Here is a 144,179-nt window from a genome sequence, read left to right on the forward strand (position 1 = left end):
CAATGAGGAAGAGCAAAGGGGTCTCGTGGGTGCAGGAGTCTGGAGAAGGGTGGGGACGAGGCACATGCAATAGGGAGATGCGAGGGACCACACAGTCAGGGAGGCGCTGCTGCTACCGAACCGCACACACACGCTACAGTGCGAGAATATAACTTTTACAAATGCAAAACTTACTATGCCACGGAGCACCTGTCCTCACCCCAGCACCAGAGAAGTTAGCTTGGCGTTGCCTGATGATGGTGGGGGTGCCCTGCGGGGACAGAGGCAGTAAACACATGTTGGTGCATGCTTACCTGCTGTCTAGGCAGGGGTTTGGCTAGTGTGTGCTCCTGGTCCGGTGTTGCGGGTGTTTACAAAGAGTAGTATACGGAGTGAGTGAGAAGCAAGTGAATACTGGGTGAAAGACGGGTGAATGAGTAGCGAGTAGGGTGGAGGAGGGAGTAGTGTCACAATGGCCTGGAAAGTCCCAAATGACTCCAGAGGTTCGGGAGCCAGTTCAAACCAAACTCAATAACCGAAATATACAAAGTGCAAGTCAAAACCCAGATTAATTATCATCAAAATAAAGCAAGAACAGCATACAAGCATTGCATTCTTGCAACTGTCCCTGGTTACATAAAAAAACAATGTTTTATATATTCAACATTTGTCATAACTGACATCATACTGTAATCTTAGTTGCCTAAACCTACGGGGAACAGGGATTGGTTAATACATATACATTCTATAGGGGTCAAATTTCTAATTGTGAAATGCTTGTCTGATGACTCCTCATGTGACCCCCTCTAAATTGATAAAGAAAAAAAGACATCATCTCTGCAATATGTCATTGGCTGGCACCTTGCTTCATGGATGCTGTAACGTTTCACGCTCTGATGACTCCTCGCTCCAATCCTCCTCACCTGGGTCTTCAGCAGAGCTGTCCAGGTTGTCTGACTTCTTTCTTCTGGTCTTTCCCTTGTCGTCTCCTGCTCGGTCCTTCCTGGTCTTGTGGAGTTAAGGGGGAGCTCCTCCGGAGACCATGTTGCCGGGCTAGTGAACACCATGCAACAGGTATTCCCGGGGAGCCGACCACAATCAGGGAAAAAGCTTTGCGGCAAAAAGCCCTGTAGTTTATCCTCTTTAGAAGTAGTGATATGTAGAACACTGGATCAGAATGCAGAAGCTCGTTAAATATACTGGCACCAAATCCTATTCTCTACCACACAGGGATCTCACTAAGATTCACATTACCTCTGACAACGGGTATGTGTCCTTTCTGTTACCTAGTAAACTTGTATCACACAAAACAGAATGGGGAACAATTGCTTTACTTGAGCCAATTACTTTGTTATGCCGTTAATGCAACCTAAACCCTTATCCTGCAAGGGGCAAAATATTCTAGCCCTGCATGGTGTTCCTAGCCCTAGCAAGCGCTGATGCACCGGCTACGCATTAGGACCAACAGGGGGCAAATCTCACCCTATGTTAATTTCCAGTGACACAAAACACACAATACTTTTTTTCGTCAATTTTTTTCATTTTACTATCATACAAAATTTGGCCATGACAGGTTAAAACACCGGCAGTTACGAAAAGAACATTATTTTCGGCCTGCACCTTTGGGTCAAATAGGCAGGTCACGTGGGACTCTACGTCGGGAAAAATTTAATTGCCCTCCGTGAGGTGTGCCTAGTTGGCCCAATCGTTAATTCTAAAACATTTTAAGAAAATCCACATCACACACCACTCTCGTAAATGTGCGAGGGGAGCGTAACACATCTAAAACGAGAAGTCACAGAATCTATAACATTGATTCTGACACAATTCTTTCTAAAAGAGCATCAGTCCACTTGTGTCACTCTAAGTGAGGTGACATCCATATGTCTGGTCGACCGGTTTCAATGATGTCTTTCGTATATCATATTCTTCAGGACCCATTGTTTCTTCCATAGACCCAATCTGTAAACCCCATAAGGGTAAAGTTGCGACATGTTCTGTGGAACAAAAATGAGAGAAAGTCAGTTTGACTTCTCTCATAAGCAGGATATAGGTAGGGCATTTCTTTATTTATTCTCAAATATAACGTGGAATCATTTATTTTCCAATGAGTTAAGCCAGTCAACTCGTGACATTAAAAAGAGGCTGTCTTCACCACACCCCACCACCATCAAGTGTGTGACATCATATCCAGTGCTAGAAGAGTCATACCTGTTTGTCTGTTGTATGTACAAAGGCACGTTCACTTCCAACAATAGTCACACGTTTTTGAAACTTCTTATTTGAAAAAGCCACCAACCTTGGTGCTAGATCTAAAAAGCATAAGGTGTCTTCTATTATATAAGTTATTTACATGCTCACCGAATCATGAGTAACCTTATCCAAGGTATACCGTCCACATGTTTTGATAATGATTACACAATGAGTACAAATGACTCACCACTCGTCAATCTCTTTTTGACCCTGTACACCTGTTTCGGTGTAGTGTTCTTATGGGAAATGCCTTTTGGGATGGTCCTGTGGATGGAAGAAGAACCCCCAGTCACATATATAGTCCCGGACCATGCAGCGTTTTTTGTACATTACTTCATTCAATCTTTTACACCTGCACCGTGGTTACATCCCCACGGTGCATCTGAAGCAATTAGTGGGTTACTTCCCCACACTGTCAGTCCCCTCCCGGGTCAGGGAACACACCCATATTGTGGATAAAATATCCCGCCTCCTATTACAAGGACCTCATTTGGCGCCAGGTGTACGGTCCAGGTTCTCTTATACAGTATTGTATTGGCAAAACCGCCCTTTCAAAAGTGCTCATTAACATTTAAGAGTACGCTTGGGAAATAGAGCGCGTGCCGCTCGCATTTCATAAGAACTTACGGGCTATTTTCATCTGGGCTTCTCTGCCTCTCGTGCTGCATTCACAGTTTCGTTTACCTCGCGGAGAACGCCACTCAGCGTCTCCGCGTATTATGTAAACGAAACAGAAAGCCCACAGCATGCCGCCAGCCAATGGACGTCCGGGGATGGTTCACGTGTTCCCGCGGCCATTTTGCATTGGGCAAAAAACATGCGCCGGGGGACTACAGTGATATCTTATGGCGGCCATCATGGATTGGGCGAGTCACTCTCCCTCACGTATCATTTTTTCATTTGCCAGTATTGGCACAATTTATTTAAGCAATGGGAGACACTGGGAAGGGCCGCGTGGGAGGGGGGCCCAATCTTGGTATCGAGGGGCCTTACGGTCCCTTTACTTTATCAAGGCTAACGCATTCCACTGGATTTCTTCATTTAGCCCATGTCTCACTAAATCCAGACGGAAAATCCACTGTTGCTCTTTTTTGAGGAGTATCTCATGAAAGTTGCCTCCTCTGCAGGGTGGCCTTATTTTTTCGAGGATGGTCCATTTGAAGTCCTCCTCTGTATGATGTTCCAGGTCAAAATGGGCAACAAGTGGAGCAGTCATTTTCTTTGTCCGTATGCATGATTTATGTTCAATCAAACGCGTTTTTATTGGGCGGGTTGTCATCCCAATATATTTCAAATTGCACGGACAAGTGATCATGTATATCACCCCTCGGCTGTTACAGTTCGTTAGATGCCTCTGCACCCAAGGTGTCTTCCACCCTATGTCAATGGACAGACTTCTTGCGGTCTGACTACACATACTGCACATTCCACACGGGGTGTGTCCGGCCGCAGCAGGTACATCCCAAAGTGTGTTCCTGTTTGTAGTATGCTTTGATTCAATCACAGTATGGACCAGACTATCCCTGATGTTCCTTCTTCGTTTTATCGCAAAAGTAGGCACCGCCAGTTCTGATTTACCAGTGTTCAGAATAGGCCATAGCTTCTTAATTTCTCTTTTCAAGATGTTAAAGATAGGGGAATAGCTTAAAACTGCCGTAATCGTTGACCCTGGAGTGCTTTTTGCATGTTGTTGTAGAGTAATGGCACGTGGTATGTTCCTGGCCCGTTTTTGGGTATCCTTAACGATTTTCTTGGGGTACCCTCTCCGCAGGAGTTGAGATTTCAACTCTCCCGATTGTTGGTGATAATCAGCAATTTTAGTGCAAGTCCGCCTATAGCGTAAAAATTGCCCAAATGGCAAATTGTCTCGCAAAGCGCGTGGATGGTAACTTCCATAACTAAGTAGTGCGTTGCGATCAGTGGATTTTTTATATACCTTTGAGGTCAAGCCCCCACCTTCTGCTACCACATGGAGATCCAGAAAGTGTGTTTCTGTTTTACTGCAGTCCAATGTGAACTTCAGGGATGCATTTTGTTCGTTAATCCATCGGTGGAATTCGTGTAGTGATGTCTCACTACCCTCAAAGATGATGAAAATGTCATCGATATACCTCCGCCATAGTTTGATGTTCTTCAGAAACGGATTAGTGGCAGAGTAAATATGTTCTTTTTCAAAATGGTTTACATAGAGATTTGCCAAACTGGGGGCAAAAGTTGCCCCCATGGCTGTCCCTGAAATTTGTTGGTAAAATTGTTCATTACATAGAAAGAAATTCTTGGTTAATGCTATTTCTGTCAGGGCCGTAATGAATTCGATCTGGCCCCTCCCTAAATCAGCTTTCTGTGAAAGGTGTCTTCTTACCATTTCTATGGTCTCCAACTGCGGTATACTCGTATATAAAGATTCAACATCCATAGTTACTAACCACTGTTCTATGGTGTTGAAATTTTATTATTATTATTTCCCATAAGAACACTACACCGAAACAGGTGTACAGGGTCAAAAAGAGATTGACGAGTGGTGAGTCATTTGTACTCATTGTGTAATCATTATCAAAACATGTGGACGGTATACCTTGGATAAGGTTACTCATGATTCGGTGAGCATGTAAATAACTTATATAATAGAAGACACCTTATGCTTTTTAGATCTAGCACCAAGGTTGGTGGCTTTTTCAAATAAGAAGTTTCAAAAACGTGTGACTATTGTTGGAAGTGAACGTGCCTTTGTACATACAACAGACAAACAGGTATGACTCTTCTAGCACTGGATATGATGTCACACACTTGATGGTGGTGGGGTGTGGTGAAGACAGCCTCTTTTTAATGTCACGAGTTGACTGGCTTAACTCATTGGAAAATAAATGATTCCACGTTATATTTGAGAATAAATAAAGAAATGCCCTACCTATATCCTGCTTATGAGAGAAGTCAAACTGACTTTCTCTCATTTTTGTTCCACAGAACATGTCGCAACTTTACCCTTATGGGGTTTACAGATTGGGTCTATGGAAGAAACAATGGGTCCTGAAGAATATGATATACGAAAGACATCATTGAAACCGGTCGACCAGACATATGGATGTCACCTCACTTAGAGTGACACAAGTGGACTGATGCTCTTTTAGAAAGAATTGTGTCAGAATCAATGTTATAGATTCTGTGACTTCTCGTTTTAGATGTGTTACGCTCCCCTCGCACATTTACGAGAGTGGTGTGTGATGTGGATTTTCTTAAAATGTTTTAGAATTGACGATTGGGCCAACTAGGCACACCTCACGGAGGGCAATTAAATTTTTCCCGACGTAGAGTCCCACGTGACCTGCCTATTTGACCCAAAGGTGCAGGCCGAAAATAATGTTATTTTCGTAACTGCCGGTGTTTTAACCTGTCATGGCCAAATTTTGTATGATAGTAAAATGAAAAAAATTGACGAAAAAAAGTATTGTGTGTTTTGTGTCACTGGAAATTAACATAGGGTGAGATTTGCCCCCTGTTGGTCCTAATGCGTAGCCGGTGCATCAGCGCTTGCTAGGGCTAGGAACACCATGCAGGGCTAGAATATTTTGCCCCTTGCAGGATAAGGGTTTAGGTTGCATTAACGGCATAACAAAGTAATTGGCTCAAGTAAAGCAATTGTTCCCCATTCTGTTTTGTGTGATACAAACCAAATCCTATTCAACAGGGGAGAGCAGAATGCTGCAGATATGCCTGGGAAATCGAGGACTCAGAATCAAAGGGAGATTCAGCTCTGAAGAGCAGGGAAAACTGAGGATGATAGCTTATGCCCAGAATGCTGTTAGCAGTCAGAAAGAAGAGTGAGATCCAGTGCAAGCCGAGCGAGAACCGGAAAAAAAGCCGGATAACTGAGAGTGAACCCGGGAGAGGGAGAGAGAGCCAGAAAGCCAGTGCGAGAACCGGGGAAAGAAAACAGCAGGCGGACAAACAGTGCTCCACCTCGGGAGGCGAGCGAGCATGGCAATACGAGAGAGCAGACCAAAGAAGGGCAACCCAAGCGGGACGCCACAGAAGACAGGCTGACAAGCGAGAGAAGGCAGAAACAGGAACAGAGGCTATAAAGAAACACAGCATCTCTCCCAAAACAGAGAAGGTTGCCACGCAGCATGCTGCACTCCATCACAGTGTAAATACAGGTGGCGGCCATCTTGGTGGAACATTAGACCATAGCAGGACGGTCTTGTGAAAACATAACAGAACTCTACCGTAATTTCCAGTGATGCCACTGTTTCCATGTGTGCTGCATGACACATTGGAGATTTTCATTGGTATGCTTCTGACTAACAAACCTTGGATAACTGACGGGTCGTCAAGACATGAGCCAGACAGGACTAGGCAGACAGAGGTCCACAGAATGCTTTCCTTTCAATTAAAGTAGATATCATCCCTCATTTCTGGGCCATGAGCCAGAATTATCTCTTTGTATTTGGCCTTGTGTGGCATCTCCTGTCTGGGGATATGTGTAAGGAGTAAAGCAGGTGTCCTATCTGTTGCCAAAGAATAGACAGTGTTCTTCAATTATGGGTCACGCGTGATGTAACTGTGTTCGGAATTATTTCACCCTTCATTTATTGGCAGTTTAGCTAATATTGACGCAAGTGTTAGGTTTTCTCTTGCCCCTAGGGACACTCTTGAGTAATTCTTCATGGAGTCTTTTGGCTTATAGCTGTCCTGCACCTGGCTTACAAAAGCTTGTGGTACTCTTATAAAACTTTAATTAATATGGGAGTATCCTTCCTGCGTCATGGGAATTGCTATCTCCTGCTTTCACTGCAACTTTCTGATCCTCCCTTATTTTGCGATAACTGTGGCTGCGGTTGCCAGCTCCTTCCTGAGCTGTGCTCAGATCTATATTGTTATGATTTCAGCATTTTGAGTTCTTGTGAAGCCTTGAAGCCTTTCGTTTAATAATAGCATGTTGTAACTTCCATTTTGGAAAAGATGGCTGCCAATTACTATTGCGTTTCTATGTAAGTGAGCTATATTTGCGTGTCGTTCCTGTTGTATTCAGCTTATACATTGCTTATGTTAGTATTCTTTATGTCTTATGGATGCTATGTTTATATTCTTCATATCGAGGTGCATATATTACCTAGTATGCACTTTCTTCATGTTGAGTGCACATTTGCTTTGTGTCTAATGCATGCACATGTGTTGTCACAATGTTAGTTTGGGTACCTGTGCCCTCTGCAGCTTAGATCGAGTCCATCTCCTGCTGTACCTGCCTGGGATGAGGGTGCTATGGTTGTCTTAGTAAGCAACATTTCTCACCTGTGCGGTATTGAGCGGGGGGAGGGGCAGAAGTTATGGATGACGTATTCATCTGCTCTCAACAGTAGATTTGTGGAGCAGGGAGAAGTAGTGTGAAGGAGGGAGTAGTAATATGGAGAAGGGAGGAGTAAATTGGAGGAGGGATTCAAAGAATGGAGGAGGATGTCATTGTCTGGATGAGTAAGCAGTATTCTTAGAGGGAGAAACATCTGTGGTGGAAGAGAAATGTAGGAGGAGTGAATCTTTGGAGGAACAGAAGACTTCGGAGCCTGGGAGTGATTTTTAAGACATCTCTAACACTTACTAGAAAACAGAAGCAGAATCTCACCCATCTGGAAAGAAAAGAGAAAATGCCAAACCTGCAGAGAATATCACTGTGGGTGCATGGGTGATTAAGCAATCAATTGCAGCAATGTCACTTTAAAGCATAGCCTTTCCAAGAAAAGGTGCAAAAAGGGGCTTAAGAGTCACAATAGTCCCAGAACGTGGCCGGGAAACAGGGCCTTTCAAAATTACCTTGTTCATGATCTTTGGTCATTCGACTGCATTGAACTGGGCTTCTGTGCCAGTCTTTGCAATCAACCCGGTTTCCAGATGCAGTGAGTCAGCGTCAAGTCACCTTCTAGATAGGGCTCTGTGTTTTTTATTTGGCCTTCATTGTGATGCGTTTTGAAGGCTCCATCAGGCGCAGGTCAGTGATCTGGTCAGTTTGAGAAGATGTTACCAATGTGTCAAATCAATGAGTACCGTGATCACTTCCAGAGGGTCAAGTCGAGTCTCGAGTCTCGTGTCTGGTCGAGATGATGTACTGCTGGTTCAATGCTGTGCTCAATGAAGCAGCATGTCAAAGGTACCCGTAGTGTGATTCAAACTGAGGTGCAATTGGCACTACTGGTGTGATGCAGCGTTGAGGTGGTTCGAAGATGTATGCAAGCTGTTCGAAGTCGCTGAGTGCCAAAAACATCACTGTGGGCCCTATCAGCTCAAATGGCATTGAACGCAGTCGGATGGTAGTTTGAAGCTGTGAGAACAGGATTCCAGCTGCGCTTGCATTGTTTTGTATTGTACTGTTTATTTATATAGCGCCTATACACAGGAAAGTGTTTCAAAGCACACAAGGAGAGTTGGGGACAAGGGGAAAAAACAACAGTCGCTCAGAGCCCTTGAAATTCTGAAACGATAATAGCCTGCACAGGCAGAGTAAGTGCGTAAAATACATTTAACAGTTGAGACACAGCAAATAGGCCTGGCAGCGATTCTGCAATTTTACCAGTGCAAATTATGAGGAGAGGACAGGGGAGAACAGAAGATCTACAGGCTGGTTGAATTTGGATCGGGTAAATGCATAGACGGTAACAAGGAGGGGGAGGTCCAAGTGCACCCATTCAGTGGAGACAGGGCTAAATGCAGAGAGAGGCACTCTCATGGGTTATTTCTAAGTGCCATGAAGGTGGGTGGGTGTAGGGCCCTGAGGGAAGTGCGATAGAGGACTGGCTGGGGTGCCAGGTACCGGTGAGACTCTGCGGTACACCAGGCAGCCAGTCAGCAAGCTGTAAGGAAGAGGAGGGAGAGATGGAGAGAGCAGAGAGCTAGGTTGGCAGGGAAGAGGGAGAGCGAAGGAAAAGAAGAAGAGGAAGGTCTTGAGGAGTTTCCGGAACCTAAGAAGGTCAGACTCAAGATGGAGGGAGGCAGGCAGGCTATTCCAGAGGGAGGCACCTGGTGAGGATAAGGATCTCCCTCCAAATCTCTGCTTGGAGAACCGGCTCACTTGCACAAGGTTGGAGGTAGATGAGCAGAGGGCTCGTGAGGGACAGTATTTAGGTAGACAGCGTTGCAGGTAGGTAGGTTCCAGGCCCCAAAAAGCCTTGTGGACAATGCAAAGGGTCTTGAACTTGATCCTTGCAGCCACAGGGAGCCAGTGAAGGGATTTCAGCACCAGAGAGATGCGGTCCCTGGGCTTGAGACCAAGGATAAGTCTTGCGGTTCTGTTCAGGATGAGTTGCAGAGGCCGCCGGGCCAAAGAAGGGAGGTTGATGAAGAGGTAGTGGCAATAGTCCAGCCTAGAGAGAACCAAGGCTCTGGAGCCAGTGAGCCACTGGCGGAAAGTGAGAAAAGGTAGAGTACCTCTGAGGAGGTGCAGCTGATAGTTAGACATTTTAGAGAAGTGATAGGATAAGGAGAGAGTGGAGTCGAAGATGACCCCAAATTTATTTACATCACAGGTAGGTGCGGGCGCAGGCCAAGGGAGGCTGGCCAGAGTGAGAGTGGAAAAGCGGGAGCAGGGGTCTCAATGAGAATGATCTCAGTCTCACTGGCGTTGAGGCAGATGTTGTTTGCAGCACACCATGAGTAAATAGCAGACAGAGAGTTAGATATGAATGAGGAGGAGGAGGAGGAGGCTGAGGGTAACCTGAAAGATAGTTGTGTGTCATCCGCATAACATTGGAAGTTAGAGGTGAAAGTTGCAATCACACGTGCCAGGGCAGCCATGTATACGTTGAAGAACCAGGGGGATAAGTTAGATCCCTGCGGAACGCCACAGGTGGAGAGAGTTATAGTCGAGACAAAGGCTCTGAGTTCCACCTGGGATTGGCGGTCGGAGAGAAATGAAGTTAAGTACGCCAGAGCCTGAACTGTGATTCCCAGGGTGTCACGGAGACGTGTGATCAGGATGATGTGCTTAACTGTGTTAAAGGCAGAGGAGAGGTCAAGGGGAATGAGGACAGAGGGAGTGTTAGTGTCAAGATTTGAGAGCAGGTCTTCACAGGTGTTCAGAAGAGCAGTCGCCATGCCTCTTAATGCTCTAAAGCCAGACTGATCATCATGAAGCAGCCAAAAGATTCAGTGTGGAGAGTCAGCTGAGTGATAGCCAACTTCTCATTTGAGTTAGCCCAAGAAAGGAAAGATGGAGATCATGTGGTAGTTTGCCAGAATGGTGGGTTGGGCAGAATATTTCTTGAGCAGAGGGTGCACAAGGGAGTGCGTAACGGCAGTTGGGAACAGTGGAGAAGAAGAGATTGTAGAGATCAGCCAAGGCCTGGGTGAGGGAGTCAATATTGTCCTTTATGATTTTAGAGGGATAGGGGTCCACCTGTTTGGATGAAGCCTTCATAGACCGGACTTGTCTGGTGACCTCATCAGGTGTGATGGGTGAGAAGACGGGGGGGCAAGAGAGGCTCTGGATGTGTTTCTGCCTGCTGGGGTTCCCAATCCAGGAGCTGGAAGATAAGGTAAGTCCTTGCTGTAGTGCTTATCCCAGTCCAGGGAGTTAGGCTGGCACCTTCAGGGGTCCGTTCACCCCCAGTGAGTTTCCAGTGGAGCTGGCAGAGTGTCAGACCCTGGTCCAAACAATAGTCACCCCAAATGTTCCCTGGGGATGGTTAAGGAGCACAGCTTACCTCTTCTTTAAATAGCACCTGTCTTCCATTCCATGGCAGAATACTTTGGAATGGACTGCAGTCCCAACAGGTATCCAGAGATGTATTCTTCTTGGTGACCAGGAAAGAATCATAGACAGCTTGTGTGACCCCTTCCTTACAAAGGTGAAAGGTCACAAGGGATTGAACAATAGCAAGCCTGCTGGAGGGGTCCAATCCCTGTTGCCTAAACTAGTGAGTCTTGCCTTCTTGCAGCTTAGCCAGAATTGCTTGTTCTGCAGGAAATGGAGATGAGAGGAAGAAAAGAAAGACCCATAGAAAAGCAAGATGGTGTACCCCTTTCTTAGAGTTTCCCTCTCTAGATACCCTAACACTGCCCCTCCCCAAGCCTGTACTTCAAAGGCCCTTTGGTGTGCAGCACCCTCATGGGAGCTATTGCGGCCGATGTGGCAAGACAGCTTCCTGCTATTATCTCACTGGAAGCAGTGCAGGCAGCTAGGCCAGTCATGGGTACACATTGTCCTCACATAGCTGTTTTGGGCTCACAGGGTTGACACTGGAATGATTTCAAATTGATTCTGCTTCAATAATTGTGCGCTCTTATCAGTCACAATACCATAACCCAGTGGTCTTCAAACTTTTTATGCCAAGGGCCAGTTCGGGACCCCCCTGCCCCGCCCCTCTTTGTTGGTGTTATTTGTTTTTATAGAGATTGCTGCGGAATGCGTGATGTCCATACACAAGCACACGGGAATGTTTTGTATATTTGACTCTGATGAGCATGCCATACTGTGCCCACACTTAAAGACATAAAGCAATCAAAGAAGTTTCCTTGCATTTAGATCCACTAGGCCAAACTCCCTTTCTACACTGCCACACCATGATTTTCACTAGCTGCAGGCCAGCACTAATAAGAGATGCTAATGCCAGCTCTGTTCGATAAAGCATGGGCCTGCTGATATTTATTGCTGAAATAAGCCCAGAGGCCTGGGTAATATTGAGGAGGTAGTGGCTGAGGATCTGTGGACCCTCCACCATGCATTCTAAGACGGTTTTGTTTAAAACGCTTCATCAGCTTATTACTCGTCAGGCTAAAGTTTGAAAGTGGTTCAATCCTTTTTGTATAGCCTTTCTCTGCAGTTTATTGGGTCTCTCTTGTGCGGTATCCTGCCCTGTCTGTAGTTATAATTCCCTAAAGATGTTTCTGTATTGGGGTTGGGCATGCCCACATTGAGACCCAGCCCTTCCTCCTCTAAAATCTTTCAGAAACAAGAAGCAAAAGAGCCCTTGTACCCCATTTGAGTGGCTGATGTTGCAGCCATTTTATACTTGCTTCCGAAAACGTAAGCTGTCCAAATGAGCATGTATGGTTCATTGGTTCCTAACATGTTAATGTTAGGGTGAGTATTGTGAACCGTGATGTGAGCACCAAGCCATGCATCAGTTATGAATTTAGAGATTCAAACATACAATCATTTTTTATCACAGACTTGTTTATCAAATGTAGTGATCTCTGATCACTGGTATAGTCATGAAAGGATTTGTGATTTAATGTAAAGCATATATGAATCCTCATTGGTGCTATTTGTCCCCTTCCCCACTCTCAGGGAGATATTAAGATGAGTACAATAAGAGTGTGCCAGACTGTCCATCTTGGAATGATAACCTTCTATCAGAAAATAATTCATATGGTAAGTCTAGTATTGCCCCTTGCGAAATACAGGTGAGGTGGTATGAACAGAACATCTGCAACACAGGGCAAGGCCTGTGGGCCCTCAGACCACGGGTAGCGGTTCACACGGCAGTGTGTAGGTCTGGACAGTTTGAAATTGCATTCAGGCAGGGCCTTCCCTAAGAGCAGGTGACAGAAACCCATTAATCTGGGCAGCAACAGCTGTGTTTTCACATTAGAATTCTTCTGTAAAGTACTTGAATTACAATGTAATGAAACCAGCTTAATTTATATAGCAATCATTTATTCATATTGAGCAGGGGTTTTGTTACACTACAGAGGTTTAGTTTGGGAGTGATGAGTGCCATTCGGGGGGTGGGGGCGCGCATTCCAATGTTTCAACCTGGGCACCAATTTGGCTAGAAACTGCACTGACGTTGAGCAGGAGGTCTCCAGAAAAACCGTGAACAAACAAGTGGCAAACTTTTCAGCCATTCACAATGATATTTTAAGCGACTTGGATTTCCATAAAGAAAAAGCACACACCTTTTTTTACCTTGATAACTGGTCATCGCAGCAATAGAAGGTATGTGCTTTTTCTTTTGTCTTCATAAATAGGCTCCTAATGGAGCCTGACGCCACACAAAGGCCCGGCCCCTTTCACACTAAGCATGTGTGGCAGGGGCTGTGGATCGGGCTGCTGCTTATTGTTGAAGCAACAGCCTGATCCTTTTGTAATGTATACTGTTTTTTTTCAGGCGGTGGGTGCACGCACCCCTGGGCATGAGGCTGCGGCCCATCAGAAGGGCTTGCCCCACAGTTTGAATACCGCTGCCATAACCAGTTATGGTTTATTCTTAGAGTTTACCCGAAGCACCTGCCAGAGATGCACATTTGAAACTTGAACCTGCCTTGTGCCACTGAAGTACAGTTGCTGCAGTTGTCGGGAGACTGGTGCAGGAAGGGCACATGTATGCACTACGCTTTTGGCATGGAGCTTTATAAAAGAAGGATCTGATTAGCAGACTCCCCCTGCAGAACTACCTGCATCATTTCATGTAAATAAAAATCGAAAAGGCCAGGGCTTCTACACCATCGCTCAATCGCATTTTGTCACAGTCAGATCGCAGGTGACCGACCACAAAGTCAAGTGTTTCAACAATGCATTCCCAAAGAGTTCTTAAAAAACGCTGTGCCTCGCTATTTCAGAGGTTAAACAATCGAAGGAGATCAGTAAATGCGAAATCTAGTCTGCACGCAGGCTACGCACACTGCATGCATAAATAAATACAAGAATTGATAAAGACATACCAAGGCAGGTCAATTTGAGCTGATGTTTTTGTCAAGGTTATAGTGTGAGCAGAGGCTCAAAATAATAGCTTTTTACTATTCTGACAGCTGATCCAGAAAAACAACCAAGGTGAAACACCTAGGTCAGGGTTCTTGAGAAGCCATCAACGATTCATGCAGGAGTGAAGTAAACACCCGAGGCAAGCATGTAAACTAGATCAGCGTCCGTCAAAGCTCAGTAATAGGTGAAGACTCTCTGTCCAGTCAGGAGATCATATTATTTTCGGCCCTGCAGCATTTACTTTGGTTGTGTCCTGCTTTTGTGAGATTTTCTTTGACATGATTCTTTTGAAATAGAAAAGGACATTCAACTGTAATGTGTTGTTATGCTGCCCATGAATTATGGTAGGAGAGGCATTGAAGAATGTATTTTGTGTGCCTGTTACTGCCCTGCTCCACCTAAACGGAGACTCCACACTGTTGTTTAATACAGCGAGGCAATGCACCTACAGGGGGAGGCTATGCTTTGGAGGTTATTTCCATTGAAGAAGCATTGAGCGTCCAGAGGACTCCACTGGAAAACTGCCTCAATCAGTTTCTGAGAGTAAAGGGACTTGTATCTGATGACCTTCAACTGCACATACAGCAAACCAGAGGGATACAAAGATTCCATTGCAGGTTTTTCCATCGAGCGAGAATTGGTCAAATTGTTTCCACTTTTTCACCGCAAATGTATGTGGGGGTGGGTTAGGGTGATGATAAAGGTAGGAGGAGATTGAGGGAGCATGCAGGGGGCCTCATCCGCATACATGTGCTGTAAAATATACTATAAAAAGAAATTGATGAAATAAAACCAATGAAATCACATAGTACCAAATCTTCAGTATGTGAGGATATCCCACCAGTTTACTTGATCAGGTATTAGCACTTGCTCACATATTTTCTGAACAGCAACCCCTATAGACCACACCTTCAAGAACTTTCTTTTATTTCAATTTTCTCTTAACAAAGTTATCACATCTAACAGATCATTAAATCCAAATGGCATTTACTTCAAATCGATTGCTGAAAAGCAGAGCTCTTCAAGACTCATTCCAATATGTGATTAACAATAAGACCACAATCTATGGAATTTTATACTTTACTGAAAGGTGATACAACAGAATTCCAATGGCAAAGATTCTTTTTTAGCATACCTAAACTTTGAACATATCCCTGCTTAACATGTAAATAATGACACAATATTAATAAGAATAATGTAGTTTTGCAGCCCACACAGGAAATAACAATCAAATTGAGATCATATGCAACTTGTGAAAGGAGAATCACATTTCTTTTTTTGATTGAGAGTGCATAGTGTTTCCCCCAAGAACACTTAAAAAAGAACGCAACAGGAAACAGGGCAATTCTAATTCAGGTGCTGTACATTAGTGGGGAAGGTATTGAACAATTGACCGAAATATGATCACGAAAACATGGCACAGAGACATGGGACACACAGTTTACTGACAGGGTCAAGGGGACTGACTATATACAGGGTAGTGCTTATGGAGGTAGGTCTCAGGTAGTGGGGTGAGTAGTTATGTGGGAGTAAGTAGTGGGTGTTCCTACTAGGCTTTCAAGTTGGGGCGTAAGTGAAGCTTTGAAGGAGAGGACAATAGTGCAATTTTTTACATGGAAGACAAGAGTTCCAGTGGTGCGGGGCAAGAAGGAAAAAGGACTAGACATGAGAAGAAGCATGGGGTGGCTGGGGTATTGAGAGATTAGGGAGAGTTCAACAGTGGAGGACATGTGGTGGTGAGTAGAAGAAGTTGGTGTATGCTAGGTAGAGATCTGAAACCTCACTCAGGGAGTTGAACGCAAGAAGTAGGAATTTAAAGAGGGTCATTTTTTATGAGCAGCCACCTGGCATAAAGGCTGTGGTTGGAGGTGGGAAAAGAGCTGGAAAGGCAGCAATGGGCACGGGTGGAGGGAGATGCCAACAAGGAGGCTGGGACAGTAATTCAGGAGGCTTAGTGCTAAATCCATTATAAGAGATTTGGTAGAGTTGAAGGTGGATTTCTTGATATTAAGCAGGTTAATCCTGTGCACAATCTGGGTGGCAGTAATGAAGTGGTGATGGTTAAGGTTACAATCCACGAAGACCCTTTGTTTGCATTTCATTGGGTAGGCAGAGAGTAAGTCAGGTGGAAATGATATGGGTGAAGGAGGGGGCACTGGAGGCAGAAAGCTAGATTACTTAATTCCTGCGGGAAGCATGAGATAGTGAAATGCCATCCAAAGACAGATTTCAGAGGGGCAAACAGATATACAAGCAGAGAGGTCACTGGTAAAGGTGGGGAAAGAGAAGAAGATTGAAATGCCATCTGCAAACTGGTTTTAGGAGAACTGAAACTGGGACATTAGTTGGCCATGGGGCCGAGTGTAAGTAGTGAATAATGAAGGATCAAAGACAAATCTTTGAGGGAAGCCATCCGAGAGGGGGAGTTGGATCAGAAGGGCCAATTTTCCATGAAAAGGAGAAAGATCATTGCAAAATGAAGGAAACAAGATTGGTTTCCTGGATTCCAAGGTCAGTGTTGGTCATTAAGGAGAGAGGACTGTTCATCCACATCAAAGGCAGGTAAGAGGTCTAGTAGAATAAGGACAGAGGATAGTTTGCAGTGTTGGGCAGAGGTCATAAAATAAGATAAGAGGGTGAAGGCCGACTCTGCTGAGTGACTTCCGCAAAAACCAGAATGGAGAGGGTTGTGGAAATTGCTTGTGACCAGGAAGGAAGAGATTGCATTATACTGAATTGATTGTATTGAAGATGTGTCATTCAAGGATTTTACAATAGTGGTGTAGGAGAGATGCATGCCAATAATTGTTCAGTGTACCAAGAGTCAACTAAGGGGTTCTTGAGGATATATAGGACAGTTGCTGCCTAGAAGCAGACTTGAAAGATTTCTTTGGAGAAAAAGAAGTTGAAGAGGTAGGAGGAGTGAGAGCAGGTGAGAGGTGCAAGCGCCTCGATTGTTTGAAGGCAAACATGTAAGCAGACATGAGAGGTTGGCAGTCCTTGGGATAAAAGCCAATTCATTAGGAGATGTTAGGAGGAAGGATCATGAGAAGAAGATGTTAGTGATAGGGCAGGGGAGAAGTAACCAGAGGGAGGGATTGGAGGGTGGTGAGGCTGTCTCGAGATTTTTAATGTTGTGTATTTCATGTTGTGTATGTCATTACTGTGCTTGTGTCATATATTAAATTGACCAACCCAGTCACAAACTTTATGAACAAGTGAAACCCTTGTCAGAGAAAAACTGTTTTAGGTTCCGAAGAAGCCCCTGAGTAAGATCCCACAATGATTTGGAGGGATTCAAAATGTCGGGCTGAGTTGGCTCTGTCAATTTGGACATCTTTAGATACTCAAAGTGTCACCAGACTTTATTTATTAATTTATTTTATGTTTTACTTTTGTATAGTGCATAAACAGCCCATGGCCATTGCGGCGCTGTTACTTGCAGGGAGCTTAGTTACAGGGAGGTACAATATAAATAAGGGAGTTACAATATACATATTTTACATTTTACATAAATTACATTGGTAACACATTAATGCAGTCCGCTAGTTGCAGATACATTTGCAGGTTTATCGGCAGAGGTGGTGCGAGGTCCTATAGGGACTGTGGTGTTGATCAGGCAAACAGAGTGGTTTTCATGGCTTTGCGGAAGGCAAGGACTGAGGCTTCGGCATGAAGCATCATAGGAAGGGCGTTCCAGTTTTTTTTTTTTTATTGACTAGGGGTTTAAGGGAAGCTTTCAGATAGATAAGTATATGCAACTGACACGATTGCTTTGTATTTTGTATTTTATGCAGTGTTTTCTTGTATATTTATTCTTTTGATTTGTAATTATAACACTTTGAATTTCACATACCCAGTATATTTAACCGAGAAGGTGTATTTTGTGATGTGTAATCATAATACCATTGTGAATGCAAGCATGCAATAAATTATATATATATATTGCTTGCACAAGTGTGTTTAAAGTTGTTTTAGAGGTGTATGTTTATGAACGTATTACCTTAAAAGTAGAATTAACTCATAGCAACATACCTTCTAAACGTAAGATACAAATGGGACTCATTACGAGCCTGCGGTCTGGAAGTAAGGGTGCCGGTAGCAACGTAACGGCATCCTTTCCGTTCCGCTAGACTAGGAGAATGCCTGCATTGGCTTGTGCGTCCAGCAGGTCTGGCCTGCCGGGAGCACCCTCCCCTGCAGGCATGGTTTACACAGAAGAACCGGTCATACGAAACGGTACCAGTGCTTCCGTGTCCCCTTTCCCATGGACCCCACAGGAATGGGGACTGACACTTTCCGCCACCTGACATCCCGGCCCAACGCCACCTGGAATATCCCGCTGGAAACAGAATTAAAGGCAGCGTAACAGTGTTATGAGGTAGGCGGCAACCTCAAAAGGAGGACCAATATTGAATCTGATAGGGGTTCATTTTGTTCATAAACCTATGTCCGTGCCATAGTGAATAATTAGGGTTTGTTCTACTAAACCAGTCACAAAGCCAAAGATCCCATGGATTGAGCATTGTTTGAAAATGAATTTGAAGGACACTGAATCCCTGTTGTCCAGCTATTTCTTCTTTAAAGGAACAATCAATTGTGCACATTGAATTCAAAATTTTATGAAAATGCTATCACCTGCACGATATGGAATCAGCAAAAAATCTGTCTGCAACCAGAATCTCATTGAGTTGAAATGCTGTAGGCATTGTGCATGATGAAGTGCTTCCTTTAATCTCAGAACTATTGTCTTTATGGTGTTCCTTTTTCTAGTGCTATCCCTCTTCCTTCAACCTTTCTTTATTTTTACAAGGTCTTGTTCATTCTCCTCCTTATTTATCATCTACCAATATCTTCACCCGTGACAAATTGACTTCTTCCCTGCAGGAGTACAAGGATGAGTAGAGGTTAAAATGCCCACACAGCCTTCAAACATCTACAAACAGACACAGTCAACAGTCAAGAGATATACCTCCTTCACCTTTTGCGGTAATGTGGTCAGAAGGTAGACTATAGTCTTAAGAGGGGTCTGAATATTGTTCAGCAGCAACTCAAACAGCTAGATATAACAGTCCAAACTAAAGGAATGTCCAATCAAAGTTCTGTAAAAATAAATACTATATTTTTTATTTATTTTTATTTTGTTATTTGCTTTTTAGGCACTTATACAATAACAAAATACTCTTTCAAAGCGCCCACAAGGCAGAAAGGGAGGGAGAGTGGGACGTGCATTACAACAAAATATTTAAGAGCCGAGGGGAAAGAGGGTGGGGGATGAACCTACTATGCCTTGTGAGTATTCGGAACATGCAAGTGCAGAAGGAACAGGGAAGAGGGGGTAAGTGCTGGGGAGGCCGAGCCCGTGGGTGAGCCATGAACGAAGTGCTAGAAAGATGAGTGCTACGAGGCCTGGGCCGCGAGATGTGTGAGTGCGAGTCTCCAGATCGGACGGTATGCAGATACAAAGTGCTGTGGAAAGACAGGAGCTGTGAAAGAATTGGTGTGGGAGCTCAAGGCCCCGAAGATGCATGAGGGCCAAGGACACTGATTCAGCAACTGTGAGATTAGCAGAGGAGAGAAGGAGGGAGGGAGGAGGAAAAGAGGAAAGCAATAAGGAGCTTCCGGACTTTGAGAAGATCCTGCTCAAGGGGCAGGGGAAGGCTATTCCAAAGGAGGGAGCCCGCAGAGGAAAGAGAGCGACCCCCTGCCTCCTGCTTAGCAAAACGCTTTCTGAGGATATTGCAACACTACTTACCACCAATGCCAAACCTAACTCGCAAAGCATAATACTTTGAGACTTTAATCTTGGTTTCAAAGACCCCTTGAACACCAATGCCCTTGACTTAGCTAGTACATTATCAGATCTCGGCTACACACACCATATTCACAAGCCTACACCTATCAAAGGATGAACCCTTGATTGGCTTACAGACTTTAATTGCATAACTAATCTGATTTCCATCACACTTTGCATATGGTCAGATCACCACAAAATAACCTTCTCTATTAAAGCTACCCCACAGAGTCCCAATCCTAACATTGCCCCGCTACTCATACATGCAATAAGAAGGACATTACAACAGATAAACTTCTCCCACTTATTCTTCCCCTACTCAATAATACATCATCTGCCCACTCAGACCCTACAGTCCTAGTGGATATATATAATCACGCCATCCTGCAAGCATTAAACACGATAGCCCCCATAAAACTGTGCAAACCCAAACCACAATCTCACCTTAACTCCTGGTTTTCAGCGCAGTTTACGAGAGCTGTGCAAAGCCAAGAGAAATGCTGAAGCACACTGGAAAAACTGCCCGTCTGAAGCTAACAAAAATACCCTGACTACAGCTTCCCCTAATTACAAAGAAGCCATCATTCTAGCCAAAAATGACACCTGCAATAAACGAATCATACAAGCTGAATCTAATACAAAAGAATTGTTCAAGATTCTCAAAGAACTTGAATCTCCTATTGCCCCCACTGACAAATGTATCACAGACGCCTCATGGTGTACCAATATCCAAAAGGGTCTCCTCGATAAAATATCGATGTTACAAACTAAAATCAACAGCAAAACATGTAACCTACTTTCAGATCCAGAATCCAAACAAGCCTTGTACAATATCACCCCGGCTGAGCCCTCACTTAAACCATTTAGCTTCTCACCTTTGTCCGCGTGGGAAGTAGAGAACATCATCAGGAAGCTCAAACCTTCCAACTGTCAGGGTGACCTATGCCCAGCACCTGTCATTAAAGCGGCTGCACACGACCTTGCTCCTTTCATTACTAATCTCATTAAGGCCTACTTTAAAACAGGAATTGTGCCAGATAACCTAAAAGATGCTTGGGTCATCCCATTAATCAAAAAACCTACCATCGACCCTAGTAACCTTTCCAACTACAGACCCATCACAACAGTGCCCTTCTTACTAAAAATATTGGACTGGGCAGCCTACCGACAAATACCATCTTATCTAGAAACTAACAATCTCCTGGGCCTCAGGCAATCAGGCTTCCGCCCCAGACACGGTAGGGTAACGGTAGGGAAACAGCATTGATTGACCTCATAACACAAATCCAAGACATAAAGGATAAGGGAAAATTAGCCCTCCTACTATTGCTTGACTTATCTGCGGCTTTTGGTTTGGTCAACCATGAAACTCTCTGCCACCACTTGAAAATAGCTGTCCACTTCTCTGACACAGCCACATCCTGGATTAGATCTTTCCTCACAAATAGAACTATGAGGGTCTTCTCACCTTCTGCCAGTACTTTGTGCGGTCCCGCAAGGGTCATGTGTCTTCCACACGCTTTACAATGTTTTCACAAAGCCTCTCTTCGACATTCTCAATCATCTGGGTGTCTCGTATACCAATTACGCAGACGACACCCAGATACTCATTCCCATCACTGGAGACCACGCAATAGATACAACAGCCCTCAACGAAATCTATTCAGTCATTCAAGCCTGGATGGCGCATCACGGACTCTGTCTAAACGATGAAAAAACTGAGTTACTAATCCTCGGTTCTCACTATAGACATAATAAGTTAGATATTGCCTTCAAATCCTTCACCATTGATGGCAACACTATCATGGTCTCTAATAATACTAAAATCCTTGGTATTTACCTTGATGCTACACTTTCCTTCACCAGACAAACTAACGCTGTAGTTGCAGCGTCAGCATACACTTGCAAACTAATCACTGCATATAGGCCCTTCCTCACAACTTCCAACAGTATTACTCTTGCTAGAACCCTAGTTATGGCCAAAATTGATTATGGTAACGCCCTCTACTGAGTGATCAGCCATAGAAATATCAATAAACTCCAAGTAACACAAAACAATGCTATCAGGGCCACCCTCAACATTCCGAAGAAGCTCCACATATCGGACACAAGATGCAACCTTCATTGGCTGTCTGTAGAGCACAGAAGCTCCCTTAAAACGCTTGCTCTAATGCACAAAGCAAGGGCGAAACTTTCACCAGCATACCTCACCAACAGACTCTCCCCGCACACCTCCTCAAGGCCACTAAAAGCTGCTCAAACTCACACCATGTCCATCCCTAGATTTAAGCTCCAAAAATCCAGAGGCTCTGGCTTCCCGGTTCTGGCGGCCAAGCTCTGGAACACGCTTCCCTCCTCCCTCACATCCAAACCCTCTTTCCAACTATTTAAGAGCAATGCTAAACACTGGCTCCAGGAACTCGATCTTGCTGGGCAGTACTCATAAACATAGCTATTCTTGGTGGGAAGTACTAGAGGATCACCTTACCACACCTTCCCCTCTAGTTCCCCCATTGTAATGTAAACTTACTATGCTCCCATCGTGGCACTGTTATTTTCTGTGACCCTTTTTATTGTACCTGCCTGTATTCAGTACTGTGTATTGTCCAGACCTCATACTGTAATCTATGTAAAAAGACTGCATATATGTGTTAACACTATGGGCCTCATTACGACCCTGGCGCTAATGGGTTAACGGCGCCGTAAAAGGCTGCGGCACCGTTAACCCATTAACGCCTTACTGCGAGGTCCCTTTGCGGGACCCGACCTGAACAGCTGGTCTAGACCAGCCGTTAAAGTAGGGACCCGCAAAGGGACCTTGGTGCTAAGTACGGTACCACAATTTGCAGTACCGTACTTAGCGCCTTCCCCAGTCCCATTGAGCCCTATAGGGCAAAAATGGCAATGGGGAAGGGCCAATGTTCAATGGGGAATTACTGCCCCGTCAACCTTGGAATGGGGTGGTAATTCCCCATTGAACATTGGCGGACTCGTTACGATACCGGCACCAACCATGGTGCTAATAGCGCCATGGTTTAGCGCCAGTATCGTAATGAGGGCCTATGTTCTGTAAGACATGCGCCCAAATGCTCCAGGGCCAGGAGCGCTCTACAAATAAAATGAATACAAAAATACAAACACACACAAGGAGTTGGTACCAGAGGAGAGAAGTGGTCTAGGGGGAGAGTATTTAGAGAGATAGAGTTGGAGATAGTGTGGCCCGCAGGCCCAGACAGACTTGTGCATGATGCAGAGGGATTTGAATTTAATCCATGCTGCTACCGGGAGCCAGTGAAGACTTTTTAGTGCAGGATATATGCGGTCCCAGGTCTTAAAGCCAAGGATAAGTCTTGCTGCCCTATTCTGGATAAGCTGGAGGGCTCGCAGAGTGGAAGAAGGAAGGTTCAGGAGCATGCTGTTACAGTAGTCAAGTCTAGAGAGAACAAGGGCTTGAGTCACATTGAGCCTCTGAGGGAAAGTAAGAAAAGGTCGGGAAGACATCCAGTTCTTTATGGCAGTAAGACAGGAAGAGAGTTTCAGGTGGAGGTCGGTAGAGAAGGAAGAGAAGGAAAGGAAGAGCTGAGTATCGTCAGCATAGAAATGGTGGGAAATGCCGAACGAGGAGATAACAGGGACAAGGAGGGAGGTGTAGAGTGAGAAAAGGAAAGGGCCAAGCACCGAGCCTTGGGGTACGTCATACTCCATAGGCTGGGTTGGAGAGGACCGGCCTCCGAAGAAAACAGTAAAAGAGCGGGAGGAGAGGTAAGAGGATAGCCAGTTAAGAACAGAGACTTTGAATCCAAAGGAAGAAAGAGTGTTGAGAAGAAGGGGATGATCCACAGTGTCGAAGGCAGCAGAGAGGTCAAGAAGAATAAGGGTAGAGGATTGCTTAGAGTGTCGAGCGGAGAGGAGGGAGTTAAGGATGTAGGCGAGGGCAGTTTCAGGAGAGTGTTTAGGACGGAAGCCAGATTGAGAGGGGGGTAGGAGAGAGAGAGAGATTGGTGACAAAGGATGAGAGCTGAATGTAGGCGAGGCGCTCAAGAAGCTTAGAGAGGAATGGGAGAAGAGAGATAGGACGGAAGTTAGAGGTGAGAAAGGGATAGCAGAAAGTTTCTTCAAAATCAGGATGATAGTGGCATGCTTGAAATCAGAGGGGAAGGTAGCTGAGGAAAGGCAGGTGTTGAAGAAGGAAGTTAAGTAGGGAATAAGAAGAGGGTAGATCTTAGGGATAAGAAGTGAGGGGAGAGGGTCAGTTGGAGCAGACGTGGGGTGGGCTTTGGAGAGGAGGGTGGAGACGTCAGAAGGGGAGACAGGCGAGAAGTCGGACATGCAGGATGGGGGCGAGAAGGAGAAGGGGGGAATAAGAGGAGCAGTTGATTTTTTGCTGAAGGGCAAGAATCTTGGAGGAGAAGAAGTTAGCAAAGTCAGAGGGAGAAAGGGTAGAAGAGGTAGGGGATCAGGGGTAGGAGGGGAGAGAAGTCGAGAGAGAGTTTGGAAGATGTGGCGAGGGTGGGAGGCTTGGGAGTGGAGAAGGTTAGAGTAGTAGGAGCATTTAGGCGAGGCAAGACAAGAGTTGTACAGAGAGTGGTAAGAGAAATATGAGCTTTGGTTGGAAAGCAAAGGAGATTTGAGCCAGAGTCTCTCAAGACGTCGGAGGAGACGCCGCATAGAGAGAAGTTGAGGAGAGAGCCATGGTTGAGAGGGTTTCCGGGTTGGACGGAAGAAGGAAAGGGGGTAAAGTAGATCAAGAGAGGAAGAGATAGAAGAGGAGAGAGTGGATAGTGCATCACTGGCCGACAGTGAAGAGAAATCTTGGAGAAAGGGAAGAGAAGAAGAGAAAGTGTCTAGAAAGAGGGAGGGATCAAAGTTGCGAAGGTCACGCCGTGAAAAGATGGAAGGAGAGGGCATAGTAGAGGAAGGATGTGGAAGGGGAGTAAAGGAGAAGGAGAGTAAAGCATGATCGGAGAGATAGATGGGAAGTGTAGAGACACAGGAAGAGGGATAGGAAGAGTTGAAGATGAGGTCTAGAGTGGAGCTAGAGGAATGAGTAGGAGAAGAAGGTAGAGGGGAAAGGAGAAAGGAGTCAAGGACGGAGAAAAGGGGTGAGGAATGAGGGGGAGAAGAGAGGTGAAGATTAAAGTCGCTGAGTACAGTTAGAGGAGAGGGGGAGGGAGAGATGAGTGAAAGGAGGTGATCGAGGTCATCATAGAAGGAAGAAAGAGGGCCAGGGGGTCGATAGATGATTAGAAAGGAGATGGGGTGTGTAGAGGAGAAAGATTTATAAAGAAATTCGAAGGAAGGGAAAGAAGGAAGAGATGGGAGGAGGTAGAGGAAAGGTATTTAGGGTGGAAGAGGAGGCCAATACCTCCACCACGGCCAGTAGCGTGACAGATATGAGAGAAGGAGGACGAGGAGGTGGTTAGGGAAGCGGGGACAGTAGTGTTGTGAGTGGGGATCCAGGTTTCAGTTAGACATAGAAAATTAAGGTTGAGATGAAAGAACATGTCTAAAATGGCTGCAGGCTTATTGCAGATGAATCTGGCTTTCGAGAGAGCAATGTTCATGAGGCTGGAGGGATGAGCAGTGGGGGGTACAGAAGATTAGGACAGTGAGAGAGGGTAGGGGGAGGGGATTGAAGAGTGGAATGGGCATGAGAAGGGGGAAAAGGAGAGTAGGAGAGAAAGGGGAAGGTGGGGTGAGGGAAAGAGGGGGGAGGGAAGTGAGGACATAGATACATAAGTATACATAAGTACATAATGTATACATATATACATAAGTACATATTGCATAACACTCAATGAATGTTCTAAAATCATTTTCTACCAGAATCAACTCAACACTTTGGGGTATCCTTTGGGGAAACAGCAATCCAAGGCAGCTCTGAAAACCTTGACGCAGATCGGTGTGAAAAGGGGAGCTAGGGGTATTGGATATTCTCAAACATTGCTGGTAGGTATGGAATTGAACACCCATTTATTTTGTTGTTCTCAGTGTGACACAAACACATTTGCTGATCTGCAATTAACTTGCCAGTAATTCCATTTGCTGCCATGTTTCCGGATTGGCATACCACAAGTTTGGTGGTGCAGTGGCTAGAATTACCTCCAGCTGTTAGCTTTGAATCTGCCAAAAATTCAGAAAGACGAAGTGCTGGGAACGGTATTACCGTTTGGTGAAATCCCGCAAGATTTACTGGCGGGATACCACCAAACTTGTAATTAGGTTCTATGGGACTCATTATTACTGTGCTGGACTGGTAACAACGGTTACCGGAGCAGCACAGTACGACTCTGCGAGCAGGTGCCATCCCAATCACCAGGGTCATACCTGGCGGGTGAACGGCAAACGCACACAAAGTTTCACGAAAGCACTGGCATCGTTTTTGACAGTGCCGGTGCTTCCGTGGTCCCCATTTCCATTGAGTCCTATGGGACTCAAATGAGAATGGGGATTTACAATTTACCTTCCCGGAATGCCAGGGTTGTAATCCCTGGTGTTACCGGCAAGTCAGGTGCCGGTAAATCTTGCAAGTCTGACGGCAACCCGCAGGTAGCATCGGCAGGGTTACCGCCAGACTTGTAATGAGGCCCTATGTCTCTTTCTAAAATAAATGAACTGACTGAAAAATATGTAACTGCACTAGCTTTTTCAGAGGGAGAAGCTACCAGAATTATTTGACTAATTAGTCATGTAGAAAGAACCTCAGTTGCAGATAATAATACTAGCAAAGTGATTTCACAATTCGAGAGATTGATTAGAAGTGAGCTGTCACAAAAACTCCAAGCCTCTACATTAGCAGAATATTATAAATTGCAGAGAACACCAAACGGTTTAGAAATCTATTTGTGCCATACTCTTTGTAAAGATAAAATGTATTTCTATTAAATAATTGGGAGCAAATTCTCAATAAATGCTCACTTGACTTGATCTTATTAACAATGGAAGATCTTTCACAACCATTATCTTCATTGAATCGTGCAATATCTGATTTAAAAACACAGCTCAACATGCATAAATCAGGCACAGAAATCCAATCACAAACTAGAATTCTATCAGAAAGATTTAGAACAGAGGCAAGTATGTACATGTAGGCGAGACAACTTGGATTACTTGCATGACATAGTATAGTTGGCAAGACCATCACTCACATACACCCACTAATTTTGAACGTAATAAGATCAACAAACAACACAACCATAGTGATACAAGTAATGCGAGTAGCTTAAGTGGTAGTACACTACAACCAGTCAGGACTACTCAAACATTAGCACCTCTAGTGTAACACAAATACCACCAACCAGTCTGTCAACAGCTCCTTCCACCTCTATGTTCACACCTTTATTAGATCCCAAAAAAGTCAAGAAGAGGCCAAAAGAGATCTCAGGTAAAACACACAAAAATGACAGAAGATAATATTGTGTTTAATACATCTAGCAATACTTTAAACCATCAACAACTTGTGTTAATAAAAAGGGGTTTATTTTTGGTACCAACCGATGATATTAGGATTTGTTTATATAAACTACTTCAAAAGATGAAAATGCAAATACTATTTGACCTACAACCTCCTAGGGATAGTGACAATTCTATTTGATACTATCTGGAGATATATCAAGAAAAAACTACTTTTATTCCAGCATTGAACAACACTGGCCTCAAAATGTTTGAATCACAGGTACTGAATCATATGAGACATATTAACTATAATAGAAAGTCTCCTAGCAACATTAAGAAAAATCAATTGCCATTGATTGAGAATGTATCTAGGGATCCAAAACTAACCATCAAACCAGCTGGCAAAGGTGGAGCCAATGCAGTGATGGATACAGATTTCTACAATGATAATTGCTTGGTACTCCTACAGGATGTGGATACATATATACATTTAGACAGTGACTGACTACAAGTGATCAGTACCATCATTAAGAATACTCTTGATCAAGCAGAGTTACATGATTGGATTACCCCTATAACTCCAGTCTTCTATGCCCTACCTAAGATACACCTAAGATACATAAACATAGAACAAGGCCACCTTTCAGACCAATTATAGCTGGAACTGAAAGCATTTCTGACCCCATGGCGATATATGTTGATCGTTTTTTACAACCGGTAGTACAACAGGCAAGTACGTTTTTACTGAACAACTATTTCGGGGTGTACTATGTTCAAGCCTGAGGAACCTCCATGGAATCTGTATGGCCTCTTCCTATGGTAACATCTTCATACATCACTTTGAAATAGCACATGTACTTCACAGCATAATGTGGTCTAATAAAATAGTGATGTGGAAATTATATATTGATGATATTTTTAGAGTTTTGGGTGGAACAAGATCTGAACTTGATCATTTCTTTCAATATCTGAACATGACTCATCCTAGAATTAAATTAACCTTAGAAGTAGGCAGTCCAACCTTACATTTCCTGGATATACAAGGGAGATTGGGAATAGATAGATTTAAGACCACAATCTACCGTAAACCGAACAATGTGCTCCATTATGCCATTTTCCATCCTCATTCAATGGTTAAAATTGACCATGCAGTCAACTTTTGTGCCGCAAAAGGATTATTGCAGAAGCTGTGACTTATAATTTAGAGAGTGGTAATCTCAGTACCCAATTTAAGTCTAGAGGATAACCAGAGGAGGTCATTATAGAAGGACAGTGTAAGGCATCAGGAATTGAAAGACGGGTATTATTGGCATCTAAAAATTATCATAGGCGGCCCTCTGAGAGAAAGAACACAGCTATATATGACCTGTCCTTTAGAAAAGTACCCACTCGAGAGACTGCAGCCACTCTTTGGCTCAATGTACTTTTCACAGAAGGGAAATACCCATTTGCATATCAGTCTTTGTCCCGCCCACATGGGCAGTCCAGCACCAAAATGCCATGGCAATTCTCTTCTGAACAAGAGTACCAACAGCAACCCCAAACATATGTTTCTGCCTTGTTGGACTACATCAGTGAGGTGGAGCTGTGTCTCTCTGAACACAGTGAGCAAGGGGTCCTCCTCTGGATGACCCTCTGAAACCTAGGGTGACTAAACCCAAGTCCTTTAAACAATCAATAAATAGTCATAGGCGCCCCTCTGAGGGAACAAACACAGCTAAATGGCCTGTTCTATGGGATGGTACCCACTCGAGAGTCCGCAGCCACACTTTAGCTCACTGTAGCTTTCACAGAAGGGAAATATCCATATACCTTGTCACACAGCATCTAAAGGTATCTTACGCTCTTTCTTTCTAATTATTCCCTATCAATGTTTTACTTTTCTCACTAGATTTATCTCATTTACAGGTAAATAGTGCACTCTACATTTACTTCACTTACAGGTAATAGTAATGTAGTTCTGTTTGTGAACATGGTCATTCATGGGATTAACTTCTATGATTGGCATTGGCTATCCAGTTTGATGATAATATACATTTAGTTTGTCATACTGCATATTACTGATTGAGAGCACCTAGATTATTAGGATGTACTGCATTTAAATAGTATTTATGTATGGGAAAGAATCATGTAGTTATGTTGTTCCATAGACATGCGTTGTGAATTTGATCATTAATTATGTTTCACTGATATCTCCCATCCTTTTGAATTTGAATTGAGAATATAATGAATATTATACTATATACATTATTTAACAGATATTACAAGTTTCTCCTGATGAAGGGTTCATTATGACGAAATGCATTGGGCCAACTGTACAGTAGAAAGAAGAAATACATTAAAAAAAAAAGTCTCATTGAATGAATTGTCCTATAATGATCGTATAAAGTATATGATAACATTCTGACTGGTTAATGTTATCCAGCACATAGGTGTGCAGGGGACAGGGATACCCTACTGTTTGGATACCGATTTCTTTCTTTATTGCCCTTTGAACTCCTGCCAGCACTTCTCCCCCTTGCTTTCTGCCATCTCTCCCTGCCCCTATCTTTCTCCCTGTACTTTCCCTCTTTTTAGTTGTTTGCTGAAATTTGGTGAAGCCAACAGTCCAAAGTATAGTGGGCTTTCAGACTGATGTAAGGATACATTGTAATGTGTTGTTTACTTTGTTCTTCCTCGTGTGCATGCAGCCAAACTTTGTCCACTGATCTTTTCTTGCTGTTTATCTTCTCTGGTGTGCTTGCACCAAAAGTCTCTGTTTGGCTTCTTGATGAATGCATCCTCGATCGCTATATATTTTCTGGTGTGCTCTTCTATAACTTGTTGCAAAATAGTAACCAAAGCAAGAAGGCAAAACAACAGTGATTATATAGTTTTGAATCATGTTTTTACTAGGTCTGTGAAAAAATGTGTTTCTTTGGAGAGTGTAAGTGTTATATGTTGTAAGTCATTTAATTGCCATAACCTTTGCTGTTGTTCTATACATTCCTTAAACACACGCTGTAGTATGTTGTGCGGTCCACTTATCCTGCAGGCGAGTCACAACATTTCAAGTTGGCCATAGTTTTTCAGATGCATGGGCCAGGCCCTATTGTGTGGCTCTGGTTTTGGGTGGTATGGCCTTGCACTGCATGGGAGGCTGCAGACAAGTGAGTGTGTCTTCAAGGTGAGGGAAATCAGGGCCCAGTCCTCCTGCAGCAGGCTGGATAGAAGGGATGAGTATGCTGTTCTGGTTAGTTTCCCACCACATCTGCCAGTAAGAGCAATACTGGCATATGATGTTGTCACAGGCATCCTGAAAAAGGTGGTGATTATCAGGCATCTATCAGATATGTTCATGTTACCATACTGATTGCAAATTGTATGGCTTGTTACCTTTTTTCAGAAAACTTGCTTTAAAAGGCTCCATCTGATGTTTGCAAATGTTCTGTCTCAAAACATGAACCAATGGAACATGAACTCTTTCTCTTCTATGTGATGGCACAGGGCAGCCCAAAACCATCTTGATCCTCAAGTGATGGACAACAGATTCAGGAATATGTAGTATCTGAGACTGTTTGGGAGGGAGATACCCTTTTTTTCATTGTCAGGAAGATTTTAGGAATGGAAATGATCCCAGTCCACATTCCTAGGCACTTCAAGCAAGCTTGACACAGCAAATCTATGTATGTCCAAACATGTTAATATGCAATGGGGAGCAAACTATGGTACATCCAAGGATGCGACATTCAATAAGAACCATCTACCTGGATCTTGAATGCTCCGTGCAGTTCCCGTGCAGTGAAGGTTAGGCCGTTTGCGTTTAAATCTGCATTGATCAACTAACTTTCTTTGTCATCAAATGAATGCAGTGTCTTCTCAAAGTCCACGGGTGAAAGAGCAAATCAGAGTGAGGTGGTGGGATCATTCGTGTCTGACATGGATGTGACCAGAGAGAGAAGGGGTTACTTGTTTTATACAATTCGATTGGATACCTGCAGCAAGTTGAAGCAGTGTTTGGGTATTCAATTTCTACCCTATATCAAGCATTGGTGTGTGTATGTGTCACATTTCAGGCTATATCTGTGTATCGACGATTGCTCATAGTTTTGTTATGCACCGACATGGTACTTATTGTGCTCACGCTGAATGTGGCCAATTACTTTCAGATGTTTTAAAGCTGGAGATGGTAGAATGTTATTATAACATAGAGTAGGAGCATCCTGAAGAGGGTATACAGTGGTAATGCGTGCATATATCGTGGGTGCTGCATCATGAAGCAGCATTGCGTTGGGAATGCTGGCATATATTGTTGATGCATCATCATGAAAGGAGGTTAGTGCGGCAATGCTAGTATATCCTGTGGATGCAATTGCAGCATCATTAAAGCTTTATATTGCCAATGATGACCTATAACGTGGGCACCAGCATTATCAAAGTGTTTTGTAATGGGAATGCTGGCATATATTGTGGGTGATATCCACACAAAGGGACCACACAGTAGGCTGCTAGGCCGTATACATTGACTATATAGTCACACACACAACAGGTTGTATATATAGAGTACTCTATTGAAATTGTTTTTCTTTCTATTTCTTGTTGTCACTATTCTGTCCCTCCAATCGATGCTAACTAGCCCTGTGATTCTATTTCCCACCGGGACTCTGATGGGCCGCCTGTCTACGGTGTAAAATAGTGAAGAGACACTGGCTGTACCTAGATTCCTCAGATATGTTAAACATTCAGCAAAAAAGAGAGTAAGAGGCTGACTTGGTGAGCACGGAACGGAGTATTTATGTGATTGGAATGCTCCATTCTCATCGGCTCATAAACCAGATATGTTTAAAACATGAACACAAAGAATGAACAGCTGAACTGCACTCGTCACTCTCTTCACAAATGCACACTGTGGAAACGGGGGTGGTGAGATTCTGCTGAAAGACCTTCATGGGCCCTGCCAGGTTCCATGCTTGTGTTAAGGTAGAACGTACACTCACTCTGCGTTGCACATGCTCAAACGTCTTGGCCATTGCAGTTATCACGTGACCCAGTATTGCTGTGGGGTTCACATTGCTGATGGCTGCAGATAGCAGGCACTGGGGTGGTGGCCAGAGTTTGAGGTGGCGGCACGGGGTTCAAGTACAGCACCCTCTAGGGGCAGTGACAGGTGGGTTCTCATACAGCTCTGCATTGTGAATCCAATTGCTCACCTGTGCAGCCGAGGTTAAGCATGTTTGCTCCCATTAGATTCTCCCTTATTGTCTCGCCTCAGTGGGTGACTGCAGGGCGGCCATTTCTGGCCAGTTTTGGTATTCTATTGGTGCACATGTAAAGCTCATAACTGCACATTGAACTCTCTTCTCCCCCCCACCCCTTTCCTCCCCCTCTTGCTCTGCTGAATGGTGATTGGTGCAGAAAGCCTCTCCCATGCCAATTTCTGTGTTAGCCTCTCTGTCCCCATGCTCTCTCTCTCAAAACATCTTCTCCTTCTGCCCAATGCGTTCTCTCCCATCTGACCCATTTGCTGCTTGCTGCCCTGTTGGATTTACCTGGCCAAACCAACTCTATCAAGCCATTGCCGTTCAACTGCAGGCTTCTACCCCCACTCTGTGGGCCCACTTCCCCTCCCAGTGCATGTGCTCTCAGTTCTTTGTAAATTCTCTGACTGGGTGTTTAGACAGAATTACATGCAGTACCCTTTGGGAACACTACACACAATTAAGACTAGAGGTGTAAGCACAATCTCACCTTTGGTATAAGTCTGTACTACACAGTTTTGTGGTAGCAGGGCTGAACAGCCAGGCTTATCTCCAGAGGGATGTGAGCAGCACAAGGTGTTACACAAAGGACTTGCTATCACAGTTCTTCAAACAAACACTTACTCAAGGTTTCTTGGTAAACCAATATTAATTTATTTACACATTCATTTAGAAAACATTCCACTAGTAATAAGCAGCTCAATATCACACTATAATATACACCAGTACCGAACCAATATGTTTCTGAACAAGCTAGGCTCCCCTGAAATGGGAGCAAAATGTCACTTCAGTAACTTTAAACAGGGGTAAAAAGACACAGGTTATAAGAATTAAACACAAATACTTTCTCAGTCAAAGCAAATAGTTTCAGTTCACTACAAGAGGCAATTCAATTCAATACACCTGGGCTAAAGTCAATGGATCAGTGTCTTGGATAGGATAGCACAGTTCTGGTAGTAAACAATAAAGGGGGTAATTCATAGAATATCACGCACAAGTGGCGCATGTGGCTGGCGCACAGTGTGCGCATGCAAATCTCTGCGCCAGCTGCGTGCGCTAAAATCCATTTCCGCGCACAGCGTATTCATGGATTTTAGCTACCAAAACCAGCCGTGGCGCACAGTGGCGCAGCGACCCTGCAGCAGCGCCAGTAACTCCTCCAAGAACACCCTTTGCGCAAGGAAAAGCCATCAAAACCCCAATCCAGCGCAAAGGGCTGCGCTAACCCTGTACCAGTATACAGGGCTGCCACACAGCACACGGCAAGCGGGGAACGTGTATTACTGGGGTTCGCGGAAAGTTTCACACGTGATTGGATCCGGGTACGTGTATTTCTGGGGTTCGCAGGGAGTTTCACACGCGATAGGCCATGTGCGAGTGGGGTACGTGTATTTCAGGGGTGCGCGGGAAGTTTCACACGCGATTTGAGCAGGGTACGTGTATTTCGGGGGTGCGCTGGAAGTCGCATATGCGATAGGCCCTGTGCAAGTGGGGTACGTGTATTTCAGGGGTGCGCGGGAAGTTTCACATGCGATTTGAACAGGGTACGTGTATTTCGGGGGTGCGCAGGAAGTTTCACACGCGATAGGCCCTGTGCGAGTGGGGTACGTGTATTTCAGGGGTGCGCAGGAAGTTTCACATGCGATAGGCCCTGTGCGAGTGGGGTACGTGTATTTCAGGGGTGCGCGGGAAGTTTCACACGCGATTTGAGCAGGGTACGTGTATTTCGAGGGTGCGCGGGAAGTCTCACACGCGATAGGCCCTGTGCAAGTGGGGTACGTGTATTGCAGGGGTGCACGGGAAGTTTCACACGCGATAGGCCCTGTGAGAGTGGGGTACGTGTATTTCAGGGGTGCGTGGGGAGTCCTACACGTGAATTGGCCAGCAGGCCCCCAATCATGTCCCCCAGCACCCCCACCCCCAGCAGTCAGGGGCACCTGCCAGCAGGCCCCCACCCATGTTCCACTCATGTCCCCCAGCACCCCCACCCCCCAACAGTCAGGGGCACCTTCCAGCAGGCCCCCACCCATGTCCCCCAGCACCCCCACCCCCCAGCAGTCAGGGGCACCTGCCAGCAGGCCCCCACCCATGTTCCATTCATGTCCCCCTGCACCCCCACCCCCCAGCAGTCAGGGGTACCTTCCAGCAGGCCCCCACCCATGTCTGCCTGCACCCCCACCCCCAGCAGTCAGGGGCACGTGCCAGCAGGCCCCCAATCATGTCCCCCAGCACCCCACCCCCCAGCAGTCAGGGGCACCTGCCAGCAGGCCCCCACCCATGTTCCACTCATGCCCCCTGCACCCCTTCCACCCAGCAGTCATGGGCATCTGCCAGCAGGCCCCCACTCATGTCCCCAGCACCCCCACCCTCCAGCAGCCAGGGGCACCTGCCAGCAGGCCCCCACTCATGTTCCACTCATGTCCCTCAGCACCCCCACCCCCAGCAGTCAGGGGCACCTTCCAGAAGGCCCCCACCCATGTCCCCCTGCACCCCCACCCCCCAGCAGTCAGGGGCACCTGCCAGCAGGCCCCCACCCATGTTCCACTCATGTCCCCCTGCACCCCCACCCCCCAGCAGTCAGGGGCACCTTCCAGCAAGCCCCCACCCATGTCCCCCTGCACCTTGTTAGGGAGAATTCTCTGTTTAGGCTGAATTTCCTAACCTAGTGAGTCCCCCAGCAGCTTTGCTGGATTTCTGGAGTTTGTTTTTTTCCATCCTGCCAAGAGTGAGACTCTTTTCTCCCACTCTTGGACATGTATGTGTGTAATTCCTTTGATATGTCAATGTGATCGATGGGCTATGGGGTCTTTTACTCCATAGGGTCTCATATGTTTTTCTATGTGTGTCACACTGCACCCTACGTGTCGTGGCACGGGGGCGCCCTAGCGGGTCCCCCCACCATAGACTCCATACCCGGGGACTGACTACTGTCTCCCCGGGCATGTAAAGTCACCATTGGCTTTACTAGACCTAAATTTGCTAACAGAACTAGTACCAACCATCTTATTGTGGACGTGCTAGGAGGGGTAATTCGATTGCTCCTGGATCTGTTACTCGAGGGGGCACTGTCCCGTCCCCCCTCGTCGAGTTTTGGCTGGTGGCAGTGGAAACTACTTGTTATGTTCGACCCCGGACATAACCCTATGGGATTCATCCCATTGTTGGAGATTAATACTTTTTCTCATTAATCTCTAGCGTACCACCGATCTACTTATCTTAAATAGGTTTATCGAGTGGTATTTTCTGCCAGAACTCGGTTTGTAAAATGGCGTCTGTGTTTGTCTGACTCCTAAACCAAAGGTTGAGCCCTTTGTTCCACTTTTGGCGGGCCTCTGGACAGAGACCCTCCAAAGTGGTGCCATTCTGTCTGGGTTACCTCAGGGGTGTGGGAGGGGGTTTAGACACCCTGGACCAAGTTGCCTTGCCAACTCAGGTCGCACTCTGGAGTGATTGGCCCAGGTGGTGAGCCTTCCCGCTCACCACTTAGCATGTGTTGATTGACAGCTAGGCTGAATGAATGGGGGTCGTCTGCATAAAAGCAGGGCTTTTGGGACTGGATCTTCAGAAGTCGCCACAGGACCTAAAGAATCCGACGAGGGTAACGCTGAGCCGACCTGCACGACGACACCTCCGGTGGAGCCCTGCAGAACTGTCTCACAATCTCCCGACGACAGAGGAGATCTCCCTGCCGGAGAGTCTCTTCCCCTGGCTGGTGGGAACAACCAGTCTCCTTTTTGCTTTTTATTCGCTGCAGGACGCAGTGGTCGAATTGCCTGTGCAGAGCACCCGGCAACCGGATAGCCACTACCCCTGTACCGTGACCGAAAGGTGGTGCCTTGTGACGGAGCACTCCGCGGCTGGTCTCTTCCCTGGTGGTGCACCGGACTTCTTCTTCGACGACGAGATCATCTCTTCTCTTAGCCAAGACCCATCGTGCATCCACCACCAGGAACAACTGCCCCCGCCGGAGCTGCCCTCCACAACAAGGTACCGTGTCCGCCTGGCTTCCCTTTTCGATCGGTCCGAGTGAGGTGTCTTAATCCTCTCCGTTCCGTTGGGTTGCCTCCAAGCTTTACTCATTCTTTGTTCTGAACTGGTTCTATCTGTCGTTAAAACTTTTGCTACAAAGACTTGCAGGCATCATCCATAGAGACTTTTTGGGACATCGTGCCTTGCCTCTCTCCGAGTGGGCCTGGCCTCTGAACTTTATGACCTATCGTGATTATTGCCTTCCCGCCTTGCATTTTATCTGCCTCAGAGTGAACCATGTTGATTTCATTACCTGCCTGTCTTTTCTCTCCCATCTTAACTAAATATTCGAGTGTCATCTAGGTTGAGGTATACACCTCTGTCTGAAAATAAGTGGTGCCGGTAGAACCTAGAGTTGTCAATATTGTGTTCAGGGGGATTGATCGTTTTCCATGTCGCAGAGTAATTGTGTTTTGATTTGTTTGCCGTGATTTGCTTTAGTGTTTTTCATAGACGTTCTGTTATAAATAAATAACTTACTATCTTTACACTAAGCCTCGTTGTGTGTTTGCTTGCCTTGCTGTGAAGAATTGCCCTATTTTGTATACTCCCTATACTGACCAACTTTTCTTGAGAGAAGTCTGACTGCTCAGCCACAGCTACCAATTGAATCTGTGTGGTACAGACTGCTACCAAGTGGGTTCATCGCCAACACCTGTAGACCTAAATCTTTTGCAGTGGTCCCAGAGGGAACTGCACAGGTTTCCGCCTAGCACTGGTGTACAGCGGTGGGATTAGTATTGAGTATACAGTTTAGAGTGCTTTTCGACACTGTAGGACAACTAACCACAACACTTTGCACAAAAAGCAACTTTAAAAAAAAAACATGTCTACGATGGAAATTTACAGCCAAGAGTCCTTGTCAGGTGAAAATACTGAGAGTCTGCAAGCTCTCTGTAGGCAAGAGAATCTTTCTGTAAGAGGCAAGAAGTTAGAACTGATAGAGAGATTGCTGGCGAACCAAAGTCTGGGTACTGGTTCAGAGGAACCAAACTCTCCAGCAACTGTAGATAACAGTAATGGTGTTGATCTGAATCGTAATTCTGATAATAGCGATGAAGAGGCTGACGAGGACGGAGAGGCTAACGAAACTGTCTCCGCCGCTCCTCTACCTGCCTTACCAACTGTGCCTACGGGGCCCATACCAGGTCCCACAAGTAACCCTGCTTATTTTGAACTTGAAAAAATGAAGCTCGAATTAGAATATAAACGGTTCTTGGCTCAATCTGAACGAAACCAAGACCTCGAGTTCAGACGGATGAATGCCCAGGCTGAGCAGAAGCAAGCTGAGTTTGGACTCAGAGAAATAGAACTTAATCACGAGTTAGAGATGAAAAAGTTGTCTATGGAAAATGCTTCTCTCTCCTCTGGTTCCTCTAGGAGCTCCAGTCCCAAAAGACCCCGGATGCCGAAGGAATTAGTGGGTATGTATGAACCGAGATTGGATGTGTTGGATTGGTTGAAACTGTTTGAATACAATCATGGGCTCCAGGACATCACCGGGCATGCGTTGCTTCCCTGGTTGTTCTCTAGGCTCCCTCCTGTTGCGACGGATGTGGTAATGGAGTTGGGGGAGGCGCATAAGATGGATTACAAAAGTGAGAAACTAGCTTTGATAGCTAGGTTCGGGAAGGCCCCTTCCCAGTATCTTAAGAGGTTTAGAACCCTCAAAAAGCATGATGGTACCCCTTGGGCTACCTGGGTGAGTGAAGGGTTGAATAACTTAGAGGGATGGATTAAGGGTTACAAAGTTGACACTTACGAGGGTATGCGAAATCTTTTTATGTTGGAGTCGATTTATGATGCCTGTTCTCCTGAGCTCAGACAGCACTTGGCTGATTCGAAGGAATTGGATTCCAGGGCTCTAGCTAAGGCTGCTGACTTGTGGGTTGCCAACAGGGCCACTCACAAGGATTCTGGGGCAACTCAGAAAAAGGATGAGGGAAAACAGCCTAAAAAAGGCTCAAAAGAGAATTCGAATAACTCACATTCCAACGAGGGCCCCAAACAAAATAACCAGGGTAAACCCCCGGGAAAACCACAACCGAATGGTGTACCTTCCGGCCACAAACCAGAAGGAGGTCAGAGCAAGCCCCCATTCCAGAGAGCATTTGGAACATGCTAACTCTGTGGGGCAACTGACCATATCAAAGGAGATCCAAAATGTAAGGGTAAACCTACTGGGATCAGCACAGTCTCCTTAGCCTTCACTCCTGAGGAGGAAGTCCAAATGACTAGTGCTCACTTTGAGGTCTTTGCTGAAGAACCTTGGGTTCTCCAAGCAAGTGTATCAGTAGAGTCAATGGATCTGGTTAGTAATCAGAATAGGAGTGTGTATGACTCTATACCAGAAAACTCTAAATGTTATTATGTGGAGAGTGTTCTTGTCAACGGCCAGGATACCCCTGCCAGGCGAGACTCTGGGGCCAGCAGAACAGTAGTGGACGAAAGCTTTTTCAGGCCTGAGGATGTTGCTAAGGCACCCAAAGGTCCCGCTAAGATGTCTGGAGGTCCTGTCCAAATGGTTCCCATTTTACCAGCCCTCATACAGTGTAATGACATGACAGTGGTGATTCCTGTCAGTGTTCAGACTGAGGTACCTGGGAGAGTCCTGTTGGGGAATGATCTAAAAACTCTAGGAGTAATATCCAGTACCCCCAGGCCTCCCAGTGTGGAGACCCGGAACCAAACCAAATTGACTAGAGAGGCCACCTTAAGGAACCACTCTAAGCCTGTGGGAACCTCTACTGAGAACCCCACTACAAGCCCTGGTGTTGGTAAGTTGACCTCTAACCCAGGCAAATTTCAGGCTAACATGTTAGGGAAATGGGAGCCCCAACCAAGCTCCATCATTGTTCCCCCAGTTATAGAGTCTGTGACTCCCCCTGCTTCTGAGGAAGAGGTGGATAGACCTACTGGAACCCTAACTAGGCCTAAGAGAACTGGTAATTCTCGGTGCTGGTGGAAAACCAGAAAAGAAAAGTCTAAGGCCAAAAACCTTCAGACTGTTGGACCTTCCACAGAAGACTCCAACGCAATTCCTAGACTTAAGGGGGAAACTCCTAAAGTAGGTAAGGTAAGATCTACGAGGAAGGAGAAGCCTGTACCTGGCTTACCTCCATCCCCTCCAACCAAGAGGCCTAAAACCCAACCTTCTCTCAACAGGGAGGTGGTGAGGACCTCTGGAGGCCCCTTGAGATCTAAAGGAATCCTTTATAAGGGTCCTTTGAAAAAGCCTATCACAGGTTCAGTAGTTGCACCAACTTCTGAGGGACTGGCCAACCAGATCCCCTATAACTTTAACAAGACAGATGTGACTCAAAGGATTTGTAGGTCATATAGCTTACAAAGGAAAGCCTTTGATGTTACCATTGAACACGGGTCAAGGTACATCCTACAAAATGCTGATGGTCTCTCTAGGGTATTTGTAACCGACTAGAGGTATGAGATTCATCCAGGAGTGGATTAAATCCTCCTGTCCCTTAGTCTGGGGTGGCGAGTGTTAGGGAGAATTCTCTGTTTAGGCTGAATTTCCTAACCTAGTGAGTCCCCCAGCAGTTTTGCTGGATTTCTGGAGTTTGTTTTTTTCCATCCTGCCAAGAGTGAGACTCTTTTCTCCCACTCTTGGACATGTATGTGTGTAATTCCTTTGATATGTCAATGTGATCGATGGGCTATGGGGTCTTTTACTCCATAGGGTCTCATATGTTTTTCTACGTGTGTCACACTGCACCCTACGTGTCGTGGCATGGGGGCGCCCTAGCGGGTCCCCCCACCATACACTCCATACCCGGGGACTGACTACTGTCTCCCCGGGCATGTAAAGTCACCATTGGCTTTACTAGACCTAAATTTGCTAACAGAACTAGTACCAACCATCTTATTGTGGACGTGCTAGGAGGGGTAATTCGATTGCTCCTGGATCTGTTACTCGAGGGGGCACTGTCCCGTCCCCCCTCGTCGAATTTTTTTGGCTGGTGGCAGTGGAAACTACTTGTTATGTTCGACCCCGGACAGAACCCTATGGGATTCGTCCCATTGTTGGAGATTAATACTTTTTCTCATTAATCTCTAGCGTACCACCGATCTACTTATCTTAAATAGGTTTATCGAGTGGTATTTTCTGCCAGAACTCGGTTTGTAAAATGGCGTCTGTGTTCGTCTCTGTGACTCCTAAACCAAAGGTTGAGCCCTTTGTTCCACTTTTGGCGGGCCTCTGGACAGAGACCCTCCAAAGTGGTGCCATTCTGTCTGGGTTACCTCAGAGATGTGGGAGGGGGTTTAGACACCCTGGACCGAGTTGCCTTGCCATCCACCACCAGGAACAACTGCCCCCGCCGGAGCTGCCCTCCACAACAAGGTACCGTGTCCGCCTGGCTTCCCTTTTCGATCGGTCCGAGTGAGGTGTCTTAATCCTCTCCGTTCCGTTGGGTTGCCTCCAAGCTTTACTCATTCTTTGTTCTGAACTGGTTCTATCTGTCGTTAAAACTTTTGCTACAAAGACTTGCAGGCATCATCCATAGAGACTTTTTGGGACATCGTGCCTTGCCTCTCTCCGAGTGGGCCTGGCCTCTGAACTTTATGACCTATCGTGATTATTGCCTTCCCGCCTTGCATTTTATCCGCCTCAGAGTGAACCGTGTTGATTTCATTACCTGCCTGCCTTTTCTCTCCCATCCTAACTAAATATTCGAGTGTCATCTAGGTTGAGATATACACCTCTGTCTGAAAATAAGTGGTGCCGGTAGAACCTAGAGTTGTCAATATTGTGTTCAGGGGGATTGATCGTTTTCCATGTCGCAGAGTAATTGTGTTTTGATTTGTTTGCCGTGATTTGCTTTAGTGTTTTTCATAGACGTTCTGTTATAAATAAATAACTTACTATCTTTACACTAAGCCTCGTTGCGTGTTTGCTTGCTTTGCTGTGAAGAATTGCCCTATTTTGTATACTCCCTATACTGACCAACTTTTCTTGAGAGAAGTCTGACTACTCAGCCACATCTACCAATTGAATCTGTATGGTACAGACTGCTACCAAGTGGGTTCATCGCCAACACCTGTAGTCCTAAATCTTTTGCAGTGGTCCCAGAGGGAACTGCACAGGTTTCCGCCTAACACACCTCCACCCCCCAGCAGTCAGGGCACCTGCCAGCAGGCCCCCCCTCATGTCCCCGAGCACCCCCACCCCCCAGCAGTCAGGGGCACCTGTCAGCAAGCCCCCACCCATGTTCCACTCATGTCCCCCAGCACCCCCTCCCCCCAGCAGTCAGGGGCACCTTCCAGCAGACCCCCACCCATGTCCCCCTGCACCCCAACCCCCCAGCAGTCAGGGGCACCTGCCAGCAGGCCCCCACCCATGTTCCACTCATGTGCCCCTGCACCCCCACCCCCAGCAGTCAGGGGCACCTTCCAGCAGGCCCCCACCCATGTCCCCCTGTACCCCCACCCCCCAGCAGTCAGGGGCACCTGCCAGCAGGCCCCCACTCATGTCCCCCAGCAACCCCACCCCCCAGCAGTCAGGGGCACCTGCCAGCAGGCCCCCACTCATGTCCACCAGCACCCCCACCCCCCAGCTGTAGGGGCACCTGCCAGCAGGCCCCCACCCATGTCCCCCTGCACCCCCACCCCGCAGCAGTCAGGGGCACCTGCCAGCAGGCCCCCACTCATGTCCCCCAGCACCCCCACCCCCCAGCAGCCAGGGGCACCTGCCAGCAGGCCCCCACTCATGTCTCCCAGCACCCCCACCCCCCATCAGTCAGGGGCACCTACCAGCAGGCCCCCAACCATGTCCCACTCATGTCCCCCTGCACCCCGCCCCCCAGCAGTGCGGGGCACCTGCCAGCAGGCCCCCACTCATGTCACACTCATGTCCCCCTGCACCCCCACCCCCCAGCAATGACATGCCTATTTCATGACACAAACCAAAAGTCAACTATATACATCAACACATGTCCGTCACACACACACACACACACACACAGGTTGCCATTGAATGAGTAAACCCACATTTTGACATGCATGAACCCAATGAGCGAATCCCACACATTGAAGTAAAATATCACAATGTATTAATATGATAATCAATGTAAAGAAATGAAAGGATAAAATAATGGCAAACATGAAATGAAATGCATGTACAATAAAAAAATAATGAAATGCAGAAAAAATCCAAATTAATCCAATAGAAAAATGTCCAAAAGTCTCTGTCCACCAAATCAAATCCAAATGAAACGCAAAAAGGAAAATCCATTGATCCATGGTGAAATGAAATGAAAAAGTCCAAATAAATCCAACGTCCAACTATGTACAATTCTTTTTCAAGGGTCCATGAGCCCAACGAAAGAAAAGAAACCTAGCTAATAACCTACCTAAACAAACAACTATTTACAAAGTGTGGGACATAGTCCAAAAGACCCAAAATAAAAAAAAACCAAAGGAAACCTAACGCTATGAACTATATACAATGGCAGCGGGCAAGTCCTGCGGCTCACTCAGTGATGTTGTCGGCCAGGGCATCATTGAACTCCATGTCTATTTGCTGGAGGCGGGCCTCTGTCCTGGCCCTGAGGTCTTGCAGGGAGGCACTCATGGCCTGTTACAACTCCCTGCGAGTTGCCTCAAGGCACTCTGCCCACCTCAACGCCCGATGTATGGAGAACTCCGCCCTGATGATGGTGAGCTGTGCCTCTTCCGCCCGCCGCCGCTCCGCACCTATCTGCTGGCCCAACCGCCGCCACATGGAAGACACTCCCATTCCTGGGTCCTCCCGCCCTCTGGCCGATGCCTGCCCCTCCAATGTTGATGGCCCCGACCATCATTGCTCCCACCTAGAGCCTGCTGCTGCTGCTGCTGTCCATGTGCCCTGTCCGATGATGCCTGCACATCCTCCATCAGCTGGTCTCCAGTTGTGGTGTCCACCCCTGCTGGACCACCGACTCCCGACTGTGGCAGGGATGGGATCTCCACCAAGCTGGCTGTGTTGATCAGGCCAGGTCCACAGGGGGCCCTGGTGGAATCTGGGCCGGAAGACGGTGTGGAGAATGACTGGTGCATAGTCTCCACAGAGGAGGAGAGGTCCGCCAGAGTGCGCGACACATGTAGAAACCCACCGACCAGGGCCCTCCCATCAGTGCCACGTCACGACGCTGCTCTTCATGATGTTGTGCGTTCTCCACCCAGGAAGAACGCACGTCATCACGAATGACACGCGTGTGCAACGCGACACCAACCAGGATGGAGCCCTTACGGTCGCGGGACCCCTCGTCCGCAGGTAGTGGAGACGCAGATGACGTGGCACTCTCCCCTACCTGCATACGGGCCTGGGACGGGGCATCCCTGCTGGTGCATGGTGGTGCAGTCACAGGGTCAAGGACAGCGACGTGCACAGGCCCCTCCGAGGTGACCTGTGCTGCCTCCTGACCCTGGCCCTGGACTGCATAACTTGCACCAGTGGTACTACCCCCACCAGGACCCATGTGCGGCTCAGTAGCGGGCTCCTCCTCCTCTGTGGAGACCACCAACTTGGATGTCTCCGCACCGTCTTCCGCCATTGGAAGCCCCTGTGGGGGCTCATCCGGCCCTTCCGCTACAGCCGTAGTGGCAGACGCGGCACCAGCCCCCTTGCTCCCGGATGATGGCAATTCCTGGGAGGGTGGCTGGGCCTTGCGTTGCCGCCTGGTGGAGGCATCCACGCCGCTTGGCTCCACAGCGCCGTCTCTGCCCTCTTCTTCACTTGCCGCTGCGTAGAGGGAGACATAGAACACAAGCATCAGGGTACAGTACAAAATTCCCCCAGGCAGGAAGCAAGAACACATGAGTGGCACTGTCAAATGTCACTTCCATCCTGTCCCTCCACAACACATGGGTGAATGCACGCAACACACATGCAGAAACAGTCCCGGCGCCTGCAATCAACATCAGCATCCATGTACAAGGGCCTCTGTTAACCAAGATGTTGCCTTCAAAGTCACATGCAACATGGCTCACACTGATCCCATGCACACACATCACCTGAGGGCCATGCATCATGGCATGTACACCACAGACACAGTGGATAGACACAATGGAGACAACGGTGACGGCACTGCATGAGTGAATTTGCACATCATCATGGACATGTGTCATGCATCCATGGCATTTCAAAGTCACACACACTTCTCAGACACACACACATGTGCACCATGCATTTACATGACAGCAGAACTCATCCCTCACCCCTCACAAGCTTACATGTGTGCATTCCGCATACAGATCCCCATGTTGCATTGGAACACATGCACCAACCCTGTGGTTCACACATTACTAGTCTCACATGGATGATCTATGTGTGTGTCCCTGCACACACACATCCATACATGGCCTATGTCACACATACAGGCAAGTAGCAGACTACCAGCACACTGCAACATGCTCTGTCTCACACAGCAATGCTTGGCCACTTACCGCTCAACTCCAGACGGGTCTGCCTCCGAAGGATCTGGGCGTGGAGCGCTGGGCCTATGCGTTCCAGGACCCTCATCTGGATGTTGCTCAGGCTGACCCGGCCACCTTCCACGAGGCGCCGGGCCTTGTAGAGGGTCCTGGACCTGAAGTCCTCCCAGTGCTTCTGGACGTGCTTGATATCGCGAGTTGCCACACCCTCCGTGTTGATGGCAACCACTGCGTCCTCCCATATCCTCTCCCATCCTTCTTTGTTGGCGCATGTTGTTCCGAAGAGGGCATCATAATGCCCCAGGACATGCTCCACCAGGACACCAACTTCCTTCTCACTGAAGCTGGTGGCCCTCTGCCTCTCTGGCTGGGGGTCGCCAGTGGTCTCAGATGGTATTTGCCCCGACATGGCGACCCCTGAGGCAGGCGTGGGTGGGCAACTGGGTCCTGGGGCTGGGCTGTGGAGCGATGGAATCCCAGTCGGGAGTCTTCTGTTCCAGCAGTGGTGGACACAGCAACTGGACCCCTGGAGATGGCTTCTGTGCAGGCACCAAATAGCAGGGCACGTGTGCAGCAGGCAGGCAGAAGCAGATGGCTGGTGGGAGCGTGCTCGGGGCTCTTGGGTGCAGGAAAATGGCCTTTTGGGGAGGAGCGTGGTCTTCCGTGTGTGTACGCGTGGCCAGCTTGATACGGAGTGATTTGGCACGTGAAAATCTTGCACGTCTGCGTGTAATTTGAGGAAAGACCCTTAGCGCGTAAGCGTGTCAGCACACGTACACGGTTTCATTGGACCAAAGGCCCTTAGTGCGTAAGTGCGTAAGTGACATATCGCGCACGGGTGTTGCCCTGGCACGGGTTGAAGATCCCACGTGTGTTTCCATTGCTCTGTACTGCTTTTCGTGGGGTGTGGTGTGTGTGTTTTCCAGGCGTTGGGGTTCACACACTATTACTTCACAGCGGGTGGGTGTTGGCTACGCGTTCTTCTTCTACACGCAAGGCAGATGTTGAGTGGTACCCCGCTCGCACAGGGCCTATCGCGTGTGAAACTTTCCGCGCAACCCCGAAATACACGTACCCCGGTCGCACAGGGCCAATCGCGTGTAATACTTCCCATGCACCCCTACGAATACACGTACCCCGCTGAGCGGGGAGTTTCACACGCGATTTCGCTGTCAGAGCGGGTACGTGTATCTAGTCGGGTGCACGGGGAGTCCCACACGTGACTTGGCAGTGTGGGTCCTCCCAGGTGTGCCCTCTACCCCATCCACGGCCCCTGCAGGCAACCCACAACACAGGGAACTACCCTGCATCCCTGGGCATGCCCCCCAGCCAGCACACATGTCACCTTCCACTAGTGATCACCAACTCATGTCCCCCTGCACCCCCGCCCCCCAGCAGTGAGGGGCACCTTCCAGCAGGCCCCCACTCATGTCCCACTCATGTCCCCCTGCACCTCCGCTCCCCAGCAGTGAGGGACACCTGCCAGCAGGCCCCCACTCATGTCCCCCCCTACACAAAATAATGATGCACAATCATGGCCCTCTTCTACACCAAAAAACCACTTCACACCATCCCATTCTTGAGACGCAATGATTTCCCAATCCACCCCACACTGACATGCCTATCTCAAGACACAAACCAAAAGTCAACTATGTACATCAACACATGTCCGTCACACACATACACTGGTTGGCATTGATTGTGTAAACCCACATTTTCACATGCATCAACCCAATGAGGGAATCCCACACATGGAACTAAAATATGAAAATGTATTATGTACATAAATAAATCAATGAAAAGAAAACATACCAAAATAGCAAAAATTAAATGAAAAGCATGTGCAAAAGATGAGTGAATGAAAATCATAACCAATCCAAAGAAATTTGCAAGAAAAACAGTCCAAACTCTCCCTCCACCAACGCAAATCCAAAGGAAAGGAAAAGAAAATTCATTGCTTCATGTTCATGATGAAAAAAAAAAATTCAAAGGAATCCATAGTCCAACTATTTACAATCCAATGTGAAAAAAAATATTAATCCATGTGCAAAATCCCAAAAAACATTTCAAATAAATCCATTGTAGGAGTATGAAAAGGGTCAATGAGCCCAACCAAACAAATGAAACCTATCTAACAAACTACCTAAAAATACAACTATATACAAATTTGTGTGGCATTGTCCATTCACCACAAAAAAAAGGAAAACGAAAAGGAAACCTAACTCTTAAAACTATTTACAATGGCAGCGGGCTAGTCGGACCGCTCACTTCCCGATTTCCCGGGCCAGGGCATCATCGAATGCCTGCTCGATGTCCCGTAGGTGGTCCATTTTCAATGGCCCCGAGGGTTTGCAGGGACGATGACATCTGGACCTCCAGGTCCCTGCGAATTGCCTCGAGGCACTCGGCCCGCCTCAGAGCCCTACGCATGGAGTTCTCCGCCCTGACCATTGTGAGCCATGCCTCTTCTGCCCGCTGCCGCTCCGCATCTATAGCATGGCCTAACCGCTGCCTCACGGAAGACACTTCCAGTTCTAGGTCCTCCTGCCCTCTGGCCAATGTCTGCCCCTCCTATGTTGAAGGCCCGAGCCATCATGGCTCCCACCTTGTTGCTGCTGCTGCTGTGCCTTTGCCTGTGCCCTGGCTCTTGCTGCCTGCACATCCTCCTCCGGCTGGGGTGTAGTTGGTGAGGTGGCCACCCCTGCTGGACGTCCGACTTCCGACTGTGGCAGGGATGTGTCCTCCACCAGCCTGGCCGCAGGGTCAGGGGCAGCTCCACAGGGTACCCAGGTGACACATGGGTGGGAAAATGGCATGGAGGACTACTGGCGCATAGAGGGTTCAGGTGAGGAGGGGGTCGGAACAAGGTCCATCAAACGGAGGAATCCGGCCCTGGTGACCTGTCCCAGTAGGTCAACGTGGCCAACGAGACATTCGAGATGATGTGCAGTCTCCTCACGAAAAGACTGCAGGTCACCTCGCATGGCCTGTTGATGCAACGTCATCCCACCCAGGACAGACTCCACCCGGTCCCGGATAGCTACGTCCACAGGGAGAGGAAGGCCAGTTGTTGTAAGCGGATCCCCTCCCTGAAAATGGGTCTGGACATAGGCATCCCTGCTGGTGCAGGATGATGCAGTCACATGTTCGGGGACAGGATTACACACAGGCACCTCCGCGGCTGCCTGTGCTGCCTCCTGTCCCTGCCCCTGCACTGCACCACTAGAACCAGTGGAATCCCCACCTCCAGGCCCCGTCTCTGTCCCTTGCATGGCCTCCTCCTCCACCAAACCCCCCACCAACCTGGATGACTCTGTGCCATCTTCCTCCGTAGGACCCTGCGGGGTCTCAGCTGCCCCTTCTGCTGCCAAGGAGTCCATCTCCAACCTCTGCCTCTTGGACCTACCCTCGGCAGCTGCGGCCTGGGACACGGAACCGGACTCCTCACTCCCTGACGAGATGACAACTTGGGAGGGGAGTCAGGCCTTGCGTCTCCGGCTGGCGTTGTGATCCCTGCCGCTGTGCTCCACAGCACCCTGTCCGCCCTCTTCATCAGTTGATGCTGCAGACAGGGAGAGATATAACACAGGCATCAGGGCACTGTACAATGGACTGATACACACATGACAGTTGCATATGAGTGGCAGTGTCAAACTTCAGACATGGCATCACAATCCCCAACACACATGTCATTTCAACTCACACACATGAGCAATTCCACAGCCATATCGCACCAGCCAGCACCATCCACACACATACGACAGCATGAGCATCCGAAGGTGAGCCTGACGTCACATGAAACACGGGGAGTGCACAACACATGCACACACGTCACCACACTTACATGCATGTGTACATGTCCACCAACTGTCACAGTGATGAGATCGCCATCCATGTCACATCTGGCATTCAGCCTTCTATATGTCAGTGTCACATGCATCCAAGTTGCATCACAGTTGCACACTTGTCAAATACACACACATGCACATGTACACAGTGCAGATACATGCAGCAGGAACCACCATCTATGTGTGACACCACAACCATGCCAACGTACATACACAGAATTTCAAACATGTGTGCTCCCACATCTGCATTTGGCCTGCATGCTTACCCACACATACACCATCCATTTGTCTCACACATGAGAGGACTCGCATGTGTCAGCATCACCCCCCTGTACATACACATCCATACATGGCCCTACAAAAACACATGTGAAACCTGCCCACTACAGGCACACCACGACACGCACAGCATACAATCAGTGTGCTTGTACACTTACCGCTCAACTCCAGACGGGTCTGCCTCTCAAGGACCTGGACGTGGAGCGCTGGGCATATGCGTTCCAGGACCCTCATTTGGTGTTCCGACAGGTGGCCCCGGCGCCCCTTAGCATCCGCTGCCTTCAAGAGGCGCCGGGCCTTGTTAAGGGTCCTGGCTCTGAAGTCCTCCCAGCGCTTCTTGACATGTTGTAAGTCATGGACTGCCACCCCCTCCGCGTTGATGGCAGTCACGATGTTCATCCAGATCCTGGTCCGTCCTTCCTTGTCGGCGCGCAAACTTCCAAAGAGGGCATCATACTGCCCAGGACTTGCTCCACCAGGACACCAACTTCGGTGGCAGTGAAGCTGGTGGCCCTCTGCCTCTCTGGCTGGGGGTTGCCAGTGGTGCCAGCTGATGTTGTGCCCGACATGGCACCACAGAGGCAGGAGTCTGTGGGCAACTGGGTCCTGTGGCTGGGCTGTGGAGCGATGGTATCCCAGTCGGGAGTCTTTGGTTCCAGCAAGGGTGGTCACAGCAACTGCACCCCTGGCTGATGTTGAGGCAACAAATAGCAGGGCACGTGGGTAGCAGGCAGTCAGGCAGCAGCAGATGGCAGGTGGGAGCATGCTCGGGGCTCTGAGGGGCAGTAATTCGGCCTTCTGGGCAGGAGCGTGGTCTTCCGTGTGTTGTTGCGTAGCCAGCTTGATACGGAGTGATTTGGCACGTGAAAATCTTGCACGTCTGCGTGTAATTCGAGGAAAGGCACTTAGCGCGTAAGCACGTAAGCACACGTACGCGGTTTCATTGGACCAAAGGCTCTTAGCGCGTAAGCGCGTCTGTAACGTGCGTTGGTGTTTCCCTCATAGCATGTGATGACAGAGCCCACGTGGAAAAAATGCAGACGGTGAGTTGCGCACGTATTTACCAACTGTGCTTGCCCCCTGTGTCGCATACCCCTTCAGAGGTAATTGTAGGCTGCGTGTATTACACGTACGCTTATTTTTGTGTTTCTGGGTGCCACAGCGTATTGCGGGTTCTTTTTTCCATGCACGTGGTCTACGAGGGGTTGCATGCACCTTAGTTTTTGTTTTTGGGCTGCCTGTGCGTTGCGTGACCCGTCATCTTCCCCCAGGGGTCACAGACAGCCTTGTTAGAGCACTAGGGTACGAATTCCATCTAGTACCCTACCCCTTTCACCCCCAATTGCCCAGGACAATAGTTTACTGCTCCTCCCATACGCACAACAACATCAGTGCCATAGTTGGGAGGCGACCAAGTGGTAAGGGAGGCAAAGGTGGCTGGCCTTCAAAAGGTGGATGTGGTGGGCGCGGTAGGGGACGTGGCCACGATTTGCAGGGTGCCCCTAGATCCCCATGTGTGGAGGAGCAATCAGGGATGCCCATGCCCCCCCCCATGGTTGAGGGAAACGTGGCTGACACCATCTCAGCTCAGCCCTTGTTGGACCAGCCCATTGTGGCACCTGACCTGGCACAGGATGACTCCCAGGCTGACTTCCAGGTCAGCAAGTCTAGGCCACGTGTGGCGGTGCAAGTTGGTGTCACCAGGCCATGTGGATCGGGACCAGCTATGTCATCTGCTGCCCCAAGTAGTCAGGGTGGGGAGGCTGCAGGGGCAGCTGCAGCTCCATCCACCCTAGCTCTGACTGTCCCGGCCAGGACAGTGTCGGTCCTGGTCCATCCAACTGACGTTCCCCCTGCCAACATTGGACTTCAGCCAATACCTGCACCAAGTCCTATGGTCATTGTGCATTTGCACACTCCTACTACCCAGTCCACCGGCACTTCTGCCCCTACTGACCAGAGCGGCGTAAGCCACACAGGCTCAGTTCCGTCTTTAAAAAAGAGGAAGAAGGGTGCTCTAGCACTACAGGCTGAGATCCCAGGCACGGCTACACACTCCGGCACGTCAAGGAAGCCTAGCTTTAATGACCCGGAACTTGATGCACTTGTGGGCTATGTGTCGGCACATAAGCACGAAATGCTCATGACTGCAGGGTGCAAGACGACAACTGGTCAACGTAAGGCACACTGGCAGATGATCACGACCGCATAAGTGCCCTTGGATTTGTGAGGCGCACAGCTGATGATTGCTACAAGCGGTGGAATGACCTGAAACGCAGAGCAAAGAACAAGCTGGCCTCAAATCATGCCGCTACTATGGTGACTGGCGGTGGGTCTCCATCAGAGGACAACAAACTCACTGAACAAGAGTCTGTTGCTGGGGCCTTCGTCACTGAGGAACAGATCCTAGGTGTGGGAGAACTACCTGATTACGACGCATTGTCCGGTGAGTGGCATGCATGTGTGTGTAATCCATGTGTATGTTGTTTGGGTGATGGGTTCTGATTGAGTGGTAGGTTAGGGTGTGTGCACCTGAGTGGTATAGGTCACCATATGCTTCCTCCCATACATTCACGTGCCTTGGATTTGGGTATGACAGTATCCCTTCTGGCGAGAGTAGCCGTTTAGCGCCATATTAGTGCAGTTGCCCTTGAACTGTCATATTGCAACAACATTGTTCTGATTTTTTAAGTGTTCATTCAGGCTGATTGTTTAAATTCTCCCTCTTTTGCAATGCATTTTTCACCACTAATGTCATGTATGTGACATGCTTCTGTCATTGATTACACCCCCAATTGGCCCACATTTGTTACCTTGTTAGGTGAATGATTTGACCATTCAGGTTGTTTGAATGTGGAACATGATAGTTGTTTCCTGTCATGTTGAAGTGCACAACCATTGATGTGTACATCGGCCTGCAATCACTGTATTTTTGTACACTGGATGTGTTGCAGTGTGTGGCACATGCGTATTTTGTCGCACTATGTAGCATTTTTCATCTCATCATGTCCATCTCACATGGATGGCTGACAGTACTCATTCACTGACATATGGATGTACTTGTGGAATATACCATGGCTATGGTACATGCCATCCGTGTGATGGCATGTGTCATGTATGTGTATTGGACATGCCACTCACAGGCTAATGTGTGATGCCAGTGCTACACAGCATGCAGCAAATGTCTTGCTTTTCCATCTTGGTGTCCTCTGTGTGTGCTTTTTGCCTCCCCTTCCAACTCATTGACAGTGCATGCATGCCAGAGTTATAGTCATGTGGGACATGTGTAAATCATGTACTGGATCTCTGGCTTGTCAGGCCTATGTGTGTGCTATGGTGCTCATGCCTGTTTCCTTTTGTTGTATTTCATGTTTGTGCAGGTGATGACGCACTTGATGTTGTTGCGGTTGAGGAGATGGTGCAGACCCAGGAGGAATCTGAGGCACGACCGGGCACCAGTGGGGGACGTGGTGTGGTGGTGGGTGAGAACCCAATCTTGCTGCAGACCATTCTGTCCAGGGGTGTCTCTGGGTGCACCTCCCCAGACCTCTATTCAGGTGCTGAATCGGATGATGAGACTCATGTGCCGTGGCAGGTAAGTGTTTCTGGCAGGGATTCTTTTCTGTCCAACCCACCTGCACCAGGGGTACAACCCTCTATGGGGATGTCAGTGTTGGTATGTCCGCCTTTGGCGGTTACGGATGCAGGGTCACACTCCACAGCATCTGATCCTGTTCCTGGGCCAGCAGATCAGAGGGGGAATGCAGTCCTGCAGCCTCAGTCAGTGCCAGCACAGCAAGGTGCAGATCGCCTTGCCCCAAACAGGTGTGGTGCCCGTCGACGCGGTGGCCGTACGCCACCAGGCAATACCGTATGGGAGAACTCCATGTACGGTATAGCGACCCAACAGGCAGCATCAGTTGAAATGATGGCTCAGGCAATGGAGAGGGTTGCCACTTCCATTATCCCCCCTGAAAGGCAGATGGAGCAACAACAGCAGGAAACAGACTCCTTTTACAAATCACACAGGGAAGACATGTTGGCGTCCAACCGGGACCAACGGGTGGCACTGAAGACTCTGCGCCAGATTCCCAGGCCCACAGGGAAGCCCTGAGGGAAGAACTACATAACCTCAGGCAGAGTCTGCTTGACCTTGAGGCTTCCAGTAATTTTAGGGCAGAACAGCAGCTGGAGCAGCTAACACGTTCGCTCTCAGCTGAGATGCAGGCAATACGTGAGGAGATCCGGGCATCATGCAAGGCCATGCGTGCAGAAATGCATGCAATCCGTGAGGTGGTGCATGGGGATCTCCGCACTTTAATCCTCCAGAATCAGACCTTCCAGACCCGCATGCTTGCTGCCATTGAGGACCATACCAGGGCTTTGCGTGGGCTGCCTCCCATAGTGCCACCACCTCCTGATGCAGCAGCAGAGGCTGAAGAGAGCAACAGCAGTTCTCCCACAATGGCACAGCCGTGCAGGCCATAAGCCCAAGGAGGTATTTTCTTTTCGCAACATCCACGCAGGTGGGTGTTGGTGTGCACCCTGTCCTCGAACCTCCTGGGTGGCCTCCCCCGCCCCCCTACCCCCACATGGCCATTTTTTGGGGATTTTTTTTTTACAGTGTGTTGCCTTGTGTAGCTCCCGTGGGCGTCCACTGTATTCCGGCTGGGCACATGCAGGCTTGTCCTGAGTTTGGGTTAGATGCTTGGGTTCGTGAGACACACACCCCTCCTGCTTCCCATTTCCATGGGCTTGCAAAGGGTGTGCCCAAGTGACAGTGAATTACACAGTGACGTTTGGCTCCCATGAGCTGTGTGGGCAGTCTGTAGTCAATACTGTGTATACATTCCTAGTGGATATTGTTGTTGTATTGTACACTGCATGGTGTATTGATATGTGCTTGTGCATCCATGTCTTCCTCCTAATTTGCAGGTTCATTCCTCATGTCTTCACAAGGCCGTCTACTTTGGAGATGGAGTTCATGTTGTATGCAGTACACTTACACATTTGCGTGGCAGCAACACAGTACAGTTGGAAGGGGTCGATGTGATGTCATGATCAGGTTGTAAGGCTACCACTACTTTAACTGAGTACTGTCATGTTTTTGCTATTTTTGATGTGTTGCTGCATTGTATTGTTGGTAAGTATTTGGTCATGTGTGTTGTTGGGTCTACATTACTGGGAGCATATTGTGTGTGGGCACTTTCCATTAGGGAGAGTGTACTTTGTGACACTTGTGTTAGGTTTTGTGCATTGCTTTCTTTGCTTTCACATTGCATGACATGCCATGGTGTGGTTGGTGGTGGAGCTGGGGAGGGGTTGGGTGACATGTTGTATTTTGCAGGGGCTAATGAGTTTTCAAGCATAGATGTATGTCATTTGATGACACAGCATTGGTGGTGTTTGGGTAGGTAGGGATGCACACAATGTAACACTTCCAGATGACCAATCTCAGGCTGGTATGGTTGTGACAGTTGACTGTCCCTTATGTCATCATCATTGATTGTCAGCTGGTATGTGCCAGGGCTGTGTGCACTCCACAGGGGTGTGGTTTTATGTGAATTAATTAGCCACCTGCTGCGTATGGGCTGCCTCACCACGTGCCCTTTCCCCTCCCATGCACAGCGGCCGGGCATGTGGTTGGGGATGTGGGGACACCACCATGTCCACCGGCAGGCCCCGGCGTGTTGCAACGTTGTGCAGGACACATGCTGCCACCATGATCCTGCACACTACTCGGGGCGCGTATTGCAGCTGCCCACCAGAGCGGTCAAGGGAGCAAAAGCGTGACTTGAGCACTCCGAATGTGCGCTCCACTATGCCCCGGGTTGCAATATGAGCTGTGTTGTATCTTACCTCGGGTGGCGTGTTGGGGTTCCGAATTGGCGTCATCATGTGGGTGCTCAGAGGGTAGGCACTGTCCCCTGGGGAGGTGGTGATGGGTATCATTAGTGGGGTTGTGACATTACTCAGTATCTGACATGCATGCATGTGCAGTCGCATTTATACTCACCAAGCAGCCATGTATCACCATGGCGCCCAGCTTCTAGGTCCCGGTTTAGGGTTGACATTCTGTAAATGAAACTGTCGTGGGTGGACCCTGGATAGTTGGCATATACTGAGGTGATGATTCCCTTGGCATCACATACTACCTGCACGTTGATGGAATGCCAGTGCTTGCGGTCTCTGTAGATGTGCTTAGTTGCCGTGGGAGGACGTAGAGCCACATGGGTGCAGTCAATGGTACCTAGCACTTTGGGGAATTGTGCCACCCCGTAAAAATCCTGGACGGCAGCCTGCCTTTCTGCAGGTGTTCTGGGCAGGTATATGTGCCTGCGGACTGATGCGCGTGCAGTCATGATGGCCAACACCTGGTGCAGGAAGTGTGACTGCGTGGCCTGTGACACCCCCCCCACTATGGCAGTTGTCCGCTGAAATGAGCCAGTGGCCAAGAAGTGCAGTACATTAAGGACCTTCTCCAAGGGACTGAGTGCTTGGGAGCACAGGGTGGATGATGTGAGGTCATCCTCCCACTCACTCACCAGGTCGAGTATTATGTGAGGTGGAAACCTGTACCTCCCATGCACCTGGTCATCAGGCATCCCAAAAAGGCTGGTTCTGGGTGTAAAAATTCTGGGCCTGACTATCCTCCTCCTCCTCCTGCGGTATCCCACGACCACTGCTGCTAGGAATGGTATATTCATCCTGGTCTGAGCTTGTTTGTGTTTTGCACGCACTTTTATGCTGCGCTGGTCCACGTACGCCTGCTTCCTGCTGGCGTAAGTGTTTCCGGATTAGCGCGTCTTTTTGGCGCACGCGTTGGCCCCGTTCGATTCCATGAATACGTGTTGTAGGCGAGTGTGTGGGCATTCCGCGCACTTGCCTCCTGTACTTCCCCGTGACACCCACATTTTCACGCGTTGTTCCCCATTCCGCGTGTCACGCCACGTGTTACGCCTACTTTTGTTGTGTGCGCTGCGCTATTTGTGCTTAGCGCACGCTGTTTGAAGACGTGTGCGCCAGCGTGCGCCAAGCAGGATTTTAGCGCACATCCATGGATTTCCATGCGCACGGACTTCCATGAATGGCTGTGCGCGGGTTTCGCTGCAATTTTCGCACTGGCGCTGCGATTTGCATGCTTTCACGCGCTTGCGCTAACATTTTCAGGGCACATTAATTCCATGAATTGGCCTGAAAATCTTTGCCAATGTTCTTAGAAGTAGTTTGCACAAAAAAGAGTTATATGTCGGATTAGGAGCGAACAGGACTCCAAAGTTGAGAACGTGTCACAAACTTTCACCGAGGCAGAGAGGATTTCTCAACCGTGTTTGCACAGTACCTTTGCAAAGAAGAAAAGCTGTAGCTGAGGCAATTGTTCCTAACAGTTCCTGCAGATCTCACTGTTCCTGGGCCTCAGTCGTGGGGACTAGAAGGAGGACGTTGGGAGGTTCCTGCACCGCATGGGGACGGATCCACAAGCTTGGCAAAATGTTGGTTTAAGGTGTGAGCACCTTAAAGTCCACAAACTGGTATCCTTCTGGCTATCCGGTTTTCAACAGCACTCTGAAGAAAATTCGACCATTATGGAGATCGTTTCCTGGTGGCTTGTTGGTTGTTGTTCCCACCAGCTCAAGGGAAGAAGTCGTCCTTGAAGGGGCTTCTCTGTCGAGGGAGTTTCAGGCTATTGGGACCTGCAGCAGGGCTTCACCGGGCAAACCAACGGTCCAGGAGTTGCAGCAGTTGTCTTCCATCAGCTCGTCTTCGGTTCTTTCGTTCCAGTGGTCGACTCTGCCTTCCAAGTCCCAGAGACCTGCTTTTAAACAGTTTGCTCCCATTCATTCCAGCCTAGCTGCCACTCACCCAGCAGGGTGGCTGTCCTTGCCGGACAGTCAGCCAGCCATTCACACCAGAGTGCATTCAGGTCTCCTAGGAGGCTAAGCACAGAGAGTTTCGGGCACCTCCCTCACATCCTGTCCACCCCAGACACTCAGTCACCAGAGGGGGGCTTCAGTACTGAAGCCTGCCAAAGGCAAACCGAACCTGGTTTGCCACGCAGAGACAAACACTAGAAGGACCTTTCCAAAAAGAAATGGTGAAAAAAGTTGATTGCAACCTGTTTTCACAGAGAGGACTCAGACACCATCTTGAAAAACATGGCTCCGCTGGATTTTAGCTACCGCAGCACTTGAATGGGTTGCGGTCGGGAAAATCATGGTATATGACTGCCACCACCATTCTGAGACAAAAGGGTAGCTTTTGAGGGTTACATGAGTTGTCTAGGCATAGGGAATACTAGGTATTCCCTCCAGCACTCTGCTGTAAGGCAGTCTGTGTTGGGTCTAGCAATTTAAAAAGACTAGCAAAGTCAATTTAACTTTACATTCACTGGGAGACAGTAGTCAGTGCCAGAGAAGATATTTAAACCTTGGGAAGTCTGAAAGACACCCCTGTGCCACTGCACTGAGGGTGCTGTGTGACGCACAAGAAAAAGATGATGCCTATGGAGGTGTCTAAAACTCCATATCCAAAGAACACAAAAGTGAAACACACATCAAAATACATGAAAGAGTGGGGAAAAAAGACTCACACTCCTTCCAGGTAAGAATTAAAGTCCTACAAATCCAGCAAAGTTGCTGCGGGTCTCAAAAGGTAAGGGAAATTAGCACATTTATGAGAATTCTCCCTAACACTGGGCTCTCTCTCGCCCCCTGAAGTGCACTTGCTATAACCCTGTGTGTTGCTACTTGCGCCATATACGCTCTCTCTCTGAACTCTCTCTCTCTCTCTCTCACTATCTCTCTCTCTCTCTGTCTCTCTCTCTCACTATCTCTCTCTCTCTCTGTCTCTCTCTTTCTTTACCTCTTTAGGGGCTCTTTCTCTATCACGCTCACATTCCTCTCTCCCTTTAAACAGCTAAAGTCTATTGTTTCTGTGCTGCTTGCCAGGCTGCTGCTAAAGCCAAAATGAGACCCTGAGATGATAAGCTTGATTCTGAGCATTCTGATTGGCAGAGAAAAGTTCTATACTGGAATCCATGTGGTAATTAAGCTTCATAGGCCTCACCTGTAAGCTATACCTGCTCATAATGCCCTGGAAACCCGAGTAAATGCTCTGAAAGCATCGGACTTCCGGGCCATTAGTAGCTGAGCAGGAAGCCAGCCGGTGATGTGATGTAGATGAGGGTGGCAACAAGGGCAAAAGAGAGGGAGAGGTAAGCGGTGCAAAGGTGTGTGCTGGGTGATAGAGGACAGAGGCAGCTGGAGAGTGGGGGAGCAGGTAAGTGGGAACTGGATGGGGGCTGTAAGAGTGCCCATTAAACGATAGTGGCTGTGCGACTCTGGCAAATCCACAGGCTCTTAGATTTATTTCAGAACTATACAGACTCGAATATTTATTTATTTAGTTGTTTATTCGAATTTCTGTTCATCGCCAGTCCTACCCAGAGCGTCTTGGAACGCCTTAGAAGGTTCAAAGGTTGAAAAGGTGGGAGATGAAACAGAAGTTAAAACATGTTAGGCTAGGGCAGAAAGATTAGGCCTGTCAAGTGGTAGACCGGATATTAGCCAATCAGAGTTATGTATGCACTTGACAAGCCTACTAATTAGCATTATACGTGCATTTTGTATTGTTTAATCAGCTTTGTATTTAAAAAAAAAAAACTGACAGACAAGAATAATTCAAACTCTAGCTTATTTGCTGATATCATTTTCGGTAATTCTTTCCCTACCATGTATCCAGGGAATTTAATTTGGCTGTTGGAACCTTTCATAATGATATTGGTTTTATAGTGGAGACCCGGATTAATTTGGGTTCTTCACTGAAGGAATTGAAAAACAAGATGCTGTTATATTGTATAGGATAATGTACATTAAAAAAGGAGTGGACATATCGAGTGCTACAGATAATGTTAGGCAGGCTTTACCGGTAAGAGCACCTGTTGGATATATTATTAAAACAAATAATTCTCAAATTAGGCATTTTATTATATTGCTTCAGTCTAATGTATTGCCCACTCTATCTCGCATTGGAGCATCGTCTAGTATTCTTCATCATTTGAGAATTTGTCGTTTATGCCACTCGGAAATAGAAACTACACGACACATTTTAACTTCTTGCTGTAGTTTGATGAATATGGGCAGCAAAGGTTATAGCAAGTTTGCTAGTAGGACTAAAGCTATTAAAACTGACCCATTCTTGGCACTACTTTATTTAGCCAAAATCTCCACACTTCCCACAGCAGCAGCCTATCACATTTGGCTGGAAATGCTGAAATGTTCTGGAAGCAATACTTATGGTGATAGAGGTAGTGTAAGTTTTTTGCAATACTAGGTTTTAAATGTTGGTGAATTTAAATGCACTTGAAAAATGTAACTATATATATTTGTGTTATGTTTTTTGTTTTCTTTTCATTGCTGGCATAAAAGTTTTTTTTATGCACCAAATATACTTGACAAAATAAAAAAATAAAAAAGTTAAAAGAAAACTATAAGCATTTCTTAGTAAACTCTTATTTCCAATGGAAGGTGCAAGACGCAAATTAGGATGAGGGATGTGAGCCCATCAGCCAACTCCTGTTTGCTATTAGAAGAGGTTTGCCCATATTTACAGATTGTGAAGAGACTTGGGGGTCGTGTGAACTGCCCATGTTTAGGAGACTCGCTTTAACCACGTTAAGTAAGGTTTTGAGCTTGAAGCCCTACTATATCCAATGAAATCCATTATATGCCCATAACATACGACCAGCCTGATCAGCCTACTCTCCCCATCTTACCATCCCAAGATTCAGACGGCAAAAAGCTGGAGGCTGCAGCTTCCCTGTGATTGCGGCTAAACAATGGAACTCCTTGCCCCTGGCCCTGAGATCAGACCCTTCTGTTTGGTCCTTCTGCAAAGACCTCAAGACCTGGCTCTTCTCCCAAGACTCTTAGAAACACCTCAACTACATACATACCTGCACCAGATCCTTACCTCCTACCTTGACCTCCGGGGAACCATGTAACAACTATGTCCTAACTTGTCTGCTAAACTGTAACCTAATGTAACGTGTAACCACTGTAACCCAATGTATATGTAACCGATGTCACCCAAGTCTGTAACCTACCACTATGTAAGGAACACTTGTAACCGACCTTCACATGCTTAAGCGCCCAGATGCCTCTGGGTTCGGTGCGCTCTACAAATGCCAAAACAAACAAATAAATAAATAAACAGCTTCCAATAAAGAATCGGACAGCCTCCAGAATGTTCTCAGTGGCATATCACTTCATGTTGAGACTCTAAGGAAAATAATACAAATTTAAAAGAATTGGAGAAATGTGCTGAAGCGTGCAATGTATTACAATGACTCGGTCCTGAGCAGTGTCCACTACACTGCGTCTATTGTACATTACTTGATGGGGGTGATGAGGCGACCATCTCTGCTCCCCCCTCGCTGATGGAACTAATTTGTTATGTGCTGCTCGGCACGCGCAGATGCTTCCGATAGCGGCTTCTTGGAATGAGGTCCCTTTATCTTTCAGGAAGAGCGCTCCCGGGGCGTTCTGTCTTGTTTTAAGAAGATCTCTTGTTTTGCTGTCATGCAATGCGTCCCGCTGATAAACCAAGACGGAGCGCATCCATTCCGGCTAAAACGCTCCAGGCCGCGTCTTGGCTCCCTGACAGCCCTGACTACATTATTTCCCCTTGAATGACACTAGCCAGAGCATTGATTATGTGCGTTAAATACCAATACAAAGAGAACACCTCTGAAATACACTGAAGCCTGCGATAACTGCATACATCATTGTTTACTAGGACCTTGCTTGTGCATCTGAGCCAATCAGCGGCCAGATTATCAAAGCTTTGCACTGGTGCAAGAAAGTGGAGCAAATTGATTTAGCACCGATTTTTCTCTTTAGATAATCAGGAATGGAGCAAACCATTCAGCCCCAATTTGTATTGCCTAAAAGTGTTTTCACAAGGGAAACAGACTGTTTTATGGACCATGTTTGATGAGTACCATGAAAAATGTAGCAAACAAATGTATTTGTATGATATGTAGCAAACACAGTATAAAAAACAGTATGATTTATTTTTTGACACTGCAAATGTTTTTAGATAACACGGATTGTGACAAAACCTCCATTCTATATTAGCAAAGCATTTGGTCCCTTTTTAGAACTCTTGCAAATGTTTGATTAGCTGCCCCTGGACGCTTAAAATGCAGGCTATATCCGAGGATGTAATCCTGCGTTTGGAACTATGAAACCGCAAATGCAATGTAGTCCACAGTATATTGCAGTAAGCCATGGAATTCGGTAATATTTTGCAATAAACACTGCAATTCAAGGTTTGCACACTGTAGTATTTGTACAAATGAATGGTATACACTATAGTTTACAACAGTATTCAAAGCTAAATGAAAGTCCTAGTCAGACACAAACTCTCACTCCAAACCACTACAAATCACACCTTAACACGCACTTCAAGTATTAGGCAGGTTACAGCAATACTATAGCTGAAGTGATGGTTAAGGTTTCATTTGTAGGGGTAGGGAGTGAGTGTTTATAATTCCAGTTTCATGGTTGAATTTGTAATGGTATGCAGTCAGTGTTTGCACATTAACTTTGCTATTCTTGCTCTTTGTAGACTTTGCTTTTTGCTTTTAAAACGTATTTCCCTATTTGAAAGGAATATATTCAGCAGTTTATGTTATAATTCTGTAGAATATCACAGAATTGTACATCTTTTTAAATATTTACCGTAGTGACTAGTTTGAACATTGCAGAATTTGAACAAATGTATAGTTTATGCTATCGTTTTTGCAGAACTCACATCAACCTGTAGCCATTTCAAGTAGAGCCTGTAGAATGTGGAAAGTGTTTTTAGTGTATTGAGATATAAGCTATAATATATGGCGTTTTGCTGTAGAATCCAAGCCAGTAAATACAGAGCACACGTCGAGGGAACACGTCCAATATTTTCTGAGGTCCTACGCCACCCTCCACCACTCTATTAATTAAAAAACAAATAGGCTGCCCCCCACCTGACAAACAATGGCCACATCCGGGATTCAAACACCCTGTTGCATGGCTCTGAGGAAGGAATTTAGCCACAAGACCACAACAACATCGTAGCTAACAGCTGTAAAATATTTCAAAAATGACTTTCTGTTGTACAGGAAAAGTTATCTTACACACTCTAAGCAGTGCTTAGCAAGTAATTCATGAAGACAATCTGTTCTCTTTGCAAATGCTTACTTGACTTGTGGTCATTCTGGACACCAATGAAATGACAGATGTTGCAACAATTTCGTTCTCAGATCTAATTGTGAACACTGTTTGAATAAGTATGTTTGGGTCATGTTTGGACATGCTTTAATTTAAGAGATAGCATTGTGAAAAATTAAATGAGCACCAAGCTCAGTGTGCATGGTGCACTTATTGATTGAGCTACACGGCTACACGTCTCTGGACCCAGGTTAGGTGGAACCTGGTTGCTCCATGCAAAAGCTTATCTGCCCCTCTGAGTTGCACAGCCTTGACTGTTCACTCTGAGACGTAGTTGGTTAGATGCCCCCCTGTTGGTTTGATTTAATTAAATTCTGTACCCCATTTGTAGGTGTCTTTATGTTGTGCTAGGAGTTGTTTTGAGGTCGTAGGGAGGTGTTCACTACGCATGTAGTGCGGTTCTCCCTATTTAACATATGCATACTTTCCCCTTCCCCGTAGGATACTGGAATACTCAGAGTCCCACGCCTACCTGCTACTGGTCCCAGTCGTGCACTGAGGTCCCGTAAAGTTTGGTTCTACGAATTGACAACACCTATTGCTGATGGATTATAAGGTTGGTGTGCTAGCGTTTCTTGCTAGTGATTGAATTAAGGTCGAGTATGTTGATTATTAGTGATTATATCTTTTGGTTACTTTTTAGAGATCTGAACTGTGAAACATTATGAAGAATGGGAACAAATAGTTACCTTAGCCCTGAGGATGGATTCTGTGATAATCCGAAACGCGTAGGCAAATGATTGAATCTAATGGTGCTATTTGGAATGTGTTTCAGAGACTTTAATGAGTTTATAAAAATGCTAGTGTGAATGTTGTAAACACTAGTTACTTATGTATTTATTTGAAAACATTTGGCGAATTTTGTTGTGTTCTGGAAAATTGCTATTCTTGTTGTATTAAAACAAAAAAAAACTATGTTTATAGTTTTGTTGGAACATCTTTTTAGTTACTATATTGGCTTCATTGCCAGTACTTCAAGTTTACTATGATTGAGCACCCGCTCTCTACTTGAGAGCAATGCATATTAATCACTTATGACATAGTGAATTGCTCTAATTACCTAAGGGATATTATCCTGTGAGGAGTGCATATGGGGTTACCGTGTGGAAACCCACGGTTTTGTTTGTTTAGTACTTATTGATTGACTCATACAACCCTTTTATGACAGATGTATTTTTCAAATAAAGATATTTGTGGGCACTTTCATGTTCCCAAAAAGCTCTTTAGTCCAATTCAAAACAGCCAGGAACCCTCGTTGGTGCTATTTGTCACCTTCCTCTTTCTCATGGGAGTATTGAAATATGTATGATAGGAGTGTACCAAACTGTCCATCTTGGAATGAAAACCTTCTATCAGAAAATAATGCATGTGTTCTTTTCCAGATTTAGATGCTGTGATTAGCTCAGTAAGACAAGCGTACATTTCCCTTCTTTTGCTGATAATTCACGTCATTTTGCCTCTCCTTCTACAGTCATGCTCAGATTGAACTAATGATCTGTTTTAAAATGCTGAGCACGGGAGGGTCCGGGGCAGAACTGTGGGCGACTCAACTGGAACTGTTCGGACTCACACGAAACGTAGTGAAACCCTGTGGACCTTGATGAGAGGTTGGCCACACCAACCTCACAGATGCACCCTACTTCACAAACTGACTCTCTCGTTCTGCTAGCAAATGTATTGGTGTTTATTGAGCAGTTAAGGTGTGGCCTGCTATGCTCTGGGACTTTGTGAGAATTGTGAAAGCCCCCCCACCCCCCTTACTTGCACTCAGAAGAAATCCACAGCATTCATCCAGGCAACTCTGTCTCCAATGGGCTGAGTGGGTGTGTTGCAGAAGTCTCCTAAAACCATTCCCAGATGGATGTGAATGTGGACTCCTATGGACAAGTGCTCTGGTGGTAGCTGACCTCATGCCTATGCCATCCACAAAACAGAGACAGGCTGCCTGGTGGACAGGATGTGGGGCGCCCCCACCACATGAACCTCAACAGACGCGGATCACTCTGTTGCTCAGGGGTCTATTCAAGCACAATGTGACCCATGCACTCATGCGGTGGGCAACACCAATGTGACCCTTTCCAAAGAGCAGCTGTATTGTATTTGCATTTGTAATACTTCTATAGAACACATGCCAAGCCACTTTACAAAGAGGAATGTGATGGTATGGCAATAGAGAAGATGGCCTACAAAGGCAGGATAGGAGAAGAAAAAATACAAAGAAAAACCATCAAGAGGAAATGTAACGATGAACCAGAAAAAACAGCCAAAATGAAAGTCAAGCAACATCATGCAGTGTTGCAAGACACAATATCAGCCAACAAAAATAACTATGTGGGAAGCAAATATTAATAGGGGTCACTCCAGAATCCAGGGAAACATAAAACTAGTAGAAGGGCTTGAAAAAATAGTAATGTTTTGTGAACACAAGCCCAACTTGGTTGGTTAAGTTCAGGATGCCAGCCTCTAGGCACCAATCCTCCGGCCGCTCCATGGGCAGCTCCAGCACCAGCATCTCGATACTCTACTCCTCCAACTCTCCTGGCTCCGCTTGGATGGAACAGGCGGCCAGCAACCATCCACCACGAGCAGCTGCTCCGAAGATGCTAAATCCTGCAGACCGCAGGAAAGCCTCCCGGCAGGCCCTGGCAACTCCCCGCTCTGAACCCCAAGGCCAGCGAGAGGGAGAGCAAGTGAGAGGTACACTGGAGGAACAGCCACATTCGCTGATGATGCAGCTACTAACAATGTCAGCCACAGAGAGCCTCCAGCGGTCTACGAGGAGGCAAGCATGAGAGCGGACGAGCTCCAGGCAGCCCCCACGGCACCACCTCCTCCTTCCGGGAAATCCGCAATCACTATGCAGAAGCAAACGTGCGTATCCCCCCCTGCGTGTACTCAAGAATAATATGAAATCTTTCTTGAAGGACGAAATTACCACCTTGAGGGTAGACTTGACTGAGACCATTACAGAAAATATAAAATGGTTGAGGATCTTGGTGTCTGATTTTGAGGCAGATATCTTCACTCTAAGAGAATCCTGTAAAACAAAGAACTTGGAAATAGATGCCTTTAAATATTGCTCAGTGATGATCCGGCCAGCACAAGGCCAGCACAAGTGACAAGTGTGATGACCTGAAAACCACTCAAGAAGAGACAACATACTCATGAGAGCACTGAAAGTGTGCGCATAGGGAAAAGATAGCAAGGCATGCCTCAGGCAACACTTCTGGTGCATACTGGGGGACCAGCCAGATGCCACCTACCTGACAGATGGAGCCCACTGGGTGGAGCCCAAGGAAAGACTTCCAATACCTCTCCTCCCCACTCAGGACATCCCAATCAAGATACATAGCCTCCAGAATGAGCAAATAATCACAGCAGCCACAAACAAATGCACAATCCAATGTTTGGACAACTTCATACAGCTCTAGCACAACATTGCTCTGGGCTCTATCACAACATTGCTCTGGGCTCTAGCACAACATTGCTCTGGACGCTAGCACAACATTGCTCTGGACTCTAACACAACATTGCTCTGGACGCTAGCAAACATTGCTCTGGGCTCTAGCACAACATTGCTCTGGCCTCTAGCACAACATTGCTCTGGCCTCTAGCACAACATTGCTCTGGCCTCTAGCACAACATTGCTCTGGGCTCTAGCACAACATTGCTCTGGACTCTAGCACAACATTGCTCTGGACTCTAGCACAACATTGCTCTGGACGCTAGCACAACATTGCTCTGGACTCTAACACAACATTGCTCTGGACGCTAGCAAACATTGCTCTGGGCTCTAGCACAACATTGCTCTGGCCTCTAGCACAACATTTCTCTGGACGCTAGCAAACATTGCTCTGGACGCTAGCAAACATTGCTCTGGGCTCTAGCACAACATTGCTCTGGCCTCTAGCACAACATTGCTCTGGGCTCTAGCACAACATTGCTCTGGACTCTAGCACAACATTGCTCTGGCCTCTAGCACAACATTGCTCTGGACTCTAGCACAACATTGCTCTGGACGCTAGCACAACATTGCTCTGGACGCTAGAACAACCTTGCTCTGGACGCATTAGCATGTAGATGGGAATTGAAGTGAGTAGTGGGACTATTACAGTCAGAGAAGAAGACATACCCCTGGACATTTCCCTTCAGTCTATGATGTAGACACCAAACCGCATGGTAAGGGGAGCAACAGCAGAAGAAGGTATGGAGCTTTTTCGAGAATGAACGGAAGAAGGCGCAGGGACCGCTGAGGAGCAGGAACCATAAGATAGTTCTCTTCCGGCTCAAGCTCAACACTACCGCTTTGCAATGACTGGATGATGAAGTACAAACATGAGGACATGTGGATGTTGAGGCACAGAAAGTTCCCCATTGAACATTCGTGTCTCTTATGGTCACTATCAGTATAGCTTGCCTTTGAGAGCAAAAGGTCTGTATGTCTCTTAGTTGCACTTGTTTCCTTGTTTGGATGTTCTTCATAAGCCATACCTCTGCCTATCACAAGACCCTAGCTTCAGTAGCTTCAGTAGCTATCGCTCTTGGGACAACCCCTTATTTTTCATTTTCATTTTATTTTTCTATTTGGTGGATGTTTTAGCTGTCCACAAGAGCTCTAGCTCTCCCAGTCTTTCTGATCTGTCCTGAAAACATATGAAGCTTCTGTTTCAGCTCCCACCTTTTCAACCTTTGAATCATGTAAGGCACTCTGAGATCCTCTGGGTTGGGCGAGCGCTAATCAAAGATTGTAATACATAGGTACATAGTTGATGTTTCCCTATATGTATCAGCTATCCCAGATAAAGACACACACACCTACATGGGCTTCCCATGGGTTGACTCATTGTTCATCCTTTTTTTTAAGCTATTGTTCATTTTAAAAGTCATATTTTACAATGATTTTTGAAAAGGAATTGACAGATGAGTCTTACATTGAGAAAAATGTGCTGGCTCATAGGTGGTGTTCTGGGAGCACCATGAACTCTGCCGGCACAGGAGCCATGGGAAGGGAATACATGACCAGACACCAAATTCATTGCTAATCTTTTTGGAGATGTTTGTTCCTGGGGGAAATCATGCTGTTGGGGAGGATTGTGCTGTCTATGGTGTGTAATGATGTCAGGTCAGGTCACAGCATGTTCTTCGATAAGAATGGGTATGCCTTGAGAGAGAGAAATGCCACCCTGGGACGCACCGGTGAAACCAGTCATCGATTAGTCTTGTGTTGATCTTCAAGGAAGACACTCAGGCAAGTCGGGGAAAGGCCTTGAGTGAGGAGAAGTCTTTCCCACGATGAAGACTTTTTCTTGAAACTGTCCATCTTCTATTGCTTGACTTGGGAAAGCAGGAGCAAAACAGGGCACTCACCACAAAGGGCTGCACACAGCGTAATCCTACAGAAGGGAAGACACGGTCCGGATATGGTCACTTAATGTAGGAGGCCCCAATACCCCACATAGGTGAGCCCTATTATTCAGGGAACTAAGAGCCCTCAGGAGATAGAATAGGACATGGTTCGATTGCAGGAAACACATCTTCTCTCCGCATGCACATTCCTGCTTGTCTCTGTGTTTTTTGCTTGTGTCAAATCAGAGAGGGCAAGGGTAGATACCCTACTTCAGGGAGATATCCCACTCATGGTAGACAGTGGAAATCTCAATCACAGAAAACTGGGAGAGAGGAAAGACTCAGTATAATCAGCCTCATTAGAATGTTGCCGATATCCTGGCATCAGCCGCCAGAATACTGGCAAATGTTGTTATCATTTCTGGAACCCAGTCCTGCGGCATTGCCGCTGGATTACGGGTGCCGGAAGTGACAGTGTTACCCCCCATTCACAGACTACCATAGGACTCCATGAGGGGATTTTCCAACATTACCGGCCCCAGCAATACTGGTGCCGGTAATGGCACCTTTTTATGCCGGTAGGGCGACTGCCTTACCTACACCTTTTAGCTGGAGGTAACCCAGGTGCCCTATCGGGAAACCCGTAATCGGCCGGTCTGGTAAAGTGCTGGTAGTCATGAATACTGGCACTTTTTTAGCAGACCGGGTGACACAGAAGGAGGCCTAACGCCTCTTTACTCATCAAACCATGTCCAAGACACATTTCTGAGAGAATGTCTGAATCCTTTGGAGTCCCATAGGGAGGTGGAGAGAATCCTGGCAGGTGACTTGAACACTGAAGCTAACCAGGCCCTTGACTCATCAAATGCCAGGATATTGACTCCGGTCTGGGGATGTTGGCTAGGCTAAAGGCCAAACCTAAGCTAGGGGGCTGGTAGACAACTAGAGCATGACATCCGTGGACGAATTGGATGTCTCCTTCTATTCGCAGGTGCTTCGCACATACTCACTTGCCAATACAATCTTCCTATGGCAAAGACTGACCCAAATGGTCACAGATGCTGGCAATTGGTTGACCACCTGATTTGATCATGGTCCTGTCTCCATGGATATCCGATTGGGACCAAGCAACGTGAAAGGGAAATGTGACACTTGAATAAAAGATCTGTTCAAGGAAGGTACATATTTTAAATTCTAAATATTGGGGGCCCAAATGACTGGGACCTGAGGCATCATACACATCTTAAAGTACAAGAGTTCCAGACACTAATAAAAATGTAAAATGTAACGCACCCTATCCCAGTATTTACAAAAACATCTTACACTCCACCAATATTAATAAGACACATTGATTTAGAATAAACAGTCAATTTATTAACAATATTGAAAACAAATTATCCAAGAGCCAGCAACCATGTATATAAAATAAAATAAAACAATAAGGAGGACAAAAGCTTTAGGATGTTTTCTCTGGTAGCGCTACTGTCAGCAACAGCTGGGGTGGCTCTAGCACATGTGCTCCAGACAATGCGACTTTCACCCTGAGAAAGGGAGAGACAGAGGCCTATAGTAATGCAAAGAGATAGATAGAGAGAGGGTGGGGGAGGCAGAGAGTGTAGAGCAAGAAAGGGAATAAGAAAGGGAGAGAAAGGGAGCGAGATGGCACAAGAGAGATAGAGAGAGTGACAGAGAGAGAGAGAGAGAGAGAGAGAGAGAGAGCAAGAGAGAGACAGCTACATCAGTATATTGGAAGTCAACTCAGAGTTCAAGACCATTTATTGAAAATTGCCATAAGCACCGTTCCTCCATTTGGTCAGAGAACTCCTCAGTGGATAGCAAAATTCTCACAGTACACAGCATGGGTTACCTTGGCCCCAATATAATATGTGAACGCCTGTGATGTTTTTAGTTACTTGTAAAGTGCACACATCTGCCCTTAAGGGCTTCATTGCGCTACGTAGGGTTGTGGCTTAATATTAGATCCTCTCAATAATTATTCAGAAAGAAAAGGGGATCCATGTACACTGCTGCACATAATGATGCCATAAACGCTAATGGTGACATCACTACTCATCACTAATAGGAATAGGACATCATAAGTGAACTGCAAAAGCCTACAAAAGCTGAGATGATGCATCAAAATGTTTGCTGCCAAAGAAAGCTGATAGTGCAGCGGGGAGCTCCCTGAGCGGAATGCCAATGAGCACTAAATGGTGAAATGTACACGATAACTACCCCGAGACTCCTCTCTCAACCGCTCACCTCTCTGCCCCTGGTTGCCCCTCAGAACGCCCTGTACCGTTTCTCCTTGTATTGGTGTTCTGGGTTACTACACATTGTGCAACTCGCTTCACTTTCTGCAACCCTGCCCGCTGTATGACCCCAGCTTCTGTATATTTCTGCACCATATTTATTTTGTTTGGGGGGTGATCTTCTTTGGGATGCCACAGTCTGCACACTTGTATCACAGCCTTTGTAAACCTCCACCGATCATTTCACCCACAATTAATACATTCATAAAAAGACCAGACAGACAGAGCTTGGGGAGCTCCTCCGAAAGATGATCTCACTTCCTCTTGAAAAATGGAAGTTGTTGGCTTGCTATCATTCAGTACATTTGTGATATTATGTCTTGGTTAATGCATGCACACTGGACTCCGCCTTCCTCAATCGGCAAGGCAGAGCTCTAGAGCGCCATTGCAAGATATTGCCTTATCCTTAATCCTTTTAAAGTCACCGATGATGTCTGTAGTGGTAGGTGTTATCTTGTTTTTTTGCCTCCAGATTTGGCAGTAAGACTTCACATTTTCATAATAAAGCTACAAATAGTAATTCTTGTGTCTGCAAAGCTGTGGAAAGATGCTTCATGAAAAAAGTCATCATCAGTATTCTTCATCGCAGAGAACCTAGAGGTGAAGGATATCATGGTTCCTAATTTGTGTCCTCAGTTTGAAGGAAGGGCAGGCAGGATGGGCATCAAATCGTCGATATCTGCCCATCGCTGGATATTGTTGCTCCTGAACTGTGCTGCAAAATTAATCCCAGAAAGTGAAATGCTATACTTAATTCCACGCGAAGCCTCCGAAAACCTCATCTCCATTCCAGATTCCTTGCCCGCCTGACATTATGGATTTTTTTTTTTTTAATATCGCAAAATTTACTGCTTATGAGATATTTATGATGTGCGAGTGGCAATCTGTCAGCGGAAAGTTGTGAAAGTGAGCGTACAGGTTTTAATTTCCAGTTGTAAATGAATTCAATTATTTTTAGCAAATTTGTATGCATAAAAGATGAGAAATGGGGTAATTAGGAGTCAAGCAGCTCAAATAATATCGCATTCTGCCAGCGTGACAGCGCCGGGGTGCCTTTTCTCGCGGTATGGAAAATACATGTTAACAAGTATTCATTTGACTTCAAATTGATGTAATTAGAAATTTTAAACCTCTTATTCTAAAGGAGAGGAAAGAGGCAAAATCCCTAATGGGTATCGCCCGCTTTCCACATAACTTGGGATCTTTCCATTGTCGCCGTAATTGGGTTGAGAAAAAGATTCAGAGCAAATTTGATCGTGCTTCAAAATTAATCATTAAGAATCACGCGAGTATCCCTGAAGGGGTGCTCTCAACTGACGTGAGTCCTATTTTGCTAGACTTCCTGCTTACCCTTCAATGTTATGCCTGTGCAAGAATCGTCAGGGAGATCCGTGCCTTCCAAAACTACCCTAGAGCTTTAGGGTATTTCTACAGGGTACCTATTTCTAGGTTCAGTCTATGGGGCTGGTTCGCTAAGAAGGTACTGGTAGGGATTGTCACTACCAGTAAGAGAGCGACTTTCCAATTCACAAAGTGCCCTGAGTAACTCTGAGTTACAATTGAGCTGCTCTCGGAGAGAGACAATACAACAAAAAGTTATCAGGAGTATGTCTGACCTACTTCTGACTCACGCGGGGAAAGAAAAGAGCAAGTCAGGAGGAAGTGAGAGTTACGCCCATTTATGTGACTGGGTCGCTATGTGTCTATCTTTGGTGACGCAGTCTCCGCACAATAAAAATGAAGCATCTAGCTTTGCAACTTGAATCTAAAAATGTTTCTTTGCCACCAAATACTTGTTCTCCAATTAAGGCAATGGACTAAAATGTATTATTAATTAAAGAATAATATATAGGAGTGCAAACAATTAATGTGTGGCTTAGATGTCGGACTATTCTTATTATTAACTTATTATTAACATTATTATATACATTATTTAGTGAGTGTGGGCCTAGCTTCGAGAAGCAACACAGTGCTTTACAATCATAGGTGGAAGATCGTGGTGAAGGGGAGCTAACAGTGGGGGATGTGGAAGGTGGACAATTTGTCAATCAAGAGATCAACAAGCAACCAGGGGACGGAACAGTGGGGATCAGATAGCTGGTCTGAGTTAAGGTGGGGCGTGTAGGGTGTGTGGACCTAGGTGTTAAGGAGGAGCCATTCCTTGAAGAAGTGGGTCTTGAGCTCCTTCCTGAACTGTAGAATAGAGGGGTGCGTCTGATCTTGACGGGGAGGCGGTTCCAGAGAAGTCCTGCCTTCTGGTTCTTTCCTTCCTGTACCAGCAGAGTTGTAGCCTGCACAAAATCCTTCTGGTGGATCGTAGGCCTTCCGAGATGCTGAGGTAGCTTGGGGACTTCAGGGTGACAGCTTTGTAAATGATGCAGCAGGATTTCAAGATTGTTATGATTATTATCTAATGTTGTATTGCGCAACACGCCCAAAGGCCTTAGTGCGCAGGAAGACAAAACCTGGTCAAAAAGTAGAAGGGAGACCTAGCCAGGGAGCAAGCAGACAAGGGGAGAAAAAACTAATCATTCGAATTAAAAGGGTGTGTTTTTAATGCTCTCTTGAAACTAGAGATGCAAGGAAGATTCCCAATTTGAGGGGGAAGAGAGTTCAATAGAGTTGGAACCTACACTTGAAAACAGGTGGCACCAACATTTTTCAGATTGTGTATAGGTACAAAAGGTTTATTGGCCCTACTGGAGCAAAGAGTAAATTCTGTAGTTGCATTAGACAGCCGGTTCTTGATGTACCAAGGAGCCTTGTCAGCCTTGCATTCATACGTCAAAGGAAGTATTTTATAGATGTATCTCTGATAAGAGCGGACTTCCGGAAGGTGTGTGAAAGGGTCACGGAAGTTGAACAGAGAGTAAGTACTATGGAGGACGATTTGCAACTCCTCAAAAATCATGTGGCGGGCTTGGTAGGGGCAACCAGAACATTGGAATCCAGGTTGGAGGATGAAGAGAGATGATCAGGATGATGCAACATCCAGCTGGTGGGTGTCCTGGAGAGAGAGGAGGGACCCAGTACGGAACTCTTTGTGGAACACCATATCTTGGACACCCTGGGAGTGAAGGGATTGTTGAAGCTTGGCAGAGCTCAACCCCCGAAAGAGCCACCGAGAATCATAGTGGCGAAAATCCTAAACTTCAGGGACAGAGATGCCATTTTGCAGGAATCCCGAAGAGTAGGTTACTATGAAGTAGGGAACACAAAGTTATGTATTTTCATGGATTTCACACTGGAGGTGCAACGTCAATGTAAGACCTATGATGCAGTGAGGCAACGCCACAGGGAACTTAATATTAAATATATGATGGTTTTCCCGGCCAAATTGAAGGTGAGCATGTGTGGGAAATCATGGTTCTTTACAACACCACAGCAGGTGTGGACTTGGCTGGAGACGCAGTCGCAAGGGTGGAATGTTCAGGAGGAGGGGAGGTAGGAGAGAGTGGTCAGGGGACAGCGAGGGGAGAAGGAAGGGGGAGGATTGTGAATGGTAAGAGGAGACCTTCAAAGAGGTAAGACACCAGCTTAAGAATAAAGGTGGTACACTAGACATGCTTTTATTGTCAGGTGGGATGGAGGCTGCAGAGGGGAATGAAGGGGCCCCTGAGGGACCCTCGGATGTGGAAACAAGGCACAGTCACCACACACGAATAGATACGCCAAACACGAGGTTCTGTTCCCAAAATCTAGGGTTTATTGCAATACAAAATAGTCCCAGTTGGCCAAGTGGTCCCACGCCCCGCGACGTGTGTCTAACAGACCTCGGGGTACGCAAGAGAGTGTGAGACGTACATCAGTTACATATATACAAACGGAGCACCTTACACTCAGTAAGGACACAGTATGACACATTCGATGCCGCCCTCAATTCATTTCCCTTTGAATTAGAGGCGATGATTTACCATCGTGACAAATATGACACCTTAGACCACTATATTTAGTAACAGTTTGCAATCTCCAGTTTTACAGACACCATTCTTTGTTTGCGAGAACACAGCATTTTTGTTTTTCATTGGCAAGCTGCGCGTAGGAGACTGGCACATACCAGGCCTCAATATCTCTAAGTTTCGATTCTCGCTCTAGAAGTCAGCCCGCGCTCCGGGGCCTCACTGGGCTCAGAAAGGGGGGCCGTAAAGAAGATCATAATTCAACTCTTTAAATGCTAGTTTCGTACATTGTTATTCTTTCAGGAGACTCGCTGCCATTCATGTACTGATTAAATGCCTTGCTCCCTGTTTTCAAGTATACGTGAGGGAGGGAATCGGCATTTCTGTCTTGCTCTCCAGTATAATGTTTCAACATGTTTTTTAGCCTTGGACCATTGAAGCGAAATAATATCTATAGCAAAGCAGTTTTACATGAGGCAAAGTGGCAACGTTAGAGAGAGAAGAGAGAGAAAACAAAATGGTGATTCTGGTCATCTTAAAATGGCTTCACTCTAGTTGAACTAATAGCTACGTAATAACTAATGGCTAATGAATATATATTCTTACACTGTAAATGAGGCGGTTGGTCTTCGGCCAACCAATTATCATTTATTTCCGGACCCTCAAGGGGTGTTTGGTTTTTCTGGACTGACAAACCCTCCTCTTGGCCGTAAGCCAAACGTCTCATCCATACATTGCATCCTCCTCCGACCAAGTATTTGGATTAGATTCGGAATCGGATTCAAATTCGGACTCATGTACACTTGTTGTCTCCTCGTTATTATTATCCATATCAATTGCCATGAATTCTTTAATGGTTTCAGATTTGTTACTATGGCGAGTGCTTGGTTTAGTAATGTTTCTTTGTTTCATCATTTGTACACACTCTTCGCTAATTTCAGTACATATTATGGGGAGACAATGTATGCAAAAACAACATGTCACGAATATTCCTAGGATTGCAACTAGGATTGCAAATAGTTTCCATCCCCGGGATCGCAACACTTCCCAGAACCAGGAGCTTATGTTCAATTCCCAACCGCCTTCAGGGGGGTGAAGATCAGAACTTAACACATGCAATTTTCTTATTGCCTAAAAAATCGTGGGGGAGGAGTCACTTACAAATATGCAACCCGCTGATCCCACGATTTTGCAAACACTGCCACGATCAACTAAGATTATATCAAGGGCCATTCTATTTTGTAGTGACGTTAATCTAATTCCTTTTTCTTCAAGAGTCATATTATATAATATATCAGTGGTTCCATTTATTGTTTCTTCTAATATCCTAGATATTCACATATATTGTTTCCACTTCTTTATCAAGAAATGCTATATTCCTGCATCTGGTAAATGTTCCTACCTGGAAAGAACCCTTTTTCTTTAAACAGAATGGGACAGAATGAGGCTTATAATTCACTGTATATGAAGAGGGTTCTGCATCCTTATTCCCATGTGGGTTCATGTGGAACGTGATCACAGAAGTTTTATAAGGTACAGACAATCTATCCTGTGGCATTATTGCTGGTGTAATTAATCGTCTTTTGTGGAACATGGAGCAACCCACTGGTTTCATAATCACTTCCTCGAATTCATTCATATTTGTTTTATCTAGTTGACCAGTTTCACTTTCGTTCCATTTCCCATAATATAGGGCACTCAGAGAAGCATAACATGCAGAAGTTAAGGGCAGGGGCTGTACATACCATCCCATTCCTTGACCACCATGCTGCGGCAGGTGGGCACAAACACAACAATTATTTTTTGTTAGGATCCTTCCCTATGTTTCTCTTCCATTGGGGACAAGGTATAGGAAATCACATGGACTGGGCTGTCCGTTGTGGAAATGTTCATCATAGGCAAAAGTACTTCAAGAGAGTGCATTTCCTCTAGATCCCATAACACTGTTATGGTCAACACTGGGGCTAATATACTCATTATGCGCATTACTATGGTTAGACCCAGCATACACTTCTTTTTACCATGTCCTTTTTTCACCTTATTATGTACTACGTTTAACTCTCCATCATCATTGGTGCAAGAGGGGGCATTTGCTGGTTCCGACATTCTTCTCTCGTCCTTCTTCTTCCGCTGTGCTCGTCGTGAATATTGTTTGTTCCTGTGCTTCTCTGGATGTTGAAACAGTTCAATCAATGTCTAAAGTTTTTTTTTTTCTTTTGCCAGTTTGCGATCTGCCTGGATTGCTTTTTCATGTAACAAGGCCTTCGTGCATTCTGCACATCGCTCTACAATTTCTGTAAGAGGATTCAATTCAACACTACAGCTAAGTCAATGCCTAGTCTGGGATACTGAATGGAAACCCTTATTGATATATCTTTATGTCCAGTTCATGCGTTCTGGATGACTACCCCTATATAACACCCCTCTATTGGAATCCCCTTGACCCCACTGAGCCAAGAAGTAGTTCTGTTTTGCAAGTTAAAAGGTTTATTTGAGAATTTAAACAATATAGATATATATCACACTTTATAATAAATTAATAATTGGATATCACACTTAATCTGATCAGTAATCAATAATGGATAGTCTGGCACTAGCACACTTGTGAATAGGAACAGAAGAATAAGGTGGTAGAGAATGCTTTATATAAGTTCAGATGGATGCAATGTTGAATGAAATGCAATACAGAAAATACTCAATATGATTTCAACAAAACAATGTAATCACTTTTCTCTGGCAATGCACTCCCCCCCTTTATGCAATGCAAGGAAATGGAAGGAAAGCACACAGTTCTCAGAAATGCAATGAAATGTAATTCAGTTCACCCCAGCAGCTTAGACTACAGAAGTTTAAAACACAGGCCCAAAATGCTTTTATATGTGCTGGCAATGAAGTGAAAATGTGCTAAACTGATTTTAATTCCCTCTGGAGGTTCAGGTTGAGGATTAGTTGGTTTAAATTAGTTCAGGCTTACTTTAGCAATGTTCTAGGAATGATTGGCAGGTTAAACGAATTTCGGGCAGATGAAAGCAAGGAAGCTGCGGTTTTCACACGTGGAGAAATTTGCAAATCGCGGCAAATTCGCGAGTGAGTTTTTCGCGATTGCGGCAAAAATATACGGAGTAGGAATGCGGTTCTAGGTTCGTTGAAAAGCCAAGATTCCCAGCTTTCAGAGGAAAGTTACTGCAAGTCTCTAAGACAAACGGTCACGGAGATATGAGCGATTAAATAAAGGTAGTTTTTCGGATTTGGAATGTTAAAATTCAAAGTGACAAGTGACAGTTTTGCAAAATGACAAGGTACAACTTCTAGGAGACAGTTCTGGTTAGATTAAAATAGATTGAATTATATTACTTTAACTAAGAGATTGGTTCTGCACAGTTCTGCTAGGTACTCACAATATATTTAGAAATAGAATGGGCCTCGCCACGGATCTGGTCAGGTTTTCTTCACTCGCCACGGACGGTCTCTGCGCACAGCGGTCTGGGTCAGCTCTCTGGTTCTGCGAACAGCGGTCTGGGTCAGCTCTGCTCTGCCTCTGGTTCTGGATACTGCTCTGCTTTCTCTGGGTACAGCACTGCTTCTGGATCTTTCTGCACAGCTTTCTCTGGACCCAGCGCTGATCTGCACGGCTCTTGGATGCTGCTATCGCTGTTAGGTTTGCTGGATGCTGAGGCCCACTGAGAAGAGTTCTCAGTTTGTGGGTTTAGGCCCTTGCTTTGAGTTCTGAATCAAGTTCTTGGCAGTTTTAAAGTCTAAGTGTTGAATCTAGTATCTTCTGGATGTTGTGTGGTCCGGCAGAGCGCGTTGCAGCAAATGGAATTGAATGTCCTTATCTGTCCTGGCTGTCTGCTTTTATGTGTTTTGAAAATGGGTGGAGAGGCTAAGCTTACTAGGCCCAACCCCTTCAGAGTTCTGATAGGTTGGAGAATTCTTTGCGTTCTCACTGAAGAGCAGGATTGTGTGTCAGAATGATGTCATTTAATGGCTTGCAGACACTCCCCTGTCAAATTGCACACAATCTATATATGATCAAAAAGACATATTTGCACAGGTACACATTTGTTTAAAATTAAATGCACCCATCACATATCACAGGAGGTATACCCTGTCCAAATCTGCTCTTCCTGGGGGCTTGCATTCAGAAATGGCAATATTTTGTGCTTTTTAGTGGTTTTGCAACATCAGATTTTTCTCCAGATTTGTACACATGTACACGGCCTGTCCATACATACTCCAGTAAATTAACATGTCCCTGGCTTAAACACAGAGTCTGTAGTATACATAAATAGCAGGGTTTTGCCCCAGAACATCACACAAATTGGAGTTTGGGCTTGAATCGAAGGTACATTTTTTTAATGAAGGCTCTCAAAGTTATACATTCCTGTCATTTGATTACAAAGGGCCTCATTACGACCCTGGCGGAGAGGGTATTACGCCAGCGTAATGCATGGCGTACCTCTCCGCCCTACTACGAGATTCCTTACCGCCATGGAGAGTTTTCCGCCTGCTTTTAGCAGCCGGAAAAATCCATGGCGGTAAGGGACCTTCGTGTTAATTACGCCACCGTATTCTACGGTGGCGTAATTAACGCCTTCCCCACTCCCATTATACCCTATGGGGCAAGAATGGGAATGGGGAAGGGCAAAATGGGGATTGGGGATTTACCGCTCCGCCTGGGTCGGAATGGGGCGGTAAATCCGCCAACCTCCATGGCGGTATTGGCCGATTAGCGCCATGGACCATGGTGCAAATTGCACCATGATCCCCGCCAAGGTCGTAATGAGGCCCAAAGAGTTATCAGTGTTTCTGTAAAATATATATTTTGCTTTCAATTCAGTTCTCAGAGTGTTGGAGTCCGCCTCCAAGACTTGGGTCGGTCAGTCACATGTGTCGTCTGGCAGGCAGGCCTTTGTTGACAGGAAACAGTCAAAATCAACATATCCTATTCAATTGCAAGAGCCTATTGTGTGGTCTCCAGGAGGCTCCCAGCCAGTCTGCCTTCTATCAATCAAGAGGTCATGTGAGATTCTATCTCCTGGTGTGGATCTCTGGAGGTGAGAGGGTTTCCCAGGCTTCAGGTCTCTGGGAACAGCAGGTGGCTAATTTTTTATTAAAATGCAGCCTTTGAAGTCAGCTGAGTCAAATCCCTTTGTCAGCAACTGCACTCAGTTCTCCTGTCAGAGTTTAGACCACTAGCGCCGCCCTCAGTCCAAAGCGGGTACTGCATGCAATTTTGGGATCTTTCTTGGATGAATGCATTCTAAACAGGAATGGTTCTTACATGGTAGTAAATCCCTGCTTAACATTGTTTTGATGGGGCTCCTTACAGTAAAATGGTTATGTGGAACCCCACAAAAGGGTGGAATCTTTAAAGTGGTCCGGTGAGCCACGATTTCAGCAACTTTTTGACATCAGTAACAGTGGATTTTGTTAACAAAGATCTTTCTTTACACTGGTGGTTGGCAAGTTAGGTAACCATTTTGGTGTGCGCACAAACTGCGTGGTTCTCCTGGATTCTGGCGCACTTGTGGGCTTTTTGGCAATCTTGGATTTTCTAAGCCCACAGCACCAAATGTTGCAGCATGATAGCTCAAACGTGGGTCAGGACACCCAACAAATCCCCCCACGTGACTGCCCTTTGAATTTGAGTCGATGGGGAGTCGGGTGCACAAGGGTTTTGACCCATGCACTGGTCTGTCCGCATAATCTTCTTCCAATTCTGCAAATGGCACAGTTCAGCATCTTTTCCTCCATCCGGAACTGATCGATCGGTCCTCCTCGCCGGTCCTGATGGGAATATTGGGCAGTACCCTGGGCCCCTCGGATCGTCCTCCCCGTCTCCGGATCGTCCTCCTTGGCCAGTCTACAGGTTTTCTTTCTCCTAGGACGACAAAGGAAGAGCGGCAATACCTTTTCATAGACATTTTTCCCCCACCATTGATATAGTGGGGTGGCATATAAATTTATAGTCAAAACATATGAACATGCACATTTCTTTTTGCATTCAAAAACGAAAACACCCACATTGAGAAACTCAGAATTTGATAGGCGATATGCAGGATATTTTAAGTTAGAACTGAATTAATCTGAGACAGTACCCTCTAGGATTCCAGAGGATTCCTCCAGTTGTTGCAGAGTGTGCCTGGGATGGCAACACTTCAACTGGTTAATGTGGACCCACTTGTCTTCCCCCTCTGCCAAACCGCCTTTGGGGATGCGGATCTTGTAGGCCACAGGGGAGATTTTGTCTATAATCTCAAAGGGTCCCTTCCATGTAGGCAAAAATGTTCGCTGTTTGGCCTCGTTCCTTTGGAAATTGTATAAATAGACCCGGTCCCCCACCTCATATTCCTTCCTGGAAGTCTTCAGGTCATAGTGGGTCTTCATGCTATCAGCTGATCTTTCTAGATTCCGCTGAGCATAAGCAAAAGCATGTTGAAGGTGTTTCCTTAAATTCTCCACATACTCATGAGTTGTGGAGGCATTTATCAGTGTCTGCTCTTGGGTCCTGTAGAGCAAATGCTGAGGAAGCACCATCTTGCGCCCAGTCATCAACTCAAATGGTGACATTTTGGTTGCAGATGAAGGGGTAGATCTGATGGCCATTAGGACCAGAGGTAATCGGATGGCCCAGAATCTGCCACAAACTTCTTTAATATGCTCACAATGGTTCGGTTATATCTCTCTACTGCCCCAGAAGAAGCTGGCCGGTAAGCAATATGCAACTTCCTTTTGACCCCCAGTATCTCCCACATCTTTGTCATCACTTCACTGGTGAAGTGGCTACCTCTGTCTGACTCAATCCTTTGAGGTAGGCCGAAACGGGAAAAGATGTGGTTAATCATAAGGGCAGCTGCAGTTTCTGCCTTGCAATTTGGGGCTGGGAGACATTCCACCCACTTGGTAAACAAGCATGTAACGGTCAACATGTACTTGTTTCCTCTAGACGAGCGAATCACAGGGCCTACAAAGTCGATTTGCAAATCTGACCATGGCAGTGTCATCCCCCGCTTTTGGAGAGGCGTGCAGTGTGTGAGGGACGTCGGCTGAAATTGTGCACACACAAGACACCCCTTCAAGTATTGGTCGAGGTCCTGCCCCATGTGTGGCCAGTATGCAACCTCTCTTAAGATTTCCAGTGTTGTGTGAAACCCCCTATGACCGGCGGTGGCCGCATCATGGGCGTGACTTAACATCAGGCTTCGGAATGAGGTAGGAACCACCCACTGATCGTGGCCAGCTTTGGATTTCCTTACCAGCAAACCGTCTTGGATTCGGAACATTTTTGGACATTTCATCAACACTCTTAGGTCCTCTTTCCCAATATAATCGGTATCCGTCAGGGGAAAGTTCTCAGGATCCTCAAGGTGCTGGTAAAATTTACCAATTATCGGATCCCCCTTCTGAGCGGTAATCAAATCAGCATCAGGGGTCTCCTTACTCCATTGTGCAATTGAAAGGTCGTTGTGAGCATTTGTCTGGGACCTAGTGATAGCAGTGACCTGGATTTCCCCCAACAGGGACTCAATCTCAATTAGATCCCCTTGGATGGCCCCGGTTTTGGCCAGCTGATCAGCTAAGTCATTTCCAGTTTTGTCTGGTCCCTCTACTTTGGAATGACCCTTGATCTTCTTCCAATAGATGGTCATTCCCTTCGAGGTGACCAGATCATCAATGTTTTGGATCAACTTCCCATGTTTCAAGGGTTTGTTGTTAGCACATAACATGCCTCTGGTTTTCCAATTAACCAGGTGCTCCACGAACCCGTTCCGTACATAATCCGAATCTGTGATTATGATCAGTTCGTGGAGTTGATGCTGGACAGCAGTGAGGATGGCCTGATGCACAGCCATCAATTCTGCCACCTGACTACTTCGGGGACCAATTTTGTATCCAGCGGAGGGTTCTGGGGACTCATTCACCCATGCATTCCCTACGCCGGCCACCAGTTCTTTCTCCCCGTTGTTGTCAACATGGTAAGAGCATCCATCCACATAGACAGTGGGCATTCCCTCCCACTTGTCCTCTTCAAAGACTTTGTGTGGGGAATTAAGGTATGCCTCCATGTTGTCCTTGATTTTTAGACTTTCGTCCTCGAGACAGTTTTCTCTGGCACACTCATGCAAGTCAGCCAGACCTTGCGCGAGGGGACTCTTCTTGTTTTGGCCATATCGGACCTCCACAGGAAAGCCTTGCATTGACAGAATCCAGGAAGTAATTCGGGAATTACTCACATTTCCGGCCCAGATTCTATCACTTTGGAGATATTGCAGAGGCTGGTGTGGAGTCTCCACTATGATGTGTTCCCCCTGGATAAACGGGCGGTAATTCTTCAATGCCCACACCGTTGCCAGGAGTGCCTTCTCACAATCGTTGAATTTTTCCTCCACAGAGGATAAAGTTTTGCAGGAGATTACTTTATTGACCTTGTCATGCTTTTGGTATAATACTGCCGTCAAGCACGTATTAGAGAACCCCGTCTCCAGGAAGAACTCCTTGTTTCTGACAGGGTAAGCTAGGCAAGGCGCTTTTGAGAGGCTTCTTTTGAGTTGTTTTACCGCCTCGGCTTGTTCTGGACCCCATTCCCACTTGACCCCCCCCTTCAGGAGATGCATCAGGGGTCTGGTGATCTCTGCGTAGCCCTCAATGAACTTTCTGCTGTAATTAGTCAGTCCAAGGAGGCTCCTTAGTTCCCGCAGAGTTGTGGGGTCCTTCAGTTTCTGAAGTGCTTCCACTTTCTTTTCCTGGGGACAGAGACCCTGAGGAGTAATCTCATGCCCCAAGAAATTAACACGGGTTCTACACCACTGTGCTTTCTGAAAGGAAAGTTTTGCTCCGGCGGCCCTCAACTGGGTCAGAACATAACGGATCTCCGCTATGTGTTCCTCCACAGATGTACTTTTGATGAGGACATCATCTACATAAGCCAGGTTACCCCTCGCACCCAGGTCGGGCATGGCCTTATGTAGGAAAATATTGAACTCATTACCGGAGTTAAGGTATCCGAAGGGAGTCCGGGTCCATGTGTACTGCTGGCCCCCAAAGGTAAAAGCCAGTTTGTATTGGTCCTCCCTGCTGACAGGCACGGTCCAGTATCCATTGGTCAGGTCTATTGCAGTGAATACCTGTGACCCCTGAATCTGGGCCAGCCCTTGGTCAATGTAGGGAAGAGGCCATCGGGAAGTATGGACCCGTTTGTTGAGCTCCCTGAGGTCGGCGCAGAGTCTCCACTGGCCGTTTGGCTTCAATATTCCCAGCACCAGATTATTAAAGGTGCTGTGGACTGGACGGATTATTCCCCGGGACTCAAGGTTCTTAATTATTTCAGTAAGGGACTCCATTGATGCGAGAGGCAAGCGATATTGCTTCACAAACACTGGAGTCATGCCAGGGTCCGTGGGGATTGTTGTTGTGTGGATGTCAGTGCGACCACAGTCATATGAGTCTACCGCAAAGAGATCTTGGAAATCCAAGAAAACTTGTTTCAACTTTTGCTTTTGTTCCAGAGTCACACAGGCATCAGCTAGGTTGACTCTCTATTCCACCATCTGCCTGAAGCCTGGAAAGACTTCTGGTTTGGCTATCTCCGCGGCCTCCTCCAGCTGGGTGGAGAAGTCCCTGATCAGAGTGCTGATTTGGACCGGAGGCTTCAGGTGGGAAAGGCAGCCCTCATGGACCTGGAAAATCACCTCATCCCTCCTGAAGTCACAAGTCACATCTTCCTTACCATAGGAGCAGGAAGTGTACACCAGGAAGTTCCCCCCATGCCAGGTAAAAATCCTGTCTGGTGTTGTATTGTCCTCACTGTCACTGTCAACGCAGTCCTTGGCCCTAACAGTTCATTACCTAAATCAATGGAAAAATGTCGGTCATCAACCGCCATTCCAATAATGGTGACTGCGGCTAGAGTAATACTCTTTAAGTTGCTGTTATCCACCTCTATTAGAATGGTGTCATGTTCTATGTTGACTAATGGTGTTGGGTTTACCCCTAACCCTTGCTGTTGGAGAGAAGCATTTAGATGTATATAAGCATCAGGGTTTTTCAAATGTTGTCCTCTTTTAACTTTCACTCCCAGGGAGAATTGTCGGGTCCTTTCTGGGATGGTGACCTCCTCTTTGATCTGAATTTCAACTGCATAAGGTAGCAATTGAGCTGCCCTAAATGCTTTTTCTGGATCATCAAAGCCCATGGGATTATCCGCTAATCGGGACCAAGCTTTGAAGTTTATTAGGTCCAAACTAATGGCAAAGCGATTGAGAATGTCAAAGGCGGCAGGGACGTCTCGCACGACCCAACAATTGTGGACTATGCTCTTGTTGCCAATGGAGATTTTGAGCATACACCTGCTTGGCAGGAGATGTTTGGAATTAGGTGCTTCCAGGTCCATTTCCCATTTGTCTATCAGTTTGAAGGTGGGAATGGTTGGATCTTTTGGGAGTTGGCGAAACATGGCTTCGCTGATGAAGCTCTTACCGTTGTTCACACACACTCGAGCGAGAACAGAGTCCTTCCCATCATTTAACTGAACAGGGATGAACAACTGCTCTCCAATTTGCTGAATCTCAGCCAGGCTCTGAGCTGATTTCACATCTTTCTGGACTATAGGAGTGGGAGTTTCTGATTGTGGATTAGTAAAGAATTTCAGGGTGTTTCCTTCCAGTGTGGAATACCACCTTAAACTGGAAGGAAGGTTGATTTTCAGAAATAGAGAAGACCCCCCATCACCAGTCTGTTGTCCTACTGCTATTACTGTCACGTCTGGAATTTGGTTGTTCTGGAAGTGAAATTCTACTTTGTCAGATTTTTGTTCAACCATGTGGCAGGTGCCGTTTAAACTAACATGGTTGACACTCTGTTTTAATTTTATTGGTAGGCTAGTCTGGGTCCAGAGGACCTTGTTTACGCAATCTATTAAGGGTGACAACCTCCTCAGGAGGTCATTCCCCAGTAAACAAGGGGTGCCCTCTGGAGTCACTACTATGACCGGGTGTTTCACTTTGTGTCGCCCAATTTTAATGTCCAAGTCTGCAGTCCCCTCGACGAGAATTTCCTTCCCGTCAAAGTTCTGGAGTTGTCCAGGAAGAGAGGTGAGAGGAATTTGGTAATTCCCGCCCCTTCCTGCATTCAGTTCATCAAAGGCCCTTCTGGACAGAAGGGTAGCTTGAGATCCCGTGTCCACCAGCGCTGAAATCGTACCCTGCCCCTGTACTTGTACCGGGGCATAATATCTTCCCTCCTTCTCCTCAAGGGGGCACAGATAATGCACATTTTTGAACAACTGGGTGGCTAACTTTCTGGTTTTGGACATCGCTAGCGAAGAGATTTGGGCAGAATTCTGTGGAGAGCCTTGGGAATCTGAAAAAAAAAGTTGGCAACTGGAGATCAGAGCCATTGTGGGTTCCCCTGGCTCCAGTTCTGGGCCGCCCCCCCTTTTTGGAGGCAGTCACCAGGATGGGTTTGAACCAGGGGATTTTCTGGCTGTTGGTTCTGGGATGAGATGGTGGGCGGCGGTAGCTCAGTCTCCACATCTCCCCAGTCTGGATTTGCATCCCTAGGGACCCATTTTTCTTTGGGAGGAGTTCCCCCCTCTCTGAAGGAGAAGTTCCTTTTCCCAGGATCCTCTGAGGATCCCTCTCCCTCAAATTGGAAGATCTGTACCTCCTCCTCAAACTGAGTCTGTTTGGGTCTTTTGTTTCTCCTACCCCCCCTCTGCTCCTTTGGAGGAAGACTTTCAGGGGCAAGAGATTTTGTTTCCGGTTCCTGGGTTTCCAGGGGCTGTTTACAAGTGAGGAAGGAAGCTTCCTCCAAGGCTTTACACCCCCCTTCCCTTTGTGCCTCCTCCCTGGGAACCGGTGTGTTATCGGGGTGTTGCCCCCGTCATTGTTCTGGAGCACCAGGTCCAGAGTTGGGTGCGTTCTGCGCCGGCATGCCGATCTGAGGGTTCTGCTGAGCCCTCAGTATGTGACCCAGATTCCGCGCCATGTTTTGAACCTGGCGCTCTAACTGGGAAACCCGCTCAGGCTGATACGGGGCCCTGTTTTCTCCCCTGGGCTGATCCTGGGAAGGGTAGCTGTCCCTTCTTTGGTAGTACCCCTGGTTGGGAAGATTTGGATACCCCTCCACCCTTGGCCTCCTCTCTCCCGGATTCGGTTGTCTGGGCTCAGGGAATTGGGGAAAGAAGGGTGGAGGATTTTGGGGTTGGAAGTTGGGTGGATACCTGGGGAAAAAGTTCTGCCCAGGATTTGGAGAATTTCTGCCCTCCGGTGGGAAGTTAGGAGGGAAGTTCCCTGGGTTAGGTGCTTGGCTGGATCCCCCCCTTGGGCTGGAGGAGTCCACACATAACCCAGGATGGGTCGATTTCCCTTGTAACAGGGACTTACATAATCAGGAGAGCGAGGGACCCCATTTGTGGGGCTGCCTCCTTGGCTCCCTGTCTGTGACTGGCCCGAGGACCTTCTGGGCCTAGCATTATTAGGTGCAGGTAGGTTTTTAGGCCCCCCGATCTCCAAATCTAAAACGGGGGTGACCTTTACCTCTGCCACCTTGGCAGCAGCAGGGGTGTTGTTGGCTTTGGGGTTTTTGGGCGCATTATTTTTATTTTCTATTGGCTTCTGCACCTCATAGATCCGGGTCGCCTGTTCAATGACCCAGTCTAAAGATCTTTTCTCGTGAAAATCCCTCACGAGCTGGGTCATTATGTATTTGGGCAAGGCCTGGAAAAACGTATTAATAAATTCTCTGCTGTCTGTGCGCACCCTTCTGGTGGTCTGCGCAAAGGCCAGTTTCAGTTCTTGCACGAATTCTTGTGGGGCCTGATCCTCCCCACATTGCAAATTGTAGGCTGCCTTGCGAGCCTCTTGAGGATTTCTGTGAACAGAAAAATGTTTCAAGATGGCCGCCTTATAGGTGGACCACCTTAAATGATTTTGGTCCTCCAGTCCCGCAAAGAAACTGGAGTATTCTGGGGAGAAGGTCCATTTGATGTACTGGATGCAGCTACTGCTGTCCTTCAAATGGAAAGTCTCCATCATTTGCTCATAGAGCTCCAAGTGTTCCAAAACAGAGTACTTGGCGTTCTTATGATAAGGCGTGATGACACTCCTGATTGCCTTAATCTGCTTTAAGGGGTCCTTAAGCAAGGCCCTTTTTGTCTTATTGGCCCTTTTGGTCCGGGTAACCCTGGTCCATTCATCTTCTGACTCAGAGGCACTGCTCCCAGAGGTTCCCGTCTGTTCTTCCAGGTTTTCCCGGATTCTGCGAGCCTGGGAATGGCTGGCAGAATGTGGGGACCTGGTCTCCTGTGTCTTGTACCGCTCAGAGGAGTCTTCAGATCCCTCATTGCTGCCAGGATTTGCTGGGTACCCCCCCCCCACTGACCTAACTGGGCAGAGGTTTTCAGGATGCCCTTAATGGGCCTACTCTCCTGGGGTTCCCCACTAAATTGCACTGTGCTTGGGTGCCCATACCCGGATGCCTGCCCATCCATTCCTGGGAGGTACTGGCCTATGAGCCCCATGCTTCTGGCTGGATAGTAATCTGCCATCCCTGTGGCCCGGTGCTCATGTGCGCCAGGGGACATGGGGGTGGCAGAGTCCAGGGACTGAGAGAGATAAAGGCCTCTGGTACTAGGGCTCCTGAGGTTATGCTCAGGAGTTTCCCTTTCCCAGCGAACTTGGTCTCTATCCGCCCCTGCTCCCTGTTGCAATGCAAGAGCCTGCGCCTTCAGTTCCTCAGTTAAGGCCTTACTCGACTCTATCAGTCTCTCCTGCATCGCTACCTGTTGTTGGAGCCTATCATTGTGCTGGCAGAGAGCCTCATTCTCTCTCTGCGTTTCCTGATTGGTCCTGGAGCACTGGGCCAGTCTTTGCTGCAGGAGGGTTACCTCCTGAGCTGTGTCCCTATTGGCCTGCTCCTTTCTTGCTAGAGCATCCTCCACCCTCCTGGTGTGCTCTAACAAGTTCTGGTGTTCTTTTTGGAGGTCACCCAGTCCCTGGTGGGCCAGGTGATTTTCTTCCATTTTCCTTTTTAAGTGGCAGACTTCCTGGCCTAAGGTATCCCTTTCCTGACTAAGAGCCTGCATCTGTGCCGCCAGGTCGTCCCTTTGCCTTTGGAAGGCACCAGCTTTCTGGCGCTCCTGGTCAAACTCTGTCTGGGTATCCAGGTCTTTCAAAATCAGTTTATTGCTCTCTGACTTCTCCCTATCTAGGTGGCTTTGCAGGGTGACAACCTGCTCAGCACATGCCCTATTGAAGTCTAACTGTTGCTCCAGCTTTTTCTGGCTCTGCAGTAGGGATTACAAACCTTCTTGGTACTCCTTCTGCAAGGCCAGAAATCTGGTATCCTGGTCCGCCTTTTCCTGTTGCAGCACATCCATATCCTCCTTTATTTTAGTGATGTACCGTCTGCTATCATTTTCTGACTCCTGGCTCCTGAGCAGCCTCTGCTCAGAAGAGTCCAGATCAGATTGGGCCTTCTGTAGTGCCAGCAGTTGCCTACTCGCCAGATCTTGGCCTTCAGCACATTTGTCCTGCATGGCTCCCATATGTAAATATAAATATGCCGCTACCCTGGCAATCTTGTGGTGCTCATCCTTGGCCTTCGGGGCCATGTATAGTTCACTCAGGGCCACATGTAGGGGACCCTGATCTCCCCATATATCTGACCCTGTTTCAGTGACCTGTTGCGCGATTGCCTGCAACCAAACCGTTTGGTCCTGATGAGTCCACTCACCTCTCACAAATAACTTATGCAAGAAGTGCTCTCTGGCTATTTTCATGTCTACTAAGGTCGTCATTCTAGAGATTGGTCTCTGTCCTGACTTACAGAAGTTTGTATTTTATTTTTGCAAAACAGAACTTTTCCTTAGAGCGTTCCTTTGAGGAGTGCTTTACAGCGTAACACAGCGTGGTGATCTGACCGGATATGTGTATCTGGTCAGCTGGCACGCTGTATTAATCTGCACAAGTGATAGATCTAACCCAAACGTCCGGCCCGAGCCCCCAATTTGTAAGAGGATTCAATTCAACACTACAGCTAAGTCAATGCCTAGTCTGGGATACTGAATGGAAACCCTTATTGATATATCTTTATGTCCAGTTCATGCGTTCTGGATGACTACCCCTATATAACACCCCTCTATTGGAATCCCCTTGACCCCACTGAGCCAAGAAGTAGTTCTGTTTTGCAAGTTAAAAGGTTTATTTGAGAATTTAAACAATATAGATATATATCACACTTTATAATAAATTAATAATTGGATATCACACTTAATCTGATCAGTAATCAATAATGGATAGTCTGGCACTAGCACACTTGTGAATAGGAACAGAAGAATAAGGTGGTAGAGAATGCTTTATATAAGTTCAGATGGATGCAATGTTGAATGAAATGCAATACAGAAAATACTCAATATGATTTCAACAAAACAATGTAATCACTTTTCTCTGTCAATGCACTCCCCCCCTTTATGCAATGCAAGGAAATGGAAGGAAAGCACACAGTTCTCAGAAATGCAATCAAATGTAATTCAGTTCACCCCAGCAGCTTAGACTACAGAAGTTTAAAACACAGGCCCAAAATGCTTTTATATGTGCTGGCAATGAAGTGAAAATGTGCTAAACTGATTTTAATTCCCTCTGGAGGTTCAGGTTGAGGATTAGTTGGTTTAAGTTAGTTCAGGCTTACTTTAGCAATGTTCTAGGAATGATTGGCAGGTTAAACGAATTACAGGCAGATGAAAGCAAGGAAGCTGCGGTTTTCACACGTGGAGAAATTTGCAAATCGCAGCAAATTCGCGAGTGTGTTTTTCGCGATTGCGGCAAAAATATACGGAGTAGGAATACGGTTCTAGGTTCGTTGAAAAGCCAAGATTCCCAGCTTTCAGAGGAAAGACAAACGATCACGGAGATATGAGCGATTAAATAAAGGTAGTTTTTCGGATTTGGAATGTTAAAATTCAAAGTGACAAGTGACAGTTTTGCAAAATGACAAGGTACAACTTCTAGGAGACAGTTCTGGTTAGATTAAAATAGATTGAATGATATTACTTTAACTAAGAGATTGGTTCTGCACAGTTCTGCTAGGTACTCACAATATATTTAGAAATAGAATGGGCCTCGCCACGGATCTGGTCAGGTTTTCTTCACTCGCCACGGACGGTCTCTGCGCACAGCGGTCTGGGTCAGCTCTCTGGTTCTGCGAACAGTGGTCTGGGTCAGCTCTGCTCTGCCTCTGGTTCTGGATACTGCTCTGCTTTCTCTGGGTACAGCACTGCTTCTGGATCTTTCTGCACAGCTTTCTCTGGACCCAGCGCTGATCTGCACGGCTCTTGGATGCTGCTATCGCTGTTAGGTTTGCAGGATGCTGAGGCCCACTGAGAAGAGTTCTCAGTTTGTGGGTTTAGGCCCTTGCTTTGAGTTCTGAATCAAGTTCTTGGGAGTTTTAAAGTCTAAGTGTTGAATCTAGTATCTTCTGGATGTTGTGTGGTCCGGCAGAGCGTGTTGCAGCAAATGGAATTGAATGTCCCTATCTGTCCTGACTGTCTGCTTTTATGTGTTTTGAAAATGGGTGGAGAGGCTAAGCTTACTAGGCCCAACCCCTTCAGAGTTCTGATAGGTTGGAGAATTCTTTGCGTTCTCACTGGAGAGCAGGATTGTGTGTCAGAATGATGTCATTTAATGGCTTGCAGACACTCCCCTGTCAAATTGCACACAATCTATATATGATCAAAAAGACATATTTGCACAGGTACACATTTGTTTAAAATTACATGCACCCATCACATATCACAGAAGGTATACCCTGTCCAAATCTGCTCTTCCTGGGGGCTTGCATTCAGAAATGGCAATATTTTGTGCTTTTTAGTGGTTTTGCAACATCAGATTTTTCTCCAGATTTGTACACATGTACACGGCCTGTCCATACATACTCCAGTAAATTAACATGTCCCTGGCTTAAACACAGAGTCTGTAGTATACATAAATAGCAGGGTTTTGCCCCAGAACATCACACAAATTGGAGTTTGGGCTTGGATCGAAGGTACATTTTTTTAATGAAGGCTCTCAAAGTTATACATTCCTGTCATTTGATTACAAAGAGTTATCAGTGTTTCTGTAAAATATATATTTTGCTTTCAATTCAGTTCTCAGAGTGTTGGAGTCCGCCTCCAAGACTTGGGTCGGTCAGTCACATGTGTCTTCTGGCAGGCAGGCCTTTGTTGACAGGAAACAGTCAAAATCAACATATCCTATTCAATTGCAAGAGCCTATTGTGTGGTCTCCAGGAGGCTCCCAGCCAGTCTGCCTTCTATCAATCAAGAGGTCATGTGAGATTCTAACTCCTGGTGTGGATCTCTGGAGGTGAGAGGGTTTCCCAGGCTTCAGGCCTCTGGGAACAGCAGGTGGCTAATTTTTAATTAAAATGCAGCCTTTGAAGTCAGCTGAGTCAAATCCCTTTGTCAGCAACTGCACTCAGTTCTCCTGTCAGAGTTTAGACCGCTAGCATCGCCCTCAGTCCAAAGCGGGTACTGCATGCAATTTTGGGATCTTTCTTGGATGAATGCGTTCTAAACAGGAATGGTTCTTACATGGTAGTAAATCCCTGCTTAACATTGTTTTGATGGGGCTCCTTACAGTAAAATGGTTATGTGGAACCCCACAAAAGGGTTGAATCTTTAAAGTGGTCCGGTGAGCCACGATTTCAGCAACTTTTTGACATCAGTAACAGTGGATTTTGTTAACAAAGATCTTTCTTTACACTGGTGGTTGGCAAGTTAGGTAACCATTTTGGTGTGCGCACAAACTGCGTGGTTATCCTGGATTCTGGCGCACTTGTGGGCTTTTTGGCCATCTTGGATTTTCTAAGCCCACAGCACCAAATGTTGCAGCATGATAGCTCAAACGTGGGTCAGGACACCCAACATTTCAGAGCAGTTGCCTTTGTACCACGTGCGCCCCGCTTGTTCACTCGGGTTCCTGACACATGGATTCAGCACCGAGGAGTTGCGTTTCGTGAGCTGTCTAACTTGCACAGCTCTTATGCCACCCTCCTCTAGGCCTCCGGTTCCCACTTCATCTGAAAATAGGAAACAGAGGCAAGAAATTCACCAAGAGAAAAAAAGATGTGATCACTCCTTCTTTCTGCTCCGCAGGTTGTGCCGATTTGCTCCTGGTACCGTGTGATCAACAAATAGTGCGGGTGCACTTCCGGTCTCGAGCTTGGAGTCAGCCTGGGGCACAATGGCAGATGATGGGTGCCCAGGCGACAATGCAGGCTGTGGCGCAACCGAAGATGGTGGGCGCCACAGAGGTATGCGCTTGATGTTGGCCAGCAGAGATGCAGCATCTGCTGGACAACGTTGAGGCACTCTTTGCTCTTCCGTTTTTATGGCAATCTCATCAGGCTTTGTTTCAGGATCAGGCAGTTTCGGTGGCAAGGGACTGGCAATGGCATTTTTCGTTTCTGCAACTGCTGCTATCTCTTTCTGGTCTTTGTCCCGATCAGTTGACGTGTCGAATAGCGATGGGACTTTCTTGGCATGCGTGACATGAATCCACGCCTTGCGTCCATCCATGCGTAATGCCACCTGGGTGCCAGCGATGTTTTCCGCTCATAATTTCTGATGAGCATCCAGTTTTTGGGCTCTAATGCATGTCCTGGGCCAGTATACCGGACCGGTAATGCCTCCTGCACCTGCTGATGAATCAAACACAGTTTTTTTACTAACAAATTACAGTAAATGCTGAGTACAGGGTATTCTACCTCTCTTATTCTTTTAGGCCGAGGTGCGCACCACACATTCGCCGGTCTCCCCATTATGATCTCATAGGGGGAGAGCCCAGTTCTGGCCTGCACTGACGTTCGCATGCACAGTAATGCTATTGGTAATGCATCTACCCAGCTTAATTTGCTACCTGCACAGATCTTACTGATTTTGGGTTTAAAAATTCCATTATGCCGTTCAACAAGACCGGCCGAACTCAGATGTCTTGAACAATGGAATCGTTTATCGATCTGCAATCCTGCACAAATCAGCATTATCACTGCACCTACAAAGTGCGGACCATTGTCCGACCATATGACACGGGGCAGACCAAAGCGAGAGAAATACTCTTTTAGCATTACCTTCGCCGTGCACATGGCTGTGCAATATTTCAAGGGATATGCTTCTACCCATTTGCTGAATGCACATATGATCACCAGAACGTATTTCAAATTTTGGCATCTCTCCATCTCTATGAAGTCAAAGTGAATCACTTCGAATGGCATAGAGGGAGGTCCGAAACTTCCTGTTGGAGTCACTGTTCCTTTTCCCGCATTATGCTGTAGGCACGTGATGCAGTTTTGCACCAGCCTCTCGGCTTTCTTTTTTATGAGTAGGATTTTCCCAGACCGTGGCTAAATGTTGGACTATTTTCTTCGCACAGATGTGTGTGGGACTGTGAGCCATTGTGACCATTGCGTTTACATAAGCATTCGGCAACATCCAATTCCCATTTTTTTTGTCCACCCAGCAACCCTCCAAATCCAGTTCTGCAGAGCCCTTGGCCCATCCCTGTATTTCGTCGGTGGTAGCTTCCGCCTGCATTTCTTTAACAGTCACAATTCCATTTTCTATCATGCAGGGCACTTCTTCCGATTGTACTGTCAACATTTCTGTACTCAAATCAGTGGCAGTCTGTTTCGCAATCTTGTCTGCAAATGCGTTTCCTTCTCCCACTTTACATGTTACCTTTTTATGCGCCTCGCATTTCACTATTGCCAGGTGTTTTGGACACGTAAGTGCAGACAGTAATCGCAGAATCAGAGGGCCATGTTGAATTCTAGCCCCATGGGATGTTAAGAACCTTCTCTCTATGAACTACGCCAAAGGCATACTGGCTATCAGTTTAGATATTTACGCTCAAGTTCTCCGAAATTTCACAAGCTCTTGTTAAAGCAATTATCTCTGCTGCTTGGGCAGAGTTATAAGGAATTCTTTTAATCTCCACAACACTTCTTAATGTCGTAACAGCATATGCGGCAGTTGATGTGCCGTCAGGTAGTTTAAAACAGGAGCCGTCACAAAACAATTCCCCATCTGGTTCTTTTAGTGGTGTGTCACTCAAGTCAATTCTCCCTTTTGTTTCTTCCTCAGTAACCATTAGGCAATCATGGGGAGGCAATTCAGTCCCACCACTGTTTTCCCCGGGCATTGGCATTAATTCTGCTGGATTCAAAGCGCTACACCTCATAATTTGGATGTTGGGCGCGAACAATACAATTTCATATCTAGTCAATCTAGCAGAGGTGAGGTGTTGCGTCTGTGTTCTATTGAGTAGAACATCTATGGCATGTGGCACCATAACAATTAAGGTGTGCCCCAAAACCATCCCTTCGGTTTGTTTCACTGACGCAGCGGCCGCTGCCAAAGATCGCAAACATTGTGGTAGCACGCGCGCTACAGGGTCCAGCGCAGAAGAAAAATAGCTGCATGGCCTATTTCTTCCACCTTGTTCCTGTGTTAAGACAGACAACGCGCATCCTTCGTTCTCATGCACAAATAGCCTAAAAACCTTTTCATAATTCGGTGTGCCCAAAACTGGAGCAAAACTCAAAATGGTTTTTAGCAAATCAAATGCTTTCTGACATTCTTCATTCCACTGCAAAGGCATCACAGCATCCTTTTTTGTTAATTCCACCATTGGTTTCACAATTAAAGTGAAGTTCATAACCGATTGACGGCAATAAGAAGCCATCCCTATTATCGCTCTCACACCTTTCTGTGTTGTTTTAATAGGCATACCAAAAATACTCTTTATTCTCTCTGGTGTTAATCTTCTCCCTGTCTTTGAGAGTGTGTAACCCAAATAAGCTACTTTTTTCTCACAGTACTGGAATTTCTTTAGACTTGCTTTATGACCATGCGTGGCCAGATGAGTCAATAATAGAACAGTACCTTCTTTACATGTCTCCTCCGTGTCAGCATCGATTAGTAAATCATCAATGTATTGTAACAATACACAGTCTGCTGGTAATTCTAACATGTCCAACTGCTCTTTCAACGCTCTAATGTATATGCTCGGACTTTCAGTATAGCCTTGTGGAATGCGTGTGAATGTCAATGATCGTCCTCCTAAAGTGAAGGCAAATAAATACCTGCTTTCTTTGTGTACTAGAATACTGAAGAAAGCGTTTTTCAAATCAATAACACTAAAGTATTCTGCCGAAGCAGGGATCATTGTCAAGATCGTAGTGACGTCTGGCACTAACGGGAATTGGGGATCTACCACTTTGTTCAGTGCACGGAGATCAATTATAAAACGGTACAGTACCTCGTTACCCCCTTTCTTGTATAAGGGAAGAATGGGGCTGTTACATACACTACCTGTAATCTCTTCAATCACTCCCAAGTTTACCAAATCAGAAACAATACTTTTCAATCCTTTTTTCTCCTTCTGCTGAAATGTTATACTGCGGAATACGCGGTAGCGTTATTCCTTCTTTCAATGTAATTTTTGCTGGCTCTATTTTCAAACATCCCACATCATTGTCATTCACGGCCCAAATGCAAGTTGGCACTGTACTCAATTTCCCTGTTAAGGGTTCCGCCATAAATTCAGAAGTCAGCACACTCTGGGGAGAAATAGTCAAAAATACCCCATCTGGTGTACGATGGATAAGTGCACTCAGCTTTTTCAATAGGTTTGATCCTAAAAGATTCTCCCCACAATGCTCTGTTAAAAGAAATGGACAATGTTCAGTAAAAGGCCCTATTGTCACTGCCACTGATTTGGACTCGGGGTTTATTACTGGGGTACCTGCGAACCCTACTGAGATATTTTGTCGCCCTGACAGAGGTATGTCTGGAACCAAGTGATGATATATCGAGCACTTTTGTGCCCCCGTATCTACGAGGAATCAATGCTCTTCATTCCCAATTTTCATCCCTGCGTAGGGTCCTTTTTGATTCACGGAAATAGACACTGGTTCCGACCCCTGTCCTGGGCTGTCCTATTGGGGTAACAACACGTCATCCGATGTGTAGTCACCACTGTTATTATAGGATGTACCTGTCTGGTTATCAAAAATGTTCCCCCCTCTCCCTCTATTTCCCGTTTGTACAACCTGCTGATTTTGACTTTGCCTAATTTGATTCCAAGCCTGGCCTTGATTCTGTGCACCATTCCCTTGATCATTCTAATGCTGCTGAATATGATTTCTGATGTGACCATTTGTTCCCATGTGCCCTCTGTGAGGCCTTCTCTGACTATATCCGCCTCTATTTTGCAAATGCGGACATTGTGCCCGCCAGTGTCCTTCCTCTCTGCAGTATGCACATTGATTTAATCCCAAAGGCCCTCCATGCATATTCGAATTTCCCCTACTCTGTGCATTTCCCCTTCCCCTGTGGTGTCTTGCTATCTGCTGGAGTAACACCCCTGCTATCGCCCGCAGAGCTTCTATTCTTATTTGCAAAGGATACTCATTACATATCTCATTTATCTCCCCTACCGAAATCCTAGGGCTTGACATCCATCTCATCGTTTCCCGCACACACACCTGCAATCTTTGTCTATCACCTGTCTGTCTGGGTGGCAGCAAGATTTCTGCATATACAGTCTTGACGCTCTCTTCCTGCCCCTCACAATATTCCTTCTCCTATTCCCCGGTGTGGCGAGTATTTCAGAATACTCCATCACTTTATTTCAAACAATCGCTTCACATGCTCTTCTATTTCTTCATCTCTCCCTCTACAACGGGCTAATGCATTCAAATCCAACAATCATTGCGGTGGTAACTTCTCAATTAACTTTTTCCATTGTCCTGACAAATATTCCCCCATGCATTCCAACAATACCTGTCTTTCGTTGTTTCTTCTGAAGTCATATAGGGATGCTAACGTGGATACCTCATCATTTTCGTCTATATACATTTCCGCCTGTTCTTGCAGCTCACGCTTTCTCTCCTTACTGATCGCGCCGCGAGTTACTCTCGAACATTCATTCTGCTCAATTCCACTCATGGGAGGGGCGGTGGTACAGTGGCACCCTCTTGATCAGGTGGTGCAGAGGGGGTAGTGAGAGCGGGACACGTCTGCTGGGGCTGTGGTAATTGCGAAACACTCGTGGCTGGCTGGCTAGTGGGCAGTGCAGTGTCTGATGCAGTCTGGGGTTGTGCTGGTGTTGGGAGGGGCTGAGCAACGGGAAGGGGTTGAGCGGCAGCTACTGCCGTAGTCTTTTTAGTTATACTCCTCGGGCCCTGTTTTGTTTCAGTTAAGATTCTGTTTATTAATTCGTCCGATGAGTGAAGCTCTCTTTGTGGATATATTTTTTCTATGTTTAATTCATTGCGCCGTCTCGCCTTTCGCAAGCTATTACTCCACTCCTCCTCCTCCTTCTCCTCAGCTTTCTCCGTCTTTGACTTATGCCTGCGTGCATGTTTCTCTCTACTTCTAAATCGGAGCATTGCTTCCCTCCTCCAGTCCCTAAGGATATCAAGTGCCCCAGGGCATGCTCTTTTACTTATCAACACCTTTTTCAGGTTATCAATACGTTCCATCTCAAAACTCCCATCCCTCGGCCACTGAAGATTTTCCTGTTTTCTGGTTTGCTTATGCCAAGTTTCACAAAACATTATCGCTCCCATACCATACTTTATGTACATATCATAAGTCGGCGTTCCTCCTGGAGGTGCTTCCTGGCCAGTTTCCAAAGATTGGAAAATCCTGCTAATGTGGACAATACCCCAGACATGTTTTAACCTTACCCTTGGCTAATCAAACTTACTCTGGGCGTTTGATTTTGCAAAATCAACTCTCAACCAATATCAGGATTACTTACGAATCAGGGCATGTCTCACCTGATCAATCAATTTGTCTTTTCAAGACACAATTCGTCCGTATACTGACGCAACCAATGACGTTGTGTCTGCGTATCTCGGCTCTGCCTTGTTCCGGGACCCTCGCCTCCTTGTTCACTGGCCAGGGATGTCGATCAGGGATCAGCGGTGTGCAGATCTGCAGCAAGGAATCTCATCACTTACGCAGGGGCGCCCCGAACACCTCTCGATCCCGGATCGATTGCTCCCGTCCTCGCCGTTCTTACCGCCTTCCTTATTTTGCAATGTACACAATGGAACAAGTGCGGGAGGGTCCCTATTTGGGCACCATCTTGAAGGGGCCCCTGAAGGATCCTTGGATGTGGAAACAAGGCACAGTCACCACACACAAATAGATACGCCAAACATGAGGTTCTGTTCCCAAAATCTAGGGTTTATTGCAATACAACATAGTCCCAGTTGGCCAAGTGGTCCCATGCCCAGCGACGTGTGTATAGCAGACCTCGGGGGACGCAAGAGAGTGCGAGACGTAAATCAGTTACATATATACAAATGGAGCACCTTACACAGTATGACACATTCGATGCCGCCCTCAATTCATTTCCCTTTGAATTAGAGGCAATGATTGACCATCGTGACAAATATGACACCTTAGACCACCATATTTAGTAACAGTTTGCAATCTCCAGTTTTACAGACACCATTCTTTGTTTGCGAGAACACAGCGTTTCTGTTTTTCATGGGCAAGCTGTGCGTAGGAGACTGGCACATACCAGGCCTCACTATCTCTAAGTTTCGATTCTCTCTCTAGAAGTCAGCCCGCTCTCCGGGGCCTCACTCGGCTCAGAAAGGGGGGCCGTAAAGAAGATCATAATTCAACTCTTTAAATGCTAGTTTCGTACATTGCTATTCTTTCAGGAGACTTGCTGGCATTCGTGTACTGATTAAATACCTTGCTCCCTGTCTTCAAGGATACGTGAGGGAGGGAATCGGGCATTTCTGTCTGGCTCTCCAGTGTAATGTTTCAACATGTTTCTTAGCCTTGGACCATTGAAGCGAAATAATATCTACAGCAAAGCAGTTTTACATGAGGCAAAGTGGCAACGTTAGAGAGAGCAGAGAGAGAAAACAAAATGGCGATTCTGGTAATCTTAAAATGGCTTCACTCTAGTTGAACTAATAGCTACGTAATTACTAATGACTAATGAATATATATTCTTCGGCCAACCAATTATCATTCATTTCCGGACCCTCAAGGGGTGTTTGGTTTTTCTGGACTGACAGGAACCCCTAGACCAGCGACAGTTTATCCACTGGGGGGAGAGGAGGGTGGAGGAATGTCTCGGACGTCAAGAGTTATGGGGAAAGGGGATATGGGCCTTGGTTGGGGGAGATCCAGGGGAGGGAAGAGGGGACATGGGGGAGGGAGTTGAGGCGTTAGGGGGGGTGGGCAATTAGTTGGTAGGACAGTTAGGGAAGATGAGGAGTCTAGACATGAGTTTAGCAAGGAAGGGGCGCAGGAGGGGGGGCAGATTGGGGGTGAGGAGAGGAACAAGGGGGGAAGTTGGCAGTGGTAACATGTTGGACACGATTGCCTTGTTGGTTGAAGTTTGAAGTGATGGTGGTAGAATGGATTGAAACAGCATACACAGGACAGGGGAGTGGTGAGGCGGTTTGAAATAAACTGAGAGGTCGAGATAATTTTATCCAAAACAGGGGGTGACTGCTTGAAAATCAGGACCTGGAATGTTTGAGGTCTAGGAAAAAAGTTGAAATGTCAACAGGTAGGGGTTTTTCAGGGGATACAGCTGGTCCCGATACAAGAAAACCATATGACACAAAAAGATTTGGACCTACTTAAGAGACGGGGAGGGATGGTAGTGGGTACATCTTATTTTAAATACACAAGAGGGGTGTTGATTTGTGTGGTTGTGGTGGTGGCCCTACAGATAGGCAAGCTCGTCACTGATGAGGTCGGTAGAATGGTAGCACTCCAAGCTGTGCTGGAAGGTAGAGACATTTGAGTGGTCAATTCTTATGCTCCCAATGTGGAAGATAGTGATTCCTTCCCATCGCCGATGCTTGTGGGAGGATATCATGAGGGCTGTTTATATGGGATGGGGATTTTAATTGCCTTCTACTCCCCAATTTGGACAGCATGAGGAGCTCAGGTTTACTGAAACAACATGCACCGTTGTCACTGCGGAAGGTAGTAGAGCATTGGAATCTGGTGGAGTTGTGGAGAGGATATCATGGGCAGAATCAGGGTTACTCCTATTTCTCAGGGGCACATGGAACTTACTCACGGCTGGATTGCTTGTTCGTCTAGACAGAACATTTTAGCATATTTAGTGGTACGGAAAACCTATTAAGTGGGGTTAATTGAACTCTAAAGGAAAAGTTACAAAAATTGGAAGGGGACATTACTACTCTGTAGCAGGAAGCAGCGACAGGGCAGGACAGGGGCACAGAATTAGCTAACATTTTGTCATCACATCAGGTGGCACAGGACTCACTTTCATGAATCCATGGTAGTCAGAGGAACATACAGATTCACAGGGAGGGTGATAAGGCAGGCCGATAATTGGCCTGGTTGATCCGACGGGAGCAGCCTCGGCACACCATTGCTCAGATTAGAGGAGATTCTGGGAACTTAATTGTCACCCAAGAAGGCATCAACGTGGCCTTTCAGCATTTATATCAATCCTTGTATATGAGTGAGTGGACATATTCATAAGAGGAAGCACAGGAACTCCTAGATATGGCAAAATTACCGGCCGTCACGGACGAGGTCGGGGATAAACTGGATGAAACAATCGAAGAATCTGAAATAAGCGAGGCGTTAAGGTCGATGGGAAAGGGTATATCTCCGGGGGGGGAGATGGACTACCTGTGGAATTCTACTGTATGTTCGAGTAACTATTTGTCCCCCGACTTAAGAAGATCGATGATAAGGCCTTCCAGACAGGGATTCTCCCAGAATCAATGCGGGAAGCAATAATAACTTTCCTATTAAAGGAACATGATGACCCCCTCGAGTATGCATCCTATTGCCCGATTTTGTTATTAAATGTCAATGCAAAGATCCTGGGAAAGGTACTGGCGACCAGATTATCCAGAGAGGCCCCATGTCTGGTACACCCAGACCAGTGTGAGTTTGTAGGGGGGCGGAGCACCACAATACATTTTCTGCGGAGACATTACTACATTGAACATACGGGTTGCAGAGAACATCCCCGCAACCCATCCCCATACATAATGCCACCATATATAATGTGCCAATGGCTTTTACCGGTGACATTGTGTATGGGGACATTATGTATGGGGACATTATTGCCTGATGCCAATGAATCTTCATCGGTTACATCCTGTGATAGATCAGGTTAGAGACTCTCGAGAGGACATGGCGGTGGCCTCATTCAACGCCATGAAGGCCTTGGACTCCGTGGAATGCCTGTTTCGGGTGCTGGGGGTCTATGGGTTCGCAGACAACATATGTCACTGGTTGCGACTTCTGTACAACAAACCAATGGCAAGAGTGAAAACAAATGTGTCACAGCAATGGACGTTAAGCAGATGGACACAGCAAGGGGGCCCGTTCTCCCCGATATTGTTTGCAATGGTGGTGGAACCGTTGGCAAGATACCTCAGGAATGAAATGGGGGATACAGGCATCCTGGTGGGAGGGGTACGACACGTGATATCCTTATACGCAGATGATTTGTTATTATACATGGAGAATCCGCTAAACAATTTACCAATCCTACTAGAAGTGCTGGGCAACTTCTGAAAATTATCGGGATATCGCATCAATATAGAAAAATCAGTGTTGTTTCCATCAGGAAAAATCAGTGTTGTTTTCGTCAGGGGGTATCCGTGATCGGGATCAGATGACCCTCCCGGACTGGGGACTCAGATGGAAGTGGGACTTGTTTCAGTAATGATAATGATGTGTTATTTATATAGCGCCTTAATCCAAAGCACTTTACAGAGCACATATTTACATACAATATCACTCAACCGAAATTGGTACTCATTTATCGACCTCAGAAGGATGAAAGGCTGAGTTGGCCTTGCTGGGATTCGAACCTGTGACCTGCAGATCACGCTCAGATTGCAGCAGTGAGCGCTCAACCCGCTGAGCTATCTTACCGGCCAGTATTTGGGTATCCAGATTTATCACAGTATCAAAGAAACTTTTGTATACAATACAGGCAGGGCGCTTTCAGGGATAGGGGACTCAGTCCAGTTCTGGAAGAAGTTACCGTTATTCCTGATGGGCAAGGTAGGTTTATGCAAAATGGCCAATCTCCCAAAACACCTCTATTATTTTACCAACATCCCATATACCATTAAGAAAGTCTACTTTAAGATGTTAGATGAATGAGTTGGCGAGCTATTGTGGAATTCGAGAAGGGTCTCGCTGGCAACGCTACGACATCCATGTCAAGAAGGAGGTCTCAACCTACCAAACTATGAGCGATATTTGATGGCAACCCAGCTGCAGTTGGTGTTAATGTGGGCAGATTCTGAGGGGAAGCTGATGACAGGATTGCTAGGGAGTCTCCCTGCTCATTGGAGTGGAGTGGAATAACTGTGGGGAGGGTGGAAGGGGAATACAAATATTTTCCCAGTGGTATGGGAGATCTGGAAGACATTTTTGAGAAGTAAACAGGTACTGGGACTCTATAGTGCAAACTTAGCATGGAGCGCGGACTCGGAGCAGGAATCCGGCACATGTTGTGGGGTGCTCAGTGGTTGCAGACTTCTTGCAGGCAGTAGTATCAAGAATCAACGGCCTACTGGGCTCCATTTTTTAATGTGTCCCGAAAGTATGTTTATGGGGATTACTGCTGAGTGGGAAACGCCACAAAACACGGAGACGTCAAGCCCAATTTGTGGTACTTCTGGCCAAAAGGAGAGTGGCTATAGCATGGAAGAAGCCCCGGGGTCCATCCTTAAGACAGTGCCTGGAAGATATCCGTAGGTGGGGGATGGCGGAACTAGAAATCCTAAAGAGAAACCGAGACCTGATGTTGGAAGACAGGATGGTGGTGGATTGGAGTCAGCTTTTAAATGACTTACACCCCTCAACAGACTTGAAGCACCCGTGAGGAGGGGAAGAGATGACTGCAGTACTGGGGAGGGGAGGTGCCTGAAGGGAGGAAGAGAGGTGATGCAGAAACAGTTAAACAGGGTGGATGAGAGAGTGAAGGAACGGAATGGGGAACATGCATGGGTGTGCCCCCACTGGGCTTGTGTACCCTTAAACTCGTGGCAATCGTTTGCGACTGTTAACCTCAAATTGGAAACCCTCTCAGACTTTACCTTCAAACTGTATACAGGATGCTCTGCCTAGAGAAGGTTATGGAAGTGACAATGATGTACTGCGCCTATGCTATGTTATGCAATTGCTCAGATCTATGCTGCACTGGTTTGCACTATGTTAAAAAGTTTAATAAAAAGGATTTTATGAGTGATGCGTTGGCTGAATGGGAACCAATGCTGTGCTTTTCTTGAGTCTGAGACATGGTCCCGTGGACCCAGATTGCAAACAGCTCTAACAGCCCTTTTCTAGGCAGGTTGACGGCTTTTCAGATTATGTTTGAATGTGCCAGCAAGGAGACTATTACAAAAGTCAAGCCGAGAGTTAACACGCGGTGTAACCAAAGAAGAGAGGTAATCAGAAGATAAGTATGGTTTCATTTGTCTAAGCAGCTTAACATAGGCAGGGGATGTCTTCACATGGCTAACATGTTGCTTCTTTGTTAACCCAGAGTCTAAGATGACACCCAGTGTTTTGACAAAGGGACTTACTGGGAAAATACAATCAGACATAGTGAAGTGGCTATACCTTGGGTCTAACCATTTTATTTTCTGACTGGAGCCAACAATCATTACCTCAGTGTTTTCCTTATTCACTGCCAAGGAATTTGACGACAACCATTCCTTAATCACATTAATCACATTGTATGTATCATTAATGAGAATGGAATCCATGCCAACATCACAGAGAGCTCAAAGACAGCCGTCGTCAGGGTGTCGTGGGCATGGTTGGTATATTTGATGCTGACGCTGTCCAGCTGGTCCAAAAGGGGGCACATATATATGCTAAACAAAAGAGGCGAGAGGCAGGCACCCTGAGGGACCCCACAGGATAATATCTCTGGATGGACCTGGAATCCACCCATTGCTACTCTTGCTGATCTAGGACCAAGGAATCAGGCAAATCAGGCAGTTGACAAGTGTACGCAGTCTTTCTAGCAATAATATGTGATCAAACAAATCAAACGCAGCGTTACGGTCGAGCAACATGAGAAGCACGACTCTGTCATTGTCGAAACTTTCCACCAAGCTTGCTTGTAGGTCCAGCATTGCTGGTGCCATACCATGCATTGCGTGTTAGACGGACTGATCTATACCAAGCAGGTTGTGTTTTCCACATGCTCTTGAAGCTGCAAGGGTATGAAACATTGGCGAATGGTCTCAAATTCCAACAACCTCAGGATCTAAAGTGCTTTATTTTATTTTTTTAAGAATGGGAGTGGTCCATGCCACCTGGATGCTCCCAGGGACACAGGGAACCAGCTATGGATGCATTAACAATACTAGTAATTATGGGAGATAGACATCAATTTGAGTCCTAGATGATTATTGCAGGGCATATATCACCAACTCATATTGTGTATTTAATCTCATTCTCAATGTCAATCAAATACTTTTGAGTGATACAACTCAAGCCGGTTTCTGGAACGGAATTGCCTGGAATGCCCGTTAGGACTGCATTCTTAGGTATACTTCCAGTATTGTCAGCTGTCCTCAACCTATGGCAGGTGATGGAAGATTGATGGTTCTTTGTTTTGGTTGAGAAGCTATCTTGAATTTCTTGACACCAGGTGTCACTGCGAGGGGCTTTATTAGCGGTATTTTTCCTGCCATCTAGTTCTCGCAGAATGGAGAACAGTTATTTTTAAATCTGATTTGGCGCTGCTAATTCTTTGTGGATAATAAACCTTTTTTGCAGCAACAATGGCTTTTGTATAATCAGCAACCACCAATCGATAGGGTTCCAGAGATATGTAACGTGGATCCCTCCTCCGTTGTCATTCTGCGGTTCTTTTTAGTTTTCTACATTTTATTATGTCAAAGGAAAACCATGAACTACCGACAGCTTCTGTTTTAAGTTTCTTGGCAGTAATGGGTGCCCGTTTATTAATCGCTGAAACTGTCATGTTAGTGTATTCCTGCACCAGTGCATCAATGTCCAAAAGTGCCAAGGCGTGAGGCAATAGTGGGAGAAGATCAGCGAAATCGGAACTAAACACTCTGTTAAGATTTCTAATTTTAATGGCGATAACAGGTTGCGCACTGACCTTTTTATAGGGAGCCAGGAGATTAAGATCAAATAGGATGAGAGAGTAGTCAGTACATGGACATTGGGTAATATTAAAGGATGAGGTTTGCAGATTGCAGGTTAAAACCCAATCCAAATTGTACCTATCCTTATGAGTAGGGTTTTAAGTTGCTGAAGCCCAATAACTTGCAGAGAGTTAATTAGAGAAGCAGCAATAGTGTCAGTAATGTAATTGCCCCAAAGATTAAGATCACCCAAAAGTATGTAGTGGGAAGTAGGTTGCGAGCAGTATCAGTAGTTGCTCTTCAAATAGAGACATACTGGAGTGTGGCCGATAGATGGTAGAGGTTTGCAGCTGGAGCCAGTGCAATTTGATGAGGGTTGTGGTATGTGGTATAATTTGTAGAGTCCTATGATGAGTCATGCTGCATCATGCAGGAAACATCTCATGGGTGGCTGGGTAGTCGCTGGAGGCCTTCCAAAAGGGCATTGCCACCATCCAGGTGGGAGAGGACCAAGGAGTGGACAGCAGATCCGAAGTCTGGGATGAAGGGCTTGATTTACTGCAGGAGCGAAAATTGAAGAAGTGTCTTTCGATGTTGACCCGAAGGGACTTGGCAGAGGTGGAAAGCTGCGGTGTGAAGTCCTTGAGGTGTATAGAAGAGAGTCAGGTCTGGATGTCAGTGTGTTTAGTGTTGCTGGTAGGTAGTAGGAATTCAGTCTTGGAGGGGTTCAGGTAAGCACTGAAACACTTCTGTATAGGTGCGTTACAAATGCCATATCATATCATATCAAATGCCATATCATATCACTGGCCAGCCTTGAGTCTGTGGATGTCTTTAAAAAAGTGTATCTTGAGGAAAATCTGCATGTTATCTGCTTATTGGTTGATAGGGATGTTGGGTGGAGCGAAGAGGGTTCCAAGACGTCCAATAAAAAAGATTAAAGATCAGGGCGGGGTGGGAAAGGATGTATCCTTGCACGACTCCAAAGGGAATTGGTAGAGTTGGTGATCTGGAGTTATCAATTTGTACAAACTGGTAACTATTAGCAAGGTACGATTTGAACCAGCTGAGGAGGTATCTTGCTGATCTCCTTGTAGCATTGTCGATTGTTGGTGAGTGTCTGATAGTCTACTATGTCAAATGCTGCTGAGAGGTCAAGGAACTCCAGGCAGCAAGGATAGCCATCATCAAGGATTTTAAGGGCATGTTTGATTACCTTGATGATAGCCATTTCTGTACTGCATCTGGGTCTGAAGCCAGATTGATAGGATTGACTTTGTTGTGTTGAAGGAAATGTGCAGCTTTTGCTTTCTCAAGGATCTTACTTAGGAGGCGAAGATTTGTGATTGGGTGGTAGTTGCTGAGGTCGCCAGGGTTCCGTTTTGGTTTCTTGAGAAGCAGGAAGATTTGTCCAGTCTTGATGGTCAAAAGGGAGGTGCCTTGAGTTAGGGAGATGTTAATGATTGTCAAGTAAGGGATGAGTGCTTCATTTGGAAGGGTCCTGAGAACAGAGGCAGGTAGGATGTCTTCTGTATACGATGATGCCTTGAGGGATGCCAGCGTGACAGTGAGGTCTTCCATAGTGAGTGTCTTGAAAGCTGTCCAGGTAGTTGTAGTTTTGAGAGATGGGATTTGTAGTGTGCTATCAGTTGTAGTGTTGGTGCCTATGTGTTGGCAGATCTTACTGATCTTGTTGATGAAGAAAGAGCTTATGGTGGTGGGTTTTGCATTGGAATGCGGTACGGGTGGGTTGAGCAGGGGGTTTATGCAGTGATTGATGGTTTTGAAGAGGGCTCTGCTTTCATTTTTGGCCTTGGATATAGTCATCGACTTTTAGCATGGAATTCCTTGAGCAGGGCGTGGTCAGACGCGCTGCAGGATTTTGTCCAATTCTTTTCTTGTTGTCTGATGGTTCATTCGTTCATTTGTTGATCTTACTCTGCCATTCTGAAAATGTTGTAACTTCTTTTTTACCTCCTTCCTTTGGAACTTTGCAAGTTGCTCCGAGACACTGGTGAAGGCCAGTGCTGTACAAAAGTTTAAATAAAACAATACAATAAATGATTCTGTTCTATGTCTGCCATAGCCAACATATAGAAATGCAGAATTCCATAGGTGCAGCTGCTGGCATTGTATTCCAATTCATCCTCTAACAGCCCAATAAGGCTGCCATATGCCTTTTACTTTACCATATGTAAGGTATAGCCCCACACGTGCAGCTGTTGTCACTCGCATCCTAAACTGTCTTAAAAATTGCCATCAATGCCTCGTATTGTCACTAGATGTAAGCTATACCCCCACATGTGAGCGTGCTGACAGCATGTGCCAAGTGTATCCTTGAATGGCTCAGTAACGCCATGATATGCCTGGTTAAGTCACTGAAGGTAACCCCAACACGTGTAGGTGCTGCTATCACATTCCACGTGTGGGACGAATTGGATTCTGCCTCGCAAGGAGTACAAGGATGAGTAAGATTAAAATGGCCCACTCAGCCCTCATACTTCTACAAACCGAAACACAATGCAATCATAAAGATAAAACAGGGACAATCATGTACCTCCTTCACCTTTTGTGGTAATGTGGGCCGAGGGAAGGCTATATATTCTCATGAGGGGTGTGGTGAAGATGAAGCAATAGTGAACCAAACAATGCAGTATCACAGTCCAAAATAAAGGGCATGTCCAATCAAGGTTCTATAAAAATATAGGATCTATGTGAACATTTTGAATAAAAAAAAGAGGCTGAAAAGGCGGAGTTGTTTTTATTCAAATCTTTTGACTTTTTTGCACTGTTTATCTTTTAAAGAATTGCGGGAGAGACCCCTGCACCACCCACAATATTCCCTGTATCCTAATCTATTCCGTTAACCCACTCCCTATATACATATATATATATTTGCAAATGAAGGTGCTAAAAGGAAGAAAAATTAGGCATTTTCAGCCATGTTATTTTGGTATTTTATATATTTTTGGGCATTAGCAAAATATAAACACTTTAGTAAGACACATTTGCACGTATAACAAAAAGAGATTACTATAAAAAACAAAAAACAAAGGGAAAGAACAGCGAAGATGCCACACACTGTAGAAGGTAACAATCTGAGCGTAGTTCCAAGGGTGGTAGGTAGGTGAGGTACTTCCATAACAAGGATATATGATTGACAAGAGGAGCAATCGTGACATAACCAATCTCTAGGGTCCAAGTGGGCCGTGGAAGCAGTTCAATGTCACAGTACCTGGATTCAGTTCATGGTGGACTAACGCATCAGACCCAGGTAAAAACGTTGATGCGAGCTGATTAGGCACCTAGAATCGTGGAGGCCCTGGCAGCAAGCAGGCGGCAATTAGGGGCAAAGGCGGGTGCTCTGTGTGGTAGAACAGTGGCTCTTCAAAGATGCAGATCGGGGCAGTCCCAAGAACGCGTTGCAGTTAGCCCGGCCGAGTCAAGCTTTAGTCGCTTGGAGAGGTCAGCGAGTGACGTTCCAGCGGTTCGAGTTGGCGGGTGATGGACATTGAAGTGGTGATCGAGGGTGCATCATTGTGAGATTGATGAGGTGGCAATTCACGGGTTAGCTGGGCCAGGTGCTGGTTGTTGCCCCTGTTAGAGTCGGTGAGTGACTCTCCAAAAGTTTGGTCCGGGGTCCAGCATTGAGCAGTCGCTTTGAGCCTAGCAGGTGATGTGCGTCACTACAAAACAAAGTTTAAATGCACAAATATAGTTCGGCTGGTTGGAGGAACACAGAGACCAGCGTCAACGCCTTCCCTCGGGTTCAAGATGTGGGGAACACAGAGTGACTGGTTCAGTGCAGTAGAACAGGGAGCCTCAGCTGGGCTGTCCCTCCTGTTGCTGTGAGGCCTTCGCAAAGGACTTGAGGACAGGATACTTCCATTCAGAGTCTGCTCCAGGGTCGGACTGGGACAAGAAATAGGCCCAGTCACCCAAAAAAAGTGTCCCACCCTGGCCTAAAGAAAGTGGCCCACCCATCGCCTCACGACCCTTGACCTCTGATGACAACACCAGAAGTGATGTCATTTGACCCCACACCAAAGTGACATCCCGGGAAGCGGTGAAACATGACCTTTCACCCATTGACTAAACAGGAAGTGGTATCAAATAGCATTGTTCCTAAGTACACTAAATTACTGCGAATCCAGGCAGACGTCCAAGGCCAAATGATAATATGTTATTGTATAGCACTTACACTTAAGCACTTTATTATAGAACAAATATGCATACAATATCACCCAACCTGTGTTGGTACTCATTTATCGACCTAAGAATGATGAAAGGCTTTTTGAAAAAGGAAATGGAAAAACATTTTTTTTTTTTTCATTTTTATTTTCTTCCAAACTGGCCCAGGCATGGCCGAGGGGCCAATCTGACCCTGGCCTGCTCGCCCCTCTTAGGAGATTTGTTGCAGAATGGCTTGTCCTGGTCCACAGCACTGGTCAGTCCCGATGTGCACTGGGAGTTGTTAGGGGACAGATGTTCCTTCTGACCGAGACGGCTTCTTCTTCACCTCAGGCTGAAGGTTTTGGACAGTACAGCCGTCCCAGAGAAAGTCCATTGAGAATCTGCAGAATGTCTCTTCTGCCTTAAAGGATCCAAAAGGAACTGATGGAAACTGCTGAAGGCATGTGAAACCCCTTCTTTTAAAAGCACAAGTTCTCAGGTGATTATTCTAAAAGTAGCCTGCTTTGATGGACCAATCCATGCTGCTTCCTGGAGTCGACTTTGCCCAGTCGATATCAAACCCAAGGTACTTTGCTCCAGAGAATGTGGAGGAGACAGGAAAGGGAAAGAGAGCCAGCGAAACACAAGATGGTGGAAGGCTTCTTCTAGTGTCCAGATCACTCCTGCCTATCCTACTCCCGCCCCCTTCCCTCCGACTGAAAACAATGACCTTTAGACATGCAGCACCCTGGTGTGAGGCTACTCCTCCTGAATGGGTGTGCTCCTTTGATACCCAGGCCCAGGACACCTGCTTGCTGTGTGTCAGTCCCTGGGGGTGGGATTTACTGGCCCTCACAAAGAGAATCAAAGAGAGACTGGGTCCCCTGGGTTTCTCTCCTGCCATTTGGCAGTATCGGCCCGACTGACCCAAATACACATTCCCTACCACAGTAGAGCTGACTCACAGGAACGGACACATGTGCAATATCAATTTGGATGTGGCGGCCCTGATCATTAGTATCACCATGCACTATGCCTAAACTCTGGCATAGCTTATTCTTAGAGATTACCCTGCGACCAGCATGGGGTACTTATGATCATTGTAGTATGGGTACAGGGGGCATATCTTAAATGTCGCCCCTCTGCGGCAGTTACTTTGCTGTCGCTCAGAGGTTGAGTGGGCATCTTGTGACCTTTGAAACTGCTCTGCATTGCGAACAGAGAAGATGCTGTTGATCAGGCTACTGATGGAGCAGGGCATAATTAAATGATTCTTAAAGCATGGAGTTGCAACAAAGGGGGATCTAGTTTGCAGATTACACCTTTGGAGAAGGAATGACCCGCATCACTTTATGTACCAATACAAATCAAAAAGGACAGTTCTGTGCACCCTTGACAGATGGCGATTCCTCACAACGTGCAGCCCAATAATCCAAGTATTTGCCTGCTAAATCACCACACATATGTAAGGAATAGTTTCAAAGCTACATAACTTGCATTTTTAATTATGTATCTTCTTATGTAGCAGGTTAATATTAACTGTATCCTTGCTTTGCCCACCCACGCTCAGCTTCAGTCCCTGCATGCCAGATTTTGGCTGGAGGTTCTCGCCTTATCCATTTTGGGGTCACGGCATCTTGAAGATGCTAACTTAACCTGCTAGGCATCTGCCAATTCGATGCGACCAGCAAGGAAACTTTAATGCACTTTCTTCTGCTTGATCCTATTGATTAGTCTGTTGGAGCCAATTGGCTCTATCCCTGTTTTCGTCTTTGGGATGTGACGATTGTCGCACTGTCATGCTGCTGTGCCTGGCTATGAACCAATTTGAAACTGCTCTTTTTGTTTATGCTGCATGGACAATTTGGCTGAAGTTTTGCAAGTGTTTGCATTATTTTAAATTGTCAATCTCTGATCATTATTTTCAGGTTACTATATAATATTATCATTTAATGCATGTTTATGCATTGTTATCTGTTGCCACCAGTATCGACTGGTGACTGGTTTTTCATGTCTATGTTTATGGTGTGGGATTTCTAATGGTTGCGTGTATATATTGTTTCAAAAATCTGTGCCGCCTCCAAATTGCAAATCACAGCTTGCTTGATGCAAAAATGTACAGCAAGTGGAGAGAGCCAATTTGAGGCAGATATGAGGCTGGGGCATCTAGAAGGTGCGTTTTAGAATAGAGGGCTGTAGAGGAGGAGCTAAATACCCCCATTAAAATCTCTGCCCCCATGTTGCCTATATACTGGGAACCAGAGATGGCTACACAAGCAGTGCCAGTGAGAATGCCTGAACCACAAAGAGTCTTCGAGACAAGGTATCCATTGAGAAAACATGACATACATGCACAGAGAAATAGTGCTTTTCTGGCTGGGGTTCCGGAAAAAGTATGCTTTTGAACGAGAAAGGAGACTGGTGACATCATACGAAGTAAGAACTAACGTGTCCAGAAAAGATGTCACCATCACCAAGAGAAAACATGGACATTCTACAGAAATTGAAGATGAAGTATAGAAGTTAAGCAGCACTTCGGGATCGAAGTGAAGATGCTCGTGCAAGGAAGCACTGAAGGAAATGCAAAGTCATTTTACACCTGTACAGATGCAGCAATGCAAGTAGGGAAAAGTAATAATTATGGCTGGCTATGTAGTAAGTTAGCCGCAGCGATGCGCCAATGTATACCTATAGGAATGTACAGAACCTGGATATTCCACGCTGCACTTTAGCAAGGCTTGGAAACTCATAATTGGACAAGATTTCAGTGTGGCGCATTTGGATTTAAAACTGATGGAGAAGGAGCATTTTGAGAAAGGCTTGGCTGTCCCAGCACCAAGAATACGAGGCGACAGTCAAATTGGGCGACAGTCAAAAAGGCTAAAACGAATGTGAGAAAAGAACAAACTCTGAAGCAGAATGAAAAAACACTGCAGGCATCAAGAGTTCATCATTTCATAGAATTAAATGCAGCAAAAGGCTCAAAAGAGTGGTTTTCAATCACATGATCAGCATCAAAAATAGCTTGGGTCAAGCTACACCGAAACCAGGAGCCAGAACGATGCCACACTCCCTTTATTTTTCAGGCACAAACAGCTTCTGCAAGGCCGTGTTCAAAGCCTTAATTGACAGGCAGATTGCAGGAGTGATGATAGATTTTGGGCTAATTGGCGGGGAGGCAAGACCACGTTAACCTTCCATGCACCTGGGATGCTAGCCTGCATGCTGCTAGAATGTGGAATATTCCTGAAGGGTACAAGTGTGCCAAACCAATTGTAGAGGCCCACGTAGTTAGGAGCCCTATAGTTTGTGCAACCAATTGATTGTTGTATATTTAGTGACGATGAAGATGACCCTTCACTTGGGACAGGCTTAGTTGCCCACCTGACTTAGACACCCAATCACTACCCTCGGCTATATAGAACATATACTTAGATGGTCCCTGATAGCCAACCACCATTGCTCGTAGGTTTCTGTAGTTTGCCAAGTAACATAACGTCAGTAATGACGAATTTTGATTATAAAATCTGTTTTTTTAAAATCATGTTGAGATCATAATTTGCAACGTTGTCCGTTGTAACTCCCTGCTTTAGATAATTGACATTAAAAAAGTACCAAATTTTGCGAACTTCCAGAGTCATTTTGATTATTGATGTTTGAGTAATTTCTGCATCCCCGTCCACCTCTAAGTATTGCTGCCTCATCTTAAAGAACTCAGGTCTCTTAGTTCAGGGCCATCCTGAGTAGCATGCGAGTAATCCTTGCTCTGACCCACTGGAGCAGTGCCTGCACAGCCTCAGACCATTTATGGAACCCCATCTACCATGCAATGCAGACAATTACCCTCACAGCAGCTAGCTGGAAGCAAAAAACACAGAAAGAACACTTTACAGTAACCAGTGTGGATTCTTTGACTCGACAACCCATAGATTGGTGCCACTTTCTGGTCATTTTGAAATGGCAATGAATATCCAAAATCAATGCAATAATTTTGATTTAAAAGTGCTGACTTATATATCTGATCAAGCCCCTGGTTTTTGTACTGGCTCTCCTCTGCAGATAGTCTTTTCTGTGTTTTGGGTGTCACTTTGCTTCCATGGTCACCTACCCCAAGGACATGTCAGACATCCAAACTACAGGTATGGGTGCAGCAGGAAGAGCTCAGCCTTTCATTTTCTGTGGCACTTACTGAAAAATCAAATCTTGCAAGTGCTGGATTGAAAAGTGTGATATTAGATTATTACTGCAGTGCTTAAATGGGGTATGGATCTGAAATGAAGTGATATATAAAATAATAGATTTTTCCCTTTTAAGGAGTAGCTGCTACAGTTATGCGTATCAAGGTCTGCAGAAAAGGCATTCCGTTAATTGCAGGAGACCTCTTTAAGTGTAGCACCTTTAAATGTAACCCACATACATCTTTAATGAAACACACATTTGTGCAAACACATAAGGGGCTTTTTACAATAAGTGTTAATTGCATGCAAGAGGCCACCAACGTTAGCATGCTAGCATATTGGGTTCCCTCCATGCAATTTTAAAAATGTGAGTTTGAGAGTAAAGAGTAAAACCAGCCAAAATCGCCTTTACTCTTCAGTTTTAAACTCCATTTTGTAACAAATATAACTGCCACCTGCAAATTACACCTTGTAGACAACATTTATAAGAGAGTCCGATGGAATCCGCCTGCTTTTAGCAGCTGCTTCATAGAGGTGGATTCCATTTGCTTGCATGAGAATCCTATGCAGGTTTACAATTAATTGTACTTTCAAGATGGAAGAGGAAAGCAAGGAGGAAAGGTGAACCATGCTCTGTGATCCTTCTAGGCCTTCAAAGGGAATGGAAATGGGCCAGAGCAGGAAACCAAGGAGTAAAAGCATTAGGCCTTGGTTTTCTGCTTTGGGTTACTGGTCCACCCATTACAAAATGACCCCCATTGTGTGTAGGTCAGTCAGAGTTTGACTCGACTTAGGTGGGGGAGGAACCAGCGGCCACCCAGAAGCTACATTGGCAAATTGCAGTACCGTTATTAGCTCCTTCCCCATTCCCCATTGTAGGTCAGTCAGAGTTTGAAAACTATTTATTTCCACGCACACGCAGGTCATAGAGGAGTAAGCAGTTGGGTTGGGACAATAGAAACAGGCGGGTACTACCGCGCTTCCGGGTGGGATTTTTACGTGTCCTGCTGCGTGTGGAAGTGGTCTCCTAAGGACTGTGTCCCACTGTCCTCCGATAGAAATGAGTAGTTGAATCGAGACCCACCACAATCGTGCTTAACACTTTAAATATAGCAGAGATAGATTCTCCAAAAAGAATATGCGATCGTAATACGATCCTAACAACCAGGACGAGCATTGACTGTAGGCTGCCCCAGTATCACAGAACAACCGACTGATATTATACCAGGGGCCATCCCCTCCTACTTCTCGAAACAAGTTTAATTTTACTTCCAAGCTCATCATGACTAGCCTTGATAAAGATCTCTAAGGTTGAAACACGTGTCAGCAAGTCTCATTAAATAATTATGCAATCACATAAAACTAACTTCACGTATTCTTTTCGGAGAATCTATCTCTGCCATAGCTGAAGTTTTAAGCACGAATGTGGTGAGTCTCAAATCAACTACTCAGGTCATAGAGAAGTGTTTGCTGCAGAAACTGTATTAAAGAAAAAAACATTTTAATCAGTGGTAGAGTTCTCTTTCTATGTGCACTGGATACGTAATGTGAGTATTGCTATGTGATATTAATCTGGGCTTATCGAAGAGGACGAGCTGGGCATCTATTTTTTTTATCAATGAAAGTTGAAGTGAATGTGAAGAAAGGATTTTCTGTTAGATTACAGAAACTATAAATGCCAATGTATGTTTTTTAAGGATATATGTTTTCACAAGATATGGGCCCTCATTACAAGTCAGGCGGTGGACCATGGTGCTTTTAGCACCATGGTCCATGCCGGATTCCGCCATGGTGGATGGCGGAATTACCGCCCCATTCCAAGGTGAGTGGGGCGGTAATTCCCCATTCACCATTTGCCTTTCCCCATTCCCATTTTTGCCCCATAGGGCATAATGGGGATGGGGAAGGCGCTAATTACGGCACCGTAAATTACGGTGCCGTAATTAGCACCAAGGTTGCTTAGCGCCTTGGACTTTAACGCCTGCAAAAAGCAGGCGTTAAAGTGTGAATCAGGCGTTAAGGGTTAACGGCGCCGACGGCGCCGTTAAACCCTTAACGCCTGACTTGTAATGAGGGCCATGGTGTTTAATTGTTTGAAAGGGAAGAATACGTGAGAGGTGCCTCAAGATTTCTTTTTAAAAGTGGATGTAAAAAAGGCATTGCAATTCCTTCACATATGAGCACATTACAAAGATATGGACATTATAACTATAAACAGATCAATGTTAATGAGGATTTAGGTATTAATATTAGCAATATGCTAATGATTCAACACTGTGAAATGAGGCAAATTCCTTTTCATTAAAAAATGACAGAACAAGGGTAATATGTATTCCAACCCAGAGCGTTCACAGCTTCCCAGGTGTCAACTTCAAACACTTCTGTAGGGGGTGCTGTTGAATAGCCAAACAAGATGGCTGCCTAAGCGTGAGGCTCCGTCCCCATTATAAATCCTGTATCAGACTATCCATCGTGGAATACAGCTATGCGATTTTGACTTACTGGTGTGGTGGTACATGCTGCCGGGCCCTCGCCATCCAAAATTGATAAGAAACTGCACAATATAGCAGCCGCAAGAGGAGCTGGGGCCGGCACTTGAGCAATGCACGCTCAACTCAGGTGGGGGAGGAACCAGCGGCCACCCAGAATCTACATTGGCGAGACGGAATTGGACAAAACAGCCAGCGAACCACACGTCTGGAACTCCCCAGATACCAAGCAGGAGATAAAAACAGGGGAGGGCCTGACAGTGGGCCTCATTACATGGTAGGCGATAAGGGATTACCGGTACCGGTAAGGTCACCGGTGCCGGTAATCCCTTAGAGCCCTACTACAAGGTCCCTCAGCGGGTCCCGTCCTTAACGCCTGGTCTGACCAGGTGTTAAGGACGGGACCCGCTAAGGGACTTCAGAGCTAATAACGGTACTGCAAAATGCAGTACCGTTATTAGCTCCTTCGCCATTCCCATTGAGCCCTATGGTATTTGGCATGGGGACTTACCGGGTCCTCCAGGGTCGGAATGACCCGGTAAGTCCCCATACCGCCTACACGGACCTGCTATGCGGTAAGGGTGTAGCCATGCCGCTAATAGCGGCATGGTTACCTCCTACTGTGTAATGAGGCCCGGCACTCAGACTGTGGCTGCGGTGGCCCCGACTCCATCAGATCCCCAGACTTAGTGGCCGAGCAGTTGGCGAGGACTGGCAACACTGGAAAGCGGGAACCACTCCACCAACACACAGCGAATCCCTGATGGAGGGAATCCTCGTCTGCCCTGTCTGAGCTGACCAGATTCCGGGACGTAGCTACCACTCCTTGCACACCAGCTGCAGGGAAATAACACTAAGCAAAGACAGTTGCAGAGGCCAGGCGAACGGCACCGCAAACTCTGCAGAGCTACTCTCCAGGAACGGGGAAGCACATCAAGCAAGGATCCCAGTGAGAACAAGGTGTAGAGGCGCGGTAAGTCAGAGCGCTCATCAACACCCATGAGGGGATACATAGACCCAATCCAAGTGGGGGCTAAAATATAAATTTAAAAGGAAGATACTCTAAACCGTGCTACACTGCGAGAACAACCCTGACAAACTAAGCAGAAGTGGGGCGTGCTTGTCTGCCCAACTGAACCCTCCGAATCACACAGCATTAAAGCATAAGCCCCGGGGCCTTTGGAAGACCTAAGCAGGTAATGCGGACACCAGGTCCTGAACCTAAATCCCTTACAACAGCACAATGCATGAGGTGGCCAAAACAGACGAGAACCAGAGCCCGAAGAAACCCCTGAATCAAACAAACCGACTAGGAGCACAAACATATTGGTCATCCACCGTCTGAAAACGGTGGGAAACCATTAACAATATTGAGAGATATCTCGGCCGGAAGATCTGCTGGTGCCCATGCTGGAGGATCGCTCGCAAGGCTCATGCGGGAGAGATCCCCATGCCCGCCTGGAACACTGTTGCTTGGAAGAAGCAACCTGCAGAGCCCTGGATCGGAACAGAGCGTAAAACAATACCCTGACTATCCACTGCAGCAGGGAACAAGCAAAATATTCCTGCCCGAAGGAGAACACATGACGTACTCGAACAAGAACCAGAGTGGCACCAACCCCTGTGAGCCCGAGGGACCCCTGAGTCCAGTTGATCGCATCACCCGAGCTGATGACCTTGCCTGAGCGAGAGCATTCTGGTGACTGTGGGCGAACCAAGGAAAGGTAGGGGAAGTGAAGAGGAAGCTCCTACGGATGACTCACCCAAAGAACAAACCTGAAATACAGCCCAGAATCTGCAACCGAGACAACTGGGTGCAAGTTTGTGAACCATACGATACAGCCTCAGGAAGACCACACGTATATCACAAGTACCAGCTAACAACACGGCGGTGCGGCAACCTCAGGTTGCTGCACCTTGATCCGAGCGGCAGAACTACCCGTTGAATGCAACAAATCCTGACTGCAGAGACACGGTAGGACACGCAAACCAACCATCTCCCTAAACATTACTTGATTAAAGCTAAATATCACTGCAATAGCACTACTAACAGCTCCTTGCCACATACCCCGTAAGGCAGCCCGGTGTGCAATGCAGCCACTGATCCTCTCCCGAAGACGGCGCAGCTGGCAGAACCGGCTGAAAAGGCTCAGACCCTCAACCTGGGCCGGAGCACAACACGAAAGGACAAGGGTACCCCCTGACCCAAACCGGAAAATCCTAGCCAGGCACGTAAAGGTAATAAGACCACGAACAGACCAAACGACATAAGGGTTCACACTCAAGAGGTCTTCATGGCAAGTTCCAAGAGAAGATAAGACACTGTATCTTAACAGTGGAGGCCACACAATAACCTCATAATACGCAGCACATATCAAAGCCCCTTGTGGGCCGCTAAAAAGTAATTGATCACCATAACCGGCTCTGGAGTGCTATAAGCAGCAACAAGAAAAACCGGGGAGAAGATATTAGTAGGCTGAATCCACTTTAGACCACACAGGTTTGCCTCGGATTGCACACAAACTAAAGAACACTTTGCTAAAACAATCCAAAGCTGAGGAAGGCACCCAGCCACAGGACGAATACTGGAGAATAGAAAGACACTGGGCCTCATTACGAGGTTGGAGGTAGCCTTGCCGGTTTTACCAGCAAGGCTACCTCCATACCGGCATGAAAATCTGGAATCCATGAATGGGCAATTACCGGGGTATTCCAGCCCCACCAGACCCGGTAATTACCCTTCTGTGGGTGCCGGTATATCCCCATTCCCATTTCAGCTCTATAGGGCTCAATGGGAATGGGGATGCCTGTAGCACCGGCACCGTTCATAACGGTGTTGGTGCTACAGGCTTGCTGTGCTCGTGGGTGCCATTCATTCCGCCAGCCAGACCTAGCGGAATGAAAGGCACCCGCGAGCACAACTCAGAGTTTGCCACTCCAGTAACAACGGTACCGGCAAGCATACCGGTACCGTTGCTACCACACTGGCAACCCCGTAATGAGGCCCACTATCTAATTAAAAACACAAAGAGGATAAATAATCAGCACTAAAGAAGGGATCCGAGTGGAGTGACTGCATCTGAATCAGCAAAGCCACCGCCATGACGAAAGGGGCCAACAGGAAGAAAGGCCCAATGGACTCCTTCACAGGCCCAAGAACTTCAACACACCGAACCACCCCCGCTTTTAAGCACCTCCACATTGGAAGGAGGAGACGACAACTCGAGAGATGATCAATTATTGCAAACAATGCAAAATGGCTTCATGTCTTTTAATGCCAAGGTGGATAACATTGTTGGCACGATAGGAAAGAAAGTGGATGCATTACAGAAGCAAAAACTCGAATAAGTATGAAATAAGACATGGTGTCACGCCACGATCACACACTGAATACCATACAAACTGATTTGAAGAAAATTACAAACAAATGCAAAGATTTGGTATTGAGATCGAGACGAAACAACATACGGGTAGTGGGGATCCCAGAGGAAGCATGCAAGGGTCCCATGGATCAATTTATAGAGAACCTTTTAAAATCAATGTTTGACTCCTCCAAATTATCCGCACAATTTCTTGTCGAGAGGGCACATTGTGCACTTGCCCCACCCGCACTCCAGGAGCCCCTCCTAGGACAATGTTTGCGCAATTGTTGGACTACAGAGACAGAGGGCCTCATTACAAGTGTGCTGGTCCGGTAACAACGGTGCCGGTAAGCCTACCGGCACCGTTGTTACCGGAGTGGCACACTACAAGTCTGCGAGCGGTGCCATGCCGCCCACCACGTCAGACCTTTTTGGAAGCACCAGCACCATTATTAACGGTGCTGGTGCTTCCATCATCCCCATTCCCATTGAATCCTATGAGACTCAAATGGGAATGGGGATTTACATTTTTCTGGCGCCTGACTTCACAGACCTCCGGTGCTGTAATGCCCCGGTGTTTCTGTGAGGCCAGGTGCTGGAAAAATGCACAAGTCTGGCAGCAGCCTGCTGGTTTTACCGGCACGGCTACCGCCAGACTTGTAATGAGGCCCAGAGACACAATTCTCCAGATGGCAAGGGAAAAGGACTCATTACTTTTTGAATCCAACACTGTACACATATACCCAGACTTTGCAGCTGGAGTACAAACAAAAAGAAGATCCTATTATGCAGTAAAATGTCTCCTTTGGGCCCGGAAAGTACCATACTACCTAATGTTTCCCGCCAAACTGGGGATTCAGCACAAAGGGAGGGCCCATTTCTTCGATAATCCCACACAAGCAATGTTCTTTGTTGACGCATCAATCCCTATGCCCCCGGGGCAACCACACCCAGAGGCAGGTGCACTGCATAGTAACGATGAAGAATATAGGGATGACAATGATTGAAAAAGATGAGAGACACCTACAAAGCTCAGAAAACTCTGATACCCTGCAGTAACGGTGACGAACAAAAATGAAGAACCGGGGTACGTTGTGCTGGACAGATGGTAAAGGCTACCAACATAGCCCCCAGGGGTTTATCCAAAAGTTTAGAATGGCTTCCTCACCAAGTTGGGGCAGATGGTGAGGGTGGAGGTTGGGCAAAGGGGGGGGGTGGTTTATACGTTTGTTCAATATTCAAGCAAATTGGGTCTGTAGCAGCCTGGTAGTTATGCAGAATAAAGTTGGAAAAGCAGTGGTAGTTGTTGTGCAAGCTTGGTTACATTCAATAATAAACAGGATATGGAACAATGGATAGTACAGGTATGAGAGAGACCACAGAACTACATGGCTATTCACCTTAAGTTGATCTTGTGGAATGTGAGAGGGCTAAATAATACGATAAAAGTGAGGAAGATCGGGCATATCTCGAGCGACATATGCTTTACATAATAATGCTCCAAGAATCTCATGCACTGGAGGCCACTCACAGACAGATGGTACTGAGGTGGGGAAAGAACAGATTCTACACGAACTACTCATCACAGGTGAGGGGTGTGATAACATTAATACATAAAAGCTTTGACTTCAAGACCCTATCAGCACATATTGACCCAATGCATTGACCCTAGTAAACACGTACAGACCTAACACAGATGACCCTGTGTTCTCTACTCGGGTGGCAACCTTGTTGGCCAAACCCTTGACACCCCAATACTCTGTGGTGGGGACTTTAACACAATACTTGACCTCTCCATGGACAGATCAAGCACCAAGCATAGACACATGATATGATATGATATGATATGATATATGATATGATATATGATATGATATGATATGGCCTTTATAACGCGCCTATCCACAAGTATTTCAAGGTGCGACGAGGCAATGGAGGGGAACAGAGGGAAGAAAGAGACAACAATCTTACTAGGCCAGGTGACATTGAGACCGCGCAAATGCAGGGGAGAGGGGAGTGCAAGGGGGAAGGGGGGGACATAAGATAAACAGCAAATAAATAAAAACAATGAATAAGAACAGTAAATAAGAAGTGCGGCCCTCTGGTGGCAGGTGCAAGGGTAAGTGCAGACATCAAGTGTCAAGTGCTATTAGGGGGCTGTATGGATACAGAAACAGCCCCAGAGTGCAAGGGTTTCCAGGGGGGCAGTGCAGGTGTGAAACTGGCAGGAAGGGGACCTGGGCCCAAGACACAGGGTAGCCAGGTGACCAGTGCAGTTTCAGCCAGGAGTTCAGCAGGGGAGAGGAGGAGAGAAAGCAGAAGCAAAGAATAAGGTCTTAAGGTGCTTCCAAAAACCGAGATGGTTCTCCTCAATTTTCAGAGAGGCAGGGAGGCTGTTCCAGAGGGAGGCCCCATTCGAATAAAGAGATCTACTACCAACGCGTTGCTTGGAGAAGCGACTGACCTTGAGAGAGTTGGAGGTGGATGAACGAAGAGCTTGTGAAGGAAGATATTTAGGGAGAGAGAGTTGAAGGTATTGATGCCCCAGCACCCAGAAGGCCTTGTGGACAATGCCGAGGATTTTGACCTTAATCCTCGCAGCCACTGGAGCCAGTGCAGAGATTTCAGTCCTGGAGAAATACGATGCCTGGGCTTGAGGCCAAGGACAAGTCTTCCAGTCCTGTTTTGTTTGAGTTGCAGAGGGCGGAGAGTAGAGGCAGGCAGATTTAGAAAGAGGTTGTTGCAGTAATCCAACCTAGAGAGAACCAGAGCTCTGGAGACAGTGAGCTTCTGGAGGAATGAGAGGAAAGGAAGAATACCTCTGAGAAGGTGTAGCTGGTAGTGTGACTTCTTAGAGATGTCAGAGATGTGAGGAGAGAAGGAGAGTGCAGAGTCGAAGATGACCCCGAGGTTTTTAGCCTCACAGGTGGGAGCAGGAAGAGGGACAAGAGAGGACGGCCAGAGAGTGACAGGAAAGGAGGGAGCGGGTGAGCCAATGAGGAGGATCTCAGTCTTGCTGGCATTAAGGCAGAGATCATTGACGGCACACCAATCCTGGATAGCAGACAGACAGTCAGAGATGAGAGAAGGAGGAGAGGTAGTGGAAGGGAGTCTGAAAATGAGCTGAGTGTCATCCACATAGCACTGAAAGTTGGGGCAGAGAGCAGCAATGCGGTGGCCAAGAAGTGCCAGATATTGGTTGAACAGCCAGAGATAGAGGTTAGACCCCTGGGCAACACCACAGGTAGAGATTGAGATAGAGGAGAGGAAGGACCCAAGTTGGACCTGGGAGGGTCAATCGGAGAGGAAAGAAGTCTGCCAAACCAGGGCCTGATCAGATATAACCAGGTTATCACAGAGACAGTGGAGCAGGATGGCATGGTTGACCGTGTCAAAGGCAGAAGAGAGATCAAGTAAGATGAGGACACAGGGGGTGTTGGAATCAAGGATAGAGAGAAGGTCTTCACGGATGTTCAGGAGAGAAGTTTCCGTGCTTCTGGCAGCTTTGAAGCCAGACTGATGACTAAAGCCTCCCTCACAATAAAACAGATTATGTCCCAATACGGATTAGTAGATATTTGGAGAGCAGAACATCCTACTTAGGCTGAATACACATACTATTCCACAGTATACGATACCCACTCCAGAATAGACCTCTGGCTTATGTCTGAACCCTATGTTAATGATGTCTGTGAAGCTACAATATTCCCATGCACATGGTCAGATCACTCACCAGTTGTAATTGAAATACGTCAAGCATACACTCCTAGGCCAGCATCAATGTAGAGAATCGCCCCAGCAGCACTGCTGGACGATTCATTAGTGGAGACACTTAGGATCGAAATTGAAGCATTTTTTTGCATAAAATGATAGTTCAGTGACCAGATTCTCTACTGAGAAAGGGCCAAACTGAGCCAACTGGAAACATAACTGGACTCTGAGACCAAAGCTCTGCAATTTTCTGGAAAAACAAGTTCCACAAACAAGCTAGAAGTCCAACTGCAATTCCTATACCAGTACAATCTGATAAAACAAACGAAAAAAGGAAAATAAAGATTACAATCCCTGTGCCTGAAAAATTAAATAAGAGCCCAAAAGAACAACCTAAAACGCAAACAACTGAACTCATGGATGACTGGAGTTGGCTGGCCGGCTCACTAAATCAAAACAAATTAAGCTAGTGTTATAACACAAAACATACCGACATCCTTCAAGTTGGATCCTGGAACACAAGAGGGCATGCTCATCTTTTTCAAGACACTCCTTCTGCTTTACAAAACTTGGATATCCTGTGTTTACAGGAAACCTGGTTGGTAGATCCACCCCTGGTACCTGGGTATGATATAGCAATCAACCCAGCTATCATACAAAAAAGGGGGAGAACTATGACCGGTCTAATTACTTTGGTAAAAATATGCAGTGGTTTCAGAATCCTAAATACTAGAAATGTGACCTCTTACATTCAAACCGTAAAATTGGGATGGATGTCGACAAAGGCTGGCCAAATAACCCAACACAAATAATTAATTTATATTAGCAACAAAAATCAACAGGGACATGGGCCTTTTTGGATGAGTTATGCGACGCAATAGACGAAATCATGTCACAAGAGACAAACGCAAACCTGATAATATGTGGTGATTGGAACTTGAACATTAACAACTTATTGGGAGCAAAAGGCTCTGGTTGTACATGTCTTAAAACAGAGCTACTAACTCAACACCTCCTTAATGATATATCCATTAGGGAGCTTAGAATACTCAACGGAAACACACCAGGAGATGTACCTTCCAATCCCACCTGGAAAAATGGGGCTCTAAATTCAGTTATCGATTATTTTGTTGTATCGGAGAGAATTGCTGACACAGTTGTGTTTTTGAAAGTACTGAACACGGACCAAAGTGACCATAATTTGGTCACAATTGGAGTGAAATATGAAATGAGATCTGATAACTCAGTAAACTGGCAAAATGACATAACTGTAGTACCCGGTCGTAATAGACTAAGGCTAAACATCAAGAAAATAAAAACTATGACGGCCAGCATTCAAAATAATTTAGAGCCGGATTATGTTCCATTGTAAGAACAATACAAGGAGATGCCCAACCCCAATGGGAAAAGCCACTTTCTTCATTGCCACAGTTACGATTAAATGGTGGTAGGGAAGAAACGTAAACTACGAAGAAATATTCGGGCATTAAAAGATCAGAATGCCCAAAATCAACAAGAAGGGAAAAAAAACTGAAAACAAAATACAATAATTGGATATAAGCCCACAGGGCCCTAATGCAACAAAAAGACGCAGAAGAAATGATGCTAACTCTGCACAACAAAACAACAAGAGAATTTTGGGCTATCTTGAATAAAACGGAGTCAAACCAAACAGCGCTCTTTACCAATATGGTAAGTGAGGCACAGTGGATTAATCATTACACTACACTTTATAAGCCCCAGACATCGTCTATGCAAGAAACCAATGAGAAACATGAGACATGGAACATCACTATCTCGAAAGAAAACATAGCAGAAAACATCAAATAGCTAGGTACATCAAGAGCACCTGGCCCAGACGGATTGATGAATTACACATTAAAGGAAAATCCTAAGGAATTGACTGAATTCTGTTATACTCTGTTTAAAAATATAATACGAGAACAAACCATTCCTTCGTCATGGAAAAGCGCTGTAATAGTCACTATTTTTAAAAAAGGGATAAGATCTTTGCCCGTTAACTACAGGCCTATAGCGGTGTTAGACGTTGTAGGGAAGATCTTTGCAACGCAATTGCAAATCCAATTAACAACATGGATACAGCAATCGGATTCCTTCGATCTCCGTCAAACAGGTTTCATAAAGGGTGTAGGTTGCAATCTTAATTTATTTCTTCTTAATTTACTAAAAATGGAGGCAATTAGGAAGAAAAAGATAATATATCTTGCCTTCATCGATCTAGCTCACGCTTTCGATGCAGTGGATCGAAACTTGTTGTGGAGAAAAATGAGAGCCCAGAACTGTCCTGAAGGACTTATAAGAGCGATAAAAGAACTCTATTCAGGTACATCCATCAAAATCCGGCTTGATAAAAAAGGAACACTGTCAAAAGCAATTAAAACTGAATGAGGTGTCAGACAGGGGTGCCCACTAGGTGCTGTTATTCAACTTTTTCATTAATGATGTGGGTAAACACCTGACAGACACTAGAACATTTCCACCAAAAATCAATGGAAACTCAATCGACTGGATCCTTTATGCTGACGACATGGTGCTCTTGGACTTTACGCCTATTGGTCTACAGCATAAATTGAAGGCACTGGAGTATTACATCTCGATGAACGGCCTCCAAATTACCATCTCGAAGACAGAAACCTTCGAATTTAAGAATTTGCAAGGAAGTGGAACAATGACCACAAATAAAAATACCATTGGAAAATTGGTAATGAACCACTAAGGAATGTAACTCAGATGAGATATCTGGGAGTGACAATAAACTCAAACGACGAACCAAATGTAAGAGCAATACGACAGAGAAGTAGTCAATTAATAGCACAAACTGCAATGATCAATAAAAAATATGGAAAATTTAGTCTAAAACCTGTTTGGGACTTTTACAACATAAAAGTAGTGCCGGCATTGATATATGGAAGCAAAGCCTCCTTCGGGTGCTCATATAGTACATGGAAATCATGTGAATACCTATTTTGGAGAAAGATCTTGCAGTTACCTATTGGCACGCCTCTTGCCTGTATTAGATACGAGCTGAGTCTCATTTCTATAACTGCAAAAGTTACATGGAACACCTTGACATTATACAGCAAAATATCTGCTACAAATTGTATACCTTAATTTAAAGTATTAAAGAAGGACTTCGAAATAAGAAATGAATCAATTCAAGAGATGTGGGAGTCGAAATGTGACAATATACTGCAGACTTTAAATACTACCAAAGAGATACTATGGACAAACCCTAGCAAAGTCAAAAAGAAACTGTGGCAGATGGATTGGTGGGAAAGAGAACAACAAAGATCTCGCCACAGATGCATGCAAATAGTGCCTCTTGAGGCCAAGGCCTTCAACAAACTACCAAAATATTTGTTAAAATTTCCATGTAGATTTTTACGGAAAGTTTTTTTACAGTTCAGAATGAACCAATTCCAAACAAAGGAAATTCGTAATATTATAAATAAAACAACTCAAAGTAATATAGTCTGCAGGCTGTGCAACCTTCAAACTGAAACACTCAAATATCTTGTTATTTATTGCTCAGAATTGGAAGAAGACAGACAGAAAATCCTGGCTCTAACAACAAAATAACTTTTGCGTTAATATAATTCCTGAAAGAAATGGACAAAAAACGTGTACAACAGGAAAGACAATTAACATAATTCCTAAAAATGTGCTGTGATCTGAGCAATAGGATAAGGTTGGACATATGAATCTTTGGTTGAAAAATTGTTTCTCTGTTTTTAAAAAGTTTTGTAAGAAACGAAATAAAATTTCAAGAAAATAAAAAATGATAGTTCACTCACCATATTCTCTACTGTATGGGAGGCATTCAAAGTATGGCTCCGCGAAGTGATGATAGCATCGATATCCAGCATTCTAAAAACCACTAGAAGGGAGCTGGGGAAGACGGAGGAGGACCCGAGGGATCTACAAAACTACTATAGTAGGACACATGATAGGGCACTACTAGGGCTAAACAAAGGCAACAGACAGAGGTACTATGATTTGGCGGATCGAGAAACCCGATTCATGGCAAAGAGAGTACAGGCCAGACGATATGGTGAAGGGGACTGGCGGGGATAATTAAAGAGGAACACGAGGCACAACACATTAGCGGGATTACGAAACCCAACGGGCTAACTACCATCAAACCCGACAAAATAAATGAAATGTATAGGGAGTACTATCAGACATTGGGCCTCATTACGAGATTTGCGGTAAAAAACAGTAATTATCGGCATGGCGGTACTAACGCATCTGAGTTGCCTCGACGCTGCAAATAGCGTCTGATTATGAGAGCGCATGCACGCGCGTACCTCCATGCCAGTAATTGCTGAACTGTCATGCCGTTAAAGAGCCCTCAACCCCCTGAAAGCGGCATCACGAAACCTGCTGATACCACCTCCGCACATTAGCACCCCCTAAATAACGGACCCGGTAATACCATCACGGTAATACCCCGTCCGTAATACCGGACCATAAGTTACATCATCACGCCAGAACTGGGAAATGCATCAAATGGGAACAACTGCACTAACACCAATGTATGCATCTTGCACGTACCACCATCACGGATGCCCTGCCTCTCTTGGTCCCTCACAGGCACGGATGCTGACAGTGACGGCCAAGTTGCTGCCGCACAGGCCACAACACCCATCAAGGAATCCAGGCCCAGCGATGATGGCACCAGAGCATCAACATCTAGGGCAATATCGATGCCCAGACTGCCACACAGAGTAGCACCACCAACACAGGGCAGGCACAGGACAGCCAAACACCATCCGAGACACCAGATGATGTAAATTGCTACACAGGACTTGTCCACTGTGGTGGAAGCAGAGGCAGACGGGACACAGTCTGCTGCCACCAGCTCCATCGGGGAGGCAGCTGCCTCAGCCCCCCATAGCGATGCCGAGGGAGAGGGCCACGGTGATGACCACGCAGACAGGGACACAAGCCTCTATGGGGATGGCGCACATATGCCAAGCCCCCAGCCCACCCCCCAGCACACCACACAGGGCTCCCCAGACGGCACCCATCAGCACAGTCCGGAGGACAGGGGTGTCCACATCTTTGGTCCCCATCAGAGGACAGCCCTGCATTGGGCCCCCCTGCAAGTGCCCCGTCCACCTCCACAGCTATCTGTGACGTGGAGGGCTGCATGACAAGAATGGAGGGCCGCCAGGAGCAGATGACCGAGCTGGTGAAGCACTACGTAGCAGAGGGAGAATTGACCCACTGCGAACTCCGTGAAACCAATGCTGCACTCATTGTGGCCATGAACAACAACACAGAGCTAATACATGATGGTTTAGCAGCAGTGACCCAGGTCCTGGGCAGGATTGCAGATCACTTCCAGCAGCAGCGTCCTGCACCAACAGACGCACAAGTAGGCACGTCAACATCATCCGGCACACCTGCCAGCTCAACACAAACCAGCCCTGTGAGGTTGACCAGGTGCAGCACACGGCTCACTGATACGCAGCCCCCGGAACCTAAGAGAGGCCGCCACTAGCAGGGCCACCCTGCATGTGCTGACTGCAGTTTAATGCCAAAACATTTATTGCACATCATGTGTGGGATGTTTATGGGAGAGTGGGCTATGGAGGAGGTGGTATGGCATGTTGGGAGTGTTGGGAGAGGGGGTTTGGGGTGTTGGGGGTTTTGAGGGGAGGTGGGAGGGTGTGTGTGTGAGATGGAGGGTTCATTCAAAATGATGTAGATTGTTCAATACACCCGTTCTGTGGAAAATAATATCATGATTGGACATTGTTTATTTGGTGTGTTTATTCAATTCATTACAGTGCACAGTGCCCACCTCCCCACACACCCTGTGTCCATATGCACACGATCCCAGTCCCCAGTGTATAACTAACACAGAACCCTCAGCATCCCAGGGTTTCAGAAGAAATTGGCAATCACTGATTGGCGCATAGCACTTGCATCTTGTGCATCGCGACCTGGCAGAGGTGCTACTTCTCCCTCATCATCATCATCCTCACCCGATGCATACTGGTCATTGTCAGGTGAGAGTGGTATATTTCTCCGGATGCACATGTTGTGCAGCATGGCACAGACCATGGTGATCTTTCCCACCTTCTCAGGCCTGTAAAGGAGCGTGCCACCAGACCTGCTGAGGCAGCGGAACCGTGCCTTCAACAGGCCAAAGGTCTGCTCAATCACAACACGGGTACGAGCCCGATTGTAGTCCTCTTCGTGCCTGTTCTGTGGGTTCCAAACAGGGGTGAATAGCCATGGCTTCAAGGGATAGCCAGCATCACCTGCATGGGCGCACAATGAGGTATGTGTGAGTCAATTTCTACTATGACACCTGTACTTATCACTCTCATGCCTGAAGCTATTTGGTGTTGACATGCACATGTCCCTGGATGTCTGCACACATGTTTATTTCCCACAATGTGTACTGTTCTATGGTCTGCAGGTGTGGGTTGCATTATCCAGATGATGGAGTGTGTCCACTTGCATGCTGGTGCACATGTACCGTGAATACCTACCAATGTATTTGCACTCATATAGGTGATGTAGAGTACCTCGTATGTATTTTTACTAGCAGCATTGGCGCAAGTTTTATCATGATTTGTCATTCATTGGTTGTTATTTCCATGGTGAGATGCAGCGTTACTGTGGTGGAGGGCCAGTGACAATTAGTGTATTCCCTTGGTGGGATTTATTTGTGCGCACTCATGGATGCATGTCCTGTGTTGTGCTTTGCTGTGGTCATGTACATTATGCATACTCACTGCATGTTGCTGAATTGTGTTACAGAGGGTACAGTCAGATGATGTGCAGTGGACGTGTTGAGGGATGTGGGCTGCTTGCAAGTCTGGCATTTTGGCATTGGTGTGCAGCATTGATTATTTATATGACATTTATGTGTCATGTTCTGGTTGGGATGTTTTGGGGTACAGTGTTTTGCTGTATGGGCATTATCCAGTCACCACCCCAAATTGCTCAGGTGAAGTATGCATCCCCCCCAATCTCACCCAGGTGGAGTATGCATCCCCCTCAATCTCACCCAGGAGGAGTATGCATCCCCCCGCAATCTCACCCAGATGGAGTAGGCATCCCCCCAATCTCACCCAGGTGGAGTATGCTTCCCCCCCCAATCTCACCCAGGAGGAGTATGCATCTCCCCCTGATTAGACTGCCATGGGCCTGTCAGGTAACTTACCGAGCAGCCAGGCACGTTATCCAGCAGGTCGCTCCATGTAGCGGGGTAGCGAGGAGTTCCGCAGCACCATTGCATCGTGAGTTGATCCGGGAAATCGGGCACAACAATGTGTGATCATCTTTCTGGAGTCACATACCATCTGCACATTGATGGAGTGGTATAGCTTACGATTGTAGTACACCACCTCCATGGCATGAGGGACCACCAATTCCACATGGGTGCAGTCAAGGGCACTGATACAATTGGGCATACCTGCCAGTACACGGAAGCCAACTTTAGTGTCAAAAAGGTCCTGGGCAGTCCATGGTAGGGATATGTAATCGCTTGCATGATTCAGGAAAGCATCCAGCACTTGGTTCAGCATGCGTGAAAAGAAAGGTTGTGATATGCCATGCAGCTGCCCCACTGTGTGCTGGTAGGTACCTGTGGCCAGAAAGTGGAGAACAGACACTACCTTCAGTAGAGGGGGAATAGCGGTGTGGATTTCAATCAGGCTGACAATGTCGTCGTGTATCATGTCCACAATGGTGGTGATGGTGACTTGGTCCAGGGGGTACAGGGTGTGGCTCTTCACAGTGGTTAGGTTGAAAGGACTGGCTTTGATCTGAGGGATTGGTGGCTGCTTACGTGGTACCACTGACTGCACTGGTGGGACTTGCTGGGCCTGTCGCACCCTCGTTCTCCTCCTGCGTCTCCTCTGTAGTACCTTTTGTTGTTGTTGCTCATGGAGTAGCAATGCAGGCATGTCCTCCAGCCCCAAAATTGCAACAGCAAGTGGGATCATTTTGGTGTGGGAAGGGGTGTGGGTGTGCTCCTTTTGTGCTGAGCCAGACTTCATTGCCTCCACCTGTGCTCATTGGGTGCACCTGTGGCAGTTGGGAACACAGCTGATTGCTATTTACGGGTGATCCGCGATGCTGGTAGCATCATGGTGACCCTATTTATCGCCTTCAGGATGCCAATAGGTGCATGCCTGCGTAACTTGTGATGTCCTTCTGTTGGCGGTGTCCCGCTATTGCCAACACGAAGAGTGCGTGTACGCACGCATACCAGTATGGAGGGGCATGGTCCAAGCGGTGGCGGTAATGCCGGGATGACGACTCGTAATAGGCTGGACCGGTAAACGATGCCGGTATTACCATTGCAGCATCATTTTTGACTTGCTGTCACGACCCTCACCCAAAACCCCTTCTGGCAAACCCATTGGCCAGGTAGAGTCAGGACTCGGGCCTCTAGAGCCAGGCATCCTTTTCCAAACCCTCTTGGGCCACCCCTGGCGCCTATGGCGCACGGCTCATACACCATGAGAAACATCTGCTTGGGAACTACTTATTGTGTTGCCAGCCAACATGGAGGCATCCACATAGCTTAGTTCCCAGGAACCAAGCTATGCGGTCTAGTGTTTTGGGTGTGGTAGCCTAGGGACTATTTTACCTGGACTATTTTGTTGGGGCTATTTAAACCACACCCGAACAAGGCAACACGCTTTGCGTTACTTTGCAGCTTGCAGCGTGACGCTCACCGTGTCCAGCTATTCCCTCGAACCTCGGAGAAGCAGATCCTGCAAGGAGACAAAAGGAACAACATTAGCAGCAGCATCTTACCTGCAGTCTTCATCTTTAACCACTTGCAGCTACTGAGAACAGCTTCCTCAAATCTGCACGCCTCCCGGACAGTACGACCTGAAAGAGGAAGATAGAGGCAACATTAAAGAAAGCAGTAGAGACATCTGTAAATTACGAACTGCTCAAAAGGCTTACCTGGCTGGTCGCCTCACGGCTGGCACCACTCCGGACATTCCACCCGCGCTGAAGAACACAGCGACCTACAAGAAAGGAAAACACAGGTTAGCAAAGGCAAGACTTTGCAGCGCTGCGTATAGCGCTTACTTACCGCATCATAGCGCTGTTAACGCACCATCATTTTTCAGCGGGCTCAACCAAGCCAGTTCGCCGCGCTGAAGCTCTGCATACCTAAGGGAGAAAAAAGAGACATTTTAAACAAAGAAAGGCATGCAGGATAGCAACAAAACAAAAGAACAGCAATAAGACCTACCTGAACAATATCAAACGGGCCGGCATCAGTGAAGTAACTGGACCACACACGCCCATGAAAAACAACGCGCCCCTGCAAAAAAGGCAGGACGGAGAGCACGCCTAATTCTACCACAAGGTTAGGAGAGGGCCCCAGAGGGGCTGAAATCATACGGGGTGGAGGGAGGACACTTACCCCGGTCGGTCAGTCTTGAACACAGTCATCCTGTATTTTCAGGCAGAACCTTCCCCGCAGACCACATCAGGGCAAAGCTGAGAAGTATACCAGTGAGTAACCCGGCTGGGTGGCGTCCCTGTGGATACTGCGATTCTCGTAATGAGGCCCATTATATTCAAACAATGATGCTGCCACTGAGGAGGAGGTGGGAGACTACCTGGCACACACTACACTACCTATACTGGACAGTGTATCCAGCGGTAAACCTTGCAACCCAATAACAAAGGAAGAAATAGCCGAAGTTATAAACTCCATCAAAGTGTACAAAATCTACAAAGACATCCTAGCCCCCAAACTGCTCAAAGTATGGGAGGAAGCTTGCAACACTGGCACGCTACCATCCTCCCTTACCGAGGTAGTTATAATAGTCCTTGCAAAACCAGGGAGACCCCCAAATGAAATGTCCTCATATCGCCCACTCTCTTTAATAAACTCTGATGCAAAAACACTGGCAAATAGACTATTACCCCACATGTCTGACCTGGTACACCCGGACCAGACAGGATTCACCCCGGATAGATCAACCGACTTAAATTTGAGAAGATTGTTTGGCACCATGGCACAGATACATCCAGAGATCCCCACAGTAGTGATGGTACTAACAGGAACTACTCCAAGATGATTAAAGTAGCTAGAGGAACCCAACAGGGATGTCCATTCTCTCCCTTACTTTTTGCATTAAGAATAGAACCCTTTGCTAGTAGAATTTGGAAGTATCACAGTCATAAGGGTATACACAAATGGGGACCCCCACAGATTATATCCCTATATGCAGACACTACCCTAATATACCTAAAAGACCCGTAAGAAAACATAGAACCAGTTCTTACTGAAGTCAACAAATTTACCCTATACTCAGGATATAAAATTAACACTATGAAATCGGAATTGTTCCACAACAAAACTACTGAGCCAAAGCAACTGCATGGGATGAAATGGGCAGGCGAATCTGTGAAATACCTGGGGGTTAGGGTGGCACGGTCACACAAACTTCTATACGAAAGAAATCATGCGGCCTATTTTAGCACACTTGAAAATAAACTTGATTTATGGGGTAAGTTCCCGCTGTCATTACTTGGCCGGATCGCCATCCTGAAAATGATAGAAGCTCCAAAACTCCTATATTACTTCAACACTATACCGAGCTGGCCAGGACGACAGTTCTTTAACACGCTAACTAGCGGTGGGATTCATATGGGATGGGAACACTGCCCGGTCAAAATGGGAATCCCTAACTGAACAATACAACAGAGGGGGGCTAGCGGCCCCTGATTTTGAGTTGTATTATTTGGCTGCTCAAGCCCACTACGCGGGCCTATGGTATCGCCTCGACAATAAATACTCTCACATTGACCTTGAGAAAAGATCTGCAGTGCCAAATGACATGAAAACTACCCTGATATGTAAGTACAGGGTGGACCTCTGCCCATTTGACCCACTACGCACTACATTAGATGCGTGGAGGCGTATAATGGCGAGGCTAAAAATCACGAATGCATATAGTAAGCAAAAGTACACCCCTGACCTCCCCCCTACTATGGACGTGGACATCCAGAATGCGTGGGACCATAACTAGACGATGAAACTGGGAGACCTGTTTCCTGGAGGTAGATTTGTCACATTATATTAATTCAAGGACAAACTGGGCGACAATCCAGTGAAAATACTACGATACTACCGTATGAGAGCGGCTGTGAGACAGAAATGGCCATCATACCCTACAGAGCCAGAATCAAACGAATACATGGAAATGATGGTACAGTATGACAACTGGAAATACTATTGGCGAGACTATACTCAAAGATACAAGACGGTGCTCCCCCACCAAACACACTGAGGGAAAAATGGGAAGGAGACACAGAGGCAGTGATAGACGAACACAAATGGCTGAAAATGTGCATCCTAACCAGGGAGGTATCACTCAATGAATGATTGCAGTTGCTGTAATATAAGGCGCTGAATAGGCTCCATTACACCCCTAAACATATCACTAGGCTTAATCTGCAAAATGTGCAGCTCTGCCCGAAATGACACACCGAAGAGGCTGACACCATGCACATGTTCTGGAATTGCCCCCCCAATTGCTGACTACTGGCGACAAATCGCACAAACACTATATGAAATGGTGAACATACCCCCGAAGCTTCTCCCACTAAAGTATCCCCTGGGAGATATTGGCAAGGCAGAAACTAAAACCCGTAGATTTTTCAATAAACGATGCATAATCGCCAAAAAATATATCCTACTCAGATGGAAAGCGAAGGAGGCACCAAAAGTAAATCAATGGTTCACTGAAATGGAATAAGTGAATGAAAATGAGCAGGGTTATGTACCGTCTGTGGCCACAACATCACGTCCGGAAGACATATGGGCCCATACCGAACTTATATGGGAAAATCAACGGGAAAATCATGTCCAGTGACAGCTAATGTAAAGATCACATAGACAGAACCGTGATGGCAAGAGCAGATATATGTATACTAATGTGGCCTGTAATAATGATGTATGTAATGGAAACAGGCTGAATATGCACTGTAGAACTGAAGAAGCCTCTTGTATACAACTGCCTACTTGTTAAATAAATTTTATGTTTTAAATAAATAAAAATAAAATAAAAAAAACACTTCTGTAGGCCATTATAAGACCGCAATCAAAAGATAATAAGAGTTTGTCTAAACATATGTATCTCTTTCATTGCAATGAAGCTCGTAACATCTATATTAAGTTTAAATTCAATCAGCTCCGACTCTTGAATGCAATGGGCCTACACTAGGACTAGTTGCGAGGGCCTGTAGATGATGCAGGAAGTCTGACTCTGTGAAAACACATCTAGTTCAGTGTTGCGAAATATCTGGGAACATCAGGCCAGTGCACGTGACTTCGTTTGCATACTATCTTTTTGACCAAGGTAGTGAGGCCCTTTGCTCACGACTGATGGAAGGTTGTAGTTTTGCACTGTTGCTGGCCCTTAGCCGTTTAACTAACCTTTTGTACTTGATGCAAATCCTAATGTATTGATATATATATATATATATATATATATATATATATATATATATATATATATATATATATATATATATATATATATATATATATATATATATATATATATATATATATCTGTGGATGAATTGAGTTTTGGCCAAGTGAACCAATTACCAATTAATGTGGTATTGTTAACATGATCTTACAGATCTATATTAACTCTTGGGATTTATCGTGAATGTGAATGTACTAATAATGGTATTAAAAAATCCCTGATTATTACTTTTGATAGGAAATTAATGCTGTTATATCGCTGATTGTGTGGTTTTAACATATTGCTATCATGTGTTCTATAGCTTTACTGTTTTATATTCATGATATAATGTAACTTTTGGCGAAAGGTCTACATTTATAAACCGAACCACAAATTAAAAAAGAACGGGACAAAAGAGAATAAGGCACGTTAGTTCAGGTGAAGATAACCAAACTAACTTTCAGAAACAAAGCTGTCTTTAAACCATTGCACATTCTATATCTGAGTCACTGCATAAAAGAGTGAAAGGCGTCTCCTATTGTGAAGTGTAACATCAACGTTGGAAAGGTTAGGGCTCGGCAAGGCTGTGTTATGCAAGACTATCTGTTGGGCTGTGTATATGTTATGTTATGTTATGTTATTGTGATGTATACCGCTCACCGCTGCCATTTTCATGGTCTCCGGATGCTCTGGCGGACCTGAAAAGGAAGGAGGGCTGGGAGGGCTTAGATAGTGGGATTGAGAGGGAAAAGCACTAGAGAGCTTTAATGTTCTGTTGATAGCTTCAGTTTGGAAAAGCTGGTCTCCGTGTGCTGCTTTGTTTTTAGTTGGTAGTCGTTGTTTGGTGTATATGAGTGTGTATGGGGCGGTTTGTGTGTAATTGGTTTTGTTTATTGTTGGGTGTTGTGTAGTGTGTGCAATGTGTGGTAGTTTTAGGTTTTTAGCTCTGGTAGAGGCATGAGTGTGTTTTGTGCTGTGTTTGAGGGTGAGTATGCTTGGAGAGTTATTAGGAGGGTTAGTGGACAGTTGCATCAAAATTCGGCTAAATTCAATCCAGTGGCTATATTCAAATGTTCAACTATATGTACACATCTTCATACATCTGTTTACACTATGTGTGAGAATATCTCTGTGTGCATGTGCGTATACGACTATGTGTCTGCAAATGGTGCATACATGAGAACATATGTGCGTGCATGTGAGTTGTGAGAGTGTACTGCTGTTGTTTGTGCTGGTGTGTGTGTGTGTGTGTGCAGGTGCATATGTATCTCATGCCTCATTGTATGTATCTATGTAAGCATGCGTATGTTGTATATATGCCTCAGAATGTGGGAGAATCGGTGTGCACATGTCCATATGTCTGCAGCTTATGTTTATATGTGTGTATCTGTGGGCCCTCTGGCATTTGTAAGCGTGTAACCTGGGACATACAGTCCTGTTGGAGGGACAGCTCCTCCGCACTAAAGCAGTGTGCATTTTACAGTGTGCAATTCTGCTGGGGCATCTGTCCTGGATGAGGCTGTGTGCATTCATAAAGGTGCAGTGTGCCAGGCACCTATGTGCTGGGGGATAGATGGTGCATTCAGGACATGCAGCTCTTATTTGGAGGATTCCGGTATCATATGATATGATATGGCATTTATAACGCGGCTGTACATAAGTGTTTCTAGGCGTGACAAGACAACGAGGGGAAACAAAGGAGGATAAAAACCAACAATCTTACTAGGCCTTGTGTCATTCAGATCACACAGGTGCGGGGAAGAGGGACGGGAGAAGTGCCAGGGGGAGCGGAGAAGTGCAGAAAACTCAACAGCAGCCAACGAGCTCATGTGTGCAGTGAGAAGGGACGGTTGCAGGTACAGACCCTTAAGTGCAGGGGGATCCCAGAGGCAGTGCAAAGGCAACTGGACATGGAGGAACCTGGGCCCCAGTTCAAAGGGTAGCCAGGTGAACAGCGTGCGTAGCAGTCAGTTGCATCAGCAGGGGAGAGGAAGAGAGAAAGCAGAAGCAAAAAGGACAATCTAGAGTTGCTTCTGGAACCGGAGGTGGTTCTGCTCAAGTTTAAGAGAGGCAGGGAGGCTGTTCCAAAGGAAGGCCCAGCAGGGGAAGAGAGATCTTCCCCCCACTCTCTGCTTGGTGAAGTGTCTGACCCTCAGATAGTAGAGGTAGATGAGCAGAGAGCTCGAGAAGGAAGATGCTTAGGAAGAGAACGTTGGAGGTAGTGAGGTGCCAGGCCCCAGAAAGCCTTATGGACGATGCAAAGCGTCTTGAACTTGATCCTTGCAGCCACAGGTAGCCAGTGGAGAGATTTTAGAGCTGGAGAGATACGATCACTGGGCTTGAGGCCAAGGACAAGTCTTGCAGTCCTGTTGTGGATAAGTTGTAAAGGTTGCAGAGTAGAGGCAGGAAAGTTTAGAAAGAGGCTGTAGCAGTAGTCCAGCCTAGAGAGGACCACAGCTATGGAGACAGTGAACTTCTGGGGGAAAGTGAGAAAAGGAAGAATACATCTGAGGAGGTGCAGCTGGTCTGAGTTAGGCTGGACTACTGCAACAGCCTCTTTCTAAATCTGATCTGAGTTAGGCTGTGCATTTTTTTTACATTAATTTTTATGGGAGGAAGCTGTACTTAATGATGCACAATGCATTCTAGGGCATGTAGTCCTCTGAAGCCATCTGTAGTGTGTGAGGTGGACTGCATTCACAGAAAGGTGGGTGATGGACGTTTTGTGATATTCAGCGCTATGTTTTGTGGGTGGAGGCATCTGAACTGAATTAGGCAGAATGCATTGTGTGAACTATGGTCATGTTGAAGTATATATCTTGGGGATGCTGAGTTGTATATGGGTCATATAGTCTGCTCAAACCATTTGTATTGTGTGCTATAGTGCATTATGGGAATAGTAGTTTTGTGTGGCTATCTGTATCATGAGAGGCAGTGTGCATTCCGAACAGGTAAACCTGTGGAGACAGTTGTTTTGAGGCAGAGTACATTCTGTGACATATAGACCACCATGTGATCTTATAAATCAAGCAGGGCAGAGTGCATTCTGGGACATGTAGCCTTGTGGGGTAACTTGCACAGGGTGTTTTTGTGGGGGGTAAGGCACCTATGTTGAGTGAAACAGGTGGACATCACTCTATATTCTTGGACCTGTAGTCCTGTTCCATCATCAGTGATGCAGAGAGCATCTGTGACATATATGATATGATATGTCATGTATAAGGCGCCTGTACACAAGTGTTTCTATAGAGGTCTGTGCTAGAGACCCTGCAGTGCATTAGGCATTGGGCTTCCCTGGACAAGTTGTTCCATCGAGGCAGGCCTGCTGAGTGAAGCAGAGTATATTCTCGAGCAGAGGTCTGCAACCCGTGGCTCTCCAGATGTTTTGGACTATGACACCCATGATTCCTCCCCATTAATTATGCTGGCTAGGGCGGATGGGAGTTGAAGTCCAATACATCTGGAGAGCCAAAGGCTTTAGATCCCTGCTGTAGAGCATTTTCTGACTTCTGCATTAAATGCAGCAGAATGGTAGCATCTCACCAAATGATGCTGCACTTAGCATATTTAACGTAATGTAATTTGTCAATTGTAATGCGTTTTTTCCTATTGGTAGGGCCTAAAAGCGCTGTATGATGCCAGCCCTTGTGCACGTGAGAATTTGCCTAGGCATTTGATGTGCAAATGTGGGTAAATGAGACTGTAAATGCCATGAAATAAACCCAGATCTATTGGCTGTGTCGTTGCATGTTTTAATCACAATCACACACCTCTCTCCCAGCCCACTGTAAGAGGATTCAATTCAGCACTACAGCTAAGTCAACGCCTAGTCTAGAATACTGAATGAAAACCCTTATTGATATATCTTTATGTCCAGTTCATGCGTTCTGGATGACTACCCCTATATAACACCCCTCTGTTGGAATCCTCCTGACCCCACTGAGCCAAGAAGTAATTCTGTTTTGCAAGTTTAAAAGGTTTATTTGATAATTTAAACAATAGATATATATATCACACTTTATAATAATTAATAATTGAATATTACACTTAATCTGATATAATAAAGATTAACAACGGAGAATCTGGCACTAGCACACTTCTTTATAATCACTAAGGAGTTGACATGAAATGGATAAGATAGCAACAATACTTTTATGGTTTCAAATGGATGCAATGTGGAATGAAATGCAGTACAGAAAATAACTTGATAGGATTTCAGCAAAAGACAATGTAATCACTTTCTTGGACAATTCACCCCCCCCCCCTTTTATGCAATGCAAGGAAATGGAAGGAAGGCACACAGTTCTCAGAAATGCAATCAAATGTGATTCAGTTCACCCCAGCAAGCTTAGACTACAGAAGTTTAAAACACAGCCCAAAATGCTTTTATATGTGCTGGCAATGAAGTAAAAATATGCTAAAATGCTCTTAATTCCCTCTAGAGGTTCAGGGTGAGTGGTATCTAGTTAATATTAGTCCAGGCTCACTCTTGCAATGATTCAGGGATGATTTTTATGAGGCAAACGATTTTTTTCAGAGGAAAGCAAAAGCAGCTATCTTTTTGCAAGTGGAGAAATTTTCAAATCGTGGCAAAATTCGCGAATGCGCCGGGTGAGATTACAGAGGAACTACAAGGGCTATCAATATCGTTTTGGGGTCCTATGACAGCCTAGGATCTCAGTTACTGCAAGTCTCTAAGACAAACGGTCGCGGAGATATGAGCGATATGGTAAAGGTCGTTTTTCAGATTTGAAATTTTAAAGTTCAAAGTGACAAGTGACAGTTTTTGCAAAATGACAAGGTACAACTTCTAGGAGACAGTTCTGGTTAGATTAAAATAGATTGAATTATATTATTTTAACTAAGAGATTGGTTCAGCACAGTTCTACTATGTACTCACAATATATTTAGAAATATGCCTCGCCACAGATCTGGTCAGGTTTTCTTCACTCGCCACGGACGGTCTCTCTGCACATCGGTCTGGTCTCTGGAACTGCTCTCTGCCTGGACACCGGTTTTCTGGCCACGGACAGTCTTTCTGGGTCAGCACTGCACTCCTGTCCTGGGTTCTGCTAGGCACCGGTTCTCTGGGTCGGGTCCTGCCTTCTCTTTGGATATTTCTGTCACCGGGTTCTTGCAAAAGTTCTTGGCAAAATTCAGACGGCTCGCCCGGCTGTCTGAAGAGTTCAGTTGCAAAAAGATTTGGAGGCCTGCTGACAAATACTCTTGCTGGCAGTGGCCTTTTTGGTTAAGGTTCTGTAGTCTCTGTTTATCTTGGAGTCTAAGTGTTGGCTCTGAAGGTTGATGGAGGTAAGGTATGGAATTTTGCGGCAGAGCGTCCCGCTGCAGATGGAAATGAATGTCCCTATCTGTCCTGACTGTCTGCTTTTATGTGTTTTGAAAGTGGGTGTTTGTGCAGCATCACTAGACCCTACCCCTCTCCACTTGCCATTGGTCAAATTTCCATTTCTCACTTGATTGGGGAAGGAACTGTGAGTCAGAGCGATGTCATTTTATGGCTTGCAGAGAGGACACTCCCCTGTCAAATTGCACACAATCTATATTTGATAAAAAAAAGACATATTTGCACAGGTAAACATTTGTTTAAAATTACATGCACCCCTCACATATCACAGGAGGTATCCCCTGTTCAAACTATGCTCTTCCTGGGGGCTTGCATTCAGAAATGGCACATATTTCACTTTTTAACTGATTTTGCAATGTCGGACATTGACCCAAATTTACACACATGTGCGCAAGGAGTATGGACATTGACTGATGAAGTGTCAGATTTTTAACATGCATACATTTAGAGTAATATCCTCTTTTCCGCTACAACCCCCCTGAACATACCACCGGTTCTAAAAACCTCTTAAAATGTGGGCAGAAAAATCACAAGAATTATGGTATCATTTATAAAATTTTCACATGTCCGCTCTATGAATGATCCATCTTTTTAGAGTTATGTTCTGGCCCCAAAGGGGTGTGGTTTCCCCCCAGCACAAGGTTGAATTTCTGGTTTTTCCAGTTCTGCCAAGCTCAGAGACCCTGCCCCTCCCAGCTTCTGCCAAGAGGAAGCTGTTTTACGACCTCTGTAATAAACCATCTGCCTGGGTGAAGGGGGTTGCATTGTTCAGAGCTCCTGTATTCTGTGGGGGCTCCCCTTAATTCAATTATCAGAGAGATGGCATATCCTTAGTGTGGCCAGCAAAAGGCAGATAGGCCTGGGAACACAGCTGTGACTCAAGTTTCACTCCTGATGGGGGTAGTTGCCAGGCAAAATTGGAATCTCTTTAAGCCAGTTTTTAGCTACATGTCATTTCTGTTCCCCATTTTTCTGCATTCAAATAAACTAACAATTTCACATATGCAGCTAGAATGCTGATTCTAAGTTTAAAACTATGACATTTAAACAATTGCAACCTATGTGACACTCAAAAGTAGGTCACTCATTTCTTTTAAACATTGAGATTTTTAGTGTCTTTCAGTCCACATTTACTTAAACTGCTGAAATCCACAGCTCAGCCAGTCTTGTTATAAACCTTCAAGTCACTTTAGAATATAACTTTACATTGGTCCACCTCTCAGTAAGTCTTTCTTTGGCCTGTTTTGGGTTCATTTTTCAGTTTTACAAAAAGTAAAATCTGGTGTGGTTTTAAACTGCCGGCTTTCTGATAGTGGTGAGTACTGGTAATGCACCCATTTTTGGGATTTAAGAAATGAATTCCCCACAATTCTAGGTTGCTTTTGGCAATCAGCATTGCCATTCCCAATGGTTTCAGGCTACTGTGTGGGTAGTCCAATGGGGTTTTAGGCAGTGCCCTTCTGTGCCCATAACATCGGCAAAAATGGGTGGCAGCCTATTCTTCATGCATTTCCCTGGGCATTTTCTGGGAAGCTCTGACCATCATGATGTTTTCAATGCCAGTACTGCACAATTTTTGAGGTAGGGCTCGGATGCATGGGTAAAAACATCCCACAAGCCCCCCTCTTGCGATGGCCATTCTGTTTCACTGATGGGACTCGCAAGACCTGGGATGTTTCCTCATCTTCTTCCAATAGATGGCACAGTTCAGCATCTTTTCCTCCATCCAGTACTGATCGATCGGTTCTCCTCGCCGGTCCTGATGGGAAGATTGGGCGGTACACGGGCCCATTGCGTCTCTGCTCCCGGTTTCCGGATCGTCCTCCTTGGCCCGTCTCCAGGTTTTCTTTCTCCTAGGACGACAGAGGAAGAGCGGCAATACCTACTCATAGACGTTTTTCCACCACTGTTGAGATAGTGGGGCAGCATATGCATTTCATCATAACGAAACATTACATTCTTATTTTGAAAAAAAACAGTATAACTAAGAGACAGTTTCATGCACATCACAATATTTTAGAGACTAGATGTGGTATGTTTTATGATTGAAACTGAATTAGTCTGAGACAGTACCCGCTAGGATTCCAGAGGATTCCTCCAGTTGTTGCAGAGTGTGCCTGGGATGGCAACATTTCAACTGGTTTATGTGGACCCACTTGTCTTCCCCCTCTGCCGAACCGCCTTTGGGGATGCGGGTCTTGTAGGCCACAGGGGAGATCTTGTCGATGATCTCAAAGGGTCCCTTCCATGTAGGCAAAAATTTGCGCTGCTTGGCCTGGTTCCTTTGGAAGTTGTATAGATAGACCCGGTCCCCCACCTGATATTCCTTCCTCGACGTTTTCAGGTCATAGTGGGTCTTCATGCTATCAGCTGATCTTTCTAGATTCCGCTGAGCATAAGCAAAAGCATGTTGAAGGTGTTTCCTTAAATTCTCCACATACTCATGAGTTGTGGAGGCATTTATCAGTGTCTGCTCTTGGGTCCTGTAGAGCAAATGCTGAGGAAGCACCATCTTGCGCCCAGTCATCAACTCAAATGGTGACATTTTGGTTGCAGATGAAGGGGTAGATCTGATGGCCATTAGGACCAGAGGTAATCGGATATCCCAACTTGGCCCAGAATCTGCCCCAAACTTCTTTAATATGCTCACAATGGTTTGGTTATATCTCTCTACTGCCCCAGAAGAAGCTGGCCTGTAAGCAATGTGTAGCTTTCTCTTGACCCCCAGTATCTCCCACATCTTTGTCATTACTTCACTGGTGAAGTGGCTACCTCTGTCTGACTCAATCCTTTGAGGTAGACCAAAAATGGAAAAGATGTGGTTAATCATCAAGGCAGCTGCCGTTTCTGCCTTGCAGTTTGGGGCTGGGAGACATTCCACCCACTTGGTAAACAAGCATGTCACAGTCAACATGTACTTATTCCCCCTAGCAGAGCGAATCACAGGGCCTACAAAGTCGATTTGTAAATCTGACCATGGGAGTGTCATTCCCCTCTTTTGTAAAGGCGCCCGGTGTGTGAGGGATGTCGGCTGAAATTGTGCACACACAAGACAACCCTTCAAATATTGGTTGAGGTCCTGGCCCATGTGTGGCCAGTATGCAACCTCTCTTAAGATTTCCAGTGTTGTGTGAAACCCCCTATGACCGGTGGTGGCCACATCATGGGCGTGACTTAACATCAGGCTTCGGAATGAGGTAGGAACCACCCACTGATCGTGGCCACCTTTGGATTTCCTTACCAGCAAACCGTCTTGGATTCGGAACATTTTTGGACATTTCATCAACACTCTTAGGTCCTCTTTCCCAATATAATCGGTATCCGTCAGGGGAAAGTTCTCAGGGTCCTCAAGGTGCTGGTAAAATTTACCAATTATTGGATCCCCCTTCTGAGCGGTAATCAAATCAGCATCAGGGGTCTCCTTACTCCATTGTGCAATTGAAAGGTCTTTGTAAGCATTT

The sequence above is a fragment of the Ambystoma mexicanum genome, chromosome 11 (assembly GCF_040938575.1).
Source record: "Ambystoma mexicanum isolate Mex_15411 chromosome 11, UKY_AmexF1_1, whole genome shotgun sequence".
Classification (NCBI taxonomy): domain Eukaryota; kingdom Metazoa; phylum Chordata; class Amphibia; order Caudata; family Ambystomatidae; genus Ambystoma; species Ambystoma mexicanum.